The sequence below is a fragment of the Crocodylus porosus genome, unplaced genomic scaffold (assembly GCF_001723895.1).
Source record: "Crocodylus porosus isolate Cpor-Errol unplaced genomic scaffold, CroPor_comp1, whole genome shotgun sequence".
Lineage (NCBI taxonomy): Eukaryota > Metazoa > Chordata > Crocodylia > Crocodylidae > Crocodylus > Crocodylus porosus.
The window spans coordinates 34,171,747-34,315,925 of record NW_017728947.1 but is presented as its reverse complement, the minus strand read 5'-3'; the positions used below and the strand labels follow the sequence as shown (position 1 = coordinate 34,315,925).

At 41.1% G+C, this 144,179-nt stretch overlaps 2 protein-coding genes across 2 annotated transcripts in view; one reads left to right on the top strand and one right to left on the bottom strand.

Moving 5' to 3' along the window:
* SLC1A2 (solute carrier family 1 member 2) overlaps positions 1–10,587 on the top strand; it is a 124,441-nt gene extending 113,854 nt beyond the window's left edge. Inside the window, exons 10-11 of the mRNA XM_019552313.1 lie at positions 4,523–4,754; positions 9,112–10,587. Coding sequence (XP_019407858.1) covers positions 4,523–4,754; positions 9,112–9,186 — 307 coding nt within the window. The 3' untranslated portion in view covers positions 9,187–10,587. The remainder of the gene's footprint in view (positions 1–4,522; positions 4,755–9,111) is intronic.
* A 25,124-nt stretch (positions 10,588–35,711) lies between these two features.
* Positions 35,712–128,205, bottom strand: CD44 (CD44 molecule (Indian blood group)). Its single transcript, XM_019551930.1, has 23 exons — positions 127,936–128,205; positions 86,091–86,256; positions 80,197–80,333; positions 77,699–77,782; positions 76,954–77,136; positions 74,132–74,242; positions 68,611–68,730; positions 67,418–67,528; positions 65,981–66,085; positions 65,161–65,328; positions 61,629–61,784; positions 59,752–59,916; positions 57,829–58,008; positions 55,858–56,040; positions 53,929–54,096; positions 51,720–51,893; positions 50,640–50,807; positions 49,169–49,351; positions 48,103–48,270; positions 45,645–45,818; positions 41,291–41,413; positions 40,457–40,535; positions 35,712–36,774 (listed from the first exon to the last, which is right to left on the bottom strand). The coding sequence occupies exons 1-23, from the start codon at positions 128,000–128,002 to the stop codon at positions 36,564–36,566; spliced, it is 3,384 nt and encodes a 1,127-aa protein (XP_019407475.1). The 5' UTR covers positions 128,003–128,205; the 3' UTR covers positions 35,712–36,563.
* Between the last annotated feature and the right edge of the window lie 15,974 nt (positions 128,206–144,179).

The window sequence follows — 144,179 nt, the reverse complement described above, 5'->3', positions numbered from 1 at the left end:
TCTGGTTTTAAATATATTTATGAAGTCATGCCTCAAAACAAGAAAGCAGCTTAGGAATCTGCAGCTGGGAGGGAGAGCGCGAAAGGAGGTATATGTTCAGATTTTAATTATATGTTTTTACTGGCGCTCACAAGAAGGCCAAATAGGTAAGTTTCTGCAGCTGGTGGGAAGGCTGTGCAAATGAAGTGTGTGGTTTATTTGTTTTTTTAGGGAAATGTCATTTAAAAATATTCACCTGGCCAGCCTATGCTAGCAAACCTCAGAACCACAACTCACCAGCAGTTTTGATCCCCTGCCAGAAACAGTAGTGCAGTCTGGCCACAGGCATTTTTACCCCTGGTTCATCTCACCTTGCTTAGTCTCGCATCAGGGAATACCGAAATAGAAATGTCTGTACTATGGAGCTCTGATAATGGTGAATTTCAGCTATAGAAATACAATACAAAGGCCAGAAGCAGAGAGGGAGCCTTTGAAAGAAACATTAAAGGGGTGTTTCCAAATAAATGCCAAGCTGACACTTGCTCATGTATTTGGAGAGCTGTGGATCTCTCTGTCCTGACAGTTGACATGAAAATCCAGTGATAAAAATAAGGACCTAGCATCAAGGAGTTAAGCATATAAATAACAAAAATGGAGTCAAAGTCTGTATATTGTGCCATGCTGATAAAACTACTGAAACACTCAGGGCCTGATTATGACACTTTTTTTTGAACTTTATTGGATATAAGAAATACAGTAGAAATCTTTAAAGAAAAGCTGTCGTAATAGTATTTCAAAGGAAGATCATGAAAATCTTGCAAAACTAACTTATCGTAAGAGCTTTTCATTTTGCTGAATGAAATTATCACAAAATTAGCTGACTTCACAAGGCTGCTATCACGCAAGGCTGAAATCTTACAGAAAATATTTTGAAAGATTTCGGTTTGATTGAACTGGAACCTGAATTTTGGATGGGTATCAACCCTGACTGTTCCAGGCCAAACTGAGGTTGATAGGTTTCTGGAACCAGATCTGATTATTTTCTTCTGAGTCCCTTTCCAGAATATAGAGATTAGATACAGATACAGAGAGACACTCACAGATCAGGCTCTCTCACCAGACAAGTTTCCCAACCTTTCACAGCTCTCACAGTTTGTCAAATTAAAAATTAAACAAAAAAGATGGCAGTGGCATTGAATAGGAAGGCAATTATTTGCCAATAATTGGTATGTATCCAGCATCCTTAGCTTTAGCCAAAAGCTGGCTACTTTCCAAATGTGTGACTGACAATATTATAGCTGGGGTTCACATACTAAGGTAGTTTGCACTGAGAAAAAGAGAATTTGAGAAAACAGGTTTAGATAAGCTACCACCAACATTCAGAAACAGCTAGAGAAATTTGCATGAGCATTAACTCCCTCATCGCCTTGGGTAGGATGGGTCTAAATTCAAAACACTTATACCTGCTTTCTTTGTGGAAGTTATTGCTTAGATCTAAAAAGTTAATCAAAGTAAAGTAATATGTAAAACTGGAAGTGGCTTCTTCCTTAAGGGGCAACAGGGATGAGGTAGGTTAAATCTTGTAGCACTTGTCTATACTGACTTCAAAACAAGCAAAGGGCTGCTGATACATCTTCCTATTCAGTGTACATCAAAGCAGAGAAATGAGGCAATGTAATCTGCTTAAAGATTGCACATAATCTAGCAGTATTCTCTGGCATGTTTCTTGATGCATAGTCATAGCTGCTCTAAACCAACTACACTGCCTTATTTCTGCATTTTGACATATGCTGTGCGACAATAAATGGGTGGGTACATTTCTTAGCAGCAGTCCCGGGCGTGAAATAGCAGCTGTGGTACAGTGGTAAAAATTGGCTTTACTCTTTAAATAGTGGGTTCCTAAGAATTCACTTAAACTCTTTCCTGGGATCTAGACTACTTAGTAATGTTGGTTTTTAAGTTGCTTGGAAAGAGATTATGGGGTTTTTCCTCATTCTGGTACATTGTAGGCCTATTGATGTATTTTCATGGCTGCCAAGGAAGTTGATTTGCCATTAGACTACAGGATCAGACCCTCTGAGTCCCAACTATCATAAAATCAATGGCAATTAGATACAACAACAGAAAGTTAAATATGAGAAGTCCTTTCTTCTTGGAGGAATAATTTTGCCAAATCACAGCTGATCAAGTAATCGTGTGTGCTAATTCTTCTAGTCTTGAGCTTGCAAGATATGTTGAGTGAGTGGAAACTAGATTAAAAGGACCCCTCAAGCACTTGCTGTATCAAAGAAGAAACCAGAAGCTTTCATCGGAAGAGCTTTTAATTCTCTTGTCAGTCTTCCTCTCAGAATTAAGGTTTCAGACATCTTTGACAAATAATTTACCAGACCATCCTTTTCTGTTATTTTCACTGGTGCCACTCTACTGATGTCAGTTCGGTTGTTCCAGTGTTATTGACAAAGACTTTATTCTGGGGTTTTTTAACCAAAGAATGTTCTTTCCATCCTTGCTTCTTCCCTAGGTATATATGGCCCAGTAGAAGTCAGGGAGTTTTGCCACTGACTTACAGAGCCATGATCTCACCCTCTATTTCAATTAAATTAATCTTACTAAGTCTGTGCTGAATACTTCTGAAATACTGTGCAATTTGCGTAGCACCTTTATACTTGGCCACGAACATATACAGAAGGATCGAGGTATCTTCTGCCCTGATCCTCTCACATATAAAACACACTGGATCTGTATTTGTGCATTCTAGTCTCCACCTCCTTTTTGGCAAGCAGAGACCGTCTCATCTCAGAGTGCCATCAGTGAATCCTTTCAAGATTTAAGTCTGTTCATTCAAAGAAAATTCAGGCATTCTGTAAAGAACGTTGTATGGAAGAAGTCAGTATTTTTTACAGGCCTCAGTAAAATAAATAGACCTTTGCCAATAGTATTTTCTTATTCTTCTACTTTTTGTTTAAAGCAGACTACACATGCATGAGATAACTGTGTGAAATATTTCATTCTAGTAAAGCAAAAATGGGGGGGATTTTTTTTCCTTTCAACAATAGTGTGAGCATTGACTCCCCACCCCATTTTTTTTTTGCACCTTCATGATTTTTATTCAAGAATATGTTGATTTGGCTATGAAGTGTTAGATGCATTGGCAAAATAATGAAAACTATCTTTGAAAATCAATTGAAATTTCACAGTTGGGGATAAGAATTTACAAATGGTTTATGGTGAGACTTTGGCCAAAAGTTAAAAAAAAAGATTCATTCGGCCTTAAATAAGCATATGTAATGATTACCAGTCATTATTGATGGGGAAATCATTTACCTTTTGCCTTAATGCCATATAAGAAGCACCAATACAAAGCAAACATAATACCAGAAAAAGTAAGAATAAAGGGAATACTTTAAAATAACCACTTTTGTGTAGAGTTTTACATGCCTGTTTTTCTACCATTTAGTAAAATTCGTATTGCTCAATCTTCTTGTACCCTGAAAGCAGATTTTTTGGAAATGCACCTCCAAAAGTTGTTCAGATTTTCTGCATTTACATATCTGATTGGTCCAGAAGACTTATTTAACACATCAGGAATTCAGACACTGCAAGAATATTTTCTTCTCTTTCTTCCTTTGACTGCTTCTGTCTGGCCCATATCTGAGGAGGCCTACAGATATTTAATATTGTTATTTTATATTTTTGTCCTTCAAGAGGTGTTACAGCACTCTTCAAGCTATATTATCAACAACCTAAATGATTCTTTAGCACCTGACCCCCAATCATCATTGTAATAAAATGTAACTTTCTAAACAGTTCCACAGTAGTGGAACTGTTACACTAGCATATAGTGGGTGTAAAATGGTACCATAGGAGATTGGTACCAGTCTACACCAGCATTGCACTGGCACAAATGAATCCATAGCGTGCAAAGCACTTTAATGCCCACTGTTAGTGGGTGGCAAGGAACCAGGGATGTGCAACAGATTTTCAGATGATCCTCTTTTATGCTTCTGCTGAAGTCAAGTTCCAGAGTGAGGGGCAATTGAGAATACCTCAGTAAATTCAAAATAATTTTCCCTGCCTGTGCAAAATCAAATTTTTTGCCCTGACAAATTCAGATTAATCTAAAGGAACTAAAGTGTAAAGAGCATATTGAGATAAAATCTCCAATCCGAGAAGCAGGTGCATGGGGGAGATCAGCAAAATTTAGCTCTGAAGTTTGGCTGCATTGCATAATCACTTTGCCAAGATTAATACGCATGAGCAGCTGTGCCGTAGAAGTTTGTACATAGTTTCTGATTGAGCAGGTCCCATGGGAAGACAATCTTTTTCAACTTGAATAGAAAGCTAAAATCCTTTTCCTTCCAAGTATCCCTTAAACATTCTGAAAATGATAAATGACAGCCACAGCAACTGGGGTGTGAAGTATTCCTTCAGACCTAACTTTCCCTTTTCCCAGGTAGAGAGCTCCAAACAACATGCATGAGCCTTTCCTGCTCCATAGTGATTTGTCATTGGGTGTGAAACCTATCTTCCTCTTCTTTTATAGAGACCGGATGAGAACTTCAGTAAATGTTGTGGGAGATTCTTTCGGTGCTGGCATTGTCTACCACCTCTCCAAGGCAGAGCTCGATAACATTGATTCCCAGCATAAGGGGCATGAAGACATTGAAATGACCAAGACTCAGTCAATTTATGATGACATGAAAAATCATAGGGAAAACAACTCAAACCAATGTGTATATGCAGCTCACAACTCTGTCATAGTAGATGAGTGCAAGGTACCTTTCACATTTATGGATATTGAGACTTGTATATAGCGGTGCATGCTTTGTTTCACTTCATTTTTTAACCTGCATGTCTTTTAAAAAATATTACACCAATAACAATGTGACAACAGTCTCTATGAACCCCAGGCATGTTAAGTGAGCAGACAAAAACAGCTTTCTGCACTGTTCTTAAACATGTCACTTGAGGTGGAAAATTATATATAATGTTTACATGTGAAAAGCTAAGGCACTATGCAATATATTATGGAATATGCCAAGACACAGAATATGGCATCATCTTTTCTTTGGCAACAGAGAACCTATGGCCACTCAAAGGAAGGCTGGCCGCAAACTAAACACAGGGATTATTATTTGTTGACTATCTTCCATGATACGCTGTAAAGAGACTCAGTCATTGAATTCACCCTGTCATCTGATGGCTCCAGCACTCATACAGCATGTGTATGCTTTGCTTTCATTATCTCTCTTGGTTCACTTACAATAAGGACTTTACAATTTCTATCTAATCCTCACTGTAACTAGCATGTATTTTAAACAGACAATCAAAAAAAGGTCTGATTAGAGCAAAGCGAGCTTCCGAAACCCTACCAGCTGAATGAGAAGTCAATGTTGGTGATGTGTGTTTAGATAGATACCAGCAACCAAAGCCAAGGCAGGGCTGATTAAAAATCAAGAGAGGAAGGAAAAGAAAAACAAAAACAAGCCATAAAATGTTTATGTCCATTTTCCTTCAGCTGATTCTGCTCCTCACGCTTGATCTTATGTAAAATGAGTTGCTTGTGGCACATGCTGTCAGTGAATTGTTGTTATGATCAGTAATCATGCCCAGATTGGTGTGTCAACCACAGTTAGGTATTTGCATGGAAACAGAGATCACAGAACATCTGGCACCTCTAAGTTTCTACCGTGCCCCACATAATCGAATGATCTAGCTATCTTAGACACTGGAAAAGGGAAAAAAACTTCTGATGTTATTTCCCACAGTCATCAGTAGGTCCAGGATAGTTTTCCACAGTTTTGGGGGGTTTTTTAACTGCTTTGTTCTGGCCTGCTTCAAGGTGACTGAGGCAGGAACATTTTCCATGGAAATATTTTAGTTAAACAAACAAACAAACAACACCCTTTCATTTTTTTCCAGGTTCTTTTCATGGGAATTTTTTTTCTTTTTTGGATGCAGTTAAAATAAATATAAAATTCCCTTTAGTTTTTGCCTTGTTTTTGGATGTGTTCTCCCCTCCGTCTTTCCTTCTTATTTTCTACTGGAAAGGCAAGTAAAAAGGAAAATGAAGTGGTGTGTTGGCAAAGAAAACAAATATTTTTTAAATAAAGGAAAAATTGTATTCCATTTTCTTTAGTTCAAAAGAAAACAGAAGACAAAATATTCCAGACAATGTTTGTTTCCTTTGAAAAGAAATGTTTCATCAGAAAGTAAGCAAAATATTTTGGATGAGTACTAGACTTCACCTGGAAATCTATTCTACAGTCCAATAAAACTGCCGCAATTCCTAAATGGATAAAAGGAAACAGTAATTATTATAACACTCTCATTTCTTTGGCTTGACACCTTTTGGATTTATTGCTTCTAGATTTCTTGATGTGAGATACACTGCTGTGGCCAACAGATTTGCTCCATCTCTGTACATGCTTAAATGTACATGATTTAAAGTAGTGTTGAGAACACACAACACGCCACTGACTTCAATGTAAAAGTTCTTATTGTTCAAGACCAGTCCCTCTTCTATTAAAAAGATAGAAATGACCTAAGGAAATATTGGCTATTCACAAAGTGTAAAACTGTTGCAAATACCAGTGACAGCTTGAAGGTTAATTCTTTAGTTGAAAGCAATATTTTAAGAGTTACCACTACAATTCTGTTTTTAAGATGGAATTCTTTGTTGAACAATTAATCACACAGAGAAACAGGAGGCAGCTGCACAGATGGTAGAAATAACTCTGTTTACAAGAATTCACAGAATCTGGGGCATCAAGACAACCCCAGGTTGTGATTTCCTGATGCAAGCACAAATCTTGTACGCCAGTCATTTTCCCCATCATACTGGGTATACAGAGTACCATCTTTTCCCAGTTTCTCAAATATTTATACACAAGCAAAATGCAATGGATGCTCTTTCAGTAAATTCATTCATGCACTTTCCTTTCTCCTTCAGTCTCTCTCATGTAGACCTCTTTGGGGGTCTTTAAGAGGAGGCTTGATGCGTACCTGGCTGGAATCATTTGAGCCGAGTTTTTCTCCCGCCCAGGCAGGGGGTCAGACTTGAAGATCTACAAGGTCCCTTCCCACCCGACTTCTATGATTCTATGATGTAGTTCCCACCACTGGACCCACAGGCTTCCCCCATAAATTTGGGATGATAGGACATAATTCTATTTACAGGTAATAGACATGAAATTGGATTTAGGCACCAAAGTGCATTCTGATTCCACCTTGCTCAAGTTGCTAAAGAAATGTTAATACAAAAGGTGGGCATATCCTTTTTTGGGACTCCGTCTTAAGAGTAAGATGTTGGTGCATTATGGAAGTAGATGCATTAATGGATTTTCAGGTACTTGTACTGGTAACAGTAGTATCACACTTAGGTGCCTAAGTCTACTTAGACATTCAATAGGTGGAATAAAATTTGGCTCATGATGCTACAATGTCAGTCTGAGAATGTTCTCCTGTTAAAAGTTGGCACAACTAGCAATATTTGGCACCTATTCTTGTTTTACGCTTGCTCTGCCCTGCAACGCTATTAGTACATTCAGGCTTTTGAGAGGAACCACGGCTTACCATGGAACATAAGGCTGGCTTTGGGCAAGTTACTTGTGTCACTCAATTCCCCATCTGCCAAATGGAAATAATACTTACCTACCTCACAGGGATGTTGTGAGGATTAGCTGATGTTTGTAAAGCACTTTCAATACATATAATGGTCCATATACTGACACAGTGTGAGCTTTTTAGGATCAAAAATAGTTAGGTCTCAAGCTTCAAGAGATATTTCTAAATCTTGCAAAATTCACTGGAGGGGAGAAAAGTTCGCTGAAACTCTAATTAAAAGTTTTAAATAGCTAATAATATTAACCTCTCATCTCTGTTTACTTCTTGTAATATACTCAGGATAGCTCCTGTAGTAGATAGATTTGCACAGGCAATGTATATTTATATTAAGTAGACTACCTTTATATTGGGGTAAAGTGGCTGTTATTGCATGATATTTTTGTATTTTTTTTATGAACACATTTCACGTTATGTGGTTTTCAGTTCCAGTTGTGGTGTTTGTAATTGCATGCGTTTTTCTCACCACTACCTAAGAGAAAACTGACTATTTCAAACATTGGTGCATTTTGTTATGTATCCATGTCCCACTGCTTCCATACATCCAGTTTACCCATCACATGGAAATTCAGTCCTGTCTGTAAGTTTTTCTATGAAGCTGAAGACAGTAAATCAGAAGGTAAGCTAGGAAAGAGTGGGCTGTCCATTTAGAGTTGAATGAAAGTCCCCTAAATATGGAAAGGTCCAGTTCATAATTACTTAGCCAAATAAACAGTTATTCTGGCTCCTTCCACCAGAAATGTCTCCTCTTAATCATTTCCCATGACTGTTGGGATATAATGCACCAGCCAGTATTTCCTGTGAACTGAAAGAGTAACAGTTATAGCTTTTGCCAACGCTATATCATTGATATTGTAGCGTGAACTTTGTTATAATTGTGTTTTGTTGTTCTGTTTGTAAAGTAAGAATTGCTTGGCTTAAGTGTAGCTACATAGCTAAACCTTTCGCATGCATGATCATAAATAATAGCCAGATGAATACTGCTTTAAACTAGTTCTTTGAGAAGCAGTGGTTCTGCCACTTTTTAAAGGTTTCTGTAGCATGTGCGTGTGTGCGTGCATGTGCATGTGCGTCTGTGTATCAGTCTGTTCTTTTCACATTCCTCCATGCCCTGAAGCAGATATCCTGCCTTGTTTTTGAATGCTAATGAATCTTATTTATTCCATGTTAAAGAAATATAAACGTTTTTTTCTTGCAAGTTGGGAGAAATATGAAAAGGACAGAATAGGAAGATTAAGCTGAAATATTTATGAAAATTAAACAGCCAAGAGAAAAAAAATCCAGAAAGCCTGGACTATTTTTTTACTAATGTTTTAGTCAGTGTTAAATGTATACTATATATAAGTATATATACTTCCTCCCAAGTTTGGAAATCATCTTGAATTTGGAATTTTTTACGCATAGAGTATGCAATTCCTGTAAATATCACGATTCTCCTGTTAACTTGTAACTTTTCTCGTTGAAGTGCCTTGGGTCTTTAAGTTAGATGTCAATGATAATTACTTGCAGGTAACACTGGCAACCAATGGCAAATCCGCAGACTTCAGTGTTGTTGAGGAAGAGCCTTGGAAACGTGAAAACTAAGGGAAGAGAATTCCAGCTCCATCTTTAATAAGCCCCTGAAGCTGTCTTATGGTAAACGATTAAAGAAGATTGCTCTCTTTTTATTTAACATCTAAGGTTTCTGCTTATTTAGTTTGTTAGCTGAAACTTAGCAAAGAGCTCATAAAGTCATTGTTTAGCTGAAGTGTTTTTTGCCAAATAACAACTCATAACCATCTATCTCCCCTGTGTCACTGTTTGAATGGATGCAGCTGGGGAATACTTTATATGTAAAGAGGTACATTCTCACCCGCCTTCCCCTTTCACTCAAGACACAGAGAATGTAGATGCTGCAAAATGAAAAGATCAACACGCCAGTATGGCTCTCACCAGGGACTCAGGGTAACAAACATATAGTATCATATAAACCTTAAAGTGTTGTTAGCATCTCTGTGACATACATATGAATCAGTACTGCGGCATACATTTGATGTATTTAACATTATTTAGCTACAATGTTAACTGTCTACAGAGTGTTTTCTGTCTGTTTAAATGATCATTAGGCCTTGTCTTGGGCAATGCTGAATTGTTATATTCCTGTTACACTTTAAATTAAGTGTATAAGAGTTTCATTTCAATTTGGGGGCTAAATTCATTCCAAGTGTAATTCCATTAAAATCAATACTGTCTATACATCCAAGATACCATACATCCATCAGCAATGATATATTGTAACTATTAATGTCATTCAGAATTTGTTGATATTCAGATACAGTTTGTTGCACTGCAGGGCTCACCTGTACCATCCCCCACCCCCGTTATCACACTCAGTACTATCTTCCTCCACACACAGTCCCATGCACTGCCATGCGATTACTCATATAGTAAGATACTACTCAGAATAGATAAAGGGGTTACAGTTGGGCCCACAATAAATTTGAGGTGAAGCCAAATCCTGACCAGTTTGTTCAGCTACAATTCTGATTGAATACGGCTTGCTGAATTTGATTATTACTGAACAATCAACACACAATGTTCAACTGAAATTAGTTTACAAGGTGTTCATTTATACCTTATGACACTAAGACCTGCAGGCATTCAGGCTCCTGACACACTCAGATCCTTTTGAAAATGTTACCCGTGTGTTCTTTATATGGACCTCCTATAAACTATATAAAGATCAGCCCCTACCACCTTTCTTCAGAAGGTTGGGTCGCTCCCACTGAATACGACCCAAACCCACAAGTAGTCCCCAGGAGACTATTCTGGGAAGAAGGTTTTATTCACATAAGGAAGAATACTAGGATCTGGCCCCAGATCACTACTGAACGTGTTTTGTTGGGGATGAATAATTGTGTGTAACATGTTAAAATTTAATGGTGCTTAACACACATCAGTTTACTGATGCGTCTATGAAACACTTAACTTAAAGTGATAACTGTCTTCCTTCTCTGAACATTTCATGTATGAGCCAACATGTTTAATAAAGAAGCTATTAGTCAGTCACATTTCAGATTTGAAATCTATAAGAAAAATGGCTAGGGTTGGGACTGAGTCAAGGAGGAAACCAGGAACTCAGGATTTTGGCCAGTAACTTGAAACCCTATCTCTCTGATGTGAAGTAACAGTTTGTATTCATTTCTTTTTTTTCTGAAAAGTAATGACTGTAAAGAACAAAGCCTGTGAATAAATAAGAAGATATTTTGTCAACAAATCTTTGTAACCATAAGTATTCAGAAAGATATAGGTGAAAATCACTCATAGTGTTCAATGGCAGATCTGATCCAGGGACACCCTGCCCACTGAGCAAACTGCCTGTGTGTAACATGAAACGTGTGTATGTTTAAAAATTTTCTCTGAGTTGACCAGGCCATGAACTTATCTGAAACTTAAAAGAAAAAAGGGGGAGTGTTTATAGATATATGTTACCCTTAGCCCATGGACATAGCTGCTATGGATGTAAAATGCGTGCACATATTAGTTGTATTTGGCCCTGTAATATCAGTTTCTGAGTTTAAATGTTAATCTGACTGGATTTTTTGTTTTTCATGCTCTGCATCTATGTTTGTATGATTTCCACCAAATCACTGACCAGAACCAATAAGGACTATTTGCATGATTAATGAGCTGCAGGATCAAGTCAACAGAGTCACTAATCCTGTATTTGTTGTGTGGGAAATATTCATTGTGAATGTTTCTGCTCCATTGACATCCTCTTACTACCATCCTAACCAAAATATCCTAGAGAATTTAATAGGTACTAAACCGCTACATGCCCTATACACTTTACCGTGAAAACCTATAGAATTGAATAAAAGATAATATCTTTCTATAGGTCTTTTGAATCAACTTAGATGTTTGTAGCAGTGCTAGATTTTTCTATTATACTCTATAGGATGGTTTCAAACAAACGCATCATTTTCTATTTGATTCCTTAGGACTATTTCCTTCTTCAGTGGGCGTGTCTACACAAGACATTTTCTGTGGAGCTGGCCAATTAGCTCTGTAGTAAAATGTCGCTGTCTACATGTGCAGTGTTATTAGGCCAGAGTAAACTAAATAACTCCACCATAGGATGATACTGCCAGACACAAGTACTATCTAGTGATGGAGTTACTTCACTGAAATGCACATGTAGACACTGATGGAGTAGCCTGGGGTACAAGTACGCTACAGTGCAGGGTCTGCCTGCTGGCTAGCCCTGCACTATAGCACCCTCATGCTCCAGCCAGCTCTTTCACAGCACATTGAGCTGGGTTGGAGCAGTCCCAGGCTCACAGGTGATCCCCAGGGCCCACTGCCAGCTGGAGCTGCTCTGCCTCAGCTCAATACGCTGTGAATCCAGGCATACACGCAAATGCTGTGCCCAGGAGCATTAAACTCCAGTGTGAACTGCAACAGAGTTAATTGCTCCACCCTAATTGCACATGTTGATGTGTCTTGTGAAATACTTAGGTGTTTGAAAGGATCCTATTCTTATCCTTCTGGCACCCAAAAATGCAAACCTACAAATGTACTTATGCTTTGCTTTTCATAAAATTGTAGACATAACCAGAAAAGGGAAAAGAAAAAGATGCCATGGTGTTCAACATAATTAATGGAAAATTGTAAGTACTCTGAACTTTTCAAGATCAGGAACCTAGTCTGGATTGGAATAAAAGTTTTGTTTCCCTGTCCCCCACATGAAAAGCTCCCAAGACTGTTCCAGTACTTTCTAAAATGTATTATAGTTAGCATAGCTATTTTTTGCATGTTGGCTCACCTTAAGTTTAATTCTCTTAAAGCTAAGTAGTAGTTATAACCAAGAACAGAATACTGAAATATAGCTGAGATTCACAAACATGTTCAAAGCATGGCCCATATCATAATAGCAAAGTGTGCCACCTTCCATCCTATTCATGAAAATCTACCTTCCCTGGGGCAGCTACCAAGTGCTTACATTTAAATGTATCATTAGGAAGTTGATGAGTGTATTTTATCGGTCTTTAAAAGTAATTTAGTAGCTGGAAAGATGTAGGAGAGCAACACTATGTAACTAAGCAGTTCCATAGAATTACACACTGAGAGCAGCTCAGAATTTGCTTGTCTTTATCAGCTGTGAACAGATTGCCCTTTAAAGAGGTGTTCTTCAGATCAGGACTAATAGAGGGTGAGGTGAATACTCTACCCACACAGCCTTTTCTTTTGACTAAAAAAAGCAGATTGCACAAAAATAGACTTTTGTAGCTACAGTAACTCAGGGAAGTTTCAATAGATAATCATCATGACATTCTTCTATTTATATGGAAATGGGAGAAGTGTAGCAATAGAGAAATACTGTTTTCCGTAAACTCTTTGTTATTACACAAGCTATAGACTTAATGTGGTTTGCTCCAACAAGTACAGAATTTAATCATCAAAAAGCTTTCCATTACTCTGGGAGATGTAACTCACAATTGACTACAATTTTATATTTTGCCCCTTCCACTTGAGGCTTGGTTGCTACTTAACAAAACAAACAAGAAAACCCCCCAGAACTGGCCACTCAACCTAATGGAAATTTCATATCTGAGTGGACAATGCTTGTTACTGGCTTCTCTCATTTATTCAGATTGTGTTATACAGTGGTTTTGCATTTGGCCTACAAAGCACTGAATTTCATTATTCATTTCTCTAGTGTCCGCAAAGCAAAATTAGGGGATGAGCACAGCAGAAGATGACAGGCTTTTGGTGTTGGTATATGAACTAAAATTTCTTTCTACAGGCATTTTACTTAGTCTTCTGTCAGTGATTTCCTCAATTGCCTACATACTTATGAATGATACATATGTGTTCCCTGGAATGCTGACATCAGCATAAGATCATGGGGAAAACTCAGGAAATAGTATGCTTTAAAACAAATACATGCATAAGCATTTTTCTGGATAGAAATGTACTTACATATTTGAATACTTTGCTGAATCAGGACTATTACTTAGTCTGTTCCAGTGATATTCTTCCAGGCCCGTTGCACACTGTAGTGAAATCTGAATTAATCATAGAATCACAGGGTTGGAATTGATCTCAAGAGTCAGCCAGCCCAGGTAGTACTGAATTTCTTCTTCAGTATTTCTTTCTAAAAACATGACTGGCTTTGTGTAAAACAAGTTTGCACAGGATTTATGCATTAAGATACATAAATCTCATTTAAGGATTATGCCAACTAAATCACAAGATAATACATACACCTCTCAGTGAAGGTGGTGAGACTTTTTTTTTCCTTTGGAAAACTGTTTTTTATGCTTGCAAAGTGTTGACCACTCTAAGCTCCCACTGAAGTCAACTGGAGCTCCCACTTAAGTCAAGTGTTCAGCTCCTTCCAAGATGCACTAGCATCCTCAATGACGGTCTGATTCACCTATAGGTAGAATACTTATTCACTCAAAAATCCCATTAATATTAAAGCAGAGAAAGATTATTATTGTTCATCCTTGCCATTTCCTTCATTACTGTTAATACGCCATCGCTCTTTAATGCTAGTTAAGGATTTTAACCCTGAAACCACACTCCTAGAAAAGGAAGAGAATTTTGTCAACCATTTTAATGCGAGCAGAATCTGACTGGATTTAATGCTGGGGCCCATGTCATCCTCTTTGAAATATTCTGTTTTCAGTTCCTTTATGTAGGGCAGTCAAAGGAATGTATAATTCTAACGTTATCAGCATTTCAACAAGCACATTTTTACCCTCTCCTATGTGGGGGACAAGAAAAGTAGTGCAGGCTAGAAGTTAAACTTGTGCAGGATTAATTCAGGCATAAATAGGGTTACTGTGGTTCATGTGTTTTGCAAATGCCGTCAGGCAATCAATAATGTTGACTGCAACTAAGTTAATGATCCATGTTGTCATCTTTTGTTGTTTTTAAATTCTTGCATTATAAAAGAATCCAGGGAAGCTCAAAGTCCAATAATGAAGCTTTCCTACCTCCTTGAACCAATGGAAATAGACTGTGCAGTTAGGCCCCCTCTACACATTTTATCTATTGGACAATTGTCTTGTTAATGCATAATAAAATTAAACTGGCTACATGTGCAAATTAACCATTGCCTCTTAAAAGGGCCCAACCAGCTATAAAGTCATTGCTTGATAATGCGTAATAGCATTATAGCTGGTTTCTATCCATCTTAGGCTGGAAGACTGCAACTGCTGTGATCTCCCAGGCGCTGGGGAGCACAAGGGACTGAAAGATCACAGCCAATGCAGTCTCCCAGCTGCAGAGGTATAGAGGGGTACTCCAGGCAGTAGCTGGCACCTGATGGGGCTCAGTCCTGGCTATGCCACTACAGCCAGGACTGAGAAACCCCTGCACCTAACAGGGATTTTTAGTTCTGGCTGTTTGTGTGGTGCAGCCGGGACTGAGAACCCCGTCAGGTGAGGGAGTCATAGTCCTGGCTGTCTGTGTGGTGTGCCAGGAGGAGTGATTGTGTGGATCACACATTAGATCCTTTACCTACAGGTGTAGAGAGGGCCTTGATTCCAGGTGACCCCCCCAAAATGATCTTTGCTTGGTGCTCCAGGTGAAGGTGGCTCTCCCGCCAATGTGCCATAAAGGAAAGCTCCTATACTCAAATTCAGAAATAAGTTTAGAATTCTGCATATGAACAAAAACCGCCGAAAATAAAAATCAATGATCTTTTTCTTTATAATCTAAGATATAGGTAGTGTTCATTCCCATCCAGAATCCTAATAAATGGTATCTGCCAGGATTTGTAGGAACACGGAATTCCAAAGTTCATTTCCTTTTCTTTTTTTTTCTAAGATCTATGAATACTGTAAATTTCTGATTTGTCTTCCATTCATTTTCACCATGAATCCTTGGGCTAGAACATTGATAGCTGATAATCATTAGCAGAACAAACTGCTTGCCTTACAATAAAGGCTGCATCAAGAAGCAACAGTGCTCAAATTAATGTATGCTAGCACCAGATGGGGTTCTCTTTAAGCAGTCAATTTTCTGAAAACAGTACCACTTGCTAATCTCAACTTTAAAATCTACAGCCTTCTTTAAATGCCCTTTAAAAAGGCTCTAAACTTTAGTACCAGGCTTGAAAAACCTTATAAATATTTAAAAACACATACCTTATTCATCAGATTAAGTTCCATTTTATTTGCTCCATTTGGGTTTAGTCCAAGAAGCACAGAATAGTTAATAAAGGCACTTTATAAAAATGCACTGTAGTATTGTATTGCAATGAGCCAGAAGACTAAAGCTGATAGCAGTGTTACTGTGACCTCTTAAACTATCACTGTAATATTTTTCAGATTGATTTTTGTCATGAATTGTAGCACATTGATCTGAATTAATTTCTGCTGTACTTCTGTTGATTGGAATAGAGTTAAACCAGGGATCCATTCACTACATTATTATACCTGCTGTTGCTGTAGTAGCTTGACTTTTTAATGATGTTGTGTGGGAACTATCATTATATAGAGAATATATTCCACACTAAAGAATGTTTTTCTAAAAATCACATGGGTATTGAAGAAAAGACATTTACTCATTTTTCACTAGCAGAATTCTTATGCACAGATTATAGCTGCAGACATCAGGATAAACAGGATATTTTAAACAAATCTGTTGAACTTTACCTTGAGACAGTCTTTCAAAAGTGTTAACTTCTTGTTCAGTATTCACGAGAAACCCTATTCTTTAGCTTACATGAACCCAGTCCCTACAGTCCTGGGGCAAAACTCAGGCAGAACCTGTGATAGTATCTACTTAAAGCAAATCTTCCATTATAGTCAATGGGAGTGGTGCATAAATAAGGAGGGAGAAAGTTGGGTGTAGTGTGGTAGTTACTCTTTGCTTCCCCCTATGCTTTCTTAGGCTCTTGTTTGGTATTAAAATTGAAATCTGCTGCTACAATGAGCCAAAGTGCTGCTACTTTTCACTAAAGCCCAGGGCTGAGAATTATTTTGACTCTGATATGCATAAACTATTGGCACAACATCCTATAGACCCATCCCTCCAGGTCTTTTCCCCTCCCCCAAAAGACCTCTTTATCGGGTATGTAGAAACTTGGCAGCATTCTGCTACCACAGTTACAATTCCTAAGGGAATGCAGTAGTGCATTTAAAACCATAGTCTTTATGTAAAACCTGAGCTCCATATGGTAATGTTATAGCATTAACAAGAAATGGAATCTGTTCGCTAATATGAGATGTCACTACCAAATGTGCTAATGAAAGGTTTGGGAGACAGGGAGGCATATTTCTTACATCAACCAGCTTCTTGATTCTTCCTTTAATTATCTATTTGTCTATTGATCCATCACCTGCTGTTCTTGGAGTATTTAATACTTCTAGTTTGATTTTCAAAAATAAAAAGGAATGCTGAGATTCTTCAAAATGTACAAAAATACTCAGTGAAATACACCTTTACATCTACAAGATTGCTTTCAGAGATACCATCACATAACTTAGATTGTCTAATTATTGTACAGAGCGTTGTAAATAACTAGGGTAGTTTGCAGGGATTTTTGTATTGTTCTTTTCTATTTGTTTTCTACAGTTTGGAAGACCATTTGCAAATTTTGCATTTACAAAGTGATTTTCACAGGCCATACTGTAGATTTGAGTATTTCCAATTTTGATGTAATGTGTAAGCTTGTACGTTTTCGTGTACTGCAGGCTCTCTTTTCTTCTTAAAAAGTCAGCAAAAATCCATAGACTTCCCTTTAACTTGTATCCTTCTTTCTTTCTTAATGTATCCAGTTTATAGTGTGAACTGTAATTTATAGAATGCATGAGTAAGAAATTACATATGTATTTATATTTGTTAAATATGATATGCTTAAAACTGATTTAGCCATTAATATAGGTTTTATGGGTCTGTACTTGTTTTCTGGAAATGAGAAAGAACTACATTGTAGACTGAACTAAATTACTTAGTGTCTGTAATTTATAGACACACGAATATTTTCTTACAATATTTTCTATATGACCATATAAGGTACAGAAAGCCTCCTTACAGGTAATCCATATCTTAGCACAAAATCAGATTTCTTATAACCGTTTAGAATCAATAATTTTTTTCTGTATTACGTTTAATGAACTTGAGAATAGAAATTTAGTGATGACTAATAAAGCACAAACGCAAGTAGGAATTAAGAATTTCAAGGTGTCCTTAAATGCTGCAGTTCATTATGGAACACTATGGGTACATACATACATACTAACTTTTTAACAGTTAAATCAACTTAACTTTTTAAAGTCAACTTAACTGTCAGAGCATACACACATATGTAGAGCAGAGTTGACTTAAATGCGGTGCAAGATAATACACCTCCAAGGTATATTATCCCAAGTCATGCTCATTAAGTCAACTCTGCAGGGGATGGCTCACAAAATGGTTGCCACCATATCAAGGAGCTGTATGTGTGTACGCTCCAATTTGGCTTAAGTCAACTTAGGTAAGTCGCCTTATTTTAAGTAGACTTAGATGTGTGTACACACTCTATGTTATTATATCCTGAACAATCTTCTAGATTGACTGTCTTGGGCAACTGTCCCTCATTTTGTACATTTGACCTGGTTTTACCTGGTCAGATCATAGATATCTTTCTCAGGGTCTGATCCTGCATAATTGATTTACCTACAACTCCTGTTCGATTCATTTGGAGACTCCAATGTGCAAAGAATACATAATCAGACACTCAGTCCATTTTCCTCAGGCAAAGCTCATATGAGTTGAGTCTGTGTAAGGTATTCAGTACTTGGCCTCTTAACTTTGCCTCCAAGCAAATGGACCAGTGATACAACTATGGGACCACTCCAGTTGTGATGCATGTGTAGAAATACCTTCTGCCTTCTTAAACATTTATAAGAGAACAAATGGCATATTTTTGTTCTGAACATAAAGGATTTGTTGCTTTGGGGGTTTTTGGGTATTTTTTTAATACTACTCTATTCTTGTTAGGCAAATACATGTTAGACTTGACGTTAATGAAGCATATTTAATTAATAAGGAAAAGTGATTGGAGTAAATAGCTTAGTAAAAAATCAACAACAAATTATGTCAAACAAAGTCCCTTGTATAATGAACCATGTCCGTGGCATACAATGCAAAACAAAGGGGGTACTGAACAGAACGCCTATCCATGGAGCAGATATATTTTCAGAAATTAGTAGGGCCATGAGACTGTCTTGAGGCTTAAGTACATAAAATACACAGTAGGTATATATACACATGTGGGTTGATGTACCCTTATTTTTTAAATCTCCCCCTTATATTTTTAAATTAGATATATCGGATATTCTCTTATTAGATTTGAAGGTAGAGTTGTAGTAGATGAATTACTAATAGCTGTCTAAGCATGGAACCCTTATAAATGTAAGTTTTGACAGGTTGTTCAAGCATGATGATCAGTGCCTCTCCGCACTTTGTGTAGATAATGTAGCTATCTCTGTGTAATTTCAGTGAAATGGTATATACAGTATAGATAGCAGTGTTTTAATTTAATTTGTTGATGTGTATTGAAATGTAGCATAATATTTGGCCTGTGTTTTGAATTTTTGTTTTGGTTTGTTTTCATTTGCTTGTCTGGTTTTGGGTTGGGTTTTTTTTTGCTTGTTTGTTTTTTCTTTTTTAGCCATTTAACTAAAATAGTTTTCCATAGTTTGGTAATTGCATTTATATGTATGTAACAAAATGTCAATGCATATCTTGCTCTGATAATGCTCAAAATCCTATATGCAGCCAAGTCATTGTAAATATTTTACTCTTAGTTTTCAACTATCTAACCAGCACTGTGTGTAAGTGCGTGTGTGTAAATTTAACTGGTACTTAGCGAAAGTGATTGCAGTGTGGATTTACTGCACCGTGAATGCAATAGTTATTACATTTTGAATTAATCTATGTGTAGAAGAATTAATTTAGTTCAGCAATACATTTGTCTTGTATACTTTGATGTTGAAAATGTAGCTCCATAAGGTTAGTAAGTCACTGTGTGAATTCACATAATGATTATAAGGAAAAAATCAACCTTATTGTGCTCTCCTAAAGATGTAGATGCTGCCTCTATCCTTGGCAAAATGTGTAGCTTGCAACATGGAATTCAAAATCACGCAATAGCGTTTTCAAATTCCTCTAATTTAGTTTCATTTCCTGCTGGACTACAGGTGCAAAGAAATGACAGAGCCAGCCATTCAGTCTTAAATAGAAGCCTAGGCTTGCCTGTTAATTGTAAAATGCCCTACACTGCAAAACATCAACCCTTGTTTCATCTGTAAGAAAAATCTGAGGAAAGATACCTAGAATCCTGAGCACACAAACAAAAAAGTTCTCATGTTGTTAAATAAGGATTTTAATAGCTACTGAAAATTAAGCATAAAATGGAATGCTTTGCTAAGAGAAAGAGGAAAAAGGAAATAATGTCTTTGGTGTACATTATATCTATTTTATTTATAAAAGTTTACATGTCTTATATGATGCACCTATATTATACATATGATATATATTCAGTGGCAGAGATGCTGTAAAACCTGTACCACTACTCAGATCAATGAATATATATGGGGGAAAAGCCCCCTCATTTCTGGGCTGAAAACAAAGTACTGTGAAGTGCAATTGATTCTTAGTGAATCTAAGAAACCTCAGGAGAGATGCACAATATGATGAAGCTGATTGAACACGGAAAAAGAAGCCTGATTTTACTCAAAGTTAAAACGTAATTCCATTAAAGTACAAGGAATTGCACCAGTATCAAACTGGAATGAGATTACAGTTTGGCTCAAGCACTTGCAAGGAGGGTAATTTGTGAGACACGTCATAATATGATCTGAATTAAATACTTCTACAAAGCTCCATTTCCTTCCTGCTTAATTCCAGGCCTCAAGGATCCATTCAGGATTGGGGAACTTTAAGTGTTTCACGTAAAAAAAGCAAGAAAAACAAGAGAGAAGCTTGATCTTTTCCTTAGATTCAAAATGTTCACCTGGGACTTCTGGCGATGTACTGTACAGTATTTGTAGCACAGTTTGTTTAAATACTAATACATGCGAATGATAAACTTTCGACCAACTCTGGGCTCCTCTCTTGTATAATGTAATAGGAATGCCTTGTTGATTAAGTCCATATTTTTTTGTAGTTCAGATGCTCTCTTTACAGTTTCTTTAGCTGTTTGCTTTTAATGCTTTTCTTACTGTGTAAACTTACTCTGTAACTTTTATGTATAAAACAAACTGGACATTCTTTATATACTGGAAATAATCAGTGAATACAAGATTTCACTAAGTGTTGTACCTTTTCTGTACATATCATCAATAAATGTTGATTCATAATTGTCATGGTTTCTGTCTGCATTATGACATCCATTGCTCCATTACAATTTTAAAAAATGGATATTAGCTTGGATAAAAATGAATGAACTGATTGCCCCTCTTTTCTGAATCATTTAGGTATTGTAGATGATGGATTTGTGGAGAATCTCAAAACTGTATACTGCAAATATTTTCAGTACATAAGTAACATTTAACTGTCAGGAAACACTCTGTTTGTGTGTTGTCAGAATCCACTCTAGGATGCTGAATTATGATGATACTCACAAAGGGATAAAATGGAGAACATACTGTTACTATAGGGGTGTAAGTAGTAGCCATATTGGTCTAAGGACATAGGCAGATAAGGTTCTTTGGGTAAGTCCGATATCTTCTATTAGACCAACTAAATAGTTAAAATAATCGTTCTTAGAAAGCTTTTGGGCACAAACAACCTTCATATGGCTGAAAAAGCATCTGCAGATGGTCACTTCTCCTCATTCTAGCATCTACTAAAAATTAAAATTTGGCTTTTATTAGGTTTTCTGAAAAAAAGGGGAACTCAAGCTGAAACACTGGAGGTCTTTGAAGCAGAATTTATTTAGTATCTGAGTTATAATTAGGAGATATTACTGGAATGAATCATTGTCACAGGTGCTAGAAGCTGCTAAGTCTGAAAGGGAAGCTAAAATATTTATTATTGAAATGGAAGATGAAGAATTATTATAATTGAAATTATATTAATTGTTGAGATTTGATAACCTGCTCTACTTCAGGTTTACCTCTTACTAAGTTAAGAAGATTCAGCATTCACTTGGGGGATTTCCAAGGTTAATTTACCATTATTCCTTCTGAATTAATAATAAACCAAAAACCCATTTCCAGTGTGATTTTAACAGAGCCCTTCTCTATGAAAGGAATAGCTGCCATAAAGAGAGTAAATTGTGGATCACTGTAGCTCATAATATTGTTAGCTGAGTCAGAGGCTCAGGGTTATTTATTAAGGTCCCCAAAACTAAGGTTTGCTTAATGGTCTAGGAATTTCCCTAATGACTTAAGTATTCGAGAACTGATTAATACATACACTTTCTATTGCATAATATGTCAGTTAGGGTGTAGCTTCCTGGTTCACTGAAAGGTGACAATAGGGTCAAGGAATGTAGGAAAGAATTTAAATGGTCTTTTTAATGCAAGAGAAAGCAAGAGAAATGCAAGGGAAAGCAATAATATTAGGCTGTGTATACATGCTCTAAAATCTAATTGGATGGATCATAAAATAATGCATGTAAAAAATATATGTTTTCAGAAGAGTTTTTGACTTGTATACTGTGGTCTTTATCCCATCTGTCAGTTGGACTGAGCAGCCAACTAACTATTTGATTTCTACTCACTGGTGAACCTGCAGTAGGGGGCTGGGAGGAGTATCCCAGAAAGTATCAAAAAAGCTTTTTTGGAACTCTTCTTGGGGCATGTAAGGAAACAGCAGTGATGAAAAAAATTTTGAAAAGAATGAGACTACCAGAGTCCCTAAACCTGAGAAACATTTTTTTGTTTTGTTTCTAGTAGTAAACCAGAAGAGAAGTCATGAAACTGAAAGAAGCAGGTGCCCCCAAAGCTAGCAAGACAGCTTTAATGGATGAAGATATACTCAGTCAGGCTGGCCAGTATTATTAGTAGTAAATATATTATTGGATAGCATCTAAAATACTCAGGCTACAGGAGCTGCGCTATGCTGTTCTGGGCCTTTGTTTAGAAGGGCAACATGTAAATTGAAGATGCAAGGTTTTCTTAGGGTAATAGGTCATATTGAACCAACTACATAGTTGGGATAAGAGATAGACAAGTTTTTGAATGCAAGATATTCTTTATGCAGTCTGAGCTGACCTGAAGGAGTATGTCTTGTATCTGAATGCTTGTCTAACTTGGAAGTTTGTCCATCACCCTAAGAAATCATTACCTCTTGCCTAATTCCTGGATTATCATGAATACAACATCACTCTGACAGTACCATGTAAATCAAATAAGTAAAATGCAGTGGGACCTCTGATTCAGGTGCCACATTAAGTGCCAGATGGTATGAATAATACAGAGACAGCAGGCTGTGACACTGCATGCAGAGAACGAAACACTCAATATCTCTTCCTTAGAAGTAGGAAAGAAACTAGACTATTGTAATGTGCCTGGTCTAGTCTATGTTTCAGCGATCTTTGTCAGTCACTGAGGTATTGTGGTGCTGAGTATGACTCACATAGGTAGATAAATTAATTAGAGAGTGGAATGTTCCCACAGGAAACTTCTCTGGTAGCTCCTGGAGGAAGTGATGTTCTACACCTTTCTCAACAACGACGAGATTAAAAAAAAATAAAGGCAAGAGGAAAAGGGAAGAATTTAAAAGGACATGTCTGAAAGATTTGGATTTGGGTCTGCTAGGGGGATGGAAAGGGCTACAGCCATCATGAAGGAAACAAATCTAGAAACTGACCTAGCGCTCATGATTTATTTTCAGAGCACATCACATTCTTTGAATACGCTGTTTGTTGTAGAAAGACAGACCCGACTCGTGGCAAAGGCTCAGCCTTCTTGAAACACAACACAAAGCATTTTCTAATTTGAGCATCATTTATGCATCCAAACAGAGTTTGTCCATCATCATTAGTTTTATGAAGAATTTCCAGAGGTTTATTATTGAGGGGATATGACAGCATGGCTAGTTAGTCTTTCAGGTGTGTTGAAACTAACTGGAGAATAAGTGTATTTCTCAGATGTCATATCTATGTAAGGTATCTGTAATTATTTGCTTTATTACTTGGGTTTGACAAGCATAAATAATAGTGCAAACATGCTGAGATGTCTTTGTGAATTTAATCCTCTCACTTCTCTGTCATTAACTCCAACACTAAGTCTGTTGCATGACCTGCATGAACTGAACTCAGTAGAAAGGTATCCACACAACAAGCTCTTTTTCACTTTTTGGCACCGTCAGCAGGCCAAAGGTTGATGCATCATGGAAATAAAATTATCCAGTCATTCTGATGATGGTCCTTGGCAAGCATGGGCAAGGTGGTGGCATCAGTGATATCCATATTATGTTTCTTCTGTGGGAAAGTAGGGATCTAAGTTTCCTGGTTTATCACACTGACAGAATGTTGCTTCTGGATAAAGAAAGGAAAGCAGTAAGTCACTGCTGAAACTATTGTTTGGGTAAACATGCCAAATTATTTCTGAACTAGCTAGACTAGGTATTGCTAGTAGTGCATGGAGCTCAGCATAGGCTAGGCTGCCCATGTTTTGCCTGATTTCTCATCTAGTTTTTTACAGCTTCCACTGAGTCCTATACTTGTATCAGTCCCCAAGCCAGCTGGTTTGGGTAGGTCTATCAAGGCTACAGTGAAGGCAGGCAAATAGGCATCCTTGTAAATTTTGCCCTGTTCCCGTTTGGAATGGTTAGACTACAGGGTGAAATCCTAGTATCTTGAAGTCCTGTCAAGCTCCACATCTCTCCCTGGCTTCAATACGACTAGATGCTCATGCATAATTATTTGCTATCTGGTGCCTTTCCTAATAGAAACATAATCATTTACTCAACCCATCTTCTAAACTTTTTCTGTCCATCAGATTTCAGTTCCTCACATTGCAAAAGAAGGTCTTAAGTAAAGAGTATACAGAACTGAAGGGCATCTGCTAACGCATGCTCGTTGAAGTTGCAATATTCTTTCAGTAAGGCTAGCATTTCCTGGAATTCTTGTGAGACTAAATTATTTATTAAAATATGACTAGGAGTGAAAGAATGTGAGGTGAAATAATGCTTAATGCCCAGGTTTTGTCCAACTAAGGGCTTTTCATTTTAATTTATTTAATTTGCTTTACTTAGCTCTAAAGTGCATGATGATGTGTCGTGGATTCAGCTCACCGTTTATTCAAATCCAAATGGACTACTGCATATAGGACTCAGTGGTCTGCACCTCAGAATAATAGCTCCAAGTGAAGATATCAAACGCTTATGTATTGAGAATCTGTTTTCACTAGAATTCGTATCCATGAGAATTCTTTATTCACTCCAGACCTTTTGGACAGAAGCCCCAAGCCACAAATGGCTTTTCAACTTAACACTTTTGGTTCTCTGCAAAAAACTTTTTTTTTCCCCAGAGTGCATTGGATATCTATATCTTATAATCTCAAATAATATAACACACACAACTGCATGAATGCAAAACACTCTTCTATATGCTATAGGTTCACCTAGAGGCATATATGTCATGACTTTAATAAATGCTGCTTAGGTTCCTCATCCAGATATGACAAAGTCACTGCTCCAGACCTTTGACAGCCATCTAATCCAAACTAAACTCTGATCACTAAATATACTTGGGAAAAGAAAAAAAATCAGAGTAACTTCCGCTATTTCTCAAGTGGAAAAGGGACAAATACAGGGCTATGATTTACATAGAGAAAAAATTATTATGATGTGCACAACATTTAGAAATCGTATTGCCATCAATTATGTTTAACCATGCCACGAATGACATAAAGCTCTTCTTCTGTTATCTACAGAATTTGGAGCAAAGGAAAATTTAAGGCTGGTGTACTGACATCAAAACTCATCTCCCATCCGCCTCCAGGATATATTCAGACAAAGGGATAGCAAACTTATTTCTGTAAGGTCAAAGTGTCAAAATATGCAGTCAGGCATCTAGTGGGATTTTTCAGAAGCACCAACGCATAGGTGGATCTAGGATTTGGAAAAGGGGGCGGGGGTGGGGATTTTTCTCCATTAAAGAAAAACGAGAAGTTTTACTAATGTGCTAGAGGCCTAGCACTACATTATTCAGTATAAGATCAAAGCAAAAACAAATATAACTTCATTGGAATGTTAACTAATTTGCTAGTTTTTATAGAGAGTTTAAAAAACATAAAACTAGACAAAAATAGTCAAAAGATACTGTTTCATTAGTTCTGTATTCATTATAGTTAAATGTTCATCTCTTCCTCAAATTCATAAAACTAATCTAGTCTTCCTGAGCACCTTGGCAGTGTCTGTAATGCTTCAGTGTTACTCATTTCTGTACCTGAGTTAATATTATTAACACCTGAGCTACTAGTACCACACATGCCTTAAGGGTTTTAGCTAGAGCTAAAAGAGATATTACCAGGAATGGCTAACAGGCAGCAAAAGTGCAGAAGAAAGCATAATTTGAAAAGCGGAACATCAAGACCATGGAAAAGGAGAGACTGTCATTAACATTTATGAAGAGAAATTAGCAGGAACAAGGTAGATAATAACGAGTCATTGAATTCAACTGACTCCCTCAGTGCTGCCTAAATAAATAGAAATGCCACTTCCCTTCTCATGCAGTTGGTTTTCATGTTTGGGTGGACCAGAAATCTGTACCACTCCACCCTCCACCCCCATCCACCCCTGCCCCTAAGCATCATAAGCATCTAATTCCCATTAAAATCAAGTAACTAACCTACTTAGGTGGTTTTGTAAGTGAAAGAATCTTCAGGTTGACTTAATCCCTTTGAAAAAAATAGCCCATAAACCTTACTAATGGCAGGAGTTGCTTGGTGGAATAGAAATCTAGGGCATCTTCTACATGTTACCTGTTGATCATGGCATAAATGGCAAGGGTGCTACTTGTATACCCAATTCAAGGCACCAAAAACAGCCATAATAATGCTCCATACATAATGCAGAAATTGTTTATGGCTGGTTTGCATGGCACTTTAAATTGAACATGTGGCAGTTCTGGGATCCAGGCTGTCAATCAGGTTTGGGACTTCATAAGGTTCTTGAACATGTGGTGGACCTAGCTTTCAACTTATGATCTTGACTCTTCCTGCACTGGCAAATACAATGGGTGTGATTGGAATTGTATTACCAGTCCCAGATTGCACTTCCTGTCATGCACATGTGGAATGGCAGGAAAGAGAATTGTTGGGATTGAGGAATCAGATCCCAGGGCACCTTTAAATGAACATATACCAGGGGCCCTAGTCTCATAAATCAGGGCAACAGAAGTGGCCTTTCAAAGTTCTTAGTGCTCTTTTTTTGTATTGATCAAAGAATCATTGCTATAGCTTACATCATGATCATCATCATGATCATCATCACTGGTTTCCAGAGACAATATTCCTGGTCTCTAAGAAACAATTAGAAGCCTTCTGGGGCAAATCTTTTTGTAGCATAAAGGTGTACTTTTCAATCCCATGTAAACCATTTTTTATGGTTCAAAAGGGTATGTTTAACAGATACAAAGGCTTCATTCTGACCCATTCCACAGGGGGTGAATTTCATTCTTTGTGAACAAGTGATCTTAGACCTGCTGTGATTTTTTTTACATCACTGGCTTTGGAAAAAAACTTGAATAGAATTTGTTCTCAGCTGCTCAGCAGAAGAAATGCTATTAGAAACTTAGCCACAAAGGACAAAAAGGAGAAAAGAAGAGAATACAACCTTTTGGATACCTGCAAATTTTAAGTTTTTCCTCTGTCTTCTCTGGCAAATAAGATGAGCCAATTCAGTAAGACAAAACTAAGCTTTTATTTACATCCATAAGTTTAGAGCAGAGCTTTAAGAAAACATAACAAAACCAAAAGAACAAAATATCTCCAAACTATAATACATGTATACTAGAAGCTTTTGTACAGACTAATATCGTTACAACAGGGGTTGTCAACTTGGGGTATGCTCCACATCCAGCCACCACCTCCAGAAGGGGTACACTCCTTAAAAAAGGTTGAAAACCCTTGTGTTACAAGATTGAAGTCTAAACATTTAATCATTGGTGGATCTTGAAAAGAAAAGTACAGTAAACCAACCTTTGTTCTAGAGTGTGGCTGTGATGTTGCCCTTGTTTAGGGCTCTAATCCAGAGCACTTGCAAAAAAAAAAAAATAGTAAAAAATTCCACTCCCTCAGGAAGTTGAGGAATCGCAACAAAAACTCTACTGGGACCATTGTGTCTTGGATGCTGGTTGAAGCTACAGCATACTGTGGAGAATTGTTTCCACTCAAGGGAGACTGCGCTAAAGCCCTCTCAGCATGAACAAAATCAAGTAAAACGTTCCATAAGCTGGGACAGGAACCTTTCCACAACTGAAACTGGCTCTCTGAAGTAGCTAAAGTGAGATGCACTGATAGAAATCCATTGCAGCAGCCCAAGCTAAGCACTTTCTGTAGTACATGGAAGGTGGGCCAATGCTGTAAATACAGTCCTGGATTTAATGTGTGAACAGGAATAAAATGTATTTGGTTTAGTCCTGGCTGCTCTGGGCTGAGAGCATGCAAAGAAAACTTGGTCACTGAAAATGAGCTAAGTATTTTTTAGATTAAGCCAGGAAAAAAAAAACAACAAACCCTGTGAGAAAGTCATGCCAGTTGCCAGAATCAAGCTAACAAAACTGAATTCCCCTGTTTTTGAGGCTAAAAATCTAAGCTGGTACTCTGGGCTGGGCTTGGAAAAGCCACAACACAAAACTCACAGCCCATGGAGAAGTGTGTATGGATGAGATTATGTGAACATTGAGCCCTCCTGGTCCTGGCTGCTTGGCAGGGGGGAGGAGGGAAGCTGGAGAGCTTACAGAGTCTCAGGAGCCTGCTTACGTTAAAGTACCTTCCCAAGCCACTGTGCAACATGATGTGCCTCCTACTCCTGTCTTCAGTGCTTTCAGGAGGGGTTGCTACCCTAGTTCCTGCACCAGAAGAATCCTCTCCAGACAGAACCGGAGCTTCTTAAACTTCTTCACCCTACTCTGGCCATCTTACCTGACATATGCCATATTTCTTGTGCATGCAGGATCCATTACTAGTAATGGATCTAATTTTACCATTATGTTTTTTTCTATTGTTACAGTTGTGTAACTCCCTGATCTATTACTTAACCGCGTACATGAAGTGCTCCTGGTTGCTCTGAGCTTGTATTCAATTCTTCAAGTTTCAGCACTGTTTATTCATTCTGCATTGGAGGGGCATTAGATAAATTGCTTGAGCAGTCTTGATTCAAAGGACTGGAACCCCAAACTCACTGCTCCAGGGGACTGCATTTGTCACTAAGCTACACCTCACGCTTCCTCTTTCTCTAACCCTATGAATCTAGTATTCTTGGCTGCACTGTGGCACTGATTCAACAGCAGGTTGAAGAGTATCTCCACCCAACCGTAGCCTAGAAGTTAGAGTATTCTCCTGGGAGTTGAGAGATATTCGTTTAAACCCAATCAGGCTGAGGAGGGCCCAGAACCCAGATCTCCCACTTGAACCGTTATACAAAAGATGAGCAAAACCAGGTCCTCCCCCTTCGGCTGTGCTTTTTTATGAAAATGGCTCCAACTGCTGTGCTTTGTGCTAAGCTCAGTACTGTTGGGGTGTATCGGGCATGCTCAGGACACACATATTAGACTGGGTTGGCCACTGGTCTGTGAATCCCTCATAGATTTAGATGGGACATGAATTAATTAGTCTGGGTAGAGTACTGTGCTAACATAGCTATACTATTCTTGGTTCCAGAGTTTGCACATGGAGAGCTTCCACGGACACCTCTGCATGAGTGCTGTCTTGTATGGCTTAGAAATCCCCTTAGTGCCTCTTTGGGATGTCAGCTTGGACCTTGAAAATTAGAGAATTAAGGTCGTTCTATGCAGCAGTCTTAGGTCTGAGTACATCAGGCAAAAAAGTATGAGGTGTCCAATTTTATTCCCCAATTTTCATTTAAAACTAAGCAAATGCTTTTGATTCAGGGTGATGAGATAAGAATTTGGCTTCTTCCCTTTAAGGAACAAAATGTCTGTAATTTGAACACTACAAAAGAAACCAGAATTTCTAAATCTGATAAAAGAAAATCCAGTCTTTAATCCAATAGTCTACCTTAAAAATTACCAAACCATTTTCCCTCTGAAAATCTCATGGAAGGAAAAATAAACACCTCCAATTGTTTCTGCAATGTATTTCTTTTCAGCAAGTTCAGGCTGGAACAAATTTTTACGGTTAAGCTAAAAATAGGGACTGGTGAGCAATGTGGAAAGGAAGTGTTTTGAATCTTGCAAAGATTATTTTGGGCTTTGCAAGATTCTTAAAACCAGGTCTGATTTGCAAGCTTTATTCTCCTGAACATTAAACAGAAACCTTTTCTGCAGTAGTGATTTAATTATTTTTAAACATTTATTTTTCTTAGTTGGGGGAAGCTAGAGGAATATAAAAATAGTCCCAAAATGTAGTTTGGCACAACTGGGTTCCCTGTGCAGGGAATTAACACTGCATATCTACTTTCTTGAGAACTGTATTCAGTGAATTTTTATTCACTGTTTCTTTTTTTTTTTTTTTTTGCACTGTTCTTATTGATTTTTTACCTTCATTTTAACAGTGGATTTTTTTTCTGCTTATTTTGCTCCTAACCAGCAGTTGGAATCAAGAGTGTTTAAATCACGCTATCCAATCCCTGTAATGGAGAGGTTTCAAATCTAGGCAAAAGGGTTGCCTATATTCAACACATCTCAAAAATCTTTGGCAGCATTTCTATATCAAAAGTGTTAATCTTTCTATAGGCAGGCACTATTATAATGCTGGTTCTCTGGCATGGTGCAGCTGAATAGCAAAGGTAGAGCTTTGCTTGTTTCTGAAGGCAGAAGGCACTTAAATCCAAATGGCTTTCTTAAACCCACGTACTATTACGGATACTTTTCAAAAACAGCCACTTCCCAAAAAGGCATAGTTTGCAGAGTCTAGGCAATGTTTATACACACAAAGGTAAATTTTCATTCCATATTACATGGCAAATATTCTATAATTCCTCCATAATAAGAGCAAAAAACAAATGAATGTAAAGCCTCTAAATGTTGCATAAAATGTAAAATATATTTGTGCCAGAACAACTTGACATTGACACTTCCAGAAACCCTGTCGTATGCATGGGAAAGTACATCCGCAACAGGACCTTCAAACAGGCAAGTTAATGAAAGCAAAAGAACAATCTGAACATCATTATACAACTTTACTAAATGTTCCCCTGTTTCTCCTTACCCTAAATAGTGAAAGCAATTTGTTCTCAACAGCAGAAATGTGCTCTGGGTATATGCTGCTTCCCATCTGCCACAGTAAAAGCTAGAAAGAAATTGAACGTTCACAAACAGTTTGTACACAGTAACAAAAGTTTCCCCTGGAAAGACTGATTCATGGTTTTTTTTGAATTATAAAACTTTCAAGTCTGAGTTGCAAATTCCTAGTGACGGTAAAGGAATTTACCCAAGTAGAACAAACATTGCATTCTTGCTGTATCACATCTCACAGTTATGTATCAAAAACTTCTTGCTGCTTTTAAGCATTCTCAGTCCCTCTATAAGCACATTGGGCTCTCATCCTCAAAACACCATTTCACAATACTTGCTTGACTTAAGTGAATGTGATTTTTGCCTTTGACTTCAGTGGAGAAATGATTTCACCTTAGGCTACTTCAGGTTCCAACACTTTCTTCCCTACATCAGAAAGCTAATCACCACCTTGGTCTATCCAAAAGGCCTATATATTTTTTATCTAATTCTAAGAAAATACATCTAATTCACCTAATTTCCTGCAGCCAGAACAGTAAAGACCATGAACAGCTTAATAAGGTAAAATAATAGCTCTTGGCTTCAGCTATTGAATAGAGTAATTTCTCCCTAGGGTCCAATCTAACCCAAAACAACTCCCATAACTGCTGGCTCAGTGAAACACCCTAAGTCTCCTGGGTTTCACAGCTATGGATGCTGATTACAATTGTGAGAAGGAAACAGTTACTCTCCAACAGCTATAGAAGAGCTAATTAGCAGCTGCCTATAGTACTCTAACCAAGAGTGGAGCCTCTCTCTGTGGTCAGCTCCTTTACTAGGCCGTAATCAGTAGGGGTGTGCAAAGCAGGCCGCATTCGATTCAGATTCAGGCCAAATAAGGGGCAGTGATTTGATTCATTGCTTTGGATCACTGTCCCTGATTTGATTCATCCGAATCAGAATCTGAACATTCGATGCTGATTCACAGAATCAGCAATTCAGCCACAGACACAGCTTTAAATGTTTTTCCACATACCTTGAGATACCAGACACAGCTCATGCAGGGGGGCCCTCCATGTGCTTGGCAGTGAACCCAGAAGTGGACCAAAAGTGCTTCCAGTCCACTTCTGGATCTGCTGGGGAGCACATTGGGGGACCTCTCTATTCCCCCTGGCTCAGTGATCTGGGCACAGGGGTCCCCAGGTGCCCCCCTAAACCCAGGAGGCACCAATTGCCAAGCCAGAGGGGTACGGGACAGGGGGGGCAGACCCAGAAGTGAACCAAAAGTGCTTCTTGTCCACTTCTGGGTCTGCTGCCGAGGGCACTGGAGAGCCCCCCACGTTTCTGTGGGATACTTCATGTGCCCCAGCATCACAGCATTCACGAGCCCCTGCTATCTAGAGGTATGTAGAAAAAAAACATTCAAAGCTGTCTCTGTGTCCAAATCTCTGAATCTTTCCGAATCAATCTGGAGGGTTCTGATTCAATTTGGAGAGATTAAAGGGTCTCCTGATTTGATTCAGATTCGGAGATTCGGCCACTGTATGAGGCCAAATCTCTGCCAAATTGGATCAGGGACCGAAGCTTCTCACAGCGCTAGTAATCAGGCTCTGGTAAGGATCTCTTTGGGAGATGAATTAGCATGCTCAAAGCTACTTAATGCAAGGACAAGTTTATTGTACTGTTATATTACATATAGAAGATATCCCTGAGATGGGAAAAAGCTTCCTAGATCCTGTGGGAATTCAAAATTCTCCCTGACACTGTGGAATGGATTTTAAAAGCATTTTAATATGAAGACTGTTAATGTAAGGCAGCACACCACCCTTATCTCCTTCAAGCAAACTATTCTTTTTAGGATCATCAGGAAAATATGGGGGTAGTCAATCAATCAGAAAGGCTTAACACTCTTCTTAACCTTCTCACACTCAATACTCAACCTTCTCACACTCCTCTATACCTTCAATACTTTAGAGAACATCTCCATGTAAGGACAATTTTCAATTATGCCTCTTTTTTTCAGTGCTGTTTGAGTAAATGGGACACCACTGGGATGTTCTTTGTTCATGTGCGCACCAATGTAACTTGGGACCTCATCTGGCATACTGAATGTAAAGTCACTGAGGTGATACTGATAAAAACACTTGATTCTATGAGGTGCTGAGCTACCTCAACAGGAATCAGAAATAATCAGTGTCCATCTGGACTGAGCTTTAAGTGAGATAAGAAAAAGACCTCTCATGTAATATCTAGTAATGAGAAGTTACCCCTTTTGAAACTAGAAAGTTGAGTTCTTTTCTAGTTTAAAAATACTTTGTAGGAAGGCCTACAAAATGCTTGTTAAGGATGCAACCATCACACAGCATTTCATCTTGGTCGGTGCTAGACTTTTGAACCAAGAAAATAGACTGATGGGTCATTGGTACCATAAAAACAACTAACTTGCTAGCCACCATCATAATACTGATGCCATCCTATTTTTTTTCCCTCTCAATTTAGAAGCTTAATTTACAATATTTTTAGCAAGTATATTTCTGGTTACAGTATAGAAATTATAGATTTCATAGATTTCATAGACATTAGGTCTGGAAGGGACCTCGGGAGATCAATGAATCCAGCCCCCCCTGCCCCAAAGGCAGGAAGTCAGCTAGGGTCAAAGGATCCCAGCAAGACAAGTGTCCAAATGCCTCTTAAAGGAATCCAGAGAAGGTGCTTGCACCTTCCAGGCCTTGGGGGCTCGATCAGTAAAGAAGTTTTTCCTTATGTTCAGCCTAAAATGGTCTTGGAGGAGTTTGTGACTGTTGGCCCTTGTCATCCCTTGGGGCGCTCTTGTGAACAGGCATTCCCCCAGATCCTGATGCGTACCCCTGATGTACTTACAGGCTGCCAACAGGTCACCCCTGAGCCTGCACTTTTCCAGGCTGAAGAGTCCCATGTCTCTCAGCATCTCTTCATAAGGCCTATTTTCTCCTTATACTTTCTTCTCCTTATACTTATACTTCTTTAGAAAGTATAAGGAGAAAATAGGCCTTATTTATTTATCTGTTAAATAAATATACAAATATATCAAGAGTGCTCTGAAAAAAAGCCTAACCTATCTATTGTAAAAAATCAACCCAGTACAAACACTTGTTATATTACATGCACAAAATGATAAACTAGGCTTGAAACTATAATGCAAATTAATTAATTGCACATACATCATATGACATGATTTAGAATGAATCACTGTAGCAGTATAAAAGAAGGCCATTGCTTTTGCATAAGAATTTAGGCATTACCTTATCTAATGAACTCAGAAGGTGACAACCAGTATTGTCTGTGCAATAACTACTGAATGTAAAATGGAGAAATCAACAGAAGACATGGCAGATACTCCACCCAACATCAACCTGGGTTGTAACATACCAAAGCCTGAACTCAGAAAGAACTCTGCTTTGAGACAATAAGAGAACTACCCCCTTTCAGTAGTGGCCTGTTTAATTGGGGGTGAATAGGTCTTTTCCTGGGGCTCTGCACCCCTGTGAATTATAGCCACTATGCCAGTTTAACTGTATCCTTCAAGAGATCATGCTGATTTAGAATTACTAATGGAAAAACTGTTTCAAAATACTATTTGAATGAAAAAAAATCAATGCATGAAATAAACAAAAGCGTACAGCGTAACTTAGTAATATAAGAGGTTATGAGAAGTGATGAGAAAAATGGATTAAATTTACTGATCATGTCAACAGCTGCAACTCCACTGACCTCAACGTGGTGGAACATATTCACCCTATGAGAATCAGCATATGGCAGCGTACAGATGAAACATATCACTACACATGGAATCAGCACATGGCCTATGCACCACACAAGCCCTGTCCATGAGACTTAAGCAATATTTGTGCTGGCCACTCTGTATGGGGGTGAACTTAACCCTTGCTGATCTAACTAAGAATAGGAAGAAGGGTGCAGTATGTCATAAGCAAACATTTAGAGAATGGTTTGCAATAAAATAAATCACAGCCACAGTAATCTGGCAGGTTGTAGTGCCAATAAAGCTTATTACCATAGTCAAAGCCAATACCCAAATTGTCTAATAATATCTTTACTGACGAAAGTTTCTTTAGAAAAAGAAATAGGACTATAGCTGAGCACTTTTAAGTGAAATAAGAGATTTATAGCCAGTCAAAGCATAAAAATCCTAATTGGTTTTGTACCTGATGGTTGTTTTTGATTAATATTACTTTTGAGCACAATTCACTCCTTATATATTTTTTCCTTGACAATGGTGTTGTGCACAGGCTGTTAATGGCAGTTGGACTGCGCTGACTGCATATTTGCACAAAGAAACATACTGCACTGCATGGCATCTTAGCTTAAAACAAATACTTTACATAAATGGGCATACAAAGGGGAAAACAATTAAAACATGTGGCAATGCAGCTGCAACTATTCTATGCTGTTAGAGTTGTCTGCTTTTAATTCCTTTGATCTTTTGGAGATTTCCAACTTCTTGTTCCAGCAAGTGAACAATATTTCTTTTGGCATTTTTAATAAACAGAATTTAAAAAAAAAAGATGGATGAAGTGGAATTCAGAGTAGAAAAGAACATCACATAAATTTAATTTGGCTTTTAAAAATATCAGCAAAATGGTGCAACATGCAATAATTATGCCAAAAAACAAGCTGTGTGTTAGACTCAGCGCCTCAAAATAAAAACTGTGTACAGGGAGAGATACAGCCCTATTGCACAGGAAACAAAACACTGCCTATCTTCTTTGATCATTTCCTATTGCTGGATTTCTAAATGGGTGTTTCAGCTGGGGTCGTTGCATTTATTTATCATCCTAACAAACAAAGCGCATTAAAAAAAACATACTGAAACTATGATCAATGGGGAAGAGCAATACAGCTTCAAAACTGAAGAAACTCCACAGATCGTTAAAGATAAAAAGTATAGAAGTTTATTATGTATCAACTCAAGTTTTCATGTCTTCATTTCCACCCCCACTTCCTAATAAGAATTATTGGCATTGCATGTCCATGGATTTTTAGAAATGAAGAGATAAATAAGCTTTGGGGTTCTCGCATTACATATCATAAAATGCCACAGTTTGCCCCAAACAAGAGCAACTCTGGAATTCACTGACCAAACTTTTCAGAGCCACGAGGCAATTTTGAAGGATTCTAGTGTTACAGAATCCTTTATGGGCCTTTTCCTTTAACCTTTTTTTTTCTCTAGATACTTCTTCCTCACTTATGCCTCTACCATGATAAATGTAATACCATAAATGCCCCTAAGTTGAAGTGACTACATATTTCCGGACCTTCACTCAGTGAAGGTATTACAACTGGGGAAAACATCATATAAACTTCCATCCCTCATAACACACAACAGAAGATGAGCATCTTCCTGGTAGGAACTGGAATCTGCAAGATTTATGCATGGCCCAGGGGCTTAGTTAAGAAAGCATTGTCAATTTTATAACTTGGACATGATTTTTTAAAATGTAAAAACACGCAGGAAATTTATGCTTAATTACGCTCAAAATAGATCAGTAGCACGGTGCATCTGTGGGTTCCAGTCCCAGTTCCATAAGAAATTGACTTCCCCAACTCTTGACCTACAAGATGGCCAACATTATTACACCCCAGTCTTCATGTCAGCCTCTTGATTTTGTGTTTCGTCACTGGTCAGGAATTCATATGGTTCCGTTCGGTCATTTGACTGTTCTTTATGCACCAAATGTACCATTTCTTGAGACTTGCTGGCTTCTCCATTCAGTCCACCTATCTTCTTGTCCTCCACTGCCCCTTTGCCATTATTAATCACTAGTTTCTTCTTCTGTCCACATCTAGCAAAAAAATAAAGACAAATGGAGATAATGATACTAGGAAGTACAAAACACTGACTGCATATTTTTGGAAAGTGTTCACAGGAAGCAAAGAACTTGAATCTGCCAATGGAGACATATGCAATGCAGTAGGTAAAGCTGCGAAAGATAAAAGGTTTCTCAGGGGTGAGTTATAAAGGCTCTTATTGCCCTTTTTCTCCTTATATGAACCTAGAGCTTTCAAGCATATCATCCTTCATGTACAGCTAATTTATTACACGAGAGAGATGGAACCAAACAAACTCTGGCCCTTGGCTTGAATTCCTAAGATTCTTAAACTTTCAAAACGTCTGTAAATTTGGGTTAAGGCCCATCTCTAGCAATCTAAGAGGACTGCTTAATTTTTCTGTTTAGTTTGCCAGGACTGAACCAAGTGAACAGCTTAGGGTTATAACTCTACTGTCAACAGTTCAGATCATTAAAACAGTAGAAGACGGAAAATAATTGTGCTGTGGTGGTAGAATAATAAAGCTATCTATGCAGATCTATTACCAGTCTGGGATGCCCCATCACACTAATTCAGCTTTTTGGCTATGTTGCATTGAGGAGGTGACCTTCCACCTCTGCACAGCCAAATATAGGTTATTAAAATGGACAAAAATATTCCTTAAATAGCTACTGTGTTTGTGCAGATGTACTTTAAAATGTTTCCTTAAGCAAATTCTGTCTGAATTACTAATTTGGCAGTTAAATAGTTTTGCTACTATCCCTTGGAATCAAGCATATTTTGTGTCAGCAGACTGACATATGACAGCTGTTTTAGCCAAAGTGACCGCCAGTAAACCTGCCTTGTCTCGATCCACCATGTTTACTTTATGTAGCATAATGGAACAAATCTTGCCCTGGCTTACACAGAAGAATGAGAGAGACAATACAGAGAGAGAGAGTAAGTCATTCACACAGCTTAGAAGACAGAACAGAACTTCTCTGCAACAGTGCCCGAACTGCGCTGTACTTTTCCAGAATTGTAAAGGGAAGGTCTTAAAGATGAACATTTTGCAAGAAGCTATGTAGGCAGATTTCTCATGTTATAAAAAAAACCCTTCTTGTGGAGTGCTGAAAATCATGCAGCGCCATGGGCTACAGATTTTTAAACACGTAACTCATTCAAGAGCTGGGGAAAAAAGGAAAAACTGAAGTAATACAACCAAGCGATTTGGCACCCACCAAAAAGATTTCATCGTTTGGCTGGGATTTCTATACGGTCCTGTAGTACACTGGCCTTACAACTAGAAAGACTAAGCCTACCGAGCATAGACTCAAAGATGTAAATGTCATACTACCAGATTAAAGATTTCTCATGAAAACTGGATTCGGTATACAATTCCCATTCTACCTGGCCCATACAAGAGGAGAACTGGAAAATTGTATGCTTGGTTTATTTAAAAAGTCATGCGACTCTTGGGAAACCTCACAACCTAACTAGCCACTTATGGGTGAAATCCTTCTTAATTCTACATATATCTACAATTCTACACATACATATATGTGTGTGCATACACAGTTTGCTTACAGCACCCTCAAATTACTTATTTTGTTTCTTATCAACAATCTAACAACAAAGTTCCTGTGATGGTGTCATAAATGATTAGTTTAATGAAACTAAGATTCCACAACATATATCCTCTGGCACATATAATAAATTCTCTGGTATGTTAATGATGCAGCATGAATTGCACTAAATAGTTAAAAATCAACTGGCATTTCTCAAAGTAGATGAAAAAAATTAATTCTTGATTTAACAACCCACTTTCTCCAGCACCTGTGCTTGTTCAGTTGGGGCCTGAGTGGCAACAGAGTAGAAAATGATCAGGCCTCTAACTTCTCACTTTATAAAATTCTCTTTGGGATCATTAGTACATATTAGGGTTTAATTCACATGTACCTAGACACAGGCACAGATATAACCCAATGCTGTATGTGTCATTTAACTCCAAGTCAAAAATATGTTTTCAATTAACAAGATGTAATCCATAATTTATAGCTTCCAGATTGCTTCATTTCTGGTCAGACACTATCTGCATTTAATCATAATTGGTTCTGTTTGTCTGTTTCTATGGTGATCTGGCGGCAAAAAAAAAGCAGGCTTGACTTCAATAAATATAGCAAAATGACAAATGAATCAATAAACCATAACATTCACACTGTAATTCCTGGATCACTTAACAAGAGGGATGTAATTGATATTTTAGAGAATGACAGTTAACATGAATGTAGTCATATGGACAGGAGCTGATGGAAATCAGGATATCTTTGTTGATCTCAGTATATCAACTGAGGCTCTGGCCCTTGGACTGCAGTCTCCATTCATTGATTTTGGATACTGATACGCCAGAGAAGCCTGCTAAAGACAAGGAAGATTCTTTCCCTCAATTTTAATTTCCACTAGTCTCCTACAGGTGAAGTCACATGCCAATGGGCATCCTGATCTTATCTCCTGTCCATTAAATAGCTCACCCTTTTGGGGGCATACTAGCCCCCCTGTTAGAGATGAGGTAATGATATCTTTCCAGCAACTATAAGGCTCAGTATAAACTAGGGTTTATACCTCAGGGTTTGCCCTGGATGTCAACTCTGCTTGTTACATCACTACCTGGCTCTTTCACAGACTTCCTTCACCTTTCTCAGTTTCACCAGGTCTGAAGCCTCACAGTGCTGTTACAAGGATATTTTGATTAAAGTTTATAAAGCAGCTTGAGATCCTCATACAGAACATGGTGCAGAAAGGGAAGCTTCAGCAACAATGTTTTTTTGTTGACACTGTCAAACAATTTCTTGAGTATTAAAATTTTCCTCTTCATTTTTCTTTCCACCAATCTTAAATCAAAGGTCAAAACTGCAGCTCACTCCAGCCAAAGCGAAAAATACCCTCCTCTTCTTCCTCCCCTTAATCTTTTACTCAGTTCTATTCATCAACTCAAAGTCTTTCCCACCATCTCTCATGGGCTTCACAGTAGGCTCCTTTTATAGTCTGCAAAAAGGGATGGTGGTGACCTGATTCTCCACAGCTGATCCTCACAGTCCTGCTGCTTGCAGGTCCCTCCCTACATTACTGACAACTGATCCTTCCTCTACCTAGCGGGAGCAGGTGAATCTTGTCTCTGCATCCTTCTGAAAGGAAACTACAGAGAGACTACCACAAATAGTAGTTGTACTCTTTTAGGTAATATACTACCACATGGTGTAATGTTACTTAATTAATCTGGTGATTACCTTGTCAGTGTTTCTGCCCATCTCTATGTAACATATTTCATTGAGCTCAGAGGGAACAGCAGCAGGCAATTAGCATATAATAGGTAGAGGCAGGTTTTTCCTTCTCTAGGTGTGCAACTTAATTTTTTGTCAGTGAGCAAATGAAGAAGTGAGGATCCACTCACTAATTTCATGTGGCTTCTCATGAGTACTCAGGTTCACCTACACAGAGCTCAAGGCAGAACTGGGGCATCAGATAAAAACTGTTTATCCAAAAAAGAAGGGACATACTATTTATTGAGGATCATTATGGTAGGAGTTTTTCTCTGTTGTACAGCCACAGTATGTATGTTATGAAGCTCCCAGGAATCTTCAGACTCACAGCAGTAAAGGCAGGAAAGCAATATGTTCCAAAGCAATGATGACCAAAGATACAAAGGGGCTTCCTTACCTCCTCCGACTGTTGACAGCAATGCAGACTGCAAGAATCAATATCAGAGCCACAAGAGCAGCAACTATGATCAGCCATTCTGTGAATTGAGGAATAATATGGCCACTTAAATTTAGCCTTAACTTTTTTGTTTTGCATGATGGTACTTTTACATTCATTCACACTTCTCCCAATGACAGATCTTTTCCAATATAAAAAAATGAAAGGGTATAGACAGAACTAGCAATTACACTAGTATCAAATGACATTAGTAAAACATGGTATGATGCACCTGTTACATATCCATGCTCCTATAGAGACACAAGTGTACAAAAAGTGTTGCGACTCTATCCCTATTCATTCAGGGTTAAACGTATAGTGATTTAACTCCAGTGTGTCCCTTATGTCCCGGAGCATCCAGACATAACAGTTTCATTGAAACAGCTGACACATGCTGCCTAGCAAGAACTTTTCCTCCCCTTCTAAAGCAGTTGCCGTCTAGAGCTTTAGTTTGTTTTCAAAGCTACCTGTCATGTGCTCCCACACATTATTGAAATGTGAAGTACTGTGATTTTAAATATTTTTATGGAAGCACTTGAATTTTCATTGTGCTGGGCATGATACAATGGGAATACTGTAGTCAAGCAATAGTTCCTAGAGTCCTATTTTCACTATTGCAAAACTCCCATGTGTTCCAATACATGTTTGTTAAAGTTTAGGAAAGATGGCAATCAGAAATAATCATACACTGGTAGTAATAAATAAATAGTATACATTTCTATAATAAATATTTCAGTCCCTTATTTTTATTATTCTGTGCTCAGGATCTCAAAGACAATGACTTCAGAAACCAACCTGGTATCTTTGCTGATCTTGGTTGTGAAATTACTGCTATTGTTGTGGACTGCCCAGGAAAAGAAGTTGCATCCATAGCTCCTATGTGTGGTCTTCTGCGGCCAGATCTATTAGTTGTAAAGCCTAGAAAAAAAATCCATCTATTATGCACAACAGGTTAGAAATATTTTGAATTACTAAGCACTGACTTGTCTATTTAGAATTAAATATACATAACTACAGATCTCAGGTATGTTTTCAGAAAGAAGGAATTTAAACTACAAAATGTACCCTAAAGTAATATAAAAAAAATTATGCAGACTCCACCTCATAAAAGTACTTTCCCATTTGGTCCAAGTAAGAGTAGCGTTGGTTCTATGAACCACATGATTCAGTTTCTCCATGACATTCACTGACATGTTTTTGAAAGATTTCATTTTTGATCATTCTATACTGTAATGGTTTAAATGGAATTAGAGATGGTTTTAAATTTTTCAAGAAAAATGAAAAAATGAATTGATAAACTTGTTGCCAAGAAGGTTTCTGAGGTCCAAAGTGGAATGTCTGGTCAATCCCAAAGAGAAAAAAGAAAGACCAAAGGAAACCTTCACTATTTAGATCTGCAAATAGCCATTTCATCACAAATCCATTATATAAGGATAGTTTTTTTTTTTTGAAGAGTTTTATTTTCTAATGCAGAACAAAATCAAATTTCAAAACTTCAGCATTTCTCATGAAACAGATTTTTACTTTCTGGTCAGCATTAAATGCGATAACCACTTCATGAACTGGGCTCTTAAATATTAGGATGTGGTTCCTATTGGGGATAAGGTTTTCTGTACTCTTGCATGTAAGCAGCATGTAAGGGCACAAACAACATGTGGCAATATGAACTGACCACATAACAGAGACAAGGACAAAGGATGAGGTGTGGGGCAGGTGCTCTTTTGTGCAAAACTGGACCATTATCAACTCAGTTTTCTTAGTTTTATACAAAGTGATTCTTTCAGACATTACATGACACTATTTGGCTGTTGATATAGTTCAAATATGCAGAAGTGGCAGGTCTCAGAAGCAAAAGCCCAGAGAGACACATAAAAACATTAGGTTGGGAGGTAGCATTAAGTCTGCAGTCCAGACTTACCCCCAATCTGTCCTATTTCTCATAAAGTAGCACTCAGCTGGGCCATGCCACAATGAACTTTATTCTTGATGAAAGTAGCATCTCTGGCCTCCTCTATTCTGCAGAGACAGTTAGCCATGTTCGTCTGAAGGCAAGTAACAGGCAGGATAGATTTGCACTTCATAAACTAACCAAAGTAGATTATATATATAATTACATACATGTGTGAGCATATATAGCACACATCCATGTGCTGAAACTCACTTTATCAGATGCTGGAATTTCAGCCTATGAAAGCTGTGCTATACTGTATATGTATCTACTACAGTTAATCTACAAAGTGTAAATCTACCCTACCCTCCTCTATTTGCATACTGGTACCAATTCCAGTCAGATTAAATTTAGCCAATAAAATTATCTTTGTGGCCTACTAAATAGATCATGTCATTCCCTTCTCCTTTCCCAGCCCTCATTTTCAATCCCATCATATGCTTCACTGAAATTTATTTTCCTTGCTCTTCAAGGTGCTTCACAACTTCTCTGTGGCCAAAATCTTTGACCTCATAGAATCATAGAATCAATGAGTCGGAAGGGATTTAGAGAGATCATCGAGTCCGACCCCCCGCCATGGGCAGGAAGGAGCACTGGGGGTGGGAGGGGTCATAAGACCCCAGCCAGGTGCCTATCCAGTCTCCTCTTGAAGATTTCCAGGGAAGGTGAGACCGCATTCTCTAACGATAGCTGCCAAATGCAAAAACTAGGCAGCATATTTTTCTACTGTTGAATTCAGCCACAGAGCAGTTTGAAAATTGTCCAGAAACTCATTGACTGATGCACTGCTTCATGCTACCCCACAGGAAATTCATAGCTCAACACTGATGGCTGAGCACTGAAATTAGCAGCTGGGAGATTTCATATAGTTTCCAAAAACACAGACAAAGATTAACATACTATTATATTGGCTTATGTACCACACAGTCTTGAAGGGATTTTGTGAAGGATACTTGTAATGTTTTCCAGGAGGGAAGGCAACACAATTCTCCATCCATAAAGCCCCAAGGAACTCAATGGTTATTTATTGCTCAGTAAATATTTACCAAAGATTTTGACTGTACTATTACCAACACTTAAAACTTTTACAATGCCCAGGATTAATGGGTCCAAAAGTGGATGGGGGGGGGGACTAGAGCTTCTGTGATATTCATCTTATAGCAACGTTTTACTATTCCTTCCTTATGAGAGTTTTGCATTTGTATTTTTGAAATGCAGTTTCACTTTCCTGCTAACGTCTTTTGGTCAAAAGATCAGTCATTTTTATGATGGCAGCTCACAGCTGTACATAACTGTAGAGAAAAAGCAGACAAAAGCAGGAGACACAGCTGACTGAGCAAAGAGTTTCCTCAGAATAGACCTTCAAATACGTTCTATTATTATGTGAAGCGAACTTTCTTTTTCATTCAATTCATGATACACAGGACACATCTTGCAAACAAATGAACCCCCAAAGTAGACGCCGATTCCCCATGGTAATACACATGAAACCCACTGTTCTGCTGTGATACAGCCATTGCTAAGAAAAAGATGGACTTATTTTTTCAAGCCTCCCCACCAACTTTTTATAGGGCCTTGTTGACATCATGACACCGACACTGCAAAACAGCTTTTCATCATGAAAATGACATCCCCTCTGACTTTTTACAGGTTGTACACATTCAGAAGAGCAGTTTAACTATATCTTCTACCTAGGGTCTGATATCTGAATAGTACATTAGGAAGTCAGGGAGAACAGGGAACTAGAAAACAAGAGACATGAGTGAGTTACATACTGAATCATTATAAATAGATAACGAAGTATCATTTATAGAATATGTCTACATTAAATTTATATTTATGGTGTCTCTTTTAAAGATCTTTCCCTCTAAGGGTTTATTTTGTTTTGGTTTATTTCATTGCATTGCATGCATATTGTTTTTTCACTAAAATCTGAAAAATGCCAAGATAAATTAAGAGTGACCAAAGTCAGTGTAGTAACACGTGAGCTAAACTGGTGCAAAAGGATAGTATGTTTAAAGTTTCCCAGCTAGGCACCATGGCCGGGCACCACTGCTATAGAAGAAATCTACTTCAATCAAGTAGTTGATTGAAGTAGACTGATTCAGGCTCTTTTGAAAATCAAATTAAAAAGGAGTTTATTAGAGGCAAATTCTGACTCTCTTTAATTTTTATGTTTTATAGACTCTCTTGTACACATTGTTGTGAAGGATGCTGTATGTATAAATTTTCATATTCCTTGTTACATGCAAAAAATAACCACAGATTGGCTGTAAATTAGATTCAATGAGACACGACTACATCGACTTGCACAAAGTTATGACAGCAGAGAATTTGGCTGAGCACGTGTGAAAAGAAATAACATTTAGAAAAATCCTAGTCTTTGGGTTGATGATTTACATGAAAAGTACCTTTGGTTCTAAGGAAAAGTCCCTAATTTTCCCCAAAATATTGTTTTCATGTTGCAACACGGTTGTGTTCATGGATGTGTTCCATGTATTTTTTCACATTCTCATGTCCCAAACCAGCTTTTAAAACAGAAGCTGCTGACAGTTGTAAAGCTTGTTACCTCCAAGTATACAGAGAGGGAAATAATTAAAAACAGGTTACCCAACAACAAACATTACAAAGGGAAAAATATTATAGTGAAGATTAGCTTCCTTGGTGTGTTCATGGTATAAGGACAGAGAAAAAGAGATAGATGGATGTCATTTTGTTAGCTTTCAAAACAGCTATTGTTGGAGGGTGAATAAACTGAACTGAGTAGAGAGACAGAATAAGAAAGCAGAAAGATGGTATTAACCTCTCAAAAAAGTATAGTAGCCAGTATTTACCATACTGTCTGTGCCACCACAGGCAGACAAAAGTAATTGTAATCATGTCTTGTAATATATGCATTTGTATGAAGTTTTTGAGACGATGCCATAATTGCTGAAAAAAAGAAATGCTACTAAAGTCTTGCCAAAAGAATTCTTAGAAACACTAATTTTAAATCATCTCACTCATAATAAATTAATAAAGAACTAACTAAATACTTTCTTGTCATGTACCTTGCTAACAAAACCGAACCAAACCATGCTCGCCCTGTGTTGAGCACAACTTTCCTCCCCAAATTTTATAAATGTAGGTACACAAATACAGCCCAAGACAATCAGGAAAAATCAAGGAGTAGGGTAAATGATTGAAAGTTGTTGTTCTTACTGGTAGTTGGAGGGGTGCGTTTTCTGCCAGGATCCCTTTCAATTTCGGGAAAAAGATTAGGTATCACAGCAGGCCTTGTATTCTTTGTGGGATATATGTCTTCCTTATCCCTTCCAGGTGTCAGTGGCTCTTGAGTTGAAGTTTCATATTTGGAACCATCAGTGGAATCCACAACTGTTACAATTATGTTCGAAGCAATTTTAAACTTAACATCTAAAGAACTACCACTCACATTTTTTTTCCTTCCTCGCTTATAGAACAGACAGATATCTTTCAAATGTTGGTAACATTACAGCAAAACAGGAAAGGCTTTTCCATTTTCTTTCACATTTGCATTGTTATTTCAACTTTTTAGGCAACTCCCTCCTACTGATTCTCAGGGTACTGGTGTCAGCCAGAAGACAAGTAATAGTTACAATAGACCCAGAAGAATAGCCATCAAAAGAGCAGGAAGCAGCAACCACTTAACCCTGTAGCTCAGGGCTGATGACATGCTACACATTGGAATGACATCTACAAATTAGGAAATTATTTCCTATACTGATATTTCAGCAATTCATTTAGCAACAGAATTTCCACGATATTCTTAAGAACAAGTTTTAGTGGATGAAAGGTACATAAATAAAAGAGCATAAGAAAAGTTGGACTGAAAAATTCCTAACATTGCAATTATTGTTACATTTCCTTTCCCTCATTATTCAAATGGTGCTCTAGAGTAAAGAGGTTGCTGCTAAGCCACGGGCATCAGCTATCCAAACACTGCCGCTACACCGTACCGAAAACATGACCCCTGCACCATGTTTACATTCCTTATTTGCAAGTGTACTAAATTATACTTGGTAATCACACCAAAAGTAGAAGGAATGAAGAAATCAGAGTTAGCCATCACCTTTACACCTAGAGTAAAGATCATCAACCAAACATAGGTTTTATTAAAGAACTTATTCTCCAACTTTATCAGCAATCAACATCTAATATAAAGTCCAGAGAGGCAATATTGGAAAACTTCATGATTCCAATATAGAGAAATAAAAAGAGGATAATGAGAAGAGGTACTAATAAAATGCCCAGGATTACCTGGGATTTACAGGTCCAAATCATTTGAAGTTATTATAAAATATTTACTTTTGCAACTGTTTAGACGTTCAGCATTCACATTTGTAAATGACTTGGCAAATCAGCCAAAACATATATGGCCACATTATGATACAAGTCAAGGTTGTTTAAGAGCATTTTATGCAATATTTTTCAATCTACCAACCAGAAAAGGAATATGAGAAAAATCTAAAAGAACCAACTCTTCCTGAAGTCAAGAAAACACCAAAGTGAGGAATTATACCCCTACCAAAAAAAAGAGATTCTGAGCAGCTGATTTACTGATACCTGCTATAGTGACAACAGTTCCACATGAGATTATTAAAATGCTGAGCTATCAAAGGCCATCAATAGAAAAGGGTGCAGCAACCACTTGACCTTAAAATTCAGCAAAGATCACAGATCGAAGATCACACTGGAACCCCATGCAACAAATAGAGCAATGGTTTTCTCCTCTAGATTTCACCGAACCATTTTTGTGATTGATCTTGGATGATGGCCTTCAGAACATGCTTTAATGGCACAGAAGGCACACATGATTTAAAGGTGTTATGATGAATTTGAAGGGAGAATTTAATTTCAAATGGATTGAGGTCGAGCCACAAGGACAAACAAGAAGAAAAACTAATTGAAAACATCCCTGCTTTGCCAGACTTATGCCTCAGTGGTGATCATATGAAAGAAGGAATGCAAAAACCAGCAAATGAATTTGCCACCAGGAAGCTGTGAAGTCAGTAAGCAACCCAAGAAGCAGGCCTCAATAAAGAAGTTATCATGCAACACTATTGGCAATAAGTATCTAGGACATAGTGCAAGAAGCAGACTTAGAAGACTACATTATACTATTATGCAGGAAAAGTGAGAGTAGAATAAAGGACAATTGTTAAAAAAGTTTATTATTACATAGGCATCAGACTCAAGTCCCACAAGTTTATTATGCAGTTACTTATAGCCCGTTTAGAAGTCCAAGGATCACATTTGCAGTTGACTGTTCCAGGGTAATAAAATATTATTGGGGTCCAAATTACGTATAAATAAGGCTTCTTGATAATATTCTATTTATAATAGTGTCAATAAAGCAAGACAGGGAGAAAAAAGAGAAAATCAAAACAAACAACACAAAAAAGTCAAAGAAACACCATGCAAACCTAATTTTCCAAATAAAAAAATAGATAATCTCAGTATGTGATGTCCTGCAGTCTGCTCTAGTGATGTCAGCTTGACATGGACAACAAAAATCTTTCAGAAGATTTTAAAACTATTCTTACAATGTACTAGCTAGGATAAAACCAGCCCATCCAAAAAAAAAAAAAAAAAAAAAAGACAAAGAAATAACAATAAAGTTCCTTATTCTTAGAGGTACCTGTGTGAGAGGTGTCATTTTTATGATCTCTATCCTTTGGAGGGGTAACTCCAGGTAGCGCAACATCTTTGGAGGTAGCTGTAGAATACTCATTTCCATTGCCCCTTTCAGGGGGAATATTATGCCAAATAGACTCTCGGGTTGAGGCTTCAGGTCTGGAGGTCACAGCTGTTCAGCGATGATGAAGCAATTGGGAGCTTAGTAACTGCAAAGCCACTAGACACCTTATTCTTGTTATTAATTCCTCTCCCTCCCATACCTGGCCTTTCCCATTAACTTTTCTGCAGTCTCTAGAACACAGGAGGAGAAAGGCAGAGAGAGCCTTTTCATCAGATTTACAGCAACTCTGGCTGACTCAGATGATTAATTTACTCTGGGGCTTAACCTGTCTTCTCTGAGTATGGATATGGAAGCAGGAAGGGGGAAGGCAATGTACCAGCTTCCATTTGAAACTCAAGTTTCTGTGAATCTCTGAGCTCAAGTCAGTGGAACAGTCAGAACAGCTCTCATACAGCAGCACACTTCACTGGACCTACACAACCAGATCACACCACATGGTGATAAGAAATGGAAGTCTTAGGTTCCTGGCAGTGCAGGAGAAAGTCATGGCATTTAGGAATCACTGGGCTAGGACTGTACTCACAGAATAACCCGACTAATGAGGGCATACAGATTTTCTTTGGCTTAAGTGAATCCCTGTCTGCCTCAGAATAAAAATAGCATGATGGCAAAAGATTTATCAATTACTGTAATGCTTGGAGCCACACATTGTTATGCTTGGGAATCCTGTTTACCACTTCGACCACTTCTTCTCACAATAAAGCAAAAAGGCAGAGGAAAGGCCCATAAGAATAACCCATGGTCTTCCTTCTCCTCCTTCGATAAAGGAATGGAAAAGTTAATGGAGACAGGAATTTTTTCTTTAGCTGACTCCATGCAATGAGGTCTAAATGAGGCTAGTAGGAAGATATTGAAATAGATCTAATAGTAAAAGAAGCCGTGTTCAGAAGAAATAATGTCTCATTTCACACAGGGTGGTGAAATGACCACAGTTCATTATTCTTACTGGTACCCGTATGAGAAGATTCACTTCCTTCTTCATTTCCATTTGGTGGAGCAGTTTCATGTGACACATGTTCCCTCGAAGTACTAGGGGAAGGTTTGGCCTCAGGTCCCCATCCTGGTTTATGAGCTGGTGTTAGAGAATCTTGGGTTGTGTCCTCAGGTTTGGCATCAGTGAAGAAAACTGTTATGATGATGGTTGAATGAAGGTGAATGAAATATTTGCAGAACCATCATGCCACCTATAATTCTTACACCCTTAATTCTTCTCTTTACATTTCACTATTATCTTTTACAACATTTCAACTGTTTTTACAGCACAAAATGTGGGAAAAAGAAGAAAGGGCTTTATGTGTTCTTTCACACTGTTCAAGGTTTCTCAGTTCTTTAACCAATACCTTTTTGCTGATTTCAGGCAGTGGCATTATTGAGAACAGTCCCAGTAGCAATGCCCACAGAAGAAAGACCAAAAGAGCAGAAAGATGAATCTACTTGATTCAAAAACTCAGAAGAGATCAGAGCTATGGTGCTGCAGAATCACTTCCAACAAATACAGCAGTGATTTTCCTTTGAGATTTCATCAAATCATTTTTGCAATGGACATGATAGCCTTTAAAACATGCTTGGGTGATATGGGAAGCATACACAATATGAAAGTTGTAATGAATTGGAATGGAGAATTTCACATCAATTACAACATTTCCATCCCTCATTGTGCAAACAGTACTCTAAAATAAAAAAAGATTGCAGGTGAGATAGGGGGACAAGGCAAGGGAAAAGTCCTCAATGCTGCACCACACTAACATTCTCAAATTGCAAGTACACGAAAGCATAAACTCAGTGGTGATCATATGATAGTTAGCAGGAATAAAGGAAGCAGGAAGCGAGTTTACCATCGCCCAGATGTACACCTTGCATACAGATCAGCAAACAACCCAAGACCCTTATTAAGAAGTCATCATGCAATAAGCATCTAATACAGAGAGGCAAACTAGAAAACTACATCACACCAATTCCAAGAAATAGAGTATCAAGAGCGGTGATAGTTAAAATGCCTATTAGTACCGAGGGAAACCCAGTTTCAAATGCTACAAGGTTATTATGAAACAGTCTACATGGGACCTGTTTAGAAGTCCAGGCTCTACATTTGCAGGTGCCCAGTCCAATCAAATTAACTTACAACTTAACTTAAATAAACGTAATCCAGTAACACAGGGCAAAGATAAGAGAAGATTCAAACAAATAACTCCAAAACACTGAGGAAACAGCAAAAGAAACAACATTTATCAACTAAAAAAAAAATTAAATCCCTGAATAGCTTGTTTCCTAAGATACAGTGAAACCAACTCAGTGAGACTGATGAAAATTTATCAGGAGGTTTTTAACGTACTGTAACTGTGACATAGCTCAAACAGAGTATTACAAACATCCCATCCAGAAGGAAAAACATCACAGTTCATTATTCTTACAGGTACCTGTATGAGAGGTGTCATTTTTATGATCTCTTTCTCTTAGAGGAGTAACTCCAGGTAACGCAACATCCTTAGGGGTACTTGTAGAATACTCATTTCCATTGCCCCACTCAGGGGGAATAGCATGCCAAAGAGGCTCCTGGGTTGAAGCTTCAGGTGTGGAAGTCACAGCTGTTACAGTGATAATGAAGCAATTGGGAGCTCAATAACTGTAAAGCCACTGGACACCTTATTCTTTCCATTAGGTTTTTTTTTTCCCCCCACCCACACACCTGGCATTTTCCCCACTATACCTTGGCAAAAAGGCCAAGCAGCACAAATTAATACCACCTTTGTCACGGCCACAAGCTTTGGGCATTTGGGATGCAAGAAGAGGCATGGATGTGTGTTTTCTTGACATTTGTGATACGACAGACGGTATCGTTTTCCACCCTCAGGTTTTTCTCAAGTCAATGGAACCAGCCAAAATAGCTCTCATACAGCAGCATGCTTAACTGGACTTACTCAACCAGATCACACCACCATTAAGGCATGATGACAAGAAATGGAAGGCTTAGGTTCTTGGCAATGCAGGAGAAAGTCATGGCATTTAGGAACCACTGGGTTAGGACTGCTGTACTTGCAAGGCAACCTGACAATTGAGGGCATGTGGGATGTCTTTGGTTTAAGTGAATCCCTGGCTGCCTCAGAATAACAATAGCATGATAACAAAAGATTTATCAATTGAATATAATGCTTGGACCCACAAATAATTATACTTGGGAATCTTGTTTACCACTATTCAACCACTTCTTCCCCGTATAAAGCAAAAAGGCAGAAGAAAAGCCAATAATTGTAACCTTTCCACCATCCTACCACGTCCAAAAAGAAAAAAGGAATGGAAAAGTTAATGGAGACAGGAATTTTTTCTTTAGCTGATTCCATGCAATCATTTTGGTCTAAATGAAGCTTAGTAGCAAGATGTTGAAATAGGTCTAATAGCAAAAGAAGCCGTATTCAGAAGAAATAATGTCTCATTTCACACAAGGTGGTAAAATGATCACAGTCCATTATTTTTACTGGTACCTATATGAGAAGATTCATCTCCTTCTTTTTTTCCATTTGGTGGAGTAGTTTCATGTGATACATTCTTCCTCGAAGTACTAATGGGATGTTTGCCCTCAGGTCCCCATCCTGGTTTATGAGCTGGTGTCAGGGAATCTTGGGTTGAGCTTTCATCAGTGGAGACAACATCTGTTATGATGATGGTTGAGTTTACTGTATATGTAATATTTGTAAAACTACCACCTACAATATGTTCATCCTCAGTTCTTCTCTCCACATTTGATCATCATCTTTTACAACATTTCCACCATATTTAAAGCAGAATAAGAGAAAAAAGGGGACTTTTTCTTTTTCTTTATACTACTTTTGTGTGGTTTTTTTCACGTTTTTAACCCATACTTGCTCAGGGGTCTAGAGTAGGGACAGCGGGCACAAAGGAAAGAGTATGAAAAAAGCAGGTTGCAGCAATGCTTTGACTTTGTAGCTTAAGAGTGATCAGAGATGGAATATACTGGCACCATATACAACAACCATGGTAATGATTTCACTTTTGAGATTTTATTGATTGAGATTTTATTGTGCTTTCATTATGCCAACATTGATTTACATAGTGGCATTCTTTAGAACATGCCGCAGTGCTGAGAAAAGCCACATATATCATAAGAGACTACGATCAATGAGAATAGAGCTGTGGTTCTCAACCAGTGTTCTTGGGTACCTGGAGTGCTGAGAGCCTCCTCTTGTAGGTGCTATGGCAGTAGCCAGGTAAAACTGTCCTATGTGCATTCCTGCTGCATTAGGGCTGTGACCATCTTAAAAAAGGTAGGAGCAAGCTTGGCTGTAGCCCTTTCTGATCTGGTCCCTTCTATCTGCATGCCTGTTTCCAGGAGGAGCATAGGAGAGGCTGGACTGGGAAGAACTACCCAGCACTAGGCAGCTTCTGCCTACTTTAGACTGATCACAGTCCTAACGCAGCAGCACTGTGCACACATGCCACAGCCCTTCCCAAGATGGCTGTGTAGCAGTCTTGTGGAGCAAATTTATCTGGAGACAGCAGAACCTGGTTGTGAAGCACTGAGGTAAGTTGAGGCAGCACCAACAGTGGTTCTTAACTGGGGATGCCACTATATTTTAGAAAGCAGTGGAGTGGTGCCCTGACCTTGGAAATATTGAGCACCACCGGAATCGAGAATTCATGATATTCATGACACTACAATTACTGTGAAACCCTCTGTCCTCATTAGCCAAAAGGCACTCTTGTATTAGGGGATTGCTGCTGAGCTACCAGGACATACAGTCAGAAAGTCTCACTGAAAAATACCACCACTCACCAGATTTACATTCCTTAATTGCAAGCACACCAAGGTTAGTCGGAATAAAGGAGCTAGTGAATGAGTTTGCCACCACCAAGCTATCCATCTTGCAAAATGACCAGCATACAGCCCAGTAAGCATGCCTTACTAAAGAACTAGCTGACAACATTACAGTGATAAGCATCTAATACAAAGTCAAGAGAGGGAAAATTGGAAAACTCCATCACACCAGTATCCAGAAACTGACGAAGCAGTGAAAACAGCCATTGTTATAATATCTAGTAGAAACTATTCAAATCATGCAAAGTTATGAATTAACTTGAGAACTATCCACTATATACATTTGCAATTTACCAGTCACACCAAATAAAAGATTAGTGGCAAAATTAGGATATAAACCAGGGGCAGGCAATTATTTTGGGGAGAGGGCCGCTTACTGAGTTTTGGCAAGCCATCAAGGGCCACATGACAGGCAGCCCAGGGCAGATTAATATTAATTTTCTAAATTTTTTAGGGGCCTCATGGGCCAGACAGAATGGCTTGGTGGGCTGCATCCAGCCCCCGAGCTGCATTTTGCCCATCCCCGATATAAACCAAGCCTTTTTCTTACAGCATTTTATCTGTAATAAGTATTAACCCAGAAACACAGGGGGAAAAACAAGGGGAAAAAATATTAATAATGTCCCTGACAAAAGTCAGAAAACATCAAAACAAACAATTCCATAATATGGAACAAATTTTTGTTACACTGATTTCCTATAACCAGATGTTGTGACATCAGGTTGGCACTTATTGCTATAATTCACCAGAAGATTTTTAACCTATTATAGAAGAAGCACTAACATCAAGAATTGAAGCCATCCCAACCATAACGGAGAAGTAATAACAATACTGAGCAACAATAATGAACAACAGTTCATTATTCTTACAGGTACCTGTGTAAGAACTGTCATTTTTATGATCCCTTTCCCTTGGAGGAACAATTCCAGGTAGAACACCATCCTTGGGGGTAGTTGTGGAAGACTCATTTCCATTTCCCCATTCAGGGGGAATATCATGCCAAAGCGACCCTTGGGTTGAGGCTTCAGGTTTGGAGGTCACATCTGTTACAATGACGACGAAGCAATTGGGAGCTTAATAACTGTAAAGCTTCTAGCCACCTCATTCTCATCATTTGTTTTTTCTATCTATACCTGTCCTTTTCCAGTTAACATTTTGCAGAGGTCTTTAATCATGAAAGCATGTTTCATTTCAGCATAGGCTTTCTCAGCTGTTTAGTCCAACCCCACCTGAAAACTGGGGATTAACACTTTTGCTAGGAGTATCTAGGTAGAAGTGGGAAGGGGGAAAGCAGCAATACGCACTTTCTGTTAGATCTCAGTTTTCTGTTAAATCCCTAAACCTCAGACAAGGACATGTCTACACATGTGCTTTAATGCATATGAACGTGTCATGTAAAAACTGTGTAGTTACAGTAATACATAGTAAAATACACTACTGCACATTAAGCGTCACTTAAAAACCATGTACATTTGTTACTGAGCATTAAGGCACCCAAACGTGCATTTGTTTTCTATGTCACAATGGAGGGTATTTGTACACGTTTGTGCCGCAGTGCTGGACACTTTTAAAAGTGGCCAGCACTCCAAAGCATGCAATTGTATAAGTGGCAAACTGCACATCAGCACTGAGAAAATGGCAGCAGCTGCTTTTGAACTAAAACACATTGGAGGTGTTTTAGTTCAAAAGTGCACCACCGTGATTTTCTGCACACTGATGCGTTTTTCGCCGCTTACAAAACAGCAGCACGCACCAGCTCATGTGCGGAGAAGACTTGATTAATCAAGTCTTCTCCACACATGAGTCTGCTTCAACCCGCCAGAGCTCTGGCACATCATGGGATGAAAAGGTATGTATATAAATGCCCAGAGGTACTAAATTTAATGTGCATTTAGGTAATGCACATGTAGACATACCCTGGGAGTAGCAGTTAAAATAGCTACCCAACAGCAGCAGTCTCTCTTGAATTTATACTTCCAGATTACAACTTAAGTAAAGCAATGACAAAAGAAATTCTTAGGTTCCTGGTAATGTAGGAGAGAAGCCAGTTTTCTCATAAAATAAAATCACTGACCATATAATCCAGACAGTGCTCTTTACTATGAATTGTAGTCTCACCAAATGACTAAACATTTAGGAAAGGTCATGAATAATACATTACCAACAGATTCACCTTCCCAAATTTAAACTCTGTTAAAACTGAAAGAAAACTATAACTATATTAAATTAGGATAAGGGAAAGATCAAGCTGTGTAGCTTGAAATATACTTAGTAAACCTTTCTATTTTATATCGCAGAAGGAACAACTAATTGATTCAACAGCAAAATGAGAATAGCCCATCACAGTGATACCAAGAAGGGTACACACTACTGTGAGACACAATATTAAGGACGTAGATTTATTTTTGAAACATGGGGGATTATCCTCTGGGGATGTCATTGAAAGCATAGGTTAAATTATTTATCTGATATTTCTGTTAGGCATTTTCATTTGTTAACTGCTAGTATGCTAGTAAGGTAAAAAGCAGTTCTTCTGAAGCAAGAATGTGTATGTCTTAGCTGCAGGAAAGAAGCAAGACTATATTCCAATACAAAAATCTAGTAGTTAAGGAACCAAACAAAAAGAGCTCACAATGCAACCAACTCATTTCTTATTTCCTGTGGTATAAATAAAATGTTTTCTCTATGTGCCTCTTACATTTATCAACAACAGAAAAAAAAATAATATAACCCAGATATAGAAGGACTAATGTCATCCAAAAATAGAAGCTAAAATACATGTAATTCATTTTTCTTAAAGGTACCTCTCTGAGTAGCTTGATCTTCCCTTTTGCTTTCACTTGATGGTGTAAGATCAAATAGCACATTCTTCTCGATAGTTTTTGTGGGATACTTTTCCTCAGTGCTGCCTCCTAGGTGATCCACAACAGATGGTGGAACTTGGGTTGAGTGTTCACGTAGGGAACCATCAATGGAAGTCACAGCTGCTACAATGATGGTTGAATTAAATGTGAACTTATGTTTGCAGAACCACCACGTACACAAGTTTCATCTTCATTTTCTGTGCTGTTCATAACAAGCTTTGCTCTTTGACATTTCTTATTTGGAATATAGAAGAAGACTAGGAAGAAGAGTTCTTTGCTTTGTTCCATGTTATCACCAGTTTTCCTACCTTTTTAACTAAGACCATTCTGCTCTTTACTGGCAGTATTTCAGTTGAAGAGAACTCCACTTATAATGGACAGCACAAAAGCAAGACAAGAGAAATAACAGCATCCACTATCTCTGTAATGCAGTTTTGACCACAGTGAACAGGATGATTCCATTATGTAAATACAGCAACAACAGTAATAGTTTTTTTTCATTTAAGATTTCACTGCCTCATATATGTTACAGTAACTCATGTCCAAACAGACAGACTCCAACTATGAACTGGAGAAAAGATCCTTCACTGACATGAAAGACATAAATATACCACACATGAAAGATGTATGGCATGTTGGAAACATACTACTGCTGTGATTTAATAGGAAATCTACTGCCTAAATTATCTAAACAGTGGTTTATTATAAGAGGATTGCTGCCACACCACAGAGACAAGGTGATGGAAAAGCTAATCAATAACCCATCAGCAGTCCACCAAAGGGGCAGACAGACATGCAGACCCCTGCTCTAACTCATGGTACTTTACATAAAGCACCATGAGTTAAAGCACCCCCCGCAACCAAATAGACATTTGCCTGTGGGTCAAGGGCATGGGGGAAAGATGAAGCCTGTCTCTGGAACCCCTGCAGTGGAGGGACCACCCCTCTCCCCCAGCCCCACCACCTATTCCCAGCTCCACTGCTGTCTGCTCTCTGCAGGATGGGAGTGGAGATAAGGGAAGAGGAGTGAGCTGCAGTTTGGAGTTTGCCCAGACTGAGCTGGAAGAGGAGGTGTGTGTGTGTGGGGGGGAACTATGAGGCAGGGGGGCTCCGGTTCACCATCCCCTCCCTCCCTCCCCAGCTCAGGCCAGGCAAACCCCAGCTCGCAGCTCACCCCTCCTCCCTTCCCCCTCCCTTTCTGCAGACAGCCCCAGGAGTAAGGCTGGGTGACTGCACCAGAGATTGACCCTAGGGAACAGAAGTAGAGTGCCTTCTCTTCTGCAGAGTGCCTTCTCTAAAATAGAGTGCCTTCATCTGATCTCTCATTTGATGAGGATTAATATGTTATGTAATCAGACACTTCTAAAGCACTCAGCAGCCATGCATGTGAGTCATGGCACTGAGGCCTGATCATGCAACAGAAGTAACTTCTGTGTACACCCCAAATGTATATTCCTAAACCACAGTTTTACCATAACAAAACCCAAGGGTGATATAATAAAGGCTAACATGAGCCCAGTTGAAAGAAGTTTGACTTCGGGACCACAAACAAATGCCCTTATCATTTTTGGAGGATATGGAGGATTTTTTCTTAGTCACATATTAGCAGTTATTGTGAAATTCAACTTTTGAATGCCATTGTATATTTTAGTGTTGACATGTATAAACTCCATTGAGGGAACCACTCTAGACCTGTGAATAAAATAAGAGATTTCTATACTGCTGTTAATGCTATTTACAATAAACTAACAGTAAAGGAGAGAGGGGAAATGCTAAGAAATAAACCAGGCTGTCATGAAAGTATTTCTAAAAATTCCTTTCCGTATAACGTAGGGAGACAGAATTAACTAATGCCTGGCATTTGGAATGTGATATTTCCATTGCAACCTATTTTAGTCATATAGCTGGTACCTGAATGAGAAGTTTCATTTTCTTCATGTTCACTCATATTTGGAGGAATAAGTCCATGTAGCATGCTATCCCCAGTGGTATTTGCAGGATATTTGTCTTTATTGTCCCATCCTGATTCAAAAGGGGACAGTGAGCTAGGGGTTGAGCCTTCAAGTCTGGCACCTTCACTTGAGTCTTCTGCTGTTAAAATAGTTGTTTTATGAATTGGGAACTTATTATTTACACATCCATTATGTATATTATTCTCACCTTCATTTTCTTTCTACCAAAGACCTCTTTTTGTTGTATTTAGGCTGTGGTTCAGCAATCATTTTAACATAAGCTTAATTACTTCAATGAACTTAAATTTAAAAACACTCTTTAGCATTGTTTGAATTTGGGCTTTACAGCATAAGAAAAAAAACTCAAAGATGACGTTACATTCTGTATTGACCACTGTTGCTGTTTTCTTCATCTTTCTATATAAGGCTCTGTAGCTTTTCTGAAACATTTTTTTTATAGAAAACTAGTGACAATGGCGATAAAAGTAAGAGTGGAAATGAGCAGCAGTGGCAACTTGCCTATTTGTAACTGAAATGTGAACCTGGTCACATGACATAAGTATTCTGTTCCTTCAGTGTGACAGTGATGAATACATTTGCTTATTAGAGATTTTGCTGCTTCATACAAGTTGTTGTGCTTCTTGTCTGATGGGGAAATTTTGACAACTGAGATAATCTATTTCTTTTATGTTCTCTTAAATGTATGATCATTTGAATGTATTCCCTGAAACATTTAAACTCATACTTTTCAATTATGAAAATGCACTATGCAACACTTCTGAATGACAAATTAGGCCACACAAATAAAAATATTTCAATAATTGCTGACTCTAAGAGATGTGGTATAAGCCATTCAGCATAAAGACTGAAAGAGCTACAGAAAACTGCACTACCTTCACCCAAGAACGATATTTTATGAGCTATAACACAGGTAGAAGTAAACCATCCTAACAGTTTTTCTGAGCTTAAATAGCAATGAATCTATGCATAAAACAATTTTAATAATGCTAAGATAATACAGTACCTAGATACAAATCTTTAATAAAAAGCATATTGCACTTGAAGCTTTCGCCTTTGATGCCACTCACATGGTGTCAATTTAAGGAAAAAAGCATTTTTACCATTCCAGAACAGGAAACTCTGAGGATGTTAGGGAGCTTCTAATGCACATCCAAAGGGATGGTACAGTGCACACAACAGCACTAACTTCCATTCTGCATGAGTCACACTCCATCTTCCAGCTTCCCCCTCAACTCCCAATCAATAAGTAACTCCTATCTCCATAACCTAGCTCTGAGTGGTAACCAAATAAAAAGACAGGCTCAGGATCCATATGCATGTATGGTGTATCCATATGCAGATGGCAGAATAAGGAGCAACAATCTCAAGTTGCAGCAAGGGAAGTTTAGGTTAGATGTTAGGAAGAATTTTCGTGCTAGCAAGTTACCTAGACAGGTGAGGGAAGCTCCATCCTTGGAGGCTTTTAAGACCCAGCTAGACAAAGCTTTGGCTGGGACAATCTAGTTGGGGATGGTCCTGCTTTGAGCAGGGGGCTGGACTAGATGATCTCCTTACATCCCCTCCAACCCTAACTTTCTATGATTCTATCTAAAATGTATGACTTCCATCTTTGTTTTTCATGGGAGAATATACCTAAAAACTTTCAAAATACACAGCTCGTATGCACTTGACATGTAACCATACTGTAATTCAAAACTTAAACATAAGGGGACAATATTTCTTTCATTTACTCAGGAGGAACTATGTCCTAGCCTAATAGATGAATTGGTATCGTCTCGGAGTTTATCGGACTCAAAATAGTTTTAATGCCATAGAAAATGAAACCACTCCCATGATCTGACTTAGTTACTCATACTAATACCTGTTGAAAAATGTTCACTTTCACTTGGAGGAGACGTTCCAGATAGTACATTATCCTTAGTGACATTTGAGAGAGAATGATCTACAACAGTCCTTCCAGGATGAACACCATGAAACAACGGATCTTGGGTTGAATCTTCAGGTTCTTTTTCTTTACTGGCGATCACTGTTATGATGATGTTTGAATCAAATGTGAACATAACTTGCAGAATTATCATCCATATTATTACCTTATACTCTTTTTCTCTACATAATAACTCCTGTTCCTTTACTGCTGAATATAGTGTAGAAAATGAGAAAAGAAAAGTAGCCACACATCTTTTTCCTCAGCATCCCGATATTCTCTGTTTCTGATAAGTACTGCCCTAATCTTCAGAAAGCAAGTTCACTGGAGAATGTCCACATGACAGAAGGCAATTGCAGAAAAGTTTATGGTATCCACAATAGAAGAAAAACTAGCAACAACAACTTGCACCTCTAATTCATCTTGGATAGATACCAATTAACCCACAGAGACTGTAACTTCTGGATTCATACATGTGGAAGTAATAATTAACTTTCTCTTTTGAGACAGTATCTCTTTGCTTAATTGTAGGCTTGGCTCCAGGGAAGTTGCCGTTGACTGTGGGAGTGCTACACATACTTTGGCTGGATAATTATAATAGATGTGTAAACATATGTGAAACTGAAAAGGCACATTTATGCTGATATTTTGGCATGTAAATTCCTGCTGATAAAATAAATGCATACCCTGATCATTGTTCAAGTTGCTATTGCTTAGACAAAAAGAGATGCAGTCAGAAATGTCTTGAAGTACCACCACCATACCAGATTTACCCATCAAAGTTAAAAGCCTTCCAAAGATGCACTGGAAAACATAATGCATATAGGGTTAAGACGACTGTCTAAATACAGTCTAAGAATATTTGCCTTGACTAAATGCATTCCATAGGTGACAGGGTCATGGTGAACTAAAAGTTCATTAATTAGAAGCAGAGAATAAAGACTTCCCTGCACAATAAGTGATAAACCATCATCAGAAAGATTGAGACAGCTAGAGAAAATTGCACTAACTATACTGAAAAAAGTTCAGATATTTTTAGGGGAATTATCATGCTTTCCTCAAAATCCACATTTCAAGCAATGAACTCTTCATAAAAGGTCTTTTTACATACATACAAACTTCACTAACTAATCCTTTAGCTCAACACACTAATATGGGTTCAATGGAAAAATTACTTGAAATTTAATCTCTTATTCAACACATAAGACTAGATCATAGTAACAGTAATTTCTGGCCTTAGAAACCAATGCACCTATTAATAAAGCAGCTAATTAAAAAGTATTGCACTTCTAACTGTCCCATCTCATGCTATTTACATGACATACTACTGCCAGAAACAACATTTTTACCATGTTCAAACAGGCTGTTAAGAAGTTTCTCATGCACATCCAAAGGGCTACCACACTGCCTACCACACTGCACTTGTCACACTCCATCCTCTGGCTTCCAGTAGAATAAAGCATTTCTGCACACACCCCATCAAAATATAGCTCTTATCTCCATAGTCAATAAAAATCTGGGTACTGTATAGCTTGTGCAGTTTTCCTTAATGGGATGAAGTGGAACAAGATGCTTAAACACTCTCAAAATCCAAAGCTCTGTTTCAGCTTTATATTTAACCTAATTAACTCAACATTATTAATTAACTGTATAGCAAAAACAATGGGACAATGCTCTCCCTTCCCTAAGGGTAACAGTATCCCTGCCTAATAAATGTATTGACATTTAGTTTCAGACATTATTGAACTCAAAATGGATCTAATGCAGAAAGTATAAGTGCTGCCATGATCTCACTTAGTTACTCATACTAATACCTGTAGAAGAATGTTCACTTTTAGTTGGAGGAGTAATTCCAGGTAGCACATTATCATTGGTGGCATTGAGAGAGTGGTCTATAACATTCCTTCCAGGATGAACACCAAGGAACAGTGGATCTTGGGTTGGCTCTTCTTCACTGGAGTCCTCAGCTGCTACAACAATGTTGGATCAATTTTGAACTTCATATTTGCAAAAGAACCACCACCATTATCCTGAAATTCATTTCTTGTTTTTAAAATACACCCTATCATAGTCTTAATGTAGCAAGTATTAAAGCAGGAATAATGCCTTCGCTGTTGTTCTACAGAATATCTGATATCTCAATCATCCATTGACAATGTTCTAATATGGATCCATAAAAGAACATGCAGCCAGCACCCTCCTGGTTTGGGGCTATACTCATTTCTATAGAACAGTTGCTCATGTCTGCACCAAATGAAAAAGTAGTTTTGATAAGGTAGTTGGGAAAAGATTGAAAAGCAACATCATGTTTTTTATTGGAGTCAATGTTATAGACCCCAGAGGTGTAATAGAAAATATTATATACTTTATTAAACATGCCATCATTGAGCTACAGACAGAAGCAGCAAAAAATGTCCTTAAATACCACCACCATTTGCATTTCAGTTCTGAATCATCAGCACCTTCACCAGATGGCATGATTGGAATGGCTAGTTCAATGTGATTACAGAATAAAGGTAGAACCTACCCATTTTTTTGGGCAGAATCCAGAAATGAGAAAGTAATGATACTAGCATTTTGCCAAAGCCATGGCTACACAACAGGAAAGGGAAACCTCAAAGCAAAACCCAAGAGGTAACTACACAAATGAAAAGCTATCCCAGGAAGTAGTTATACTGCTCCAAGAAAAAAGGTCTCTGAATTTGAAGCAGAATAAAATGCCCTGAAGTAGGACAGATTTCTCTCAGTTTTTTGTGCTAAATTATGTTATCGCAATCCCTCCTCCTCCTGGCTCAGACTGCTAAGGTTTTCCTGGGATATCTATTTCATGTGTTCATGGCCTAAGGCACATGCAATAGAAGTTAAAATGGTAGCAAAAAGAGGTAATCCAGAAAAATTACACCACGGCCATTCAGACATGAAGAACCCACCACATAAAGTCTTAAGAAACAAGTACTGCACTCTTAAGTGGGTTTTTTTTTTGTTGGTTTAGATTTTTTTCATCCTCTAAACAAGGATCATGTCATCAGCAACCAAGACCATCAGAGGCAGCACTCTCCAGACACACAACCTTCATTAACTAGAACTACTTATAATATTATAGTCAACAGTAAGGTACATCACATAAATCCTTATTTAAAGCATTATTGAATGTATTTTGCTCATTGCCATCTGTCCTGATGCTGGTGCTCTCAGCTTCTCAGAGTATCAGATTTAATTTCAAATTCAACTATCTAAAGAAATGGTTTCTTAGGAAGATGAATATACTGTTATGTGCAAAGAGCTTCTTCCTCTTCACATGCTCACATATTAACAGAACAAGGGACTAGGGAGGCACTCATCACTATACAGATAATCATCTGCCTGTTTCCCTCAAAGCCGGTATTTTGAAGCTAAATTGTGTGAGAAATAGCTTTTGGTATGTCATTACTCCAACTTTCAAAATAAATGTCCAAAACATTCATTAACGTCTAGGTACAGAAAATACAGTGTGTTCCAGACTTTTAGATATCATGTAGTAATATTTCCTTCCTGTTTTCTTTCTACCTATCTATGAGAATGAACAAACTTTCAAGTTTGACATGAGTTTGACATTAAAAAAGACATATTCCAGAGAAAGCTATTTCTTGACAGTACACTAGCAGGGACAAACAATTGTCTAAAACAAAACAAGATTAGAGGAAGGAATATCTGTAAAGAAATCCCAGGACTAATCCTCACTCAAATTTTGCAAGGGAGCTTAAAAAGGATCTTCTAGGCCCTTGACATATATTCACTTTTAGATGTGACAGAATCTAATCTTCAATCTCAACAATTGCATGTCCAGCGCATGACAGGACAGGACACGACACATGATTTTGGCAATTGGATTAGATCCCAGTTGTGCCTTACTTCCTGGTACAGGAGGAGCCTAGGCTCCCACTATTCCAGCAAAATGAAACTAATCAGTTGATTGTCCCTGGCCCCAGCTGACAGTCAGATAGGTGCATGGGGAGTCAGGCATCAGGCTGCCACACACCAGTGCCATGCTTCCTGTGCACTAGGTGACACATGTGGTTTTAAACCTCCCTGTACATGAGAAGCCTGGTACCAGTAACCCAGTGCAAGGCCCCCCGTGTACCAGAACCTGTCCATCTGGGTGGCACATGGGCCTTTGACAGGCCCCAGGCTCATGTTCAATTTAAGGCATGATACAAAAAAGCCACAAAGCGTTTCCACATATAATGTGGAACAGCTTTGTGGTTCATTCACTACATTATAAGTCCTTAAACTGAGTTACATGTGTGGCTAGTTGTTATTGAAAGCACAATTAACTTGTTAATCACCGCTGAAACATAACATGTGTCACGAGCCGTGGTGTAATGGTAATGATTGGAAAGTAGCAGAATCTTTGAAGCTACTATAAGGCCAATTTCTTTATTCTATTTATAATCAGAATACTCTATTGACCCCTGTCTCTGGTCATGAGGGACTGGTTTTTCTCCAAGTCTAGGAAAACCAGACCTAGAGAGCTGGGTTGAACTACAGCCCCCAGACTGCTTTGAGGGCTTACAGGAGATGAAGAGGGAAAGAAGAGCTCAAGGTGAGTGTCATTTGGCCTGAAGCTGTGTGGAGGAGCCCTGCTCTTTGTATGTTCCATGTACCACTGAAAGAGGCCACAGGGAGACTGTGGAGGAACCTGGTTTGAGTGTAACTGAGAGAAGGATTGACTTCCCCACTGAGAAGTCCCCATCAGAGAAAGTATCTGCTGTGACAGAGCAGGGCTTGAGCAAGTTGTACTTAAAAGGCTACAAAAGTTCATGCTGTCAGTGTGACTGTAGTGCAGTAAATGTCCTTGTGCCATCTGGGACCGCTGGGGCTGTGCGCAAGGTGAACAGGTTCACCCCAAGGGGTCCTAGTGAGACTGTTGGAGTTGGCTTTTGAAGTTATACAGTTGAAAGGGGTAATACTGTTATCAAGTTTCCATGCTGGGTTACAGTTTAGATGCCAATGTGTATACACAAATCAAGCTTGTTTTTCTCCTCCTGTTAAACTGAGGTACTTTTGTGAAAAACTGAGTCTCCACAACCGTACACCCCTCTTTTGAGAGGGGTTATACTTATAACATCATTCATAATCTACTAGTAACTAAAATCAGCCATGTTCCTAAGAAATCACTTTTTAAATGGCCTTCAGGAGTCAGATTCATAGCTGGTGTAAACTGGCATAGTTCCATTATAGCTAGTTTGTATCTACTGAGTGTCTACCTAAAGATCTTGGGCTACAAAGAAATAAAATTATTATAATTAATTTTCTATTCCTATAGGCAAATATATGTTGTCTCCAATTTATTACTTATTGTCATACCTGAAGAAGAATGGCCACTTTCCACTTCATGGAAAAGTGTAGGCTTCACAGTATCCACAGTGCTATTTCTGGTATTGCTCTCCTGCTCGTCCCATCCAAGATGAACATTATGCAACAAAGGATCTTGGGTTGAATCTACTTGCTTTGCATCACCATGGGAGTCCACATCTGTTTTGAATATGTTTGAATTGATTGTGAACTTATTATTTGCAAAATTGGTACCTCCATTATTCTCAGCTTTTGTCCCATATGGGCCTAAAAGAAGCCCTAATTTCACATGTCCTACGCAATAGATAGCAAGAAAGAAGGCCCTGATTTAATCACTTTCCTACCCACTAAAATCTTGTTGATGGTTTAGAGACTATAACTTTGCTGAGAAATATATGCATGAGTAATTACTAACATACATTTTTTACTTTTTATTTCCTGAACTACCTACCTCATTTTTCACACTTTTTGTTTGTAATGATGACTTTACAGCAGACATTTTATAGTGGATAAGAAAGAGGCTTATTTTAACTTGGTAAGTGATATTTTACACGTAGAAATTCACATTTAACACCATTGTTCATGATATGGGTCAGAAGCAGCAGCCTCATAGACGAACACATTACAGAGATATATTTAAATTGATATATAGATACCAACTCTGGGGGCTCTAGTCCACAAAGTATAAAGTTGTCATACCAAGCTAAAGTATGAAAATATTGATAATGCTGGCAGCATTAGGATTGGCTTCACCGTAACATCAGAGTTATAGAATTTATACATTCAAGAACTATCTCTCAAAGCTGAATTGTATATTATTTAAATTTTTTACCCTTGCTGGAAGAGGTAGGCTTGTTCTCCTTGTCCTCTATATAGGCAGGTCTCCAATGAGATTGTGTAGTGTTTTTCAGAAATATAGCATTTTGAGAATCCATAGCTGTTAGGACAATGGAGGATTCAATGGCAACACGGATTTGCTGAGCCACCACCCATATTTTATTAGTCTTTTTTATACATCAGCAATATATTGCTAATGTATATGAGATGAATATAGATGGAAGCCTAGTGTTTACCATGGCATCACTGTTTTTCTCATCCATCACATATCACACATCTCACAGTTCTCAGAAGCTGTATTGTTTCCCAAGGATATTAAGGGAAACAAGAGTGACAGAATAATAGTGGAAATAGTGACAACACCATTATAATAGCTGCAACAGCTTGTTACTCTTAACTCAGGCTAGAAGGATTATGGTGCACCAAAAGAACACAATGGATCTGAATGTGGATAAAGCATTCTTGCCATGTGCCTACGGAAGCCAAGTTTAGTGTTAGAAGTCTTTGTATTGAGCTAAAGCACAATACAGTAAGCAAAGGTCTTCAGTTATCACCATTACACCCATTATACCCTTCAGGGTTAAAATCTATCACCACACATATGGAAAAATTAGGAGGAATCCGACCATTGCAGAAGGACGCAAACCATTCATTTTAATAAACTACAAATTACTAATGCAAGGACAAAGTCCATAAGGATTATGGACAAACCCTCATGTAGCGTAACCCAATATTTCTCCCAGCTGTAGCCATGCAACCAGCAAAGAAGTCACAGAAACCAGCATGCACACAAATATAATATGTACTAAACCAGCAACACAAGGAGAAATGAAACCAAAGAAAATCCCCATCAGAAACACCCCAAACTTTGGCAAAGAATAAAACAAACATCTCAAAAAAAAACAATACATTCTCCTAAGAATGGCTAATGAAGCTCATTGCTAGAAGGACACTACCTCCCCCCACGCCAAATAACCCACCAGGGAAGCCTTTCTTCATGTACCTAAACTAAGTACAGAAGTAAGTGTTAACAGCTGTGTAAAAAAATATGTTTAATCTTCTAACTTAGGCCATGCTGTGAAATGCCAAGGGTATTTTATAGGAGACTTTTTTAATAGCTGATCACTACTGCTGTAAATTTTGTGTGGTAGAAAATTCATTGCACCAGTTCACAACAGGCTTGTTCCATTATGAACATGGTAGATAATAAACATGTTTCACTATTCTAATGTCCTTCATTTTCCATTGTTAGTCACTGATGGACCATAACTACCATAACTACTTTTCTAGCTGACATATGTCTGTGCTATGAGTGCCATGTAACATAGCTGCTTAAATGTGTCAATGGCAGAAGATATCCATTTTATTGATGTATATTGATGGGCTTTAAACCTATTAAGGAAATAACATTATTAGAATTAATTTCTCTTACTTGTAATTGAAGGACTCTTTTCCTTGTATTCGTCATCCCATCCAGAAACATAATCAGAACTAAATGGATCTTCAGTTTCTTCTTCTGGATAACTGTCGTCTAAATCCTTATCTGCTATGATTATGTTAAACCTATTATAAACTTCTCATTTGCTGACCCATCAGTCCAAAACATGTCATCTTTATTCCTTCCCATCTTTATAGTATGCTCTGCTTTTTTAGTGGTTTATTAAGCACAGGAAAAGGACTGGAGAGAGAGGTACCTTCTTTACAAAACAAAATCTATTACTTATGCTTATTGTAAAAATAAATCATATTTGCAGAATTTCCAATGCCCCAAATAAAGTACCAATAGCTTATTAAATAATTATCAAATAATAACTAATAGTTATTAAATAACAAGTGTAATAATAATTTCATAGCCATGTTGGTCCAGAAATTCTGTGAGAGGCAAGGATTTCTTAGGATGATATCTTTTATAAAGATCTATTATAGTAGATAAGAAGTTTATAAAAGATCTCACCCTAAGAAATCCTCACCTCTCACATAAATAACTGGAAACATGCTCCCTTCTCCAAAGAATCCACACTCCATTTTTTACATAACACAGTAACAAGTCATCTCATTCTCAGACAAATGCCACCAGCTTTCAGGCTGCCATCCATTAACCTCATTATTTCATTTAGCTAGTTTTTTGTTGCAGTATGTAATTTTTACCCATTAGTCCTATACTGCACCAAGGAACTAGGACGGAAAAAAAGTGTCCCCCAACAAAGCAGTCAAAATAATGAAGCGGATTACTTGCCTTCTTAAATCAAAGTTAACTGAAGACACAAAACTGTCAGAGCACACAGATTCTGGGGACATAAGTGAGTATGACCAGGTCTCAGAGAGATATCCATGTCAAGGAGAGGGGAATAGTAGTGGGCATACTCCTTTCAAGTGTTGCTTGGCTCCTCTCATTGCAGCAGAGAGGTACCACACTTCTCCAGTGTTGGTTGTGCCTTCAAGACATAATCCTGCTCTCCGAGAGCAGAACTTAAATGAAAAAGGTATTCTTTTCTATCCAGCATTAAGAAAGGTGTAGAACTTTCATTAAATACTGATGTGCCATTATTGGAATCACAATTGGTTCTTGATTTATCAGAAGATTTTATACATAGTATAGCAGTTAAAATGACTTATACGCTTTACCCCCTGATGCCTGAGTTGGTTCCTGTTCCTGGGGATGTTGATGGGACCACGACCAATGGATTGGACTCCACTGAGATGGTACAGAAGGTTCCTGAGGTTCAATACGATACAGATCTACAGCTGTGGGGGAACGGTTCAATCAGTTGTAACTTTTTTTCTAATTGAGGCACCACCAAAATTTATCTTTTGCACTTCTCCCTTCCATACAGCTTTTGCTCTTCTCCCTTCCATACCTAAAATATATCTTTTACAAATGTATAGGGAGGAAACTTGAAGAGAACAGAATGGGAATTCTGGTTTGTTTAAAGTATAACTGTTTTTGTAATCTGTTCCTTCCACACCATCCTCCTATTTACTGAAAGGTATGGTCTTAATACAGAATAACACAGAATTCATAGCCAAAAAACCAGCTGTGGTTGCATCTCTAATCTAGGTTTGACTGAAGTCAGTTTTCTTACAAACTGTTCTCATAGGAATCCATGTAGCTGTATGTGACTGAAACTTAATTTTATCACTGTATCCTTCTTTATTTGAGAATTTTGTAGTTGTCAAGGAGAGAACAGTTCATGAATGCAGAAAAGGAAAATATAATATTATCCCATTACAGTTTTTTGTGATCTGTTATGTAGTTTTCTGTAAGTGGTATAGTTTAGATTGGTGGCCAAAAGAACATACATTTGCCCTTTGGAGGTAGGGGAGCAAACCTTAGACTTGGTTCTGCCATTTTTAAACCAGTCTATATGCCAAACTTCTGTTCAGTTATAAGTGTAGACTGGTTTTCAGTCACTTATACCAGTAAAAGTGTAATGTCTGTACCTGGCCACAGTGAAATGCATTGAGGTATGAAGCAACTAAAGATACAGTTGTTGAGGCACAAAGATGTAAGACTGAAATATTAAATAATCCAACTAGCACCAGTGCCACCACCAAATGTGTCTGCGCAGCAAAGCCAAAATCCACCAGCACCTTCACCTAGAAGTGAGATAATGACGGTAAGAAATAAATATGAGAGCAGAGTAAAGATATGACCCTTTGGCCTCCGTGCATTAGAAAATAACTAGTGAAAAGAATGAGAAAGATAACAACAACAAAAAAAGCTACCGAAGCAACAGTGGCGGACCAATAACAGCAGTTATTTGACTGTTCCTTTAATTCACTTTTAATTAGAACCACAACTGTACTGCTCACAGGCACAGGATCAAGGTAAGTTACTGTGGCATTTAACTTATTATTTTGGAACTGTAATTTTATGGATCACGGAAACAAGCAATAGAACGTATAATACATTCTGCAATGAAATATATTCAAAATAGAATTGCAGTTTTCTTGTCATGCAATGAAATGAAGGCCCTATCAATATGAGAGAGAGCGCAACATTTTGTGGAAAAGGTGCCATTAGTGGGCTACAAACACAAGCTAAGAGGTCCCCAAAAGCTCTACCACCATATTCACATTACCAATAAGGTTTCAAATCTGCGCACACTTGCACCAAAAGCGGTCTGATTCCATCGCCACTGGAGTTACCAGGAGTTCTACCATTGAATTAACAGGAAGAGGAACTGGGAAATAAGTATGATAATATTGAGAGGGATAGGAATGCAAGATAAAGCCATGGTCACTAGCATTAATACATGTTGCAGATGATTAATGCAAGGAAAAAGAAAATCCCTGACCAGAAAATATATAGCATATGCTGAAAGTATTTGTTGACACAAAGCCATGGCTCAAAGATAAACAAAGTTATAGAAAAGCCCTGTCACTACCACCAATGGAAAAAAATCCCAACAGTAAAATTTTAAGGTCAAATCCTTGCATTCTTTATGCAAGCAAACACCCACTGACTTCCTTATGGACTTAAATGCTGGATTTGACTGTTAATTGTTTTTGAAAATGTTCTCTCTCCAGTTCATATTGTCAAAGTTCAGAATCCAAAGAATGATACATACGGTACATCCCTATGCAAGTACAATCAAACTCAGTACTTAAAAGAAAATAATTGTTTTGGAAATTTTTCACTGCATCTTATTTTGAACCATTATTTTATGTAGTCTAGCCCACCTATTATTGTAGGCACAGGAGACAACAGATATCAATGTTTTGTGAACCTGATCTACTTCCCAGGTATCTGGAACCACAAAATTAAACCAGTCTGTTAGCCACACACCCGAAGTTCACTCACTATCAGCCCTCTCACAGTTAGAAATAAGGTAATTCTGTGTCATACCATTTCTCAGCAAGAAATAGTTTCTGAAGCAGACAATTATGATTTCAGTAGAAAGCCTTTTTTCCTTCCTAACCAGCTGGTAAGAAATCTAACCTGCCTTAATTTAGTAAGTGGTAAGATTCATGATGTAAAGCCTTAGGAAGATAATATATCTACACTGCCATATTCTGTAGCGATGCTTGAGTCAGTTTGAGTACTGAGGAACAAGTACAAGATTTTTAGAGGAAATAACTACTTGACATGTTTTTAAAATGATGCAATATTTTATCATTGCACTGATGCATTATAGTGCTGGATCAACAAGTTCAGAAGAGTTATTGAACCCTAAATAAAGCACTTCTTAAAATCTGAGTGCAGATGAAGAATGTTGATTCCTTGCTCTCCCTACTGAGCTATGATAGAGGTAAGTGTAATATTAACATCATTCCTGAAATTAGTCCCCCACAAATAGACCTGGAATGATACAGCATCACTAAAATGTTGCTCAGCAATATGTAACCATATTTGGAAAGACATCCAACACCCCAAATCTGCCGTTTACCTAGGTGCATCTATCAGCCTTAATTTACAGAAGACAAATGAGCACCCCAGTGATAACGTTCATATTTATAGATGAGTAAAAAGAGTGCCAATAGCATTTTGCCATTTTAAAATGCATTGTAAATGATCCACTTACAGCTAGTGGATACCTTGGTACCTGTATTTATTTGTGTAGGTTTCAGCTAACAAATTAGACAGGTAGATGCGGTATTGATGGCCATTCTTTTCTTCTCTTTTTCCTGCCGCTACAGTATTCAAATATATAATTGGCCTGTCCCATCTAAAAATCTGTGTTTGGTGCTCTGTGCTTACTGCTAATGGAGGGGTGGGCGATTATTTCGGGCGGAGGGCCGTTTACTGAGTTTTGGCAAGCCATTGAGGGCCACATGACAGGCAGCCAGGGGCAGATAAATATTAATTTTCTAAATTTTTAGGGGCCTTGCAGGCCAGATAAAATGGCTTGGTGGGCCACATCTGGCCCGCGGGCTGCATTTTGCCCACCCCTGTACTAATAGGACTAAAGCTGATTCTGTTTTGTTTGCTCTGCATGGTGTGATTTTTTTTACCAATCTTTACAACTGCCTTGGGAGATGAATCATGGTTAAGGGACAACAATGAGCCTGAAGAGTTTGAATAGTGCATGTATAGTGCATCTACATGAGCCATTTACTGAGGAATTGCCTAACTAGCTCCACATTGAATGTCTCAGAAGCTACACGTGCAGCCCTATAAGGCCACAGTAAACTAATAAATGCTGCCGTATGTAGGATAGTATTTGTCAACACAAGTACTGTCCTGTGGTGGCATTATTTACTCCACCACAGAACATGGGTAGATACTGATAGGGCTGGCTGGAGCACTAGGATGCTTCAGTGTGGGGGCTGCTTGCTGGCTAGCCCTGCACTCAAGCACCCTCGTGCCCCAGCCAGCCCTTCTGCAGAATGGTGAGCTGAGTCAAGCAGCCCCGGGAAGCAGGCAGACCCCGGAGCCCACTGCCAGCCAGGGCTACTCCAACAGCTCAATGTGCTGCAGTCCTGGGTGCACATGTAAACACGGCATCCAGGAGCAATAAACTCCTGCACAGAGTGTGCCAGAGTTTATTCAGTTGAATTAACTGCATGTGCAGGCATGCCCATGGGGAAACAACCACAAGCTTTTAGCCTGTAACTTTCTGCCACAGAATTACCTGAGAGAAGACAATTCAGGAAGATACCCAGCAACAAACTATCAACAATTCTGAAAGGGACCCTACATTGCTTTTTTCTAGTTTGTAATGCAGGAAAATGAAACCCTTTCCATTGTGATACAGGCCAGGCCCTGCTCCAAGTTAGAGGCAATGCTGGTTAGTGACAGTTTTAGCAAGAAAAGTGAAGAAGCTATGTCCCTGAAACAAACCTTCTGAGAGACAGCAGGTCACACCATCTCTAGATGATCAGCACTCCTGCTAGCATCACAACACTAGCACTGATATAGAAATATCAACATATTTTTACCAACTTTTAATGTTCTTTATTGGCATTTCAGCCAACTCTAAATTTCTACCCCCCAAATCAAGGTACATCAGTGAAGGAAGCCTGTGAACACAAAATAAGAACACAGACCATTTAAATCAATGCATTTTTATAAAATGGAAAACAAATGGTTCCTGACCCCCCTTCCAGAGATCAAATGCCAGTTTTGAAAGTCATAAAAGTCCCTGTGCAAGAAGGATGAAGTCATAAAATTAAATATCAGATCAAGATGAAATATAAAAATCCCATCAAAATCAACATGATGACAATTGAACAATTACTTCAAACGGCCAGCTACCTAAAGCCTGTAAAATGTCCTCCATTACATTCACCTATTCTTCCTCTGGCCGCAGACCCCTCTGTCCCACCACCACAAACCTCCATCACCTTAAAATTAAGAAATTCATCATGTATAAAGCCTAAGTTCAAAACAGTTAAAGCCGATCTCATTTCATTTTGCCATCACGCTAGTGGTAAGATTCTACCATGTATTGCATGCATGTGCTGGGTACTGGGGGAAGATACCTGGAGAAATTTGTTTCTATACATCATAGCACAGCTATTCAATGCAGGGCAGAAAATGGTGTTTGTATTGTGTTGAGTCCTAGGGAAAAGCTAATGTTCCTTCAAACACTCAAAGGCCCCATAAGCATCGAACCTGTATCTTCTTGCTGCTATTAATTACAGGTACTATAACTTCTTTTTCAGTGCACAGATATTGTAACCTTCATTCAAACACACTCTCAATGTATGTCCACAGTGAGATACATCAGGATTTTGATTTGTGTTGCCAGCCTCACATCCATGAACAAGCAAAAATCATGCTTGTTCTTTGATATTAAGTATCAAAATATGTACACTCTGCATATGGAGAAAAAAATTCACTATCTTTTTCTCATATAAGCCAGCCACAGTACCTCAAGTGAATTAAATTGTAGTGCCTGAAAACTGAGAGAAGAGCATGAGGAAACAGCAAAATATATGTATGGATCAAGGAGAATAATTTACTAATTTAAAGCATACACATTGAGGTAGGCATATAACATTTTCGTCGTCTTTTCACTTTTCATCAGCCATACTATACAAATCTCATTTCTGATACAACCGCCCCAGAGAATTGTGTCCTAGAATGATGTTCCAACTCCATCACACATACCTGGTCATATACCAGTCACTTACCCAGAAACTCTGCTTGAATACAATACAGTTTACATTAGGTAAGGTTATTGTAATTTGTTAGCCTTACTAGAACTTGTGGGATGCTGCTTGTAGGGATCGCTACTGTCTTTTCCAGGAAAATCCTTAGGTCCCATTGGAATAGAAGAAGCTGTAGTACCCATTGGCATGTTTTCATCACCTGTTTGATGATGGGTGAATGAATCATTTGTAATCTTTTCATGATATTTATACAATTCTTATTATTACTTTTGTAACTATAGCAAGCCTGTTCCTTTCATTTATTTGTTCGGTGGAGGAATAAAAGAAAAGGGAAATTTGTTTATTGTTGTGGTTCAGTATGAAAGAGCACTGCTTTTCTAATCCTGACATCTAAATCACTAATATGAATTGCTCAAGAAAGGAGGAATATGCAGCATCCTAGTGATCCTACATGGCAGCAATTTGGTCATGTAATTTACATTGCATTGATGATGATGCACCCTTGGCTGAACTTATGGCTTGAGATCATTTCTAAGCTTTGCTCCAGACAAGAGACTGTAGCTGTAAGCAGAGCAGATGAGAACTCTCACAGGAACAAATGGGAAAGCAATGCATGAAATATTCCAAGGGTGCTGCTCTGAAATTAATTCCATGACCAGAGCAAGAAAGTTGGCATTAGGGCTGTGCAAAGCGTCGACTTAATATTCGATTTGACAAATATTCGACATATTCAACCTTGAAAAGTGAAAGTCAAGTCGAATAGCAGCTGTTCGAATAGGTGTCGAATCGAATACCAGAAGTTGAATATTAACAGCGCGGGTTGAATATTCGACAAGGGTCGAATATTCAATTTGCCTATACTGGATTCCCTGTGGAGGGAAAAAAAAGGGAAAGTAAGGGGAGGGGGAGGGAGAGCGGGAAGGAGTGTTTTCATGACTGATATGTGTGGCTGGCCAGTGACCTGTCAGCATTCTCTGAAGTTCCTTCCAATCCCAGTGCTCTGGGGGAGGGCCAGAGAAAATGCATAAAAGGCAGCAGTTTTTCAGCTCCCTACTTTCTGCCTTGGGTTCAGTTTCTGAGCTGCTGGTGTTCTCCAGCACCTCTGTGTCAGACCACGACGGCTGGAAGCCCCGATCTTCAACAGATTCCCTGCTTGCAATGCTAGCAACAGGGATTTCTTAGAACTTGGTGCTTTTATTTTATAACTACTTTTCATATTAGTTTATGCTTATATTGGATAGGGTTAGTAGTAGCTAGGATCTATTCTATATATAGGAATTTAGTTTATATATATATATATATTTTTATACATCATTTGTTCTTTCCACCACACCAATGCTTCTCAATATATTATCTACACACACAAAACACATTTACATAACATCCAGAAATCTAATCCGCGGTGCACAGCATGCTTAGAGGTTCCAGTTTACATACAAAGGAACACATTATGAAGCGGGGTGGAAAGGCAGGTGGCCACACTGGCCAGCCTGCACGAAGGGGAGCAAGGGGGGTTGCAAGCAGGAGAGCTGCAGTTTCTCCCCCCACCAAACTCAGATGCAGCCTCTTTCCTCCTGCTACAAGGGATGCTGCTGCTACAAGCAGTAAAGAGAGGGGAGCAGCAGTGCCACCAGAGCCACTGCCTGTGCCTGAGACTCTCTCATGTCCAGACACAGCAGCCACAACCTCTCCCACCATAACTGCAACCAGCACAGCAGCGCGCTCCACCCCTGTGTCACTGCCTATGCTGAGCCTTCCCGCGCCAGAAGAAGAGCTGGCGCTGGATCTGGATCTCAGTGCCCTGGCAAGGGAAGTTCTGGGGAAGCAGGGGGAATCAGTCAAGTTTGTGCTCGACACCCCTCAGGTTTTTTCCTTTCAAGCCACGAGGTCTTTCCCAGAAGGCACTTCAGAAAGTGCCTCTGTACAGGTGAAGGCAAGTGGCTCAGCTGAGTCTGCTCTTTCTCTTGCTGTGCCTCTGACTGCTGAAGAGGGGGAGAGTTCAGCAGCATCCACAGATGCACTCGCACACCAGAGGGAAAAGCCTAGTACTAGCATGGTCTGGGTTCCTTATGATCCCGCGTTTGCTATCTGCGTGCACTCCTGAGCCAAAATCAGCTGAGGCAAGGGAACAAAGCGCATGATCACCTCAGGGACGCTGAATCATCTCCGCAGGTACCACCCCTTTGCCTCAGGAACAGCCCCCGCTCGCTCCACAGCCCCCATCCCCCCACAGCAGAGGCAGGGCACCCTGGAACATTGGGGGGCAAAAGGGACCAGTTGCAAATGCGAGCAAGGTCATAGAAGTTATAGGCTGTTTGCTCTCAAGAACTTGGGGTGCACTTCCCCCTGAACCTATCTTGTTGAAACTTGGCACGCTTTGTGGGCTCCTCAGGAGCTACCATTCCTGCAAGTTTCATCAGGATCAGACAAGAAATGCCAAAGTTATAGCCTGCTTTGACCTTCCCAATTATAGCCTATGGGGAAATCAAAGCAGCTCAAATATTCGACTGAACTTCAGCCTCGAGTCAAAGCGCACCCGCTTTGACTTGAAGCAGATGGCAAATTGAAGTGGGACCCAGTTTAATATTTGATATGGCTGTTGAATCGAATATTACCTGCTCTGCACAGCCCTAGTTGGCATTAGCTTGCCTTGGTATTTTGGGGCCACTGTAAGCTAAATGATGAAGCAGGAACAAAGTGTCATAAGAATACTTCTAGCAAATATTATATCTGTTTAAAAGCCAATGAATTAAACATTTTCCTAAATGTGGATAACAATGAGCTCTAGAGCTGAAATTAGTGCTTTGCAGATTTTGCTGCCTCAGAACCCCTTCTCCCTCAGTGAAATCGTTCACTCAGTTATTTGAAGAAACCATGTCAACTATAATGGTTATAATCCATCATTCTTACCAGGGTCTGTTGAAGTATATTCCTTTTTGCCTGCTCCAGAAAAATCCAATGAAAGATCATCATGATTCATTGTACTTGTGTCGTGTGATGAACCACTACCCGCAGTATTATCATAGCCAGCTGGTGTTGGGTCAGGGTTTTTCACACCATCGGTGTAACGTGAGCCATCTGCATTATCAATGACTGTTGGAAAGAGAAAATGATCAGCTTTTGTATCTGGGACCCATGCACTGGAGTTGTAGAATGGCAGTAGTGGTGGTCATGTTTAACATCAGTCAGGCCATTTGCTATCTGCCTGTTTATCTATCATTAAGCTATTTCTAGGTGATCTGACCTGAGTATTTGTCAGCTTATATAAGTTTCAATCTGGTACATGGGTTAAAATTTGGATTGACTTTGAAGATGAAATGCTGACCCCACTAATGTCAATGAGAGTTTTACCAGTGACTTTGATGGAATGAATGCCATGTGAGAGTCTGGCTTCATCCCTTATTGATCTCTAAACCCACTGGTTTAGGTAAAGTATAGAAGGAACAGCCCCTAGTGAGACAGGAAAGGCTTAAATAAAGTTTTCTTTGATCAAAGCAGCATCAGAAAGATTTAATTAAAATTAGGATTGTTTACATTACTTGTAGAATAGCGCTATCTCTGGACCTGTTTGAAACACTGAACATATCCATCACATATGTGAAGAGCTACTTAGTATAGGTGAAAGTGGGATAAATGTCTGGAAGCAATACTGTACCTATTTGGTTCTCATCAGCAAGGGAAGAGTTATCGAACCTTAAATCTAGCTTTTGAATAGGTTCACAGGCTTTGTCTCTTGTTTCTGAAAGAGAAGGGGAAAAAACAGGAAAGTTCAGTCACCAGCAGTAAGAAAAAATCAGTTTATTTTGAAAGTTTGATCAGAGCCACAGATTTATGCACAACATGCTAAGAAAACTTTCTTAATGGCAGTTTATATGTTAATAATTTAGTAATGTTTTTAGTGCAAAAGATGCTCATTTTTTCTCAAATTCACAAATTCAGTCAGTACTCTCCTAGATAGCCTTTTAGCCAACTTTACTACCAAGAACTATGTAGGAGTTGCACAGCTCTTCACCTATGATTCTTAGGTGGAGAAGAGCTGTTAGAAGGTATTGTGCTGATATCTAGCTCCTAATGAAATAAGTTAATTCTTATCTGGCAGAACAGTCCCTTAGGATCCACTACATGCAGCCAGCTCCAGTGTTCAGGCAGATGAGTTAGAGCCACATATTGCTTTTACCTATCCCAATTCAGAATCATGCCCCTTGACCTCTGTGGTATATCATCAAGAAAATCCACACAGGGAGTGATCTGTTTCTGTTCTACAACTGATAAACACCTGGGTTTTTCCATGCCTAAAACTTCAAGTACACCAGGAAGGCAAACCAAGACTCTTCCTTGAGCTTGCTGATTTCACTTTTACCTGCTCCAGAAATACACGAGTGCATGAATGTAAAGAGTGGAAGCCATTGTGGTAGGATGCTTGGTGCTCCTGCCACTTTCAGACTAGACAAGCAATGGCTGCAGCAGCCTGCAGGCATGGCCTGGGCTGATTGCAGTCATTTGACCTAGGAGAAGGGCTGGGCTTACAGAGGATATAAGCCCAGGCACACAGATGAGCCAGTATTAAGAGCTGAAGGCTGGTGAGAGGACATCACCCAGCAGGAGGACTACAGCTCTGAGTGCCAGCAGGGAGAATACAGCCAGCAATCTGGAGGTTTGGGTAGGAACCAAGGGGAGAAGGAGGTTCCTAGGGACCCAGGGAGGGGTTTGGAGCCAGGCTTTAGAATTGACAGACCTGCAGGAGCCCAGACCTTGGAATACACGGGTCTGGAGGAAGCCAGGCTTTGGAAGCAACAGGCCTGGAGCAGACCAGAGAGGGTTCAGGGTAGAGGCGGGGCCTTGGAAGTGGCAGGTCGGGAGACAGGAGCCAGGGGCCTATAGCCCAGAGAGGGGCCAAGGTTTGGGGGACCACAAACAGTCCAATAGCCCATGGAGGGGCTAAGTGGAAAAAAACAAGTGATAACGCCTGTGAGGCATGGGGCATGGTATAGGGACAGACTGGAGCCATGCAATGAGCCCTTAAGGCAATGACAGTCCAGAAGGAGGACAGAATGGGAAGCCCTGTGGCGGCCTCCTTTATATAATAAGAGTTGTCATCAAGGCATGGCAGGAGAGATGAAAGGGTGATTGCCCAGTGAGAGCAAGGGCTGCAGGGACTGCAGGGGCTTTACAGTCGCCCCTGGAGACAGCACTCATTATAGCCATGGCATTCAAAAGTTCACATCCTTGCGTGTATGTAGATGAAACAGGGGCCCTAAATTGAAGCAGTGGGTTTTAAAAAACACCACTTCAATATAAGGCTGATTAAAGCCCTGTGTCATGCACACACCCTGCTGACTTACCTGCCTTTCCAGCGGGGAGGGGAAGGTGAGCTGCCAGTGGGCAGAGTGGTCCTTGGGTTGTGGGGGGAGGAGGCAGTACCCCCCCCCCGCAGGCAGTACCTGGCTTGGGCATTCTCAGGGGAAACTGCGGAGGGAAGCACCGGACCCCTGCGCAGCTCAGGCAGGCAGGCAGGCTCTGAGGAGGGTGGGGAGGAAGATCAGGGTTGCCACTTGTCTTGGCCTGCCTTCCCGGGCTGCTGCCAGGCTGCCTGCAGGGCTTTCTGCAGAGCCATGGAGCTGCCCAAAGCCTGGTTTTTTGCTCCATGGCTGTAGGGGCAGCAAACTACAATTCCTTGAAGGAGTTTTAGTTTGTTGTGCCCCAAGTCATTTACGCTGCGGAATTCCTTACCGCGGCTGGAATAAACGCGCAGTACGCCACAGAGGCATGCAAACACTGACTCCATTAAAGCGGTGCAAAAGCATTTAGCGTGCTTTAAAATTTCATGCACACAGGTCTCTTGTTTCTTCTACACATGGCCCTTTATATCCACAGTACTGCATTTCACTTGTACAAGGCCCTGAGGCCTACAACCACACATTCAGCATGAGAGCAAAAAATTGTTTAGTTCAAAATATAACTAGAAAAATTCAGTGCTGGTATCAGCAGTCACCATTCTACTGACTGACAAAAGGTACTGGTTCCTCCAATTTAACAAGGAAACAACAAAACAGATGTAATTCAACACAAAATCTAGTTTTCAGTAACCTGAGTGAGATACTGCATTATTCCCGATAGATTTGTTCCCAAATATACACTAAAATAAATACCTACCTGATGCATTGTAACAGTAAGTATCAAAGTGCTGTGTTGTATTTGATGAAAGTATATAAATCCCTGTATAGTTTGCTGCACAAAGGTGATAGGGGTTGATCCGTGGAAGTACAATTTTGTCTTCTATGAAACCGTACCTGTGGAGAACAAAATGAAAAATAGCATATATTACAACATATGGAAGATACGTTGCTTAAGGCACCTGCAACTCAGCTACAGCATTGCATACAGAATAAGAATTGCACTGCACCACAGAATAATAGTAATCTTTATTCTTGTCATGGAACTGGCTCCTTTTTCACAGCATCATTAACTACCAGCAACTGTCTATGGCCAATGCCATTCTGCATGTAAACTTCAACACTAGTGCCCAAAATGAGTGGGCCCATCAGGCTGCAGTGAAAACGAAGGAGAAAAAATTAACACACTCTTTGTTCAAAGAGATGTTTAGGTGCAGCACAAAGGAATAGATTCCTGATTTTCTTACAGTGGGTGACATTTTATTACTTCCGGTGTAACAGACAGCTCACTGCCATTTTGCACTGAAACTGCATACCACAACACTGACAAAACAGTGAAGATCAAACAGAATTAAACATGTGAAGCAACAGTGAAAAATATGCTAGTCTTTCTAAAGTACAAAGCATGGTTAAATAATAAAATGTACCACCTATAGGATATTAGCTAAAAATACTTACTATCTCCTTCATAGAAAAAATGCTACAATGCTACCAGTCGCTCAAGCCTGTTCATTTCACACGATTTTAGGGTTAATTCAGCTGTACAACAAGTCATTCCTATTTTGCAATTCAATATAAAAAAACCCAAAGTTCTGTGAATTTACTAGTTTCCCTAAAATCTATTTAGCTGGTAGGGTGAAAAAATGTTTGCAAGCCCAATGCTTTTTTGGTTGTTTTTTGGTGTTGTGTGTGTGTGCGCGCACGCACATGTGTGCATGTATGTGTGTTCAAGAGCTGCTACTTCTCAGAGGTAATGGGGGCACAATCCAGCGCAATCCCAGCCATGGTTCCCTGAGCTTTTTTTCTGCTGGCATCTGTCATTCACTTCTAACTAGATGAAAGTGCATGGTTGATATTTATAATCCTAAATCTCTACTGTTCATAAAACGTACTTTTATTAGATACTTTAACTTAACACCTAGGGTATGGATGGACATAACTATACTGCTATCAAAAGTTACTGATACCAACTGGTATGTCTGAATGAGTTTGTAGCAATACAAGTATACGAAAACCACTCTAACTTTAACTCTGCTACATCCACTGTCAAAATTGGGGTGACTTGGTTCACTTATATTGCTGCAGGGTCATGCAGATGAAACAGTTCCAGCATCCATCCTGATCAGCAACAGGTCTTAAAATGCCTACAGATGTATGGTTGTCTATTCTATTACAGTGTGTAGAAGCATTAGTTTTAGATCAATGTAACCAGAGTTAAGTTGATTTAAATGCCTAGGCATGCTGGTGTTCACAGGGCTTATACCACCCAAAATGTGGTATGCTCAGTTATTAGGAATTAGGATAAAGAGTTAACCTGAGCTACGAAGGATTAACCACCCAACCTCGTGCATGCCTGCACACGTTCACAGCTCAGTACTGGGGCTGGGAAAGCCCAGCCACTTGTCTCAGCCTCAGGACTGTTCTGTTCATACCCTGCCTCCCAGACCTTGACTAGGTTGTTTTTAGCTCCCTGAGTTCCTTCCCCCTGGATCAGGCAACCCCCTCCTGTGGACCCAGTAAGCCCCCCTGGACTCGCCAGCTTCCCCCAATCCTGCCAGCCCCCTCCCCCAACCCTGAGTTACTTATCTTAGGCTGTCCCCATGTAAAAGCAAGGTCACAGCCCTCTACTGTGAAAACCAGTTCTGCCTATTCCTTTTATACTTTCTTTCCCATCTTCTCATCTTACCTATCTAGAGTGCACACAGCTCAAATATCAGACAGAAATCACCTCTCAGAGCATTCAGTGCTTTTCCCTGCATGTAGAAGATAGTCTCTTTAGTCCTTCATTTGGCAGGGTTTTAAATGATGCTCCCACTTCACTTGTAACGCCTACTATCAAGAATTTTTGCCTGATATTTTCTGATAATATGGTTATCCTTTCTCTCCACAGGACTATCTGACAAAATCATGTGGGTATTTCTTTGATTTACACCTGTGAACAAGCACAAGACACAGCACTTGGATAGCAGCTCTTAGGATTTGCAGGAAACCTTTAAAGTAACAGGGGCCAACCTTTTTAGCAGGCATGTCACAAATGAGCCCTGCACCCTCCCTAAGTGCCACTCCAGTCCACTTCCCCGGCCCCATCTGCTGCTCTGCTTTCTTCTTCCTGCCCTATCTTTCACTGTGCTGCTTGCCCCCTTGATGATCTGCTGCATACCACAGACAGGCTGCTTGTGCCACCTATGCATAGCTGGAGGGAGAAAAAATTGTTGCGGGGGCTGAGTGTGTGTGCATGCATGCATGTGTGCTCCACCCCTCAGCAGGTAAGTCTGTGGGGCTGGGTGTTAGGACGATTGGTCCCCAGGTGGCTTGTCTAGGGGTGAGGGGGGTTCCCACCCATGTGCATACCCCAGCAGAGGCCCCAGGGTCACGTGCCCCCTGATCTGTTTGTGGGATTGAGGCAGCTCCCACTACAGGCTGTGCTTTGTGCCCTGCTGCAGCTTTCATTGCCTCCACACCCCCACAATGCCATGTGCATCCCGCTGCGGGACGGGCAGGGGGCTCAGCACAGCCTGGCAGCGGCAGGCATGGGGCATCGCACCACTCCTGGGGCAGTTGCAGTGGGGAGCAAAGCAAAGCCTGCAGCAGCAGCCACCTCCACCCCACACACAGATCAGGAGGCACGTACCGCCCCAGCCTCTGCCGGGATGCACGCAGCAGCAGGAGTCCCCCCACACCCCTGGAAGAGCCACCTAGGCTCCAACTGTCCCACCATCTGACCTGGCTGGGACCCCATTCACCCAAGCCTCTGGCCCTGCCTGTGCCTCCCTCCCTCACCCCAGAGGCCTTGATCTGCCCTGCCACCCCCTTCTCTTTCACAGAATCGAGTGGTACTTGCCTGCTGTGCTGGGCAGCCAGTGATCTGCACACAGAGCTGACATCCTGGCTGCATGTGCACCCCTCCCCACCCCTGCTTCAGCCTCCTGGAGCCCGCAGCCTGGCTGACTTGTGGCCCTAGCCACTGCCCTTGTTTGGGTGGTGGGGGGCTGAGCCCCATTAGCCCTGGCTTTCCACCATCTATACACCTATGGCATACCCCCTGCTTGTAAGTGGGCTAACAGTAAAAACAGTGCTTGACTTGTGCACTGTCAGGGCTAAATGTTTTCAAAGTACTACACAAATGTTAATTAACAAGTTGCTTTTTATACTTGTTACACCAATTATCTTTCGTAAATATAATCTTTGTCTCTATGACTAATTTGAAAGCACTTTCATTCAGTCCTCACGCAAAGGGGGAAAAGAGCTAAAGGCTTTAGTAAAATAGATGTTTTACAACTGGGTCAACTCAAACTGAGACCAGATGAATTCCCCTTGAGCTTACATGTAGTCATTTTAAACAGTATTGCTTGGTTTCATTTTTCTTCAGGTTATTACAGTACAGCACCAACAAAAGTTCAGGCAGCAAACTTCAAGGAGATGAAGAGAAGCCCACTGAGGTTTTCTACCATAATAAATTATTGAACAAATCCTGAAAATGCTATTAATTTCTTACCAGCTTTTTCTAAGGATGAAAATCTATTCAAGTTATTTGATCCATTCAGCTTTAAAAACCATTACACGTGTATGAATCTACATTGCTTGATAAACCCTCTCTGTTTTTCACTTCTGAATCTTTTCTATACCTGCTTGTTTGATGACCACATGACCTATGTGATTCAGAAGAGACTGTTTCACAATGTGGTCTGAGCTCCTGCATAGCAAAAGCCACAAGACTTCACTGAATTAATTCCTACTTGGGCAAGCACATAGCCGTTACAAAAACATCCAGTCTTAATTTAATAACGCCCTGTGATAAAGAATCCACTGCAGTTACTGTGTAAGTTGTTCTAGCATCTTATTACTAACATTGGTATACATTTGCACCCTATCTGGAGTTTGTTATATCATTGTCTTCTACAACCCATATAATCATTCTCTGTGAAAGTACTTACAAACTGTGATCAAGTCATCCCTTAATTTTCTTCCTTTGATAAATTAAATAGATTGAGGTCCTTGTGTCTTTGGTACAAGACATACCTTCCAAGTCTAAATAATTTTCATCGCTCTTTTCTGAATCCTTTCCAGTTATACGTCCTAAGGTTGTTGCACTAGCCTTTTCTGTCCACAGTGTTGCACAGAAAGTTTATCGTGAAACTGATTATTCACTAAGTCTTTTTGCAAGACAGTTCCCCATGCTGTAAGTGGGCCCTCCATTCTCTGTTCTTAGATGCAGGGCTCCTATATTTGGCCAGGCTGAAATGGCCAAATATCATTTGCATGTGCCCAGTTTACCAAACAATTCAGATCATTTTGTGTCACCGACCTGTTTACTTCGTTATATACTGAAATTGAAATCTTTGTGACACCTGCAAATATTATCAGGAATTATTTTGTTTTCCTCCAAATGTTAATTTTTGTAGAGATAAAAAACAATTGCTTTGTGATTCCATAATAAGTTTACCTTCCCATGGTGATTCCCTATTTACAGATATACTTATTACACAGTTTCATTCAAGCTTTGCCACTCATAAGTGACATAGACACCTAATTAATGCCTATTTAAAAGCAGCTGTAGTTCCCATTGTATAACAACTATGGAGTAATACCTACTAATTTTCAAACCATAAGGATGTTTAAAGAGAACAACCGAGGGGTTATAGGTAGGGACCTACTCAATTCGCAATTTTGCAGATTTTGTGGAAGTCACAAAATTGGGTGTTTGTTTGAGAAATTAGTGTTTGTCTATGAAACCCTCAAAATAAAAAAAAAACTTACTAAAAATAAAATGCTGGCTACCCAGTGGGAGCTAACGGTCTTCATGACTGCTGTGACCTGGCCTCTCAGTCTGGTTGGGGAGAGGGAAGGGGGGCGTGTGAAGAGGAGTAGCCAAGATGGCAATCTTTCCCCACCCCCCACAACTGATTGACTGAGAGGTCTGCCTTTCACATCCATCTCCACCAACCAGCAGTGAAGGGTGGGACCACCAGGGCCCCTCAGCCAGTCAGAGCCTGGGGAGGGAGGGGGTTCACTGCGATAAGCCTGTGAAAATGGCAGTCAGCCTGTCATTGGCCCATGAAATTGACTGTCTTCCTGCCTGATTTTAGTTGGTCCCTACTTATAGAAGATTACAAACTGAAGCATACTGAGGAGCACTGTGTCCAGTTTGGGGCACCATTCTTCAACAGCAATGCTACAATTGGAAAGAGTTCAAGAGAAATTGACAAAAACGATCCAAGGTCTAGAAAATGTGATCTGTGAGGAAAGTTGGAAAGAATTGGCTTTGCTTGTCTTAGAGAAGATTGAGGGGCACTTGATAAGTTTTCAAAGATGTATGTTTACTATAAAGAAGAAAGTTATAAACTGGTCTCCATGTCCAATTAAGTTAGGACAAGAAGTAAGGGAATTAAAATGCAATGGAGGATATTTAGCTGAGACATTAGGAAAAAAGCTAACTATCTATAAAAGTAGGTACATTCTAGAATAGATTACCAAGGGGGGCTGTGGGATTTCCATCACTATTGGTTGTTAAGAGAAAGTTGGACAGGTATCTGTCAGGAATGGCTTAGTTATATTTGATTCTTCTTTGAGGCAAACAGATGGACTCAAAGTTTCTTCCAGCCCTATTTTCTGTGATTCTATGGAATATATGTTACTGCCCAATAGCCATCTTACCTGCATGTTTCAAACCCAAGTTTGTATGCTTTTTCCATTTGTTCCATTGTTGGCAAGGTACTATTGAGAGCTCTACAGAGCACAATTGCATCTTCTCTCATAAGACTGTAGCGACGATTTTTCTCAACATGGAAAACCCCAGCATATCTGCAACTTATATTAAATTCTGGCAATGGAAGAAAAAAGAAACATGATTAGACTGATGAGACATGGCATTCCGCTGAAATCCTGGCATGATTTTATTTCCAAGTACATTGATATTACAGAGAAACCTCAGGATCAGATAATCATACTGGATGAGCTCTAAATATAGTGCTCCAAATTTCCCTCAGATCCTTTTTTGGCCAAACAGCTCAGAACTCCTTCACCTTTTTAAGATCAGCAGCTCTATGCTTTTATGAGGTGTATTTGAAAACAGTTATAAAAATTGCAGATGATTTAAGCATGCTTTGCGAGTATTTATAAGCCTACTTCTGTACCTAAAGAGATGGTATCTGAAAATCCAGGTCCATTTTAAATGTGTTTAAATCTAAATGCCTCATGTACAAAGGGAACAAAGAGAAAAAAGTGAAAATGGTTATAAACTTGTCAATTCCTGATGTACAATATCCATCCCTATTCTAATTTGTCTTATTCTGGTCACTGTAAAATTGATTTTTTAAATTAAAATATACATCAAGCAAGAACTAGCATATTTCAGCAAGAGTTCAAGAACTGTGTTCCTTTTAGGCTTAGATCTTTTCGATAAAGACAGACTTTTTAGACTATCAGTTACTGCAGCTGTAGAAAGCAAGAAAGTACTCTGCATCAGAATTCCTAATAACACACAAGCGTTAAACTGCTAAATGCTCATTCAGCTGGCCAGGAATGGTTGGGAAATAACACATACATGTAATCTCAGTGCACAAGTGAATGAAATTGCTCTGTCCTAGTTTTGCAAATCTTTCCTTCCAATCAGAAAGTTCCCTTCCTCCTCCCCCAGACATCCTGATCTCACTTTCATTTGGAAGCAACTTCAATCCATCTCTTGAGGAAGATAGTTCCCGAAAGCACTATGGCTCAAGACGCAAGTAATTTTAGTGACCACAAAAATATTTATTTAAAGACACCAAGAAGAAACATCATGCCCACCCACTCCTGCTCCCCACGTGCCAAACCCACAGGTGAGACAAGGAAGCTTTGCTGAGAGAATATGCCATGTCCTGTCTAAAGATCTCTCTTTCTGGCATGTTTAGAAGCAGTGGCAAAATGCTCACAGGCCAGCTTCACCACTCTTTTCTGGGTTTGATGTATGTGAAGCAAGTGGACTGGCAGATTCATGCATTTTGGCAGCACACTCGGGAACACCCATTGCCATTATGAAGTGGTAATACAGACATATTCTAAATTGTGCTGCAATGTGACATGCAAATGATGTCAACCTACATCAAGTTGGAGTCATTTAGGATGATCTCTGTATTTGGGCCAGATTCCCAAAAGCTTAAGCACCTAAACAACATTAAAACTTGCAAACAAATATACAAATGGAAAACCCCTCCTTAGTCCACTCAACTTCTTCCCTCATTGACTTGCTATTGCCTTCAAAGGTATCTGCTAGGAACCTGAAAAATCAGTACACTTAGGTACTGAAATATGAGATCAGAAGACTAACTTGAATGTAGGACTGGAAGGGACCTCCTGGATAATTTCAGGGAACCACATCACATAATTCCTTTAATAAATGTATTTATGGATTGATTAGCTTTACTTGCCATCCTTCCCAAAAAGACTCAGAGTGGCTTACAATACAAAAGAAAAAGAATTATAGAAACAAAATAAAATATTAAAATAATACTAAAACATATAAATGCATTGCATATATTAAAATATATATATTGTTTTCCATTGAGAGGGAAAAAAATTAAAAACAATCCACCTTATCCAATCTGTTCCCACTCCTCTGCCAAACTCAACCTCACGTCCCGAACTATATCACATACTTCCAGTACCTCCCTCAATGCCTCATAAAACATAAATAAAAACAAGAAATTGGCCCCTGCCAAAAGGCAGGACCAAAGGGCTCCTTTTTAAAGCCACAAATTGATTGAGGCCTTTCCTTGAGCTCCATCTTAAGACTAAGTTTTTCTTGTACTTTGGGACCCGTTTTTAAAAATCATGACCACATTGTAAAGTTCATCTTCTGGCATGGGGCCATGAAACTCTGAACAAGCAGTACATTCAGCCCCCAACAGAGGGAAGAGCACTACACTGTTCTGTACAGACTGTATCAGCTGACACAGGGTGTGCGACAAGAGGTTCCAAAGAGATCTTTTTCCTCGAAAGATCAGCCTATATCTTTGTGTGTAGAGTAGGGGGTGTGGGAAAGACTGTATGATCCTAACAGCATTAGCACATGAACAAATAAAAGAGGAAAGAAAAAGAAAATGTATACAATGAGCATCTTTCTTAATGACATAGAGAAGAAATAGATTATAGTACTGGAAGGTGAGTAAAGACTCACAAAACTTCAAAGCAACGCAAATTAACTCATCTCCCACTCCACCCATCTCTCAAGAAGGAACTTGATTGCAGTTTTTGACTAAAATGCCATCCCCATAGCATGCAAAAATGGACTAAGCCTTTCTTTCCAGTGGGCATGTTTACACGTGAATTAATGCACATTAAATTTAGTATCTCCAATGTGAGGGTGTTTATATACATGCTCCGGGAGTTGGGGTGGGGTGGTGCTTTAATTAGAGTATCTCCAAGAGCTGCTCTAATTAAAGTGCCCAGAACATCTCAAATGAGCTATAAAGCACCCCTGCCACCATTATGAAGTAGTGCAGGGACACTGGTAAATGAGACACAGGAGGCTGATGGAGCATGGTCATTAATCAGACTCGATTAATTAGCACAATTAACCAGGTCTGCTTTGATGTGATGGAATTCAAGTGTGTTGGAGCAGCTTCTCTGATCGTGTACAGGTACCCCGAGGTACTAAATTAATGCACATCAGGCTGCCCTAATGTACAATAACGCAAGCACATGCTTTTTAGGTGATGATTAATGCACAGTAGCCTATTTTGATGCACATTAGCATAATAGTACAGTTTTTAATGCACTGCTTCAGTGCACAGTAAAATAGGCTATTATGCATTAAAGCACACATGTAGACATGCCCAGTAAAATGCAGAGAATGATTCATATTAATTTTAACAAGAATTCTATGTGCATCAAGAAGAAACCAATCTAGTTTCTTCCAAATATTATAATATTGTTTGTCAAGTTTTTTAAAGAGATACTACACAATAATCTCTCTGCTATAAGCTTCAAAATACAATTCCTAAACATTTTAAAATACAACAGAAGTAATAGGAAGGTTCTCTAAAGTCTGTTCTTTTGCCATATGCTTGACTGATGAAGTTCTTCTAAAAATGCACACATCAAAAATAAGTAATACTAGTAAAAGAATTAATTCCTTTTGCAGTTACTATTATATGTTAGCAAGCTGAGATAACAATGATTTAGTGCTGCATAACCACTAACATTGTAAATGACATGGAATATTTCCTTCCATATGGAACTGGAAGCAAATAAGAAAATGGAAGAGTAAATCAGATGCAGACTGTACAGAATGTAAAAGGATTATTATTATTTACATAGGAGTAGCAATGCCATGGCTCTGATAATTTTTTAGAGTTTACAATATATAGGTATTTTTACACATGCTCTGAGGGAGGTGGGGGGACAGATGGCTTTACTTAGAGAAGCTCTGAGAAACAGATTAATTAAAATGCCTGTTGCATCTTGTGTATCAGCATCCCTACACTTCAAAATGCCAGCAGGGGTGCTTTAACTAAAGCTTAACAAACAAGCTTTCATTAAATAGCCTCTGCTACCATTCTGAAGTGCACAGACACTGATATATGAGATATAGAGGCTAGCTGGAGCACACTAATTAGCACACTCCAGCAGACTCAGTTAAACTCTGATGTGCTGTAATTACAGCACATCAGAGCAGCCTCCAGCACATCTACAGCCACCCTATGGGCCCAATTGCACATTAGAAAATGCTTACTCTTGGAGGCAGTCATTATGACAATAACAAGCATTGCACCAGGTAGTAAGTATTTTGTCGCTTTGGTTCTAAGCATATAGGGGATATGAGATGGAATGGGAGTAGAAAAAGAAGGATGAAGTTTATAAACATGGGTGACTGATGCCTCGAGTCGGGGGGCACATGCCCCTCCCCCCCAACACCAGTCAGTGACCAGGGGTCAGGGGGAGGTCCCCTGGTGGCTGATTGCGCTGACCGGGGAGGGGTATCCCACCCATGGGCAATCTCACTCACCAAAAAGCAGCTGCACTGCTTCTGGAAGTCCCATGGCGACTTCTGGAAGTGGTGTGGCCACTTTTGCTGGCGACCCCATTCCCCAGCTGGCGCTTCCAGAGGGGGCACTGGCATTCCCACCTGCCCCCCCTTCCCATCACCTAAACAAAGAGCGCAGCCTGACAGGGAGTGCACTCCCCACTCTCCAGGGGTGCACATGCATCCCTGTGTACCCTCTACACATCACCACTGGTTATAAAAATAAGACTTTATGGCTGTCTGCATGAAATTCTCCATACAAAAAAAAGCCAAAAATGTTTTGCATTAATTAAAACATTTTGTTTTGACAAAATTTAAACATTTCATTTTTATGTTGTATAATAACAGCCAATTAAAGTATTCCAATACAAAATGACATTCTAAAAATAACAAAAGGAAAATAATTTTTCCTGTTTTTATTTTTCCCCCGTGAAAATAACTTTTACCAGAATCAACATGATTTTTTCATGAAACTTTCCACTTCCAAAGTCCTCTGGAATTTCCAAAATACTATCCTATGGAAAATGGTTCCATCAAAACTTGGACCAGTTCTAATGGCAGTCAAGTTGTGTGGGCCTTTGAAAGCAAGAATGAGGAGCTAGAATATAATGCAGAAGCAGACGAGAATCCAGTAAATACATTTTAATTTCTCAGAATATTTCTTGTCCAGCAAAGCTCAAGAAGACTGAATCAGGCTGATTAAGGAGAAGCTGGTGTATAGTAGTCTCAGATGTTAGCAACAGCAGTCTCAGACATTACTCTCACAGGGTGCATCCATGCATGCAAGCACATTCGCTTGCAGCAGCTCAAATAGAAGTGGTGCAAATTTGAGCCAGGGCTTTTTGCCTTGGCACATGTGCTCGGACATGCACTTTGTTGTGGAGCACCAAAGCTCCTGCACCCCTGTTCTGGTCTGCTGCCCAGCCCGCCACCAAGCCACAGTCAGGGGACAGCCTGGGGGGGGAGTCTGCGCTGCCTGTAGGCCCCTCCCCCACCATCACTGCCAGAGCTTAAAGGAACCTTGCCTGCCCTAGCTGCCTTGCCAGGCCACCCCCCACCTTCACCTCCACTTTCACCAGAACCACAACATGAGTGGTTGAACTGGACGGCTCCTACCATCACTATGGCTGCTGCTGCTGCCCCCTCTCAGGAGAGAGGGAGAGTCCCTGCCGCACCACCTGACACCACACCTGCACTGGATCACCTCCTAATTGACTGACTGCTCGTACCCTCCCCAACAGCTACCTCACTGCATCTGATCCCAGTTTGTCTTCCTGCTGTCTGTTCTGCTGCTGAGTGACTGGCTGGAGGCCTGAGGGGCTTCTGGACAGATCTTCCACAAGCAAAGCCCCTCCACTGTCCAGCCATCTTTTGCACCTGGCTCAGCAGCCTTCCCTGTGTGTTTTGGTATTTTTTGCCCTTGTGTGGTAAGTCCTGAGGTCCACTCCCCCTGACCTGGTGTTTGTGTGGCTGAGTAAGCCAGCTTGAGTTTCCCCAGCCCTTGTGTGTGGTGTTTGTTTGTTGGTTTGTTTTTCCCCCTTCTGCCCTACCCCCCGCTTATTCTCAAAGCATAGGCCTCTTGTTTTCTTTCCTGTGGGGCTGTGGCTCAGTGAGCTTCAACCCCCTTCCTCCCTATCCCCCTTCTGCCCCACAACCGCAGTCTGCCCCTGCAGGATATTTTGTTTTTCTTTATTGTTTTCTCTGCCCTCATGTGAAACAATGGCAGGGCAGGAACCTTCTGAGTGGGCAGATGCCCCCACAGAGCTTCCCACAGCCCCCACAATGGGGGTGGATCCCAGCCAAGCCCCCACGGGGATGCATGCTCCCGCAGCCTCCACCCCAGAGGCAGAGTCCAACCAACCCCCTCCAGGGGGGGGGAAGCCTGTAACATCTGCTGCAGGGGCAGGTGGGACTTCGGTAGGGAGCCAGCAGGGCTGGGGGTCACCCCTGACCAGGCCCCCAGAGGGGTTCCCAAGCCCCCTCTCCCATCATCAGGGACTAAGGATGAGGGCAGTGGGAAGGCCTCCTCTTCAGCCCCCTGCACAGCTGGGGGTGGGAAGGGCAAGGGCCCTACCCAAAGCCTAGACCACAAGCACCTGAGGGGACCAGGTACACTACACCAGCCAGCACACCCATTCAACTTGTCCCTGGCCCTAGCTCAGGCCCCACCAACATGGCCCCATGGGCAGGGGAACCACAGCTATGCACAAGCACCTGCAGGGAGACCCCACTTCTTCTATGTCCTGGAGAGGAGGCGGGGGGCCAAGAAGTATATCACCTGCCTTCTGGCAGGTGATGGCACCCCCCTTCATGGATCCAGGCAAGATGCGCCAGCTCACGCACACTTTCTATGAAGAGCTCTCCTCTCTGGATCCAACCGATACCAAGGCCTGTCAGACCCTGTGGGACGGACTCGCTCAGGTCAGCATGGGTGACCGGGACCAGCTGGAAGCTCCTCTCACTCTAGCTGAGTTTTTGTCCACTCTCCACCTGATGCCTGGCAACAAGGCTCTGGGCATTGACGGGCTAACCTCGGAGTTCTACCAGGCTTTCTGGGACGCCATTGGCCCGGACCTTGCTGCAGACTGGGCTGAATCCGAGGGAAGTGGAGAGCTCCCTCTGTCATGCTGGAGGGCCCTGCTGACCATCCTGCTGAAGAGGGAGATCCCCGAGACCTAAGGAATTGGCATCCCATGTCCGTCCTCTGCAGGGACTTCAAGGTGGTAGCGAAGGCCATCTCATTGTGCTGGAGCTGTGTGAAAGCAAGACTCCAGCCAGGGCCTACACTGATCACCTGACGAGCTCAGAGTTCACAGCATATGTGGAGCTCCAAAGGAAGCATGGTCACACCCCTCTCATCCTGATTCTGTATTCATCAAGACCAGGTAACAAGCCTTATGATTGTGGACAAAGACATGTTTTCTATTAATTGTTAGGGCTGTGCGAGGCTTTGGACAGAGCTTTGGATCCGGAGAAGCTTCGGACGCTTCAGCGTCGGAAGCAGCATGTCCGGATCGAAGCGCTGGCCTCATTAGTCTTTCCGAAGTGCTTCAGAGCTTCCGAAGCACTTCGGAGCCACCTCGGAGAGCGGGCCATAGGGTATAATGGGGAAACAATAAAATACCTATAACTTTGTTTTTTGTTCCATTTGGACAAATTTTTCAGGGATTGTAGACTCTGCTGAGAACATGAAGCCTGCCATGTTTCAAGAAGATCCATGTAGGGGGATTGGGAGAACTGTACCCCAAATTCTTGAAAGCAAAACTCCTGTCACGTCTACATGTTACACCACAGGGGGGTCAAAACTGCAGGGATGGTAGCTCTTACTGAGGCCACAGAGCTTGCCCAGATTCAAGAAGGTCAGTGCAGGGGTTTGCGGGGGAACTGCACCTCAAGCTGCAGACAAGCAAAACTCGTGACATGGGTGACCCTGCATGTGTTAAGGCGCAGCGGGGTGATAGCTGCAGGGATGGTGGCCCCTGCTGTGGCCACAAAGCCTGCAAGCTGTCGAGGAGATGGGTGCAGGGGGGTTCTGGGGCCCTGAACCCCTAGCTGCTGGCAGACAAAACTGGTGAGGTGGGTGGTTGTGTAACTGTATCTGTCTCTGTCTTGGGGTGTGGGAGACACTACTGCAGGCCTGGCTGCTAAGATAATGTTACCAGTTACCAATCTATCATGATTCACTCAGGGAACAGCTCTATACACAGGACCTAGCTAATGTAGCCAGTTATTTACCATCAATTAACACCTACAAAACCAGACTAAGGAGAGGAAAGAATCAATACAAACAATCAACTGCCCAAAGACAGAAACAGTCGGTTGCACAAGCACACATGGCACGAGTTTTGTCTGTCAGCAGCTTGGGGTGCAGGGCCCCAGAATCCAGAACCCCCCTGCACCGATCTCCTCGACAGTTGGCAGGCTTGGTGGTCACAGCAGGAGCTACCACCTCTGCAGCTTTCACCTGCTGCGCCTTAACACACACAGTGTCACCCATGTCAAGAGTTTTGCTTGTCTGCAGCTTCAGGTGCAGTTCCCCCCAAACCCCTACACTGATCTTCTTGAAACTTGGCAGGTTTCGTGGCCTCAGTGAGAGCTACCACCCCGCAGTTTTGACCCCCCTGTGTTGTAACACATAGACGTGATGGGAGTTTTGCTTTCAAGAATTTGGGGTAGAGTTCCCCCCAAACCCCTGCACTGATCTTCTTGAACTTGGCAGGCTTCATTCTCTCAGGAGAGGCTACCATCTCTGCAAGCTTCATCCAAACAAGACAAAAAACAACAAAGTTACAGATATTTCATTGATTCCCCATCATACCCTATGGTCGGATCTCAGAGGCGGCTCCGAAGCTTTGGAGCTGCTTCGGCTGGATTGAAGCAGAAACCCGGTCCAGAGCTCCAGATCAGATCCCTGGCATCCGAAGTGACCAGATCCGGAGCTGGATCAGATCGCTGGCGACTCTCACAGGCCTATTAACTGTTGACTTTTAAAGAGGATTAGGACACTTTCACTAGGAAATCCAAAATCATGTTCAATTTGCCTGATTTGAGACTGTTTCAAACTTGAAACTTAGCCTAGGTGCACTAAAATATTGACTACAATTCACTTCTTTGTAATGAACCTTGGCTTAACAGTGATCAAAGTCTGGCTAATTTGTGGTTTTATACTGTTATTACATACATGACATTAGGAGCCACATGCCTCCATCATTGCTGAAGCCCCATTGTATTGGGCAATCTACCCATTTTATTTTGACTGCAACCATTCAAATGACTGATTCAATTGCACTACTCATATGCTTAATGTATTTGAAGGATTGTTTCCATCCCCAGTAATTCTACAGGACTCGTCCACAAGGGAATGTTCAAATACAAAATCCACCAGAACACTGATTACTTTGCCTATAGCACTTTCATGTGCTGTTAGGAGGAAAGAAACTTTACATTACAAACATCTCTGCTCAGGATACAATATTCATGAAAGAAGCACAGTACAGCTACTTTCACCATGTCCATGATGCTTTACAGTTTCAACATGCTGGGCACATATTAACTAATCCAATCCAAGCCAGTATTATTATCCCTTTTTCTTTCTTCTTCTTTTTTTTTTTTTTTTTACAAATGGCAAAATGTAAAAATGCAGACATAATGAGGTTAAGTGCCCTGCCCAAAGCAGGAAGTCAGTGGCAGGGCCAGAATTAGAATCCAGGAGGTCCTGTTTTATGGCCCCATATCCTAATTTTGAGACAATGCTGCTCTTTATTTAGTGTTTTACTGATTTCCCAAGATGCTTTTATTTGTATGAGACAATGTAAAACCCTATTGAAAATAAAATGTAGGTTCTAAACTAAAGTGACAAAGTGTCCTTTTCTTTCTTTGCTACTGAGAAAAATTCCAGTCTGTCTCTGAATGAAAGAAGAACTTGGGCTGCCAAGTCTGGATTTGGATGCCACTCCAGACTCCATCTTCCCAAAGTCAAAGAGCGTTCAGATCCTGAGTTTTGGGATCAAATTCTCTACTAGTATAACTCTACTGATATGCAAGGAGATAATGTTACTCTCAATTCTGGCCCATTTCCACACCTAAGCAGCATGTGACGCCTCTATTATAGACCCTGTCAACTTGTTGGAAGTCTCAGCAAGTCCAAATGTAAACCTGCTTACAGTGAGAGCAAGAATCAAACCAAAGCACTCCCTTCTGCTCTGCCTTTCACAGCTGGCAGCTTTAGGACCTGGCATGGCCATGTTCTTTCCCTGACATCCATGTGACGTACTCTAGCTGAAAGATCATATTGTTTAATAACAGCTCTTAAAAAAAGCAAAAATTGCACAACATGCCTTAATTGTCATCATCACTAATCTCACCCAGACCATAAGACTTCAGTGACTCATCTCAAAGTCACTGGATGCCCCTGAGCATGTTTTTGATTTAATGAGCATGGAAAATGTTCACATGCATACACACTCTCTTCTCTCTGCTTCGCCTGGAAAATCAGGCTTCTTTTTCCTTCCTCACCATTTGATATCCAATGGTACTCAGAAAGCAGCTGCTAATTCTTTCTTGGCCAGCTCTTCCCTACTGTAGCCTCCTCCTGTATCTAACTCAGTCCGTGTCGTCTTGTGTGTCAGTGCAGCTTGTCAAAAAGGCTTATTTATGTCTGATTCAGCTTTGTTGCTCTTGCCTAGCAGCTGCATTGACCACTCAACTTCCAGATCAGTTGCCTGTGATGAGAGCTGAACATCTCTTGACTGAAAGGGCTGGACCTAATGATCTTGTGATGTCCCTTCCACCTCTAATGCCTGTGAAATGAAACCTCAAGCACTGCCCTGCAGACATACACTGTTATCTAGTGCCCATCTGTGTTCTAATTAGCTGAGCAAAGCTAAAAAGCTCTGCCTTTTCATGAAGGTTTTGAGACGTATCCAATTCATAAGCACAAATGGCTTTTCTGTTGCTATCACACAGCCAAGCCAGGTGTATTGTCCTGATCAATTCTTATTCTGCAAGCCTTACTCAAGTGAGTAACATTTATGCGTGCAAGTGCCCCAACTCGAGTTACTTTTCCATAAAAGTTATGGATCACCCTGTGGGTGGTTTACTTTAGTCTTTGCTTTTTCTTTTCAAGATGCAATGCCTAGACCTGTGATACCAAGGTAGGAGATTACTTTTCACCATAAAATACAAGATTTTGAAAATTACAGAGACTCAACAATGTGATTGGAGCAGTAGGCTGTTTACAGGCACTTTTGCCTCACTTCACAGAAAACCTGGATGTGAAATGGAGCGTAGACATTCAAGGTTGTAAGGAAAGCTTCTTGGTAAAACCACAGTGTTTGTTGCCATGGAATCAGGAAGTGCTCTGTTAGCTGTTCTCTTGGGGATTTTCCTGTCTGCTGTGTGGTTTGAGATGACTGATAACCAAGAGGCAACGAAAGAAGGCTGTAAAAAGAGATAAAGCTTGGGTTTTGATAGCAGCTGCAATTTCTTTTTATATTCAATTTAAGGAAATGCAGATGTTATTTTTCAGGATCTTGTAATCACTTTGCCAGGGGTTTTTAAACAGGTCTTGTGCTGATTTTGTTTTAAAATTTATGCAACTATGCAAGCATCAACTATGCACTTGTCACACAATACAGCATCCTGAATAAAGATGCTCTTTTCCTCCCTGTTTTGATAATACAGATCATTTTGTACTGAGCATTTTGTATTGACACATCTTTCAGGAGGAGCTTGCACTCGTTTAGCTATTTGTATTTGTGTTTCAAGTATTACTGGTTATTTGGATATGTATTAACAATGGGCTCAAGGCACTTTGAGCCCAGGTTCTCTCTCCAGACAACTGTTGGGGGCTGTAGGATTGCAAAATGTCCTACAGTCTTGAGGATTCAGCCCTAAATTCTCTACACCCATCTCTAACTTGTGTTTATATTTTTCAAGGATTATCCTAGCATGCTTTTAAAGAACTGTTTACAGAACTAGATAAAAATGGCTGTTGTAAGGCATCATGGCTATTGGAAATACACTTGAAAGACAAAATCCCCTGCCATCTGGACGTATTAAAAAGAAGTTAAATGTTCTCCGCGTGCACAAATACTAAAGTCTTTTGAATGCTGTTAGTTTTGGCTGCTTGCAGAATTTCAATAAATAAAGCTATCATTCAATGATTACTTACTACAATAGGATGCAGAAAGGTCTGAATGCTGTTCAGCTTCCTTTAATGTTATTATTTCTTGAGTAGTCCAGTAGCTCTTTAAAGTGCATTAGTAAAGCCCATTCACTAAAGGAATCCATGGTTCAGTCAGCTTGTAACAGGATACAAAAACTTCCACCTTTATATCAGAGGCTGGAATAAAGCCAGACCAGCCCCTAGTGGCTGAAAGCTGTCTGATAGCTTTTGCTAGGTTATTTGAAATGAATCCCTATTCTTGGTTCAGTAACTAGTGGACGGGTGTCTTCCACACTGCAACACACCACTCAGGGTTGCATTCTGTAGGCCCTAATGAGCAAAGGAAAACTTTACCAGAGTGTATGTGAATACTGATCAAAATTCAAGAGTCAAACTAGCATCCACAGTAATTTAAGAAGCACCCAATCAAAGAGGTAGCTCTCTTTTATTACCCAATAGAAAAGTACAGATCAAACTAGCCTCCATATATGAACACTTTGGCATTTGTACATATGATGATCATCACTCAGTAAGTAAATTATTGTCTAAGATAGCAACAAGGGGGAAAAAGGGTTATCCACCATCCAGGTACTCAGAGCAACAACAGGCAATTCTCTTATGCTGCCTGTACTGCCCGTGATTTGTAGCTATTCTAGTCTGGGTACAGGCAAACGTACATTAGTAGCAACTTCAAAAGGGGAGGACGAAATGCTTCTCAGGAGCATGAAGCAGTAATGGTTATGCTGTAAATGTTATGTCTGGATGATCCTGTAGCAATACAAGTAAGCTAAATCCAACGTTGTGGGTAAAACAGGCTTAAAGGTAAAATGGTTTTGCTACATTTCTCCACTACAAGCCCAAGCAGATGGGACAGTTTCAGTGTAATAGTTGCAGTGCACTCCAGCTCCCCCAACTCCCTTTCTGAGACTGCTACATTTGTCCAAGCCCAGTTTAAATCGTCACATAGCACTCATCACCCTGACGTACAATCTAGAGGAGAGATTTTCAGATCTAGGACTGTAAATCTATTACCTTTAAGCAACATCACACTCACTTAAATCCATGAAATGGTAGCACACAGAAAATAATATTTTTAATTCACTACAAACCAGAAAGCAAGCTTTGAGAAGAACAAAGGGCTCCAGGCAGTAGGCACTCTACGTTTTGTCGCTCTAACTCTGTTACTAGACTATTATGTTAATAAGGTTATAATTTAACTTCTGTCTTTTTAACTATCCAATAAAATAGGACTAAAAAAACACTTGCATCATTTACAGAGTTGCTCTTGTAAGGTGTCATTAAAGTGTCCTAAGATAAAATACCAATACAGGGTTGTTGCATGTAATGTGTTTTTCACAAATACTTATGATACAGAGGATGATGGTACTGCAGAGTAAGTACCATTATCAGGAAAGCCCATGTGTAACTTAATGTTAAGCATGTGCTTGCCCACCTTGAAATCAAATCACAGGACTATGCCCAAATTAATTAAAAGCTTTGTTTAACAGGTGTAGGATTACTCAGAGGCATTAAACTAAGCAGGCACATAACTACTTAGATAATTTAGGACTTTAAATTGGGGGGCACATACAGTATGAAATAAGGAGTGATATCCTTAGTGTGATCAAATATTAAACTATCAATATTAATAAATAAGAAAAAGCAGAGCAGAGGGTCAGACAAAACAAACTGAAAGATGAAGAGATAACAGTCTCATATAAAATCATCATAGAATACTCATTTGAAGAAGTAGAAGACAATGTGATCCTCAAGCTCTAAGGGTAACCATGTTTTCTATTTAAGAGGGCAAAACAGAATGTATTTTTTCTCATAGTGAGCAGTCCTACTAAATCAAATTCAGCTATACATTACTTATGAGACAATTTCAATCTGTAGGATTTCTATGAGGTAGCAGATGTATGGTACAGTGGACCATGCTAGATGCACAGCAGAGATTAGATGAGGCAGGAAATCTTTGAAAGGCTTGAAGGCCACATGGCAATGAAAGTGAAATAACTTCTTCAGATTCCGAAATGAAAGTAACAAATGGGTCTCTCAGACACATTGCATAGTGACTTCCTTAGAGTGGGACAGCACATGGAATTAGTTGAGATTCTGAAATATTGATGTCTTGCTTTCTGGTTCAGATCCAACAACATTGGTAGTAGGGATTGAAAATTATTAGCTTGACTACTTGCAAAATCAAATATTACATAGAAACTCAGAGGCATAGCTAGGCAGCTCCACGGTCAAAGCAGCCATGATACACAGGGACAGCATTTCCCAAGTGCTGATTGTGGTGGCATAGTCAGCCGCTGCTGCAGTGACAGCTATTCTGTGCCTCCCCCATACACATAAAGAAAGTGCCTAATAACCTTTTTGCCACGGTTAACCTCCATCAGTTACAGTACTGTAAAAACATACTCTTTGAATTCCAAAATCTCTGAATTTTACTACTGGAAATTAATAAGATCTCCATTAGCTGATGGTAATGGTGGTTCTCTTAGCCTTACTATGGGCTCAGCCACAATCAGAATATTGTTTAGACACAGCCATTTTTTTTTTTTTGTGGGGTTGGGGGAGATTCAGTGTAATGAGTTGATACATTTTACTTTGCTGTCTAATAGCAGGAAGAAAAACCCTGCTTAGTGTTTGGCACTCTAACAGAATTTTCAGCCCTAATAAACGAGATAATAAGATACATCCTTACCTACAAAAGCGGTCTCTTCAGATCCTGATTGGGAATATAGTGATATGGAGAATTTCAGCAAGCCCACTGGGAATTCTCTGATAAAATATTTTTCAGTAGAAATTGGTGATTTCTCAAAAGGGAAACTATTCACAAGAATCCTCTGATATGAATTTTGTTTGAAATAAAATATGAGGGTTTTTATAGCAAGTTGAACATATATTTTAGAAATAAAATGTCAGCAAAATCTAACAATTGGAGGTCTCCTAAACTGAGGGTGGCAAAGAGGGGGGTCACCCAGGGTATAAATAGAAACCCCTCTTCATTTTGAAATGTAATTCATTTACATTTAAGAAAGATTAAGAAGTGTAAAAACGTGGAACTGAACCAAACTATATTTATTGATTCAATCCAGATGCAGTTTATCAGTCTACTAAATTCTCAAGATTTCAAATTTTCCTCCCAATTCAAGACAGGAAAATCACCTATGCTCTGAAAATACTTGTAAGGCAGGAAATAATTTCTGGCTTGGGCCTCTCTAGTCTATAGTGCTGGTATGTGACACATATTGCATTTACTTGAGTATAAGATGATCCTGATTACAAGACAACCCTCCAAATTATATTCTACATATGGGAAATTTATAACTTTGATATAATTTTCCAGGTATAGAATAAAATTATTGGAGGTTGTCCCCGTCCCACTGCTACATCTGGGGGGGGTCAGGTAGTTCCTTTGCTCTCCCCCGCACCTTACTGTCAGACCCTGCTCTCTCTGAGCATGTGGAAGTGAGAAGCAAAATTGAAATATCTGACCTTGAAATAAACATAGCTGTGCTACTTAGCATTTAATAATTTGTATATTGATTCAGTTCATCCAGAATTGATGCAGTTTTATCTCTTTTGAAACTGCTCTAAGTTTTAGCACAGGTACTCCATGAACATAGTTTTAAGTAGCACTTTGGCACCTACTTGTATGTAGAACAAGCAATGTACGATATTAGTCCAAAGACAAAAGGCTCATGATTTACTGTATGGTTCTTTGGGCTGGGCCCCAGCAGAAACAACAGTTTCAAGCCATGGTGACCCCACAGCTCAGCACTGCTCAGTATGTGTGTGTACTCCAGATACCCCCACAAAGGAGCCATGTGTTAATTAGGCCCAACTCATGACTGGAACCAGGTGTTCTTGTCATGAGTCCTGGGATCCTCCAAAAATGTATATGCAGATGAGTCATAGGGCAACCTGGTCCGGCTTTACCTCATGGAGTGCAGGGCCATGTTAATCATACATGGCAGGCTGAGAGAAAGACCCACAGAAGGCTTCTAGGTGAACCCTTTGGGTTCCATTTGGTGATTTTTTTCCACTTAAGATTAGTGAAGAAACAGGAATGATTGGAAATGGGAAAGAAATATGCAGCTCAGCTATGGGAGGGAAGAGGAAGTAAAAATGGATGAAATGTTGTGGTTCACTATGACTTGAAAAAGAGAAAGCCCTGAGGGGGACTGCACTTAATGCACACTACCATGTATCGTTTTCATGTGGGCTACACTAACCTAATCTTGCGGAAGGCTTCCATCAGCATCTCAGTCTTTTGGCTAAGACCAAGTGATCAGTAGAGAGCCTGATCAATGACTTAAGGTCACAGAAAGAGATCACTGGGGTGTTATGGTAAGGAGTGGTGGCTGATAACCAGAAGGTAGAAAGAGAAATGAAAAGTGGAAACAAAGGTCTGCGGCAGAGCCACTTATGGAGTTTTGGTGAGCTGTTGCATGGGGGAGGAGGTACTGACTTGGCCTGCAACAGCTCACCAAAATTCCCTAAGTGGCCTTCCAGCCCAAATAAATGTCCACTCCTGAACTAAAAGAAACAAAGCAAGAGATAGACAACTGGTTTAAAGAAAGACGAGAGAAAATGTTTTTAGCAAAAGCACCCCAGGTGGGAGAAAGTGAAGAGTGGTCCTGATACTTTTAAGCTAGAGTGAAGATAGGTGTTGGACTTGATGATCGGGGGCAGATGTGATGATCTGTTCAGGTCCCTTCTGACCTTCTGAAATTATGAAGACTGAAAGGAGAATTAAAAGTGGTGCGGGAAGACGGTACCCAGATGGAAAAGCAGGAGATGATGTTAGAGGCAATAAGAAGATTTTATGAAGAGCTATATCAAACAAAGGAAATAGACAGGAAGAAGATGAAGGATTGCTGTAAGAGATTGCATGGAGAGTAGAGGAGGAGGAAGAAGCAAAGAAGACGTAAGAAAAGATAAGCTTAAGGGAAGTGGAGAAGTGCTTAAAAACCTTTAAAAGAAGGAAACCACCAGGAGCAGAAAGACTACCTATGGAATTTTAGTAGAAGTTTTGGCCATGGGTAGGGAGGAATACAGTGGAAGTTTTCAAGGAAATAGTGGAAGCAGGGGAGGCAGCGAAAAATTTTACAAGAGTCATTGTGATCTTACTGTTCAAGAAAGGGAAGAAGGAACAAATTACACTCCTTAATATGGTCTATAAATTAATTGCCAAGATGCTGGCTTTGAGGATGAGGAAACAACTCCAGAAGATAATACATGAAGACCAAGTATGCACAGTACCAGGTAGAAAGATTTCTGAAACAATCAGACTGTTCAGAGATACACAGTCCCATATCTAAGAGAGGAAAACAAACAGTTAGAGCAAACCTAAATTTAGATAAAGCATATGACAGGGTGGATGGATCATGATTACATATTCAAAGTGCTAGGAAAAATGGGGTTCCCAGAGAAATGTATAGGTTAGATAAGACTATTGTATAGAGAGGTGAACAGTGAAATCCAAATTAATAAGCGTCTAAGCGAGGCCTTTAAAATCCATATGGGGCAATGCATGCATGCCCCATGTTGCCACTACTACTTGTGTGCAGCATGGAACCATTAGCACAAAGAATAAGAAAAGACAAGGTCATAAGCAGAGTCAAGATACTGCGAGGGGGAGATGTAAAATATGTATTATACATGGAAATATAAATATAGTAGTTAGAGATAGACTTTTGATTGAAAGGGTGCTAAAGTATACATCAGAATATGAAGAAGGGGTGGGGGCTAAACTTGTCTCACTAAACCAACAGAGAGGACTGATGGGAGGGATGGAGAGTTTCAGGTGGTTACTGAAGCAATAGTTTTTTTGTGGGTTTCTGTATGAAGAAAAAGAGTTCTGTAAGAGTTTCTGTTGTGGGAAGTTGATGTATGTTGTTTAAGGGTTTCATATATGTAGCTGCATGTTTTTAGAGATGTAGTTGTTGTGTTATATGAAATTTTGGTAAAACAAGGGTGCTCAAAATCTGAAGCTATGTAAGTGTAGGGAGATAAGTGTGTTTTTAAGAAAATGTGCTTAAAAAAAAAAAGGTTCCAATCAGCATCTCTGTATTTTTGGCACCAATGGGAGGGTGTCAGGGTTGGCTCTGGTATTTCAGTGCCTCCAGGCCTGGCCCCTGTGGAGGGAACACCTGCCAGCTTTTTTAAGGGCCAAAAAAAAAGGTTCCCGTAGGCATGTTCACCCAATGTAGGCCATGTGTTTTATAGTCATGCCCAGCACTGGCTGCATTTAATCAGCTTCATAGTTGGTTCCCATTACTGAGCACATGCTGCTTTCAGCAGCAGTTCAGAGCTAGACAGTGTACTTAGTGGTGTGTCTTTCTATGCAAATGTAAGACAAAGGGTTTTTTTCCCCTATGCTGGGGTGGGGAAGGAGAACGGGATGGGGAACTCAGCTTGTGTTTAAGTAAATACATTATATGCCCAAATAACTCCAGATTTGCCCAGAGAACTCAGAAATACTTGCCTGGAGTATTTTTAACAGTTTTGTACTATTCTGAGCCTGCTGTTTAGTCTCTTGTTTAATAGCTCCACACCGAAAATGCTGATGTGGAATGTGACCTGAGCACAGAGCTGTTTTTATGGACTGTCCTTGTTGGTGAATCTGACTTCAGGCTTCCAAAGTCATTGGTTTTATATCTGTTCTGTGGGTAGACAAAATGCTTTGGTCTTTTAATCTGGCAACAGTAATGACTTTTAAAATAGCTTTATTAAAAACAGGAATGAAATGAATATCATTAAGCCAAGCAACCACTGAGTCACTGCAAGTAAGGACAAGAAATTTATTTCATTCCTTAGCAGCTGCTGCAAAGAAATATGCTGTTAATGGAACTTCTAACCATGCTTTATCTGCTTGGCAACAGTTGCTCTAGTAAACATCCTGAGCAAGCCTATGTAGTGTCATCACTTATGGTAAACTTCCTTGTTGGCTGTATTAAATATTATTTTATTTGTAATGGCTTCAGACAGACTTAGAATGACAATATACAGGCTGCATCGGAACATGGAGCAGCTGTGCAGCTGAGACAAATACTTCAATGGGAAAGTGAAAAGCTCAAGGCGATGAAATCATAGTCCTGGAATTAGACAGTTATCAAATATGTCCCCTTGAGATGGTGAAAACATAATGACCAAGGCTGACACAAGAAAAACTCCACAACACATCGTTAGTGTAATCCCAAAGACTGAATAAGGGAGTACGGACAAGTAACCCATGCAGACTTCTAAATTTTTGTCAGGCTTGATTCCATTAGCTCCGGGTGGAGGTACTGACACAAATTCAGAAGTGAGTGAACAATGATGGGGAGAACATCTGTCCACACTTATTGGCGTTTTAAAACAACTTCTTTTTTGGTGAGGGGGAAGGGGAAGGCAGTGTTTCCAATGGTTAGATCTCAGAACTGGGGATCATAAATTCTGAGTTCCCTTTCTAGCTCTACCACTGTCCTGTTGGGCTATGTTGAGAAAATCATTTTGCCTCTGTGCCTCAGCTTTCCCATCTGTTGAATGGGAATAATGATAATGCATTCCTTCATAAAGTCTTTTGAAATCTAATAAAGAAAAATGTTATAAAAGACTTAAGTGGTAGCTTTCTTTTGCTTCTTGATGTTCCCATACCTGGAAACTGGATGCAAAAGTGATACAGGTGATCACATAGGAAAACAGCTGAGTTATGCTCATTCAAGAAGACCAAACCAGGTAATACAACAAATCTTTTTTTTAAACTGTGGTTAAAAGCAGCATAATTATCATCCTCTTCTCTGGGTTTTTGAGTCAAGTGGCCCAGATGTGCAACTGGAAATATCAGTGATCAACCATAAACGTAAAACAGATTTTCCATTTTAAAACTTTACAACATGATATAATTGATGACACTGGGAATTATTTCCAATAACATTACAACATAAATTTGAAAAAAGATGGGATCAGTTTGTACATAGCTTCCTCCAAGTTCTATATGAAGCCTTCTAAAAAGTATTGTCAATGTTTTCAGGAAAAGAAAGTTTTTAAAGGAAAACTAGACAGTGGTAAAAAGTTTTTTTTTAAATGACTACAAAGAAACATATATTGGCTTTAGCAACATTAAAAGCCATTTTTCTACAAACTAAAAAAAGCAAAAGGGCACCCAAGGAATCTCTTTTTAACAATTTGAAGAACAGCCAGAGATATACAAGCTTAGCCTAAACAGCTCATTAAAATGAACAAGACTGCTGATAATGGCTAAGTACAGATGGTCAGAAAGCCCCTGGTGGAAGGTTTAGTGCCTGCCTGCACTGGCCAAGACCAGCAGGCTGGGGGCGTCCTGCCAGCTAGTAACTGTCAGCAGTGTTTGGGGGGAGAAGGGGAGAATGGAGCCTCCGCCACTGAAGGGTCCCTCCACAGCTTGCTGGCTGGGTCTCAGGGGTGATCTGCATGGCAGAGGGGGCTCCCTTCCCCGCCTCACAACGGCTTCTTGGCAGCTGCAGCCAGGAGCTGCAGCATGGGGCTGCCTGGCCCAGCTTTCCACCACTCTGGGAATTGAGCCTAGGGGTGGGGTGGAAAGAGAGCCCCCCACCCATGAAGACCTGCCCAGCCCACCAACACACCAGCCAACAAGCTATTTGGGGGGAGGGTGATGAATGGAGCCCCTCCACCATGATGACCACCCCACAGCTTGCTGGCTGGGGTCTCAGTAGGGGGCCAGGCTGGGTCCACATGGCTGGGGGACTCCCAAACCCCTCCCCAGCCTCACTTCCTGGTGTGGCAAAAAGCTGGGCCAGGAAGCCTCACACTGCAGCTCCTGGCTGCAGCTGTCAGGAGAATCAAATCGAGATGGAAGAAAGCCACCCTGCTATGTGAACCCAGCCAGCAAGCTGGGGAGGGGTGACCCTGGGGGGCGACCCCCCCACCCTAGCCTCCTGCTAATGTAACGGCATTCAGAATCATAGAAAATTAGGGTAGGAAGAGACCTCAGGAGCTCATCTAGTCCAACCCCATAACTTTAGCTGTTTGCACTAAAGATTTGGTTTTGAACCAGGGGCCTTTCACATGTGAAACAAACTTGATAACCACTGCACTACAGAAAAATGCTGGTCTCAAACATGCAGTATAGGGATGTCTGACCCAGCTTTTTTCTGCTCCTGGAACTGGGGCTGGGGACGGGGAGAAAATAGAACCTCTTCTGCTGTGCAGACCTGATCTGGTCTCCACCAAGCCCCAAACCTGCAAGCTTAGTGGAAAATAATCTGCATGGCAGAGAGGGTGCATTGGGAAGAGCAGTGGCAACAAGTAGGGTGTGCACGGGAGTGTATCTGCACTCTCTGAGAGCATCAGTGCACCCCCCTGACTGGCTGCACTCACCACTTAGGTTATGGGCAGGAGGGAGCACCAGTGCCCCGCCTGCAAGTGTCAGCCAATCACTGCAGACACTCCTAGAAGCAGCTGCAGCCATACCTGGAAGTGGCTGCAGCGATTGGTCACAGTGATCGGCCACAGCAGGATTGGCTGTGGGGGTCCCCTCCAGACAGCAAGATTGGCTGCAGGGGCACTCCCCCCCAGGCAGAAAAACTGGCCATAGGGGGACTCCCTCCCATTGACAGGATCAGCCACAGGGGACCCACCCCCCCAGTCAGTGGGATTGGTCACAGGTCATGTGCCCCCCCCGGACTAAGGCAGCACCAGTCACCCACGGGAAAGAGAGAGAGCCTTTTCTGTTCCCTATCTGTGACAGCCTAGGGAAGGGGCTAAACTGGTCACCCAGAGCAGATGAGCCAGCAAGCTGCCCAGGGGGGGACCCCTAGGATAGTGGCAGAATGTGACCTACAGAGAGGCATGGAGGATGTACTATAGACATTTAAAAAAAAAGCACACTAACCTAAAGTGCATTAGTCTAATACCACATCCATCAAGGGGTAATTTAGGGTGTGTATAGAAGTCACACTTTTCACAAGATGAGGCTACCAAAAGTGCTTTGTAGCCATAACATAACAAAAATTCAGGGCTGCACAGTGCTTTAAAAATGGTGGATTGCACACAAAGTTAACCCTCATCTGATGTAGTATCACATGACGGCACTCTACGCAGAGTGCCTTAGCAAACTAGTATACACGTTCACTTTGAAGGTTAATTTCAGGCAATTCTGCCTGCATCCCAGGGGCTTTGGTAGGGCTGGGCTGGTGCTCATAGGTGATGACCAGCTCAACCCCACTTCCAGGGCTGTCACAAAGAGGAGACAGAAAAATTTATGTCTCCTCTCTACACAGCGAGGTGGAAGGGGTGGGGTGCAGACGGCAGTCACCCCATTCACACACACACTCCCCCCAGCTACACCTGCTGGGGTATTTGGGAGAGCTGGGCCAGGCCTGTCTAGTAGGGAAGCTCCATTCCCCCCACCACCCCTGCTCCAGGCATGGGAAAGCCAAGCCAAGCCAAACCAACAGCTGCATGCTGCCACTGTCAAGAGGCTCAGGTGGGAGTGTGGGGGAAGGGAGTCCCTCCATCTCACAGGCCCCACTCAGCTACCCTGGCTGGGGTATTGGGGGGAGGCAGGCAGGACTTATGCAGGAGGGGGGCCTCTGTTCTTTCACACCCCTCCCTAGCCTCTTGACAGTGGCAGCACACAGCTGGTACTGGGGCAGACAGGGAACAGAGCCCCCACTTATGGGCCCAGCCTGGCCCAGCTCCCTCCAAGAGCCCAGCAGGGGTAGTTGGAGAGGGGTGCACAGCAGGGGGCTCTGAACCCACCCACTTTCTGCCCCAGCCACTGCTGACAGTTGCCAGCTGGTGAGGGGGGCTGGGGCTGAGGAGAGGGGCTGTCTGGCAGCCTCCTTGGAGGTTGCTGGAGTGCTCCCACCTGCTGGCTAGGGCCAGTGCAGGTAGGCTTCAAGCACCCCCACTCAACAGGCAACAGGCAAATGCCTGTTGGGTTCAATGGCACTCTAACTATGGTGCTTTTGTGTAAAGTGCCATAGTTAGAGTGCCTCCCCAACAGGCTGCCTAAATGTCTGTATGCACCCGTAGAGTGGGGTCTGCCATTTTTCAATATTTTAACTGCTGTGAACATCTGTTCTGTTACAGCTTTAAAGTCCTTTCTGTGCACTTAACACATGTTATGTGTAACATCTGTACCTAACCAATATGTCTGAGAAAGAAAAATATACTCAAGGACAAACAGTCCATGCTGACCTCCACCGGAAGTGAAAGGGATCCCCCCTGCTTCCCAGTGGAGTCCCAGCAGCTGCATGTTGCAGCAGGGAGTGGGGAAGGCAGCTGGCTCCATCACACGGGGATTCCCCAGAGTGGTGCATGAGTGCCAGGAGCTGCATGTGACCTGTGGGGGGTCCCATGCAATAGAGGTGGGCCAGCCTGGCTCTACTCCTTGCTGCCATGTGCATCTCCCAGAACTGGCTGGAGCTGCACACCATTGGGTGGCAGCATCTGTGTGGGCTATGAACACCCCAAGTGCACCATGGGGGCTGTGCACCATGAAGGGGAGTGTGTGGGGAGGTCCCCACACCCCCCTACCCTCCTTCAGGCCCCATAACTCCACACACCTAAACCCTGCCCACCTGAACTCTGTGCTCCTGCCGCCCCTCCCACCCCGAGTGCAAGCTCTGTGCACCCACCCAGCCCCATGCTCCTGCCCAGCTGCAGTTCCCCACCCCCCAGCCCACCCACCACCACTTTCCTACCTACTGCCCCCCACCCCCAGCACTCAAATACACAAACAATCTTGAAGGGGCCTGAGGGAAAACTGAGATGTATTTCCATGTGCACCTATTGATCTATGACCTATGGATCATTGTACTCAACAACCAGAAAGCGAGCTGATAGTTATGCTGATTTTAAGCACAATAGACCAAAATATCTGAGGTACTAAGGCATAAGAATGCTTTCAATTCAGGAATGGCATCAATGGTAATTTCATTGGAAAACTGGAAGCACACAGTGTATGTACCACACAAACATGAACATATGAAATACACATGTTTAAGTGTTGTCTGCTGTAGACCATGAAATGAACTATAGAAGCATTTGGATGAGCACAGCAGCTGAATAGTGAAGCCTGAGCTTTTCACCCGCTTGGAGACCTGAGCTGAGCTGCTGTTGCTGGAACTAAAACCAAAGAAAGTCAAAGAAAAAAAGGCATTTGGGAACATGCAATTTCACATGAGACTGTTGGCACAATATGCTGGAAAAAAAAGCCTTATTCAGAGTCCATTGAAGTCAATGGGAAAATTCTTGTAGTGCTCTAACTCAGCTCAGATTTCTCATACTGAAGCAGAGCTGTTACCACTTCTTCCCCTAACACATACCTAGCACTAAAAGACAGCAAGTATAAGGACAGATCCTTCCGAATGTATCTCTCCACTATCTTGAGGGACCTCCCAGCTTAGCACCACTCAGCAAGCCTCTGCTCAGTGGTGCTAAGCAGCCAGAAAGTAGCACTAACAGTAATCTTATACAGGGTATGCCTCCAAGATTCCAAAGACTGGTGTTGAAAATGCTATCAAGCAAGACACTTTGCTAAGAAAGTTGTAGCCTTTTTGTCATCCACAGAACAGACTGAATTAGATGTCATGAAGACTCCTTATATTCCTAGTTTAGCTGTTTTCTAAAATTGTTTCAGGATTAAAGCTTTTATAATAATTAGAAAATGTTAACAAAAATTTTACTAGGAAATTACTACTACAAACCTGGCAAGAATAATTATATGCTTTTATTTGAATAATGTTTATTTTTAACCTGGATCATTTTATCTAATGTTTATGTTCATATAAGCTTTGTAGTAAAAACTGCATACATACATTAATATACAGTATATGTTATATATGTAAATGTATATAGCAGTTAAAAAGAAAGCAAGTCCAAAATCTCACATATGGGGAAATGGAAGAAAAAAGAGATAACACTAAGGCCCCTGTACATGTTACAGGTATCACACAATTAACCGGTTAATTGAGTGATTACCTTACGACCAGCTGCATGTGCAAAGTAGTTATCACACCATAAAAAACTCCAACCAGCTATAAAGTTGGACCTCAAAAATATGTACTAACTTTATAGCTGGCTGCTATCCAGCTTTAATTTGCACATATAGCAGGGTCTCCCCTCCAGCTCAGCCTGCATTGGCAACAAGCTGTTGGGGCTGCGCCACCCTCAGATGGGGCTGGGACTTGCAACAGAGAAGACTGTCAGCTAGCACCAGCAATAAGGCACAATCACACCTCCTGCCATGCACAGCAGAGGATGTGGTTGTATGGATTGTGCATTAGAACCTATTGCACCATTACCAACATGTGTAGACAGGGCCTAATATAACAGACAATAGGTTCTATGCTTTTACCCCAATCAAGAAAAGCAGAAATACCTGTAGAAACAAACTGGCACTTCAGCTAACTCTTCTCATCATGAGGAAAAGTATGGGATGATAATATTCTGTTTAGATGTTCAGATCATAATTCAACTGAGATGGGAACTGCTTAACTAAGAAGACTGGTATTAAAACAGGTGGATTAGAATTGGAAATTCAAGGCATCTTTACGTGTGCTCTTGGAAGCTGCTCTAATTAAAGCACCTGCAGCATCCCATGTATTCAGCGTCTCAAGCTTCAAAATGACAGTGGAGGCACTTTAACTAAAGCTTATTGAATGAGCTTTAGTTAAAGCACCCCTGCCACCATTTTGAAATTCTGGGACACTGAATAAACGAGACACCAAGGCTGCTGGATTGTGCTAATTACCACACTCCAGACTTGATTAATCAAGTCTGCTCCAATGTGCTATTATTACAGCATTCAGGAGCAGATATCCCATGAATCTACAGGCACCCTTTGCTTTCATGAGCCATAAATTAAAGCTATTACAAGGGCCTTTATCTAATAATCAGTCAGCAGTAACCCATTATTATCCCCAGCAAAGAGTAGGATCAACCAATTTCATCTTGAGGGGAAAGAACTTTTTGTGGGTGTTTTTGAATCCTGTTTTATCCCCCTAGGAAGCATTACATTGAATGACAGACACATCAGCAAAATAATTGACATATGCAATAAAGTCCTTTTTTGAATGGCATACAAACAGTGGTGATAGATCATACACGAGATTTCCTGAACTTGTAAAGTGATATTAAAACAGGCACTCAAGCTTACTCCTAGCTACAATGAAATGAACCAACTGAATCCAGCATGAATAATATCTTTATGCATAACAATCACTAGATATTAATAAGAATCCATGCCAAATAATACTGAGCTATGTAGGAACAAGTCCCCAAAGTGGCAAAACATCAGCAGGACTCTTGGTCCAAAGAAAACTGAATATCTGTATAATTTTTAAACCTTCTGCTTAGCAGAATGATTACAGTTAGAAAATTTAAACTAAAAGAAAACAATTGTCAGGGGTACCTGACCAAAGCCACCTTCAAATAAATCTCCTTAAGTATAAAATGAACACAAAGTAATTGACCAGTTACGATTACCATTTAATTAATACCGGTATTTCAGAATGAAACAATTTCTACAGAGGATCCAGTATTAGTAATTGTAAAGGGGAAACATTTGCCTTTCCAACAAGACACTGTGCAAGCTGAAAGTATGTCACTGACGGTATTTTACCACTGGTGCTGCCTGGCAAAATTGTTAGTTCAAGTGACACTGACTGTGCTTAGTTGGCAAAAGTGGAAGCTACTCAAAAAGCTATCATGAACTTAAGTTATAAAACCAGTTTATTAAAAGGGTGAGAGACTGAGTCACATCAGTACCTTCAAGCATTGCCATGGTTACTTTTGTTTGTAGGGTTTGTTTGTCTCACAAGTACATCTCTTAGTGAAAAATGTGATGTCTTCCTGAAATGGCTGAACTTCCTGTGAATCAGCGGTTAGACAACTGTGAGCTGCAGTGCCGATAAAAGAACAACCTGAGCTCCCCTACGTGAGTAACAAAATCTGTCAACAGTTTAGCTGCCTGGTATTGCTAACAATTCAAGTAGAGGTTTGCAACCAGCATTTATTGTACTGCTGCTTGTAGACACACTCTTGCAATTTATTTCTGAAGTACACACTTGTTTTGGAGAGCACTTTCTCATTTGGATTGTCCCACCGATATCCATAAGTAAGACCCAAGGATAGTTTACATAAATCTGGTCCACATAGCTCTGTTTCTTGGATTCCTTTCTAGTTTGAATTCAAGGACAGCACAGCCCAGAAAATATCCCTGGTTCTATCTTAATTACATTAGTTTCCACAGCACTAATAGGCATGCTCAAGGCCTTCCTATATTGCTGATGTTTGAAGTTCTAGCGTCTATTCTCATTGAAAACGGGAGTGTAAGCTAATGCACAGAGCACTAAACCCCAGTCAGGAGACCTGGGATCTATTCTTGTACTTGTTACTGGGTGTGTCTACACGTGCATTTACACCAGCTTAAATTTACTGCTCAGGTAGTCCAGAGTCAGTCCACACACAGTGTTACTGCACAGTAAGGCATCTACACATGTTACTGTGCAGTAACGAATTGGGCATGATGCAGGTATCAAATTTACACTAAAGTAGGCATTAAGTCCCCATACTTACTGCACAGTATGGGAGTGTATATGTTGACATGAGCCCATACTGTGCTGTAATTTTGGCTATTGTATAGTAAATGCACACATGTAGATGTGCCCAGTGTGTGACATCACTTTCCATATCTGCCCCCTGGCTTCCCCATGTGTAGAATGGGGATAATGATGGTGACCTCCACTAGAAAGTTCGTTGTATTCTATTGATAAAAAATGCTTTTTTGCCCTTATTCAATACTTTTTCAACTCATTCACTTTTCTCCATCTAAACTTTTACTCCCTCTAGATAGTTACAACAAATCCCCCATACTTTGAACTAATGATGAAATTCCAAGCTCCCTGGTAATTTATACACCTACAGGCTGTCCTCAACCCAGCTTTTGATCACAGAAGTTCCCTTCTGACTCACCTGATGTAATAGTTACTTTAAACTACAACATTAAGGAAAAGAAAGGAAAGTTCATCAACTGAACAAACAGGAAAATCATAGCCATTACTGAGGGTAGCTGCAGCAAGCCTTGAGAAAGTATAGGAACTTAAGTCCTTCCTTCAGCCAGGAAGGACTGAAGTAAGTGAAGGTCATAGGCAAGTACATTTTAGGCCTGTGCAAAGCAGCTAGTATTCACTTCAGATTTGGATTTGGATTCAGATTCAGCCAATTCAGGGGACAGTGATTCAATTCAGTGATTTGAATTACTGTCCCGAATCGATTTGGCCGAATCTGATTTGGAGATTCGTCCGCTGCTGAATTGGCTGAATCTCCAAATCAGACAAGCCTCATCCCATGCCTGCTGTCCCAGCCCCATCAATGGCTGCCCCACACAGCCCCAGCTCCTGGCTCTTTAAAAAGAAAAAAAAAGTCCCAAACTCATGAGATCCTGCCAAGTGGGGGGTGATCCCTGCTACCCCCCACTGCCCTGCACTGCCTGAGGGGCTCTGTCATGAGCCCCCATCCACTTTCCCAGCCCCAGCTCCTGGCTCTTAAAAAAAAAAAAAAAAGCCCCCAATCACTGGCTGCTACCAGGTGGGGGGAGTGATCCCCGCTGCCCCCTGCTGCCCCACGCTGCATGCAGGCTCTGCCACAAACCTCCCAACCCCTGTCCAGTTTCCCAGCTCTGATATAGCTTCCCTGCCCACCCCACCTCCTAGCCCTTTAGGGGGAAAAAAAAGCCCCCACTCACCGGCTCCTGTTCAGCAGGGGGGTGATCCCCACTGCCCTGTGCTGTGCAGGGGGCTCTGCCATGAGCCCCAAGAAGCTCTAAGGCTACTGCAGCAGCCAGTGAGTTGTTTTTGTTTTTTTTTTAAAGAGCCCGTGGGGTAGGCAGCCATGGGGTGTGGTCTGGGAGAACAAGCAGGGGTTGGGGAGTGCTCAGGGGGTCTGGGGGGGTCCCCCGGTGGTCCCCTCTCTGCTCCTCCAGTCATCTACTTACCAGTTCAGATTCCAGGTCCAACTCTCTGCTGCAGTGAATGGGAACTGCGCAAATTGCCGAAGCTCTCCAAATCTTTTCTGAAATTAGTTTTAATTGGTCTCCTGGTTAGATTCAGGTTCAGAGAGTTGGCCACTGAATTGGGCCAAATCTCTTCTGAATCAGCACCCAAAGCTTTGCACAGCCCTGGTATATATCATGCATATATTAGTGCGCAGTTTAATTTTTCTTGGTGAAGTGGGATACTTCTGAAGAAGTTTTGGTTCTTCATTGGGTTATTTGCTAAAACACCAAGAGCTTTCTGGCCCATTCCTAGCAATCATAAAAAGAATGGAGGTAGACTATTCTTCATGGCCATAGGAGAGGGGACAAGACTAGGAACAATGGGTGCCTATACATGTGCTTTACCCATTCTAATTAGAATGTGTTGGAGCAGACTCAATTAATCCAAATAGAATAATTAGAATTCTCCAGTGTGCCTCACTATCATGTGTATTAAGTGTCTCACATTTCAAAATGACTGCAGGACAATTTAACTAAAACTCATCAAATGAGCTTTAGTTAAAATGCCCTGTGACCATTTTGAAACATAGGATATTTAATACACACGACGCTGTGGCATTTTAATTAGAGCAGCTCTCCAGGAGCTGCTTTTATTGAAACATCACCCTAACCTCTACCCCACAGCTTGTGTATAGACACCCAATGGTTTCAAACTGCAGCAGTGGAAATTTAAGTTGGAGCTTAGAAAAAACTCTCTCACTATAAAGGTGGTAAAGCATTGGAATAGGCTACCCTGAGAGGTTGTGGCATCTCCATCACTGGATGTTTTTAAGTGCAGGTTAGACAGACACTTGAGTGGGATGGAGCACAGCCAGGTAGCCTGCCTCTATTGTGCGCAACGCTATGAGGCACATGTGCAGCTCCCACACTCGTGTACCACTGGAGGAAGCTCCACGATGGAGCTGGCTGCCTTCTCCGCCCTCTGCTGTGTAGGTCTTGGGACTCTGCCAGGAAGCAGGGGTTGGGGCTCCCCTCCACTTCCAGTGAAGTCCTGGGACCTGCAAAGCAGGGGGCAGGAAAAGCAGTCAGCTCCATCACAGGGCCTCCCTCAGTAGTGCATGAGTAAAAGAGCTGCACATGCACCACATGAAGCCCTGAGCAATAGAGGCAGGGTAGTTAGCTGTGCTCCTAGCTGCCATGTGCAGCCTGCCACTGGAACCACACACCACCAGACAACAGTGCCTGCACAGGCCACAAGCACCCCATGCACCCCTGTCTCCTGTTGCTGCTGCATGCAGTGAGGGCTGTGCACCATGGGAGGGGGTGTGGTGGGTCCCTACATGTCCCACACCCTCCCTTACACCCACTAATGCCACACACCCACATCCTGCCCCTACAACCCCACCACATATACACCCCCCATAGAATACCCTATTGTCTCTCCACACACACACAGCCACATCTCCCCACATACCCCCTGCACACACCCCCAACCACATCCCCCATACAGAGATAGACTTTATTTTTGAGTTGTTATGCAGTCACCTCTAGATACAGTATGTAAACACAAATCATAACAAAAATGTTTTTTGTAATAAAATTAAAATATTTTATAGTAGGTGTTTGACTTTTAGTGTATGCTTTGACTTTTTTCTGGTTCCAAGATGGCAATATTCCTCTCCCAAAAGGAGTACTTCTGGGGGGCAAGGGGAGGCACTTCTGATGGCAAAGGTCAGGGGTTAGGGGCAGGACGTCTGGTCTCAAGATGGTGACCAGAGGGCAGGGCATCTGTCAAGGGCCAGGGCTACCTTTGCAGGCCTCAGCAACTCACCAAAACTCATTAAGCAGCTCTCCATTTGGAAATAATTGCCTGCCCCTGGCTTAGAAGAATCTAGGAAACTCAGTGTTGCCTATATCCTATACTGAGAGGCACCCAAATAATAACATCTTTTCTTGCATACAACACACCCTGGAATATAATCACACCATGTTTTTGAAAGGCAGAATGAAGAAGGGTTATATATGCATAAAGGAAGACAGAGCCTAATCTTCAATTGACTCCCCCTGCCTGGGTGCATCTACACGAGATGCTTAGAGCCCAATAGACTAATTCTATGGTGCACTAGTGTGGCAGGCAAAACACATGCTACTGCACAAATGCACAACAGAATTAGTCTACTGCACATTAGCATCGCCAAAGAAAGCATGTGCTGGCGCTAATATGCAGCACCAAGTATGGCACGTTTAGGTAATTCATGTCATTACAGGTACTAAACTTAATGTGCCATAATTATGGCACATTAAGGTATATATAGACACGTCCCCTCAGTTCTAGTGAATAGCATCTAAAAGACTCAGCAACACTCGTGGATTAAAATACACTTTACCCAAAAAGTAAACCTGCTGGCAAAACTGTATCCTCAGCAAAAGGTTAGCAAAGAACAAACCAGATACAATATTTGTTATAAATATTTTAGATCTTGACAATGTTCAAGTCCTGCAGTATGCAGTATGCCACCTAATAGAGGACCAGCCAAGCATTATTTTCCTTATCCTGCGCACTGGAGTCTTTAGACAGGAAGCAGAGAATGGTTAGCAATGGTTCTATGTCCAGAGTAAAAGCCATAGTATTCTGATATTGTGAAGAGCTGCGATAGACATCATAGTCTGTGGCATGTAACTCCTCAGAGGTCTCTATGCAGCTTGCTTAGAAGTCTCAAGTCTGCCGGGTGCTCCTGTGAATGAGTCACTCAGGGAGAAAACAAGGCCCTGCTCTTCAAAATGTGGGTGGACTCATGGTTGGGAGATGCACTAAGAAAACAGACTGGAGACCCTTTCCTATCTGCCAAGAGCCAGGGAACAGGGGAAAAGAGAGAAAGGGGATATTATATCAAAAGGAAATTCAAGGAAACAACATCATTACTGTGTAACATGCTGATTGATGCCAGACAACTAGATTCAATGTATCGTGGAGTTACAACACACACCTTGCAGAAGCATAGAGGAAAGCCACGCTGTGACTGTTACGCAGTTCTCTGTGTATGCCTTCAATCATAGAAGTGGCTTGCGAGCTTATCAGAACTAAATGCCACCTGCAGACATCCACTGATTAACTGTAGTTTCCAGGCAGCTGCTCACTGTAAATGATTACATGAAATGGCTACACACTGGCTATGATAACAGTCAGTAATAGTTCGTGGTAGAGATTTTGTTTCCTTTGCTAAAAATTGAAAGCTTTAAGATTTCATGTCATAAAATGTCCAAAACAGGTCTTGTTCCTGTGTTGCACTCAGATATGTCACTATCATCCATCTTATATGGCACAGGAAGCCACAGCCTATAAGACATATAAGGAGACATATATACGTCTTACAGGCTCCACAGTCAAAGCTGCATGTACAAACTGATTAAAATTCAAAGAAACAGAAATAATGGTTAAGAGACAAAAAGGACACATTACAAAACCTATTTGACCAGTAGGCCTTCCTGCAGTTCTAGTGTCCTTGAAGGGTTATTCTTTGAGAGTACTCAGCCTGATCAATTTGTACTTCCCCTGAAAATAGAGTTAAGATGCTAACCAAAACCTCAATTTGACTTGGTTGGATTTAGTCCTCTGTTAACTACCATGACATATAACAACCTACTAGATGTATCAGACTGCTTCAGGTAAATACACATGCAAAGGGGGAGGAAAGAAAGAGAGAGACTGAAAAAAAGGAAAGGATCAGAACGCAGGCAATATAAATAGGAGAACAGACTTCTAGATTTAGTCATGTAGAACCCTATTCATGGCAAAGCCACCAGCTAAGAGCAATTCCAAGGAGCAGCCACAAGTCTCCCTGAAGAAATCATGAAAGTTTTAAAATGTTTCAAACTGATAGCAATAGAGTTCAGGGTATGCAATTTGGGAGGGTCAATATTGGCAATTTTTATTTTATTTATGGAAGAGTCAATATTTTAATATTCTAGGCGCACGCAGAAAAGAGTACCAAACAGTATAGTTCTGATTGCTTTTGCCGCTAGACCAATACAGCTACAACCTGGATTGCTATAGGAAGCTACAGTTTAACGCTCTAGCTTTTGCTAGAAAGAAAAATGACTATTCTGGATCAGAATACTTTTAGGATATTACCTCTTGGGTCCCTGTATCCAATGATTGTGACTGGAAAATAGCTGAAGGGTGCTAGAGATGTGTATTATTATCACGTGCAATAAAGCAGGAAACTGGACAGGCTGGTTTCATGCAGGAGAATAGTTTAATTGGCATGTTTATAATAAATCTGTGCAGAAGTAGTTCTCCTGAATTGCTTTCACAATCTAAACAGTTCCCTATCTGTTTCCAATGAATATTCTCTTTGTTTTAAGTCAGCCTTCTGCGATAAGCAGCCTTAAAGAAAAAGGGAAGGAAATCCCAGTGATAGCAGCTTTGAAGAAGTTTCAGCAAGCAGAGGAGTGGCTCTGTACTAAGAAGCCAGATAAACTGCAAGAAAGGGAAAACAGAGAAACATTCTCATTAAAAAATTAGGAGATTGTGGTGTCGATGCCTACAGTCAGATAGGTCACCAGTTGGCTAGAGGCCTGCACCCAGAGAGTGGTGGTGGATGGGTCTTTTTCGACCTGGAGGGATGTGGGCAGTGGGGCCCCCCCGAGGGCTTGGTCTTTGGACCTGCACCATTCAACATCTTCATCAGCGACTTGGACAAGAGGGTGAAAAGCACCTTGTTCAAATTCGCAGATGACACTATGATGTGGGGAGAAGTGGGCACACTAGAAGGGAGGGACAGGCTGCAATTGGATCTGGACAGGTTACAGTGGTGGGTGGATGAGAATAAGATGGGATTCAATACTGACAAGTGCAGTGTACTGCACCTAGGGAAAAAGAACCAGCAGCATACCTACAGGCTGGGAACTCCCTTCTTGTCAGCACAGAGGCAGAAAAAGATCTTGGAATCATTATAGACTCCAAGATGAACATGGGCCAGCAATGTGTAGATGCAGTCAGTAAGGCTAACTGCACCTTGTCATGCATCCACAGATGCATCTCAAGCAAGTCCAAGGAGGTGATCCTCCCCCTCTATGCAACACTGGTCAGACCACAGTTGGAGTCCTGTGTCCAGTTCTGGGCACCGCACTTCAGGAGGGATGTGGACAGCATAGAGAGGGTACAGAGGAGGGCCACTCACATTATCAGGGGGCAGCAAGGCAGGCCCTACAAGGAGAGGCTACAAGACCTGAACTTGTTCAGCCTCCACAAGAGAAGGCTAAGAGGGGATCTGGTGACCATCTATAAACTAGCCAAGGGAGACCAGCAGACTATGGGAAAGTCCCTGTTCCCTCTACCACTATCGGGGGTAACAAGGAATAATGGCCACAAGTTGACTGAGAGTAGATTCACAGTAGACATAAGGAGGCACTACTTCATAGTCAGGGCGGCTAGGATCTGGAACCAACTTCCAAGGGAAGTGGTGCTGGCTCCTACCCTGGGGGTCTTCAAAAGGAGGCTAGATAGACACCTAGCCGGGGTCATTTGACCCCAGCATCCTTTCCTGCCCATGGCAGGGGGTCAGACTTGATGATCTGCTCAGGTCCCTTCCAACCCTACCAACTATGAACCTATTTATGGAAGACATCCAAAAGCAATGCGGGAGGAGGAGGCGGAATGGGGAAATCCGTTAAAGTAAAATGGGAAGGGGAGACAAAAGCGGCCCCACCCTAGATACATTTATTGGTAACGAATCATTTTTATTTAGAGACTGGAAAGTAATATTTTCCCTTCAACCCCGCCCCTGTTAGCTATTTATATTCCTAATACAGCAGCTTCATCCAGTAGACAGAGCACAGGGGTCACGGCACCTGCATTCCCACATCTGGCTCTCACATTAACTTGTGGTAGCATTTCACATCTCCCTACATTACTTTACTCATCTATAAATGAGGACTGTCAGTAATGTAACTATGCAAGGGAAGCACTAGCTTCAGGTGCCAATTCAGAGGGAGCATAAGAATGGCAGCCACCTCTGACCCAGCTGCCATTGCTGCCCAGGGTGCAGAAATTGATGCTTACAGAACTAAAGAATTTTTGAAGAAATTGGAGATTTTTTTATAAAGTGGTTTGAAATCTGACAATAAACACACACAGGTATAATTAACCATTATACCCACTAAATATATCAGGGCTTCATTTGCCTCATCTGTTGGTCTTGTGGAAATAACTCACTTCTGCATGGGAATATCCTGTAACAAACCATTTAGCACACCTACTCACACATATCACATCCTACTGCACTAAAGACATCCAACCACTGCTAAAAAGAAAACCAAAATCAAAAACACCCCAAACCCTCAAAAAAAACCCCAACTTTGGGTAAACCCAGTGCTAGTAATTTGTTTTCCCCCAAGGACTTCAGCCAGTTAGCAGTTCCCAAAAGTGGATGTGTATATTGTCTCCAGAAACAATGTAAAAACAGGCCCTTGCTTGTGATTCTGTATCTTAGGGTTGGGCTTTTTTAATGTTTATTTACAAAGCCAGATGTTAATGGGGTATTTGACAATGGCTGTTTAATAGTCTCTTCCAAGTTAGCTGTCAGCCTGCACAATGGTAGTCTCTTTTATGACCATCTCACACTGCTTTTGGAACAACATCCCTTGCAGAAACAGAGGTGGAAGTTTGCTTCAGCCACTGCATTCCTGATATTATTTTTGCAAACTCACAAAACAATGTCGCAACCTGCTGATTTGGTAGTTCACAGAGTTCCAATGATCACAGAGCTTTGAAGTCTACTGAATATAGTTTGCTCATGAGCTGGGAAGAAAAGAAGAAAAGCAAACTCATACTTAAAAATCCAGGCATTCCCTATGACTTTTACTTTGAATCGGCATGGTTGCCTTAACTTAATTGCAGATATTTTTTATGCTGTAATCTACCTTCTACCCTGTTTTCAGTATGGCTTTTCTCTGCTTCACGGGTGGAAAGAGTGCAGAAATAAATTGTATCACGTTACATAGCACAACCAGAGACATAACATAGGACTGGAAAAACCTCAAAACCAGATCTTCATCTAATAACTGCAAGAGAGAGTTCTATTACCTTGTTAATGGGACACAGAGTTAAAAAAAACATCAATAGACTTCATTAGAAAAAAAATGTGTCATGGACTACATCAGCCAACACTGAAATTAGCTGGAATTTCCATCTGACAGAGAAGATTCTCTAAGAAACCCCCCCAATCTGTGTCATGTGTCCCTTGTTGCTCTACACAGATTCATTCAGACTGGAGCTGCTTTAGAGCATTGGGTGGGATCAGTTCCAGCAGCAGAAGGGAAAATCTCAGCCAACTGCTACCGACAGAGCTGAAACCAACTGTGATTTGCAGGCTAAGGAATTGACAAGCACTCAGAATTGTCAATTTCTTCTGTGCCATCAGTATTGCATCCATTGCTGCAAGCCTTGCTTTGAAATGATTACTGCTTCTCTAGGTGTGACAGGCAACTGTATTTTAATAGTCCAGTGAACTGCTGGACTTATGTGAGAAATGACTATAGCAACCCCATCCCCTACCCCACTGATGGTTTGGTGATGCCAACTGCCAGTAATCTTTAGAGAATCTTTATGAACTGCAATAACCAGATGTATTGTGGAGAAAGGAGAGTCTTGTGACCAAGACATCAAATCTGTAAACAGGAGACCTAAATTATGTTTTGTACTGCTATACTATGTACCATGGCTACATTTAAAACAGAGCTACAGAGAAATCACTCCAGGTCCTCTGTCCAACTCCATTAATTAGTCAACTCTCTTGCTGACTTTCACGGTGAAGTTTAAACTTCAGATCTAAGAAATGAATTTAGTGCTGGAAATTGAAAACATATCTGATTAAAGCTGGTAAAACATTCTTGTGTACTGAAATGTGTTAGGAAACTTGGAATGCTTATCTCTGAACCAGTTTGCAGACATGCAGTGCTGATCTTTGAAAGTTATTTGCTATGGCCATCATTAAATTAACTGTATAAAGTGGCTGGTTGATGGTAGATTACAATAAAGAACACCACTGTCTTTTTATGCTGCATTTGGACCTTGGCATTGATTTCTAGGACCAGTGTCTGAGTGGTTTTTTCTTAATGTGGGGGAAACTTTTGCTGGTGGCAGTGCTTGCTCCACAACCATCTTCTCCGCGAAATTGCAGTTCACAATAAGCATTTATACAACTTCATTTGTGGTCCTGAATAAAGTAATTTAAAGGAAGTTTTGATGGAATATCTTGCTTAGTGCTTCATATCTGATTGCAGCTCTTAGAAAACTGCCTTTTCACTGTGAATTTTTAAAAGTATAAGGTTTAGATTTACTTTTTCCAATCCTGACTGCATTTTCAGATGGGTTTTCATTAACAAAAGACCATAAACAGTGAACAAAAGGAACATGAGATTTTCTGATAGGGTATTTCCATTTATAGTTACTCTATTCCTGTTAGTCAATTTTTCTGTTAATGGACAAAACCATTAACACATCTTTCAAATACATGGGCTCAGTTGATGATTTTTAAGTCCTCATTTCCTTGTCTCTATTAAGTCTACCCATTTCTTTTATGTCTCCTTTTGGATATCCTACCACCATATCATACTCAACACATTCAGAACTAAGTGTACTATCTTTTTATCTATACTCACTTGTCTCTGGAAAAAAACACTGCAACTTGTTCCTGGCTTGGCTGTTGCCTTAATCTGTTAGTCTTCTGCACATTATTAAATCCTAGCAACATGTTTTCTATGATGAACCAAAATCCACCCCCTCTTTTCTATTCTTACTGATTACGATATAGGCTACCTATAATTTAATTTGATTACTGCTACAATTCATCCTATAGTGCAGGAGTTTTCAACCGTTTTAAATAAGTGTAGCCCCAGTGGCTGGTCATGGAGCCGGAGGGGGGGAGGGGGCGCAAAGAGGAGGTTGTGGCACATGGCTGGATGTGGAACAAGGCGAGGGTAGCACGTGGCCAGACGCGGAGCAGCAGCGTGGGGTGGTGGATGGTGGTGGCAGCTGCCGCCATGTGCAAGCTTCTCCCCCGCACCACCCTTGTCTGATTGCGCAGGCAGTGCCTGAGTGGCCCACAGGGGGGCACCACTGCCCTCACCCTGGCCCTGCCCTGGGAGGCGGTGGCGTGGGGTGGTGGGTGGCAGTGCTCCATCACTGCCTGCCCATACGTACCCCCTAGGGTAAGGGTCGGCAATCCACAGCATGCGTGCCGAGCATGGCATGTGAGGCCATTTTGCTCAGCATGCCACCACCAGCCTGGGCTCTAGGCAGCTGGTGCCAGCCAGGAGCTCAGGCTGCTCCCAGCAGGTAGCTGGGAGGCTGCAAGCCCTGTTGCAAGTAGCCCGGGCACCATGGCTGGCAGCAGCTACCCCAGAGCCTGGGCCAGCTGTTTGGGAGGCCGCAAACAGCTGCTGCCTCCCTGCCCCGGCCCTGACGGGTGCAGTGCTGGCACCTGCTGCATTCCCGGAACCCAGGGCCAGGAGACAGACGGGGCCAGGGCGGGGAGGCAGAAGCTGTTTGCACCCTCCCAGCTTCAGCCGGCCCAGGTTCTGGGTAGCTGCTGATAGCCACGCACACTTCTCCACATGCTGTTGTTCCCTCTGGTCTAGAAACTTTTCAGGACAAGGTATCTGATCTTTGTTTAGCACCCTCTCACTTTGTTTAGCTTTGTAGAAGCTGCTGTGCATTTGTAGTGCTAGAACAATAGCAAAAGTGTTAATTCTTCTACTCTTGGCACTTAAAAACACTGGAACAGTCCCCTACCGAGGATACTGTTTTGTCACTTTGTTTAGGCTTAGCTAACTTGCTCAGTTCCCTCCTAATAATGTTTAAAGGGCCTTTGGCCCTTTCTATAATGCCATTTTCACCTCCTCATTGAGCCCCTTTTCCACTCCTACCATGTGCTGCCACGGCATTGTAGTAACAGACTTCCTTCCTTGTGCTTGTGACAAGGTATTTAGCAGAATTCACAGATTTGTTAGCATCTGACATGGCCGCACTGTGAATAATTCTGCTATGACCTCTAGGCTTTCAGCCACTTACCCCAGTGTCCACACCACCAAAACTGGGTGTGAGACCTGCCATCACCAATGGACCAACAATAACCTCCCTCCAGACTACTGTGCCATCACAAGCCATGGCTCACCAGCTTGCTAGGAACAGCTCAATAGCAGTTTTGAACCTTTCCCGTTAAATAATGCCAGCCCAACTTCATTAAAATGGTGTTACTTCCAACCTTTGGGAGAAGAGCCAATATACATAGTGTAACATCCTTATGAAAATAAACTAGCACAAAGGGCTTGTTCACATTGTTTTCTGTAAGTTTGTATAAAAGATGCAACAGACAGAACACAATCCCTTTCTCTTCAGTTCATAGGCAGTATGTCATCCCCATCTTGTCATCTCAGCCTGGGCTGCCACTCTGGCCAGCATTTCTATGTGGATGGGCATGCTCTCTCCCTCAGTGGCATTCACAGGCTTCCATTTTCATCCCTTCAGTTCCCTTGAAATCTCCCTCACTGATGCCTTCACAGATCTCCCTAACTTACTGCATTAAATTCTGTCATCACTTACATCTATGTTACTCAACTACAGCCAAAAACGTAAAGGTAATAGCGTTATATGGGCACAATGGGAGTGGCAGTTCATGCCATAGAATCCCAAACTGTGACGCCCACATCCGTTCCTCCTAGTTCTGGAAATTGGATCAAGTGTAAGGCAGCTAGCTAAGGGCACAGCTAAAGTCATACCCAGCTCAGATCTCAGTAGCAGTCTAGCGACACCACTGACCCTGCTTCTCAGCAGGTATCACTCATGACCCTCACCTGTCCTTTAGCCTTGTCATTTAGAGCATTTTCATGGCCTCACCAACATATATACCTCTAACTGGATTCTAATTCTGCTCCACGGTCAATCAGCCCCCTGCTTAATAGTTTCCCAACTGAATGGCTGAACCCTCTGTAACTTGCATCTGAGACCTTCCAAACAACCTGGAATGTCCCAGGTGAGTCGAAACCAATATTCCTGGGAGGAATCATTCCAAAAATTTGAAGAATTAAAAAAAAAATCAGGACAAGAACTGAATTTTGTGCTTCGGGCCCATCCCTTTAAATCAAGCTCCAAGTGCAATTTCCAGTACTTTGTGATGCACTGTAAAAAAGTACACCTTAAAATATCAACTGTAGTTGTGAAGTCTGTAGCGGCTACAGAGTCAGTTTGGAATGCACTGCATATAAGCTAAAATATACCACCGCTCTAATCTAATATCTTGCTAAGCCTAGAAAGAAAATTCTCTGTCGGGTATATGTTAAGCTTGGTATGTTTTTGTGTTAACTATACCGAGGACTAGCTTTTTTTCCCCTTATATCTCCTACTGTAAAAATATTAGCCTTATAGTAACTTCAAACGGTGACTATTTATGGCACTCCTGTTTACAGCAGTTCATAAAAGGAAAAATGAATTGAGCAAGTGATAACAAAATCTGACTGAACATGCGTATGCTATATAAACATTAAGCAAGGCTCTAGCCACACCTCAGATATACCTTACAAGTGTATCGCTCCTCCCTGAATATACATGCATTGTCTAGGTATCTAACTGCATGTTTAGTATCATGGGAAGAATACTTCAGACTGTAATACAACGTGACTTTTCCAGAAATCAGGGATGAGTCTGGAACTGTTCGATCTGACACACCCATTCATAGATCTTGCGCCATAGGAACCATTCTAACACTTACTTATTGAAATAAGCAGGAGGTTCAGTATAAGAAAAAAAATTGCGTTGGCAATGTCTATAAAAATATGTGTTTTGATAGATTCCTAGGAACTGGTTAATGGAAAAAGGTAGAAGAATAATTGATTCTCTGCCAAAGCACCTCAAGGCAGTTTCTGTTACTATGAGACTATTAAAGGCGTAGCAATTTCCCCCAAACACTGTTGTGCCTGCACCACATAAAAAATTAAGAGCATTTTGTCATTATGGGCATGTGATTTTTATTTTGTCATATGTGATGTGCTTTCATTTGTGAAAACAAGGGATTTATTCCCATATTTTCAGGCAGACATCAGAACTATAGAAAGCTGATACCGAAACAACTGAATTGCCCAGCTCCATCAAACTCTGTTGTTTGCTTGAAAACCTTACCAGTTAGGGCCAAAATAAAAAGAAGAGAAAAAAGGAAAAGGAAAAAAAGCCCTCCCCAAAAACCTGAAAGCAAAAAACCCTCAATTCTTTAAATATAGTTTAGAAACATGGAGCATTACTATAAAAACCTCTTCACATTTCATCATAGAAGTTGAATTTCCTGCCTGTCCTAGCTTTTGCATTAAAATCCAGTATGTAATAGCTTTTAGTTCAGCTTGTGTGATCCTAAGAATACAGCTATTGTATGCCAAGAGGGGTTCCCCCCCACCTCCTACAAACTGTCGGTTTTACAAGAACGGTACAGCAATGTACATACATGATGGTAGTTTCTATTGTTGAATTTGAACAGCTCTGCTAAAGATCAATTCCTTATCATACTTGTTAGTATAAACTTTGAGTAACAGTTTAGTTTTCAAAGTACTTGTAGCAGCTGTATGCTACCAAATACTGGTTAGCTTTTAAGTAAAAAGAAAAACAGCACAGTTTACATTTCTGTCTAAGTTTCACCAGAGAATAACTTAAAAACAATAAAACTTGATTCAAAGAGACATGCTCATGTGGCAAAGAGGCTGCTAACCAGCTGGCTGGATGGTTGCCGCTGTCCTAAGCATAAAACTTAATAGCAGACGTTAGCATTTTCATTCATACAGTACTTACGTGTCTGTGCTTCACAAAGTTTAAGAAAACATAATCCAAAAGTTGCCCACAACAGTAACTTAACCATTGTCTCCTCAGAGTTACTTTTGCAAAAAACTCGACAGATCCTTGCAAGCTGCACAAAGACAAAAAGCCCTAACTCTTGTTGAGCCTGCAGTCAATGACTCGGAAGTTTGCTGCAGTTTTTATTCTGATTCCAAAGAGTTCAAGTAGTGACATAACAGGGAGGGGGAGCTGAAAGTCACACCCATGCTGCAACAAAAAAGAAAAAGTGACTGAGCAAAGGGAGGCTACTACTTCTGAGTAAGCAGCAAAAGCTGACTTCTAGAGGCACCAAATCACTTATACTCAGAGCAGTACAAGTAAAAGTCAGCTTAGTGCTTCTCTGGTAGAAATTGTTTTACAATCTTTCTTGAATCAGCTCAGAAAGCAACTGTGTTATCATCTTCCACTTCTACCATCTAGATTAAAAAATAAGAAAATAAAAACATATCTGTGTGACCAAAACCCATCAAAATGTCTACAACTCTCTGAATATTTCTAAATAACACTTTTTTCTTTCACCCAGCTCTCATTTCATCACTGATGAAAAAGCACTAATCTCTCATAGTGATGTGGGGCACAGGTCATGGGTTTTCTTCACACTAGGTACATCTACATACATTAGTAATGTGCAGCAATAAACTCCAGTGCATAGGGTGCCAGAATTTATTGCTCCAGGGTGCCACATCTTCACGTGCACCCAAGACTGCAGCACGTTGAGCTGGGTCAAAGCAGCTCCGGCTGGCAGGGGGGTCAGCCTGCCAGTCCAGGGCTGCTATGACCCAGCTCAACATGCTGCGGAGGGGTTGGCTGGGGCATGAGGGTGCTCCACTGAAGAGCTAGTTGGCAGGCAGCCCCCACACTGAAGCACCCTCATGCCCCAGCCAACTGCAACAGCATCTATACATGTGTTGCTGCGGAATAAAAAACTCTGCTGTAGGTTAGTACTTGTGTTTGCAAGTACTAACCTGAGGTGGAGTTAATTAGTTTACTCCACCCTAATAGCTCTGCATGTGTAGAGGCTGAGGCATTTACTGAGCAGTTAATTAGGCAGTAAATGTTTTGGGTAGACATGCTCATTGATCCCTTTATATGGCTAGGGACAGACATTCAAAAAGCCGGAGCCTGAACTGATTCAACCTTTGTGGGTTAGTCAAACCTGGCTAGGCTGAACCGCTTTGTAACTGCACAGACATACGGCCACATGCCTGCAGTTGCTTAGACCAGGAGCTGGGGGTGCTAGAGCCCACCCTCAACTGCAGGGAAGCTGTGCTGGGGGGGCACGGCCAGCCCTGGCTGAACTGGCCAGAGCAGCAGCCCCCAGACTGAAGCCCCCCACCCTGGCACCTTCCACCTTCCAAGGCATCTGGGAGCTGCAGCTGGAGCTCCACACATGGGGCAGAAGCTTCTCTGCCCTGGGACCCTGCCAGTGGGAAAGGGAGGGGGAATGATACCCTCTCTGACCAGACCTCCGACCCTGCCCATCCTTGCCTGTCTGCTCCAACTGGGGATCAGAGGGGCAGGGACAACACTGCTGGGCTTAAACACAGAACCCAGCCCAGAGAGCATGCCAGGATGCTGGGGGACTCTGGTTTAAGTTAAACCAGGAAGAGCTCTGGGACAGACATTGCATAAACCAGTTGGAGCCAAATCAGTTAAGTCTGATACTACTTTCAACCAAGTTAATCTGAAACTGGTTTCAGCCATTTTGAAACTGGTTTATGTGCACTGAATGTATGCTCTGTTACAAGTTTAAACCAGTTTCTGATCACTTAAACCAGTTTATGTGCAATGTCTGTCCCTAGCCTATGTGTCCCCATTCTGATCTCCAGGTACAAGGGGAACAGTCAGTCTCTCCAGGGCCCATTATCAACTTAGCCTCTGGGCTGAAGCTGCTCTTACAAAGTTGATATTTACTGCCAGCTACAACAGAGAGCTTTTTGGTGCCACTGACATCTAGGAATTGTGTTGGGGTGATTCATTACTTGTATGGGTAGAAAGGAAGGGATTATTTATTTCTCATTCCCTAAAGACAATAGAAAAGTCAGTGAAAGTACAGCAGCTTTTGAAGTTCACATGTTCATTTATAATTTAATGCAGGGAAAGGCCTGGAGATCATTATACAAGGGAGAAGTACAACACGGGTATTAAGAGCATATACTACCACCACTCTACCCTAACAATTTGCTACAGTTTATCCATACCTTGATCTCTATTCTGAGATGTGATTTATACTACTGGCTACTGCAAAGAAAACTTCTGTCTTCTTGGAACTACACTTTGACCACCAAGAATATATCTATCACCTTAACAATCAGGAGATGGCAATGACTTTTGTTCATTAGTGATCTGAGCTGGAATTCAGTCAGCCCCTTAGAGATGAAAGATTCTATATCATATTACCAATCCAATGAACCAGCAATTCCACACTTTAAAAATATTTTTAATTAACTTGTAATACCAGCAATGGAAAAATAAAGAACATGGCCTCTCCCAGCCACAAGCATAAGAATTTTACACAAAGAGCATTTCAGGACTTTGACTTTTCTTTGACTTTTGACTTAAACATAGCTGGCTAACTCTTGATTGGCCCCCCTCCCAACTTTCCATAAGTTTAGCAATTTTTAGTTTCTTCCTTCTGTTTTAACAGATCTAGAGTATCTGGTGGGGTAATGTAAAAGTGGATGTCTTCCTTCAAACACCAAAGTTTTTTCTGATGCATCTTATACAATAAATCTATTTTATTCTGTTAATTTGGTCACATATTTAAGCTAATTGTTTCAATAGGGGAAAAAAAAGGATTTCTTATAGGTCTTACAATAATTTTCATATTCTTCTACCTCTAAATTTAAATAACAGGTCAAATATTCAAAGGTAATTAAGAATTCAGATAGGAACATAGTGGGATTTTCAAAAGTAGGTACGCACTTAATATCACTTGGAGTAAATTAGTTATATCTGCACCTTCACATATTATCTACCTTTTTTCAAGATGGCACTACCTAGCTAACTAGATTAGACTCAGAAGAAGGGAAAATTACCTAATTAATTTTAGAACCCTCTGAAATGACATGACATATTTTCTTAGACAGTTGAATTATCATTTTTAATGTCCTAAATCTCAGTTTCCCCATGTTAGAAACAAAAGACCCAGTTCATAGGTAATGTAAAATGGAGAATTCCACTGACTTCATTGGCAATACATTGATTTCCCAGCAGCTGAAAGATCCATCTGTCCCACTGCCTTATTCTATTAGAAATGGGGATCCTTGACTTTTTAATGGCCTAACTCCCAGTCCTATTCTTGATATCACCAAATCAAAACTCCATTAATCACCCAGACCTGAATATTGTTTGTCCTGCATCTCAGATTATCATAATCAGGGATCCCGGTTTTCTCTGTTTAAAAATCACAAACTCTCTGATTAAAAAAACCCTGAAAAACGTCATAAATTCTCTCATTAAAACCCTCCAAAATCTGCAATTTACCATGATTAAAATGAAATGCCTTTACATATACAGGTATCAGTTGAACACAATGTTTTATTGATACATTTACAAATTTAAAGCAATCTGGAAGCCTACCAGTGCCCCAATCACTATAATAAAATACATTCTAAATACCTATACATATTGCCCCTTGATTTTGGGGGGTTTTATCCATGGAAAATATGAGTTCCTCCTGCCCCGCTTCCTCACCAGGATGTGGGTCCAGCTGCAGCTGGCCACTGCTTTGTGGTGCTGAGTAGCTTTGATATGCCGGTGCCCTGTCCCACTCATCCCATCCACAGCCCCACTCTCCACATCCACAGCCCCCCCACCCCTGCTAGTGCCCCTCACTCCTCACCCACAGCTCCCCAGCTCTACCACTGCCCCTCACTTCCCACCCACAGACCCCTGCCCCTGATGGTGCCCTTCACTCCCCACCCATAGCCCCCCAGCCCCTACAGCCTTGCCAGAGGGGGCCCCCAGCTGCCAGAGTTATGGGGCCAGGGACCTGGGTCCACAGCCACCTGCCCCCCCACAGCAGTGCCCAAGCCCTGGCTGCTGCCTTCAGGAGGTGGTGGCCGCTACAGAAGAGCAGAGCACAGATCCTGGCTCCCCCTTCCCCATGGGCTGCACACTGGGGGCAGGCTGCCGGCTGCAGACTTAGTTTCATAGTTGGTAGTATTGAAAGGGATCTAATCAGATCATCAAGTCTGACCCCCCGCCATGGACAGGAAAGAATACTGGGGTCAAACGACACTGGCTAGGTGATTGTCTAGCCTCCTTTTGAAGACCCCCAGGGTAGACCAAGCACCACTTCCCTTGGAAGTTGGTTCCAGCTCCTAGCCACCCTGACTTGGGACTACTCATCCTGCTGCCTTCCCACCAGGGCCTCCACAGCCCAGGGGCCAGGACCCAGCAGGGCGGGGTGGGGAAGCTCAATGCCACCACTGCAAGCCCCATACCACCATGGCAAAGCACCACCTGCCTGTTGGGCAATAGCAAGGGGAAGAACTCCATGCTGTCACCCCCACTATTTTCTCACCCCACTTTGCCCTGCCATGCCAGGTCCCACCCACTGGACTGCGGAGGCCCTGCAGGGAGGGCAGCAGGGCAGGGAGCCTGAGTTCATAACAGGCAACCCGGCCCACACACAGATCTGGGGAGCGTATGCCCCCATGCCCTCCCCTGGGAATGCATTCAGCAGCAGGGAGACAGCTTCCCACAGCATGAGCCACTTGGGACTTTATCCTACTCCCCACCCAGGCCCTACAGCTGCACTTTCCAACTTCAGGTCCCAAGCCCCATGCACCACCCGGGCTGGGCAGCAGCCTCAGCCCCAGCCCTACCCAACTCACTCCCTCACAATGGGGGCATCAATTTCCACCCCCCACCACCAGACATACCTGCAGGGAGCTGCTCTCCAAGCTGCCTGGCAGCCATGTACATGTGTACACGCGCACATACACATGGCGCCCCGTACCTGATCACCCTTCTTCCACTTCCTCCAGCCCCTTGCAGGTTGGAACTCTGCCAGCCTGCAAGGGGAAACCCACCATTCCACGCATTTTTCTCTTTTAAAGGAGAAAAAACTTTGTTTTTCTCCTTAAATTGAGAAAATCTGGGCTTTTGCCCTTAAAAGTCCAGGTTTTAGTGTATTTTTCTGTGGCAAACAGAAAACCTGGATCCTGGATCATAATTTTAGGGAAAATTCCACATAGGCATGGACATTGGCTGGAAACTATTTCTCAGCATATTGTTATATAAACTTGTGCAGAGATTTGGAATGTTACAAGCACTCCAGGATTGTAGACAGATGTGTGCATAGTTCAAGAGAGTCAGCCAGAGGTATGTAGTAATTCAACTGATCACACGTATGTCATCTTACCTGATATATTGTAAAGCCATGTAATAAATTGCATTTCACATGCAATTTTGTCTACCTTACCTGTCCACTAATTCATTTTCCTTGGACTTATTCTAAAATTCCAGTCTACAAAGTAGCTTCAAATAGCTACCATTAAGAAAAATAAAAATAAATACCTGAAACAAAAATATTTCTTCTTTCCCCACTCAAGTGTGGAATTTCTCCCAAAAAGTATACTGGGCTGAATTTTTTGCAGTCACAATTTAGCTAGGATTTACAGGTCATTATCTCAATATTTAAGAGAGATAGAGTGACACCAGTAGAGAAGGAAGGTAAGCAGCTTGCTGCCACCCGCAAGAGGAGGCGCAAGGTGGTGGTGGTGGGGGACTCCCTCCTGCAGGGCACTGAGGGACCCATCTGCCATATGGAACCCCTAGCCTGTGAGGTCTTCTGCTTCCCAGGAGCTCACATCTGAGACGTAGCAAAGAGGATTCCTAGCATCATCCGGCCCTCCGACTACTACCCCATGCTCCTCATCCACCAGGGAACTAATGACACAGCCAGGGGTAATCCAGACTGGGTCATGAGTGACTGCAGGGCTCTGGAGGCTGGGATCAAGGAGACCCAGGTAGTGTCTTGTTCTGTGCTCCGTTTCAGGTCACGGTCCCAGAAGGGAAGGATGCATCGAGGAAGTGAACCAGCCAATGCTGGTGCTACCAAGAAGGCTTTAGATTCTTCGACCATGGAGCACACTTCAGAGAGAGAAGACTCCTGGGAAGGGATGGCATCCACCTCATGAGGAAAGGTAATTCCCTGTTTGCAGCCAGGATGGCCAATCTTCTGGACAGGGCTTTAAACTAAGGTTGCTGGGAGACAGGGATACACAAATTCAAATATCCTGGGACCAACATACAAGAAAACCCTGTGGATAGGGACACTGGGAATACCGTTTTTGTGGGAACTGAGGGAATAGTTCTCCATCAGAAGGACAGGAAGATGGGGGCCTTACTAGGAGGACTCTGTGCCTATGTACTAACACTAGGAGCATGAGGAACAAGCAGGAAGAGCTAGCCTTCCTACTCTCCAGTGTGCATTATGTTCTAGTAGGGATAACAGAGACCTGGTGGGACTCTTCACCCAACTGGAGCATAGCTATAGAGGGCTATACTCTGCATAGAAGGGACCAGGTGGGGAAGAAAGGTGGAGGCATTGATCTCTATGTGAAAGAGTATTCACCTCCTTGGAGGCCGACATCGGCTCCAAAAATAGACAGCTTGAAACCCTCTGGGTCAAGTTGTGCGGGGTATGGCAAGAGAGACTTAACTTTAGGTGTATACTACAGACCACCAAACCAGGGGGAAGAACTCAATCTGGAGTTCACCTGAGAATTAACTGAGGCCACATGTGCACACGACATGGTCATCATGGGTGATTTTAATTATCCAGACGTCTCCTGGGAGGAACACTCAGCCAAGTTAGATCAGTCACAATCCTTCCTGACCTGTGCTGAGGAGCAGTTCCTGACTCAGGAGGTGCATGGGGCAAGAGGTGATGCTCTGCTAGATTTGGTCCTGGCCAAAGGAGGCAACCTGGTGACCAACTTAAATATAGAAGGGAGTCTGGGCAACAGCAACCATGAAACCATCATGTTCACTGTCCAACACAAGGCAGACAAATCAGATAGCAGGATTGAAGTCTTGGACTTCAAAAATGCAAATTTCGACAAGCTTAGGTCACTAGTAGGACAAGTGCTGCAGGAACAGGGACTGAAGGCAAAAGATGTGCACAAAGAATGGTTACTCCTTAAGGACACAATCTTTGAAGCACAAAGGAAGTCCATTCCCATGTGGAGAAAAGGTAACAGAAGGGCTGGGAAGCCCTCTTGGTTATACAGGGAAGTCACGGTCCTCTTAAGAAAGAAGAAAGAGGCTTATAAATAATGGAAGCTCAGGGCAGGCCCCAAGGAGAACTATTCCACAATGGCCTGCATTTGCAGGGAACTGATAAGACAGACTAAAGCAGTGATAGAATTTAGATTAGCAACAGGAATCAAGGACAAAAAGAAGTCCGTCTTTAGGTACATAAGAAACAGGAGGAAAACAAATGGAGTGTGGGATCATTAACAACTCAGAGAAGCAAGGTTACCGGTACCCAGGAGAAAGCTGAACTCCTGAATGACTTTTTTGCCTTGGTCTTTCACTGGACCAAGGGGAAAACCACACCAGGTAGAGTAGAGGATGAACACAGTAGGAATAATCGCCTTCCTACTATTGCCGTAGAATTGGTGTAAAAAAATTAGAGATATACAAGTCAGCAGGACCGAACGATCTTCATCTGAGAGCACTGAAGGAGATGGCCAAAGTCGTGCAAAATCCTTGGTAAAACTCTTCCACAATTTGTGGCACTCTGGAGAAGTCCCTGAGGACTGGAAGAGGGCCAACATCATACCTATCCACAAGACGGAAAGGAGGGAGGACCTGGGTAACTATAGGCCAATCAGCCTAACTTCCATCCTAGGGAAAATCCTAGAAAAGTTCATCAAGGTGTCTATCTGCAATAAGCTTGTAGAAGGTAAAATTCTGAATGACAGCCAGCATAGCTTCATCATAGGCAGATCTTGCCTTACCAACCTCATCTACTTCTATGTCCAGGTAACTCGTCACCTGGATACAAGACAGCAGGTTGAAATTGTATACCTTGACTTCCAAAAGGCCTTTGATCTAGTATTCCACAATGTCCTTGTGAGAAAATCAGAGGATTGTGGGCTTAACTCAGAAGCAGTCAGGTGGGTGAGAAACTGGCTGCAGGATGGGACCCAGAGTCGTAGTGAACGGATCTGTTTCATCCTGGCAAGAAGCAAGCAGCGGTGTTCCACAGGGGTTGGTGCTCAGTCCAGTACTTTTCAACTTCTTTATTAACAAGCTGAATGTGGGGGTGAAGAGCTCACTGGCCAAGTTCATGGACACCACCAAGTTATGGGGGCGAGTGGTCACGCTTGAAGATAGGCTACAGATACAGGCAGACTTAGACAGGCTAGCAACTTGGGCAGATTGGAATCTGATGAAGTTCAATGTTGAGAAATGTAAAGTGCTCCACCTTGGGACGAGCAACCCCCCAACACACCTACAGGCTTGGCAGCACCAAACTGACTAGCACCATGAATGAAAGGGGCCTGGGGGTAATAATAGACCACAGTATGAATATGAGCCAGCAATGCGATGCTGTAGCCAGTAGGACAAATAATAGTGTGGCATGCATTAATCGATGCAGCTCCAGTAAAACCAAGGAGGTGATTCTTCCACTCTGCTCAGCACTGGTGGGACTGCATCTGGAGTACTGTGTCCAGTTCTGGGCACCACACTAATGAGGACAAGGACAAGCTTGAGAGAGTCCAAAGAAGAGCCACCCATATGATCAGAGTCTTAAAAGGAAAGGCTGAGGGATCTGGGACTTTTCAGCCTGAAGAAAAGAAGGCTGAGAGGGGACCTGGTAGCAGCTTACTACTACACTAGGGGAGTACATCTAGGGGTCAGTGAACAACTGTTCACCAGGGCACCCCAGGAGGAAACCAGGGAGTAATGGCCACAAACTCCTGGAAGATGGATGCAGGCTCAAAATTAGGAAAAATTTCTTCACAGTCAGTGTGTCCAGACGGTGGAATAAGCTTCATCAAGGGGTGGTGCAATCACCTACCCAAGAAATCTTCAAGAGGAGACTAGACAGTCACCTTGCTGGGGTCACCTGACCCCCAATTATCTTTCCTGCTTGATGCAGGGGGCTGGACCCAATGATCTTCCAAGGTCCCTTCTGGCCTTACAATCTATGAATCTATGAAAATAGAGTTTTCTTGGGGAAAGGAATTCAGTAGCTTTTTTGTAGGACATGCAGTACTTCTGGAATTTCCTAATTAAAGGAAGTATTTTTTAAGCAGGAAAAAATCTCTTTCTGTCAATCTTTTTTTTCTGAAGAAGCAAACATTTAAAACAGAAAGCTTTATACTTAAAACACTACAAGTTTTCTGATTATCAACCGAAAAAAATTAAAATATTTTGAAGTCAAAAAATCTTTTGTTTCAATATTTCTTAGTTGTGATACAATGGAGACATGCATAGCATATCCATGGGCAGAAAGCAGGGCAGAATGGCTCATTAGGGTGTGATCATATGAACTCTGGCAGCCCTTTCAAAAAGAGGATTTTTCAAAAGGGCAGTAGCTGGTATTCTAATTGGTAGGGATCAACAAGCTGAGAACGATTCAAATGCAGCAAAACCATTCCAACTTTAACACTGCTTTGTCCATGGTTAAAAATGGAGCAGGTTTTGCTGATTTTAAAACATTCCCAGCTTGGTTACATATAACAATTACAACATACCAGCTGCTGCCTCTGAAAGGGCCCCAAGCATTCATGTATCCACACCCTGATGGTGCAAACCTGAGTTCATGGAACCTGGATCAGGTTTAGGCAGTTTAGTTTAAGCCACCTAAATCTGAATTGAGATCTGTGTGTGCAAGCTTTCACTGCTTGCCGGGAGGAGGTGCAGGCAGCCAGAAGCAATTAAGTAAGTGGGGAGGTGCTGGCAGGTCTGGGAGAGGCTTCCCAGTCTGGGGGAGGGCTAGTCAGGGGTGTAAATATAACCTCTGAAGAGTGGCTGGGCTTTCCCAACCATTGGGGCTCTCCTGGGAATGTATACACGCATTCACAAGGCCTGGTTAGCCCTTGCTATCTCAGATTAAGTCCATACCAATCTAAAGTTAATTCATGTATGACAAGAACTAACTTTAGAACAGACACAATATTTTTAAGGCAACCTAAAAATGCATACCCAGGCATTTAGATTGCCCTAACCTTGGTTATGCTTGTACATATCACTATTGCCAGGTATACAATAATTATATTTGTAAGATAATTTCAAGCCTTATATGATGTACAATAGATCATATTAAACGTGCTCAAAATGTATGATAATTTTTTTGACAGTTAATTGATGTAACATATGAAAAACCCAAGTCACTCTCAGGGAACTTTAACCAACTTTCAGATTCACTATCAGCACTTTCTTATGAATACTTGCTTCAGAATAAAGAAATGCTTCAACTTCGATGACCCAGTTGTCAGTCACTCACTGGACATTGACAGTGAGCAATATAAAGTAAATACATAATGATTTACAATACACAGACCTGAACCATAAAACAAAGAGAAAAAAATAAGCATAGTAATAAATTCAGTTTAATCAGTAGGAGAAAAGTGAAAACATCATACTGGGCAGTATCAAGTAGAGTGGCACAGGATGTGACGATAACAGTATAAGGTAACATGATGTTACTTAAAAAAGATGACGTATTTGCACATTTTTTTCAGCATATGATAGTTTTTCAGAAAATACAATAATTTTGATCTTCCAATACAGTAATTTCATATTTAAAACTGGGCAGCACTGTTATGTACCCTTAGAGATTAACCTAGCCTTGCCTTCTGCTTGACTTCAGACAGCTAGTAACCTCTCTATTCATATACACAGTGGAACTTGCATTCAGTAACTCTGGATAAAGTAAAACTCTATTGAATGTGGAATGAAAGTTTCATATTTTCACCTTATTTAAGTGTGAAGCAATATGCAATTTGTAAGTAAACTTCAATTTGTAATAAGGAGGGTCTATGCTCTGTGATGCGCAAGTAACAGGGATTTATTTGCAACACCTTTTTCACACTAAACTTTAATCATGGCAGGGTACATTTTAATCTAATTTGTCTTCATGTTCTAGAACTGAAATGTTGTTTGCCAAGTGTCAGCCCAGATATAATGTTCATGACTGACTTTTAGCAGGGTTTTGTAATGGAAATAGTTGTAAATGTTTCACTCTAGCAAATCCTGGAGTAATTCACCTTCTCTTAGGCTCCAAGAGCTGACAGGAAGGGTATAACAGTTTGCACTGGTTTGAGCCAGAAAACTTCTTCTTTGGCTAGAGGGCAAAGCACTCCCTTGTGAAGCTGGGCACCAGATTCTACTTCTATCAACCTTTTGTTCCCAGATATAATTTATAGCCTGTGTCCTGCAGAGAATTAGAACAAGGTTTCCCACTTGTTTACTTGTAAAAGGAAACAACTCAGAATAGCCCCTCAGTTCTCAACCTGCTTTACTGCCTCACCCCAGCTCTCCTAATACAACACAGAGAAAAAGCTGCAATGGCCATAGGTATTCAAATACATTATCAGGTATCTGCCATGGGCATGTTGAGGCATAGTGACAGAGTGGTTAAGGCATTTTGCTATAGCTCCAGAGGCATGAGTGCAAGTCTTACTCTGGATTTGTGCTGAAGGGTGTCTCCACCTGATTCACCAACAGCTGGGTTCCCAGTCATTCTGGTTGGGCAGTCAAGGGCTAGGGACAGACATTAAAAAAGCCTGAGCTTAAAGTGATTCAATCTTTGCAGGTTAGTCTAACCTGGCTAAGCTAAACCGGTTTGTAACCCCATGGACATCCCAGAAATGCAGGCATATGCCTGCAGTGGCTCAGGCTAGAAGCCAGGGTGCACTAAAGCAGCCCTCCCTTCCCTTACTTAGGGCTGAGTTGAGTGGGGGGCATGGCCAGACCGCTGAGTAGGGAGGGGTTCCCTCCTACCCCATTGATAACAGAGCATTTATCAGCTCTGTTAACAGCATTTATCACTGCATCAGAAAACAAAGCCCCTCTCATTAGTTCAAGCTCTTCTTAAACATGTTTTTCAGGGAAGGAGGGAAGTAACCAGCTACATGCTCCAAAAAGCCCTAAGCAGACACAGTCCTGTCTGCCTTTGTCCTGTCTCCCACAGCACTGACCATAGCCAGCACATGGTCTGCTAGGTATTGCTGAGAGGTGTCTGTGTAAGGTAGAGGGGATGGGGGAATCCCTGCTTAGCAGGGAGTGGTGAGGGGAGGGGGGGTGTGCAGCAGGGAGAAGCCAGGCAGACACCTGCAGTCTCTGCTGGAGCTCCAGCCAGGGAGCAGAGGGGGAGGGAGCAGAGACCCCAGCCCAGAGAGCATGCCGGGATGCTGGGAGACTATGATTTAACTTCAACCAGGAAGGGGTCTGGGACAGACATTGCATAAACTGGTTGGACCCAAATCAGTTAAGTCTGATACTACATTCAACCAGGTTTATCTCAAACCGGTTTCAGCCATTTTCAAACTGATTTATGTGCACTGAACATCTGTTCTGTTACAGGTTTAAATCAGTTTGTGTGTGTAATGTCTGTCTCTAACTAAGATGATCCTATTGTCCCTATTTCTTTTTCTTTTTCTGCCTTTTCAGTTTAAACGTAGGTGAAACACCTGTATTTGACTTTCTTTCAATAAGTCTGACTCTCTCTTCTTACACTCTAGCTCTTCCCACTTCTCTTTTTGGCCTCCTTTTCCTTTCTGTTCTCTTCCTCTCTGTCATTCCCACATCCTCTCCTCACCCCTCCCTGCTACCAATTTTCTGTTGCTACTTCTCTTTTCTTTCCCCATTCTCAAATCCCTTTCCATCTCTCAATGTTCTCTTTCCTTCATCTAAGTGGTTTTTAACCTTTTTCTTCCCAAGGGCCCCCCTAGCATGCTATAAAAACTCCATGGCCCACCTGTGCCACAACAACTGTTTTTCTGCATATCCAGTATGCAGTTGGGGTATAGGTGAGGCATAGGGTGGTGGGGAGGGGCACAGGTGATGTGGGATGGCATGGGGGTATGTGCCCCCCCCAGATTTGTGTGCCTCTAGCAGGCATGGGGCTGCAGCCTGGCCAGACCAGTATGGGCAGAAGCTGCCTCCACACTCTAGTGAGCAGGACCTGGTGTAGGAGAACAGAGCAGGGCAGCGAGACGTGTTGCCACTGCCACTGGGATCCCTTGCCAGTCACGTTGCCAGCAGTGTGAGGAGTAATGGACCGGGGCAGGGCCATGCCACTTTTACCTTCTACTGCCACCAGCTGCTCATGCACCAGGCTGTGACTCTTCCCCATTGCCATGGCCCGGCTGCCACTGGCACCACCGCTTCTCTCAGGCTGCAGCTCTACCCCAGAAGGAAGGGAGGTGGGGGGCAGCATGGACCTCTTGAAACTGCTTGCAGCCTCCCCAAGGGGACGTGGACCCCCAGTTGAGAACTGCTGCTCTATCTTTTAGCACCCTCCTTTGTGTGCCTTGCATCTAAATGTTTGAACCAAACTTATGAAGCCACAGCAGAATATGACACCTGCACAAAATATAAATCCTCAACATTGCAGAGGCAAAACTCTGTATTTGCACTCTGTATCTGAATCAGGGTTTATGTGCATTCACGAGCCAGACTGTGGGGCATGTGTATGGTTTTGCCTGGGCTTAAGTAGCTTATATTTGCAGGAAAAAAAATGCTTTGCATGTATTTAATATAGCAAAGTGCATTTCAAGGTAAAGTAAAAATACTCTACTATAGCATGAAAGCCAGAAATAAGTGTATGTTGCTTTGCTTTATATAAAGACTCCTGTTTGCACACTAACACTTCTGCAGGTGAGCCAATCTTGCCATGGATACAGCCACACTCTAGTTATGTATCAGGCATAGCAGGTGGGATGAAATATTCAATTCACTCCTTTCTATTTAAAAACCATACTAAACTATACACAGTCTACATATAAATAGGCACTGCAGCAGTTTTACAACCACCCTATAGTTAACCATCAGTATGTGACCCTTGTCTAGGGTGAAAGTGAACAAAAGGCATCATAATTTCCAAGGCAATAATAGACAGGTTTGGTTTTAGTGACTTAAGGTAATAGCTGGTTCCATACTGACACTGGGAAGGAAGCTGCAGGCGTGAGCATATCATGGGATGGACCATGTGAATAGGGCAGGATGGTCAAAGAGACTACAAGTTCTGTACTGTTATAGTTCACCACGTAAGTCCATATCAGGAAATCGATTTGCTTCAGGTGTTGTTTTACTCAAAGAATGACTTCTCACTTCTATCCCTCATACTCTTTCCTCTCCTAGCCCTCAGTCCTCTAGCTCTCATCCACTCTCTCATGTACAGAAATGTTCTTCTTGCCTATTCAGACAGTTTTTTCCTCCTGCTTTAACTTCCATAATTATATTATTAGTATATATTATTAAATAAATATTATAAATACCTCTGCTATTTACCTGAGTAGAGCTAAAACTCAGCTGGATTCTATTGCTTCCTTCTTATTATTGATTAGATTGATTACCAAGTTCAATCACTTCAGAGAATCATGGAGAAGCTGGACGAGAACTCCAGAGGTCTTCTAGTCCAATTCCCTGCCTGAGGCACTTCTATAAACCACTGTGGAGACTGGGGCAGTGCAGGTCTCTCCAGGAGCCCAAACTGAAAACAGTGAGCTGGCATATTAGTTCCTAAATACCAAATTTGATCTACAAAACCATTAACCTTGAAGATGGTACACAAGTTGGAAAAAGCCCAGCTTGTTCTTCAGCACCTTTTCTGAGTTTACAGAGATGGCAGTTAGCAAACCTTTCTTTACTTAAAAGTTGTCTGTATTTCATATGGAAATTATATGATGAAGATAAATGTGGCTTATGAGCAAAATTGTTTTCTGTGTGTAAATAGGTAAAATGGTATCATTGGCATTTCTGTGCCAACTGTTTTTTTTCCAGAACTGGGTGGGAGGGATAGAAAAATAGCTGACTTGAAATTATAGGGGAAAAGAATTCCATTGCACAGCTCTATTTTGGCTGCACCACAGTTAGAGAAATAGGTGAGGGGAGAGTGAGAGGCGAATAAAAGCACAGGACACTGAATTTCTCTTAAGAAACAGAAATTGCCATACCACTACAACAAATGTTCCCCAGGCATGCCCCTGCATCCAGTGCATGGCAAAGTGACCCAGGTTGGGTAGGGGACGCGGGGGCTAGCAGCCTTACCTGGGGTCCTGGGGACCTCCCAGGGCATCACTGGTGCCGAGCCAGCCATTTGAAGCCTGGCCAGCAGCTAGAGCATGACTCTGGCTGCCCAGGCTCCCTTTCTAGCAGAGCACACTGCAGCCATGTGCATCACACCAATGTTTTCAGTACCAGCTGTTTTTGAGACTGGGATCTCTGGTGTCAAAAACCCCCACCACGGTTCAAATTAGCAACACAGCAAATGCTTGCACATGCACCACGTATGGTTTGTAGCACCTCGAACTGCTTTCAAGTGCCATAAACCACATGTGTGGGCTTGTTGGGATGTGCTTTTTGGCCACATCCACGTGAGCAGGGGGGTGAATTTGCAGCAGCACAAATAGTAGCGGCATAAATTTGTGCCACTACTTTGTGTCACAGTGCACACCCCTACCCATGCACTTTGCAGCAGGACACATTGTCCAGCTGCTCCGTGTGTTGCGGAGGGGGCTGGCTGGAGCACAGGGTGCTTCAGTGCAGGGCCAGCCAGGAGGCAGCACCCCTCCCTCACACCGCAATACTGAGGCACCCTGTGGCCCAGCCAGCTGTGAAGAAGCAAGTGGAGATGTGCACTGCAGAGTCCCCACAATGCAGAGCCCCCACTCCACAGCTCACTGGGTTTCAGTGTACCTCAAGATGGGGGAGCAGGCAGCGCTGTGCCCCAGCTGCTCGGCAGCTGGCTGGGGCACAGTAAGCCTCAGTGTGGGGCCTCCACGTGCCTCAGCATGATTTTGCACAAACCACACATGCTTGCGATTTGTGGCTACCAGGATTTTGCATAAACTGCACATGTCTGCATCCAGCCTTTGAGTTTTCTCATTAACTTTTTGAACTATGGTCTCTGATTGCTGACTTGGAGACTACAACAGCTTATTAAGAAGGACAAGTTGTAGTGGGGTACTACAACAAAGTGACCTGAATACAGAATTAAAATCAGG

Coding starts and splice junctions, on each gene's coding strand:
- CD44 (XM_019551930.1), bottom strand. CDS start 128,002: ATGGTTAAGTTACTGTTGTGGGCAACTTTTGGATTATGTTTTCTTAAA. Junction 56,041..57,828: donor AAATGAAACTTCTCATTCAG/GTACCAGCTATA, acceptor CCATCATTGTAG/CAGCTGTGACTTCCATTGAT. Junction 49,352..50,639: donor AAATGACACCTCTCATACAG/GTACCTGTAAGA, acceptor CCATCATCATAA/CAGTTTTCTTCACTGATGCC.